At 37.1% G+C, this 144,179-nt stretch overlaps 1 non-coding gene and 1 pseudogene across 1 annotated transcript; both read right to left on the bottom strand.

Moving 5' to 3' along the window:
- Window positions 1-31,897: 31,897 nt before the first annotated feature.
- Window positions 31,898-97,341, bottom strand: LOC102505699 (annotated as a pseudogene).
- On the bottom strand, window positions 78,144-78,215 carry TRNAV-AAC. Its single transcript has one exon. It is a non-coding gene; the product is annotated as a tRNA-Val (tRNA).
- Window positions 97,342-144,179: the final 46,838 nt, after the last annotated feature.

The following is a 144,179-nucleotide window of genomic DNA, read 5'->3' as shown; positions in this document are numbered from 1 at the left end:
TACAATGGAATCTAGCTGTTACATAGAACAATCTAGACCTACGTGAGGTAAGATAGATAGATTTCCATGACATGCCGTTAAGCGAGAAGAGCGATTTAGTGTAGTGAGGAAAGTACAAGTCCATTCTTCTTTAAACAAATGATGACATATTTAAGATCATTTAAAAATCAAAATGGAGTAACTATTGTTCAGGTGTCCAAAATGGAGGTGGGTGGCCATTGTGAGTGTGGCTTCAGACACAGTCCTGAATCACTGAGAATTTGAACTTTCTGTACAGTATTAAATTCAAAAGCACCACCAGCTCTTTTTAAAACAATATCATTTTTCTTCTTTTCACATTTAAAAAAATCTATTTTTATTGAAGTATATAGTCAGTTTACAATGTTGTGTCAATTTCTGGTGTACAGCATAATAATTCAGTCATATAGAAACACACATATATTCATTTTTCATATCCTCTTTCACCATAAGTTATGACCAGATATTGAATATAGTTCCCTGTGCTATATAATATAAACTTGTTATTTATTTTATATATAGTAGTTAGTATCTGTAAATCTCAAACTCCCAATTTATCCCTTTCCACCCCCTTTCCCCCCCTGGTAACCATAAGTTTGTTTTCTATGTCTGTGAGTCTGTTTCTGTTTTGTAAATAAGTTCATTTGTCTTTTTTTTTTTTTTTAGATTCCACATATAAGTGATATCATATGGTATTTTTCTCTCTTTCTGGGTTACTTCACTTAGAATGACATTGGAAACCTTAGGCATTCACTTAGAATGACATCTGAAGAATGTCGTTCTAAGTGAAAACAACACCTTTTTAAAACAATATCTGCTAGCTGCACTCTTGTAAAGTCCTACCCACGTTCACAACTGTGTAATTATTTCAAACCTCAATCAATCTGTGATTGACAAGCACCCTTACTTTTTGCTAGCTCCAACTATAATCCTTAACAAACATGGTATGTGATGGTGATCATGCAATTTTTGACTTTATAAGCTTCTTCCGTTTTAGTGGAACACAATTGAAGTTCATTTTTGGGTTTGTGCTTCCCAGGCTGCAGTCCAAACAAACTCGAAGTAAAAGCTTTCTTTTCTTTTTCTCAACTAAGTCTCTGTTCCTTTACTTCTTTGTTAACACAGTCAACAATATGTCCTATAATTGTGTGCATATTTTTCTGTATATGTAATTCTGCATATCTTTAAATATACATATTTATATCTCTATAGATACATAGATAATTTAGTTTATATTTAACTTTGGGACATTATTGGTTGCTGTGAGCATATGTCACTTTTGTACTTTTAAAATAGTAACTTAATAAAAATATTTACAAATACATATATAATCTGTTACCATTTATATATACACTGGTAAAAATACTGAATATTAAACATCAAAATTCTAGCAGTATTTGTTTTTGTGTGCTGGAAGTACAAGTGCCATTTTCTTTTTTGAGATTCATCCTTCAATAAACATAAATTATAAAGATGAATAAGAAAATATTTTATTCTAAAACTATTTATTATAAGAGAGATACAGACAAAGTATTTACAATTGGTGCAACAGAAGTGGCTTTGAGGAAGAAGCGTAATTTAAACTGACTCTAAAAGAATATGAAAAATTTGGACATGGAGAGATTACGGGAGCGCATGGTGGGTGGAAGGAACAGTATGGGTAAAAGCATTCTATTTATAAAGTAGGGTCTAATCTGTCTTGGTAGGACATTTATGTATTTGACTGACACATAGAGTGTATGAAGGGAAAGGAGGTTTGAAAATCAGGTACATGAGCTCATGGGAAGGCATGTTGTGGAGGAATTTGCAGAGTGAACGGAATGTAAAGAAGATCCTTGTAGGGCAGGTTTAACATTGCTGCATTCTTTTAGCTTTGGTTGTCTGAGATTTATTTATTGCTCTTATTCTCAATGAGAACCTTGGGTAGAACATCCTAGATTGCAGGTTTTCCTTTTCAGCCCTTTGAATATACCATGGAGCTCCCTTCTGGCTTGCATATTTTCTGCAGAAAAATCAGCTGATAGCTTTATAAGGATGCCCTTGTGTATTACCTTGTATTTTTCTCTTGCCGCCTTTAGAATCCTCTCTTTATCTTCAACTTTTGCCATCTTAATTATGTGTCTTGGTGCGGGTCCATTTGGGTTTTTCTTTATTGGGACCCTTGTGCTTCCTGTGCCTTGGTATCTGTTTTCTTCTTTAGGTTTCAGAAGTTTTCAGCTATAATTTCTTCCTTCTTTCTCTCTTCTCCTACTGGATCCCCTGTAAAGCAAATATTGAAACTTCTGATGTTATCTCAGAGATCCTGTGTGTTGCACACCCCTCCTCTTTTTTTTTTTTTTTTAAATGCTTATCGTTCTGTCTGCTGTTCTGATTGCATGATTTCCATTATTCTATCTTCCAGATCACTTACGTGTTCTTATGTGTCATGTAGTCTGCTGTTCACTGATTTTGGAGCTTTAAAAATCTTGGGTATTGAATTATCTATTTTTGATTGTGTCTTCTTTATATTTTCTACTTCTTTGTTAAAATGATCTGTGTTCAGATCAATTCTCTTCCCTAATCCAGTTAGCATTTTTATTACCAATGTTTCAAATTCTTTACCTGGTAGGTGGTTTATTTCCATTTTATTATTTATTTTTTCAGCAGTATTCTCTTGTTCTTTCAATAGAGAGTATTTCATCTTCCTTTTCATTTTGCTGAAGGTTCTGTGTCTCTAGGAATTTAGGTGACAGAGTTACTTATTGTTATCTTGAAAGGGGAAGCTCTGAGGACTGGATTCAAGAAGGCTGTGGTCCCTTTAGGTGTATGTTTTCCTTTCTCGCCACACTATGGCCTTTGTGCCAAAGGAGGAAAGTGCTGAGGTAACTAGGGCTTGTGCATTTAAAGAGATCTGATGCTCTGCCTGGGTAAGCATCTGTGTATTTGCTCAGATACAGCCCATGTCGTGTCTTTTCTTCTATTGTGGTCACCCCAGATCCCATGCTAGCCTGTGGTGTGGAGTGGGCAGGCCCAGATCATTTCCTTGGCTTGGGCTGGGGTGCACACTGGAGTGGTCATGGCAATTCTGGCAGCCACACTGATGTCATAGGTCCCAGCTGTTTCGAGGGTGTTCCTTGGGTAAGGATCAACTGTGGCTGCTGCTGCCCAACCTGGGCTGTTCCTTGGGTCCCCAAGTCACATCTTGCTCTCTAGACTGAGGTCTTGTCCTAGATTCAGCACCCAGCTGTGGTGGGGAGTGAGCTGGGTCGGGTGTTCTCTTGGTTTGCACTTGAGGGCATGGCGAGGAGATAGCTCTAGGGCAGACCTCTCTCCACTTTGCCTGGGGAAGAATCAGCACCCGCACTCCTCTCACAGGTGGAGCCTAGGTTCCTCCAGCCTTTCCATCTGTCGGAATGGTTCTCCAAACAGTCGAAGTGGCTTGTCTTATGTGAGCAGGACCCCAGCACTGGAACGCCCGGTCTTTGGCTTGAGCCACTCACTCCCTAGGGTGAGTGTCTGCCCATGCAGTATCCCTGTTCCGCTTATTTCCCTCCCAAGGAGGCACAGGTCTCCATCTGATGCCTTTCTTTCCATTCTACCCAATTACATGTGTGTCTTTCTTACAGCCGTGATTGTACAGGAGTCCTTATGGCAGTTTCCAGTTAGTTTTCTGTGAGAATTTTTCCACATACAGGTGTACTAGTGCTGTGTTCATGGAGAAAAGTGAGTTTCATGTCCTCTTACTCCATCATCTTGATCTCCTTCATTCTTGGAAATTAATCTCACGTTAAGATTTACTATGTATGGACAATTACACAAACTATATTTCCATGTGAAAAAGGCTCTTATAAAGACACTTACATTCTACAAACTGATGTTAAAAGTTTTTAACTCAAGCAAATGTCAGTCTGATGGTGGAATAAAATAAAATAAGTTTGGAGTAAAAATTTTGGGAAAGATTTCCTGTCTCAAACATAATAGTTTATTTTTTCTTCATATAGTCCACAACAAGTGTTTCTGATTAGCAGGTTACGTCTTAATCAAGTGGAATTTCAGGGAGAATTTTGTGGCACATTTCAACTTTTTTCAATAGATGGCTTTCAAAGTCCCCTTTGTTGCAATTTAAAAGCTTGGAAGTTTGGAATGAGCATGAAAAATATGGAGAATGGGGTGTTTTTCTGAATAGAACCCTGGAAGAGCAGCAACATGTTAAACCCACTTCATTGGCTAAAGCTTCATCACATGGCCACATCTAACTGACTCTGTAGTCTTCAAGAAGAAATGAAAGTTGGTTTAGTGAGAAAGCTTATCAGTTTATGCCACAATAGACATGCAAAGAAATCTCAGTTCACTTTGTTTCACCAAATCATACTTATCTTGACTTCCTCCAAGAGTCAGTTCATCCTATATACAGTTACAGGAGCCTTCCAAAAATTTGGACTAGCCTTTTCATTCCACTCTGCCAGTTTATCCAAAGGTTTCCCAATATCTCCAATGAATGAATGAATGAATGAATGCATGCCCAATATCGCCAATAAATAAATGAATGATTGAATGAATGCCCAATATCTCCAATAAATGAATGAATGAATGAATAAATAAATAAATAATCTCTCCAAATTTCACAACTTGGCATTTAAGATCTTGTGCTATCTCATGCCAGGTTAACTTTGTAATACACTCTGTATGTGTTTTTCTCCTTCAGGCACCCTGTACTCAGGTTAAATAGAATAATACACTCTTACAGTAAGGATCTCATTCATACCATCCTGCATTTTGGTTCATGTATTTTCATCTCTAGGAATTGATGGATTCCTTAGTTTTAACTCATCCAAATTCTATCTTTAGATATCCCTCGTGGACCAGTTAGATGTGGTATATAATGTTACCCAGAAATAAGTAATACCTTTGCCTGTAGTTGTGATGTATTATGCTAAGGGTAAATTATTGGAATAAGTCACGAAAGATAAGAATCAGGAAAGAACCAGAGATGCCCTAACAATCTTGTTTACTGAATTCAAATACTTTTAGGTAGAATCAAGCAAATTGGGTTACCCATCCAGGAAAGAAATTTTAAAGGGTTGAAGAGAGACAGGCCTGGACAAATGGTCTGATCCCGAGCATGGATTGCTCCTCACGGCTTTTTCGTTCTGCTCAGAGTCAGTATGTGAACAGCAAGAACTATGCGGAGAAACTGAAATGTAGCAGCATACTGTCACATCTTTGAGTCTCAAGACCAATGCTGGCATTTCTATGAAAATTTCCTTTATTCTTCTCATTGAAAGTCAAACTTCCTTTTGTAAATTCACTTTTACCAAATAGCTCCTATAGATGGTTTTATACTTATATTTTTGTAATAGCCCTATTGTGTACATCTTATAACTCGAATAGTTTACATACCAGAATTCTGTAAAATAATTAACATATTAACAGTACTGGGAATATAATTGTAGCTCAAAATATACCCCCAGAGGATCCCAAACTTTCTGCCTTCTTCATTTCTTATGAAATAGTTGATTGAGTCCTGTTTTTAATAAACAAATCAGCAAATTAATGCAGTGGGAAAGATTAGGAGATTAGTATGTGATGGTAATGACAGTGTAACTTACAAACTTGACCTTGGGCATATGTTTAACTTTCCTTAAAACTTACTTAAATTAATTTTTTTAATTAAAAAATTTTTTTATTGAGTTTATTGAGTCAGTTTACAATGTGTCAATTTCTGGTATACAGCACAATGCTTCAGTCATACATGAATATACATATATTCATTTTCATATTCTTTTTCACCGTGAGCTACTACAAGATCTTGAATATATTTCCCTGTGCTATACAGTATAAGCTTATTTATCTATTCTGTATATTCCTGTCAGTATCTACAGATCTCGAACTCCCAGTCTGTCCCTTCCCACCCAAAGCTTACTTTCCTTATGAATAAATAAGCGTGTTGAACAATAAGATTTCTAGGACCTTGTATACTTCTAATTTGTATTGTTTCTCTACTGCCGTTAACCAAATTACCACTAATTTGCTGCTTAAAACAAGACCTATTTATTATCTCACTGTTTTATGGCTCAGAAGTCTGGTTATAGCATGGCTCAGCGGGGTCTCCTGCTCTGGGGCCTCCTGGGGTGACGTCAAGATGTCAGCTGAGCTGGAATCTTATGTGGAGGCACTGAGGAATAATTCACTTCCAGACTCCTTTGGATTATTGGCAGAGTTCAGTTCTTATGGTTGCAGAATTGACGTTGCTCTTTCCTTGACACTGAACCTTTCTCATGCTTTCAATCTCTAATGTGCCCTTCTGCTTCTATTTATATCTGCACATGTGCTTTGCCAAGTAACATAAGTACAGGGGGAGAAGTGAGAAGAGAAGATCTTAGAGACAAGATATCTATCTACCATAGATACATTGAAAGTCCCTCAGGAGCTCTGCAAAGCCAGAGTGAGTAGCTTTTGGAAATTACGATTGTCCACTAATTTGAGGGCTTCAAGTAGAGACATTTTAGACAGAGTGGTTGGAATATACATATATATATATATATATTTTTTTTTTTAGCAGGGGGGTTCTAACTCCAAGAATAAATGGTTCTCTGATTTATAATTGAGATTAAAACTATTAAATAATTGAATTTTTCTATTTAGTTAAGTCCACTGGCTGCTCTGGGCAGCCTAAGGATGGGGCAAAAAGTACCCCAGGGCATGACAGGGTTAACACAGAAAGAGTTCTTTGAGCATCTTTTTTCTCTTTCCAAAGCTAAGACACCAAAAGTAACTGCTTTCCATAGAATGTTACATAAACGTGTTTTTAATTTATGCCTCTTAATTAATACGTCTAAGTCTGCCCGACATAAGCTTAAATATTAATGCACATATTGCAATACAGCTAGTAAACTTGGAAAAGTATGTGAAATGCATTTGCAAAGAATGCAAATTGGAGAAAGAAATTCTTCAGAAATATATCTGAAATACCCCGGATACAGAATGAGCACCCTCTGGGAATATTCCAATTTTACCTGCTGTCATCTCTCTCCAAATTACTTCAGGAACGCCACGCTTGGTTGAGTGCTGTATACACAGGTGGCTCGGTGTAAGTGGTGTTTAATGATGGCACGCAAACGGAAAGGAGAGGAGGAGGAAAATGCCACTTCAGACTGTATGACTTGCAGTAGAACTACACTAGCAAATGTAAAGCGCATTATAATGAAACCTCCATCATCTGCAAGGCTCTTGAAGAAGGTGGGTGTTTCAGCTACCTGAATTTCCTGGTCTCTGGATAAATACCCTGAATTCCCCTTCTGCTTTCATCCTTGTTTTTAATACTTTGCAAAATGCACGTATTCACTTTCTTGAATTAAAAACATATTACTGTATTATTGTTTGAGGAAATCTATCACAGATCTTTGTCAAAGATTGAGAGGAGAAAGTAAATGAGCTCTAGTGGATTGGACTGAACTGACCCGAGCCCAACACACGCCGCAGAAATGCTGTGCCCAAATGACATGCATGAGGTGACAAATCTATTTGTAATATTGACCTGTGTTGTTGCCATTTGCTGCCAACACTGTGATGTGGTGAATTCAGTTAGTTGAGGATATTGGTTAATAGAAGTTTATTTTGTTGTATAAATGTACTCACATGCGAAATGAAAATTAGTGCTTGCATTCTGTTTTTTAGCCCTTCCTGGCTCTACGACCAGCTGGAAGTTGGTGACATATAAGCTTTGTAATTATTTTTAAATCCTTTTGATAATTCTGTATGGAATCAGAGGCATCAAAGGAATGATTTCAGAAATTATAAGACGAAGTGTCAGTCTAGCCACCAACCAGTGATGTGGCTTTGAATGTCAGTTTTTCTATTTTTTCCCAGTTTTATTAAGATGCAATGAACATACAGCACTGTATAATTTCAAGGTATATAGCATAGTGATTTTACTTGTATACGTCATGAAGTGACTGTCACAATAAGTTTAGTGAATATTCATTATCACATATTGATACAAATGTGAAGAAATAGAAAAGATATTTTTTCCCTTGTGATGAGAATTCTGACGATTTTCTCCCAACAATTTTCATACCTAACATACAATGTTAATTGTATTTTTCATGTTGTACATTACATCACAACTACATACTTACTTATAATTGGAAATTTGTGCTTTTTAAATATCTTCATCCAATTCCCCCACTCTCAACTCCACCTCTGGTAACCTCAAATCTGATTTATTTTTATGTGTTTGTTTTTGAAGTATAATTAACTTACAACACTATAATAGTTTCTATTATATAACATAGTGATTCAATATTTCTATACATTTCCAAATGATCACCATGATAAATTTAGTTATAATCTGTCACCATACTATTACATAGTTATTGACCATATTCCTCACACTGTATATTTTATCCCCATGACTCATTTATTTTGCAGCTGAAAATTTTTACCTCAATCTTCCTCAGCTAATTCTTTTCTTCCCTCACCTCTCTCACCTCTGGCAACCACCTGTTTATTCTCTGTATTTATAACTCTATTTTCTGGATTGTCATGTTTCTTCCTTTGTTTTGTTTTTTAGATTCCACATATAGGGGAAATCATATAGTATTTATTCTTTTCTGTCTGATTTTTTTTACTTAATCATAATACCCTCTAGGTCCATTCATGTTGTTGCAAATGGGAAGCTTTTATTCTTTTCATGGCTGAGTAATATTCCTTTGTATGTATATCACATATTCTATATCCATTCATCTATCTATGGGTACTTAAGTTCTTCCATATTTTGGCTATTGTAAATAATGCTGCAGTGAACGTAGGGATGATAAATCTCTTATATTTAGTATTTTGGTTTTCTTTGGGTAAATAACCCAGGATCATGAAGTGGTTCTATTTTTAATTTTTAAGGACTCTCTTTACTTTTTTCTGTAGAGGTTGCACCAACACTACACGAGGGGTCCCATCCTCACCAACACTTGTTATTTGTTGTCTTTTTATAATAACCATTCTGACAGGTGTGAGATAATATCTCATTGTGGATTTTATTTGCATTTCCCTGATGATTAGTGATGCCAAACCTCTTTCAGGTGCCCATTGACTTCTTTCCAGGGCCCATATGTCTTCTTAGGAAAAATGTCTATTCAGATCCTCTGCCCAGCTTTTAATCTAGTTGTTTGTCCTTTTGATTTGTTAAGTTGTAATAGTATTTTGTATGCTTTGGATATTAACCTCTTATCACATATATCATTTGCAAATATCTTCTATTCAGTAGGTAGATTTTTGTTGATAGCTTCCTTCCAAGTGCAAAAATTTTTAGTGTGATGCGGCCCCATTTGTTTATTTCTGCTTTTGTTTCCCTTGCCTGAGGAGACACAGCCAAAAGAAAAAAAAGTTACTAAGTGAAAAAATGTACTGCCTGTTTTCTTCCAGGAGTTTTATAATTTCAGATCTCATGGTTAAATCTTTAACCCATTTTGAATTTATTTTTGTGTGTGGTCTTAGAGAGTAGTCCAGTTTGATTAAGCTGTCCGATTTTTCCCAGCACCATTTGTTGAAGAGAGTCTTTTTTCCATTGTATATTTATGCCTCCTTTCTCCTAGATTAATTACGCATTTAAGTGTGGATTAATTTCTGGGCACCTCATTCTGTACAGCTGATCTATGTGTCTGTTTTTGTGCCAGCACCATTTTGTTTTGATTACTGTAGCTTTGTAGTATTATTTGAAACCAGGGACCATAATACCACCAGCTCTGCTCAAGATTGTTTTGGTTATCTGGGTCTTTTGTGTTTCCACACAAATTTTAGAATTAGCTGTACTAGTTCTGTGGAAAATGCCATTGCTATTTAGATGGGATTGCATTGAATCTGCATATTACCTTGGGTACTATTTTCATTTTAACAATATTAATTCTTCCAATCCATGCACACAGTGTGCTTTCCATTTGTGTCATCTTCAGTTTGTTTCTCAGTCTTGTGTAGTTTTCAAAAGACAGGTCTTTTACCTCCTTAGTTAGATTTAATGCTAGGTATTGCAATCATTTGGATGCAATTGTAAATGGGGTGTAAAAAAAATTCTCTTTTTGACAGTTTATTGTTAGTGTATAGAAATGCAACTCTTTTCTGTATATTAATTTTGCATCCTTCAACTGTGCAGAATTCAATGATGAGTTCTAGTAGTTTTTTGGTGTCATCTTTAAGATTTTCTATGTATAGTATGAAGTCATCCACAAACAGTGACAACTTTAATTCTTCATTTTCAGTTTGGATTCTTTTTATTGTTTTCCTTGTCTAATTGCTGTGGCTAAGACATCCAATAATATGTTAAATAAAGGTGGCAAGAGTGAGCATTCTTGTCTTGTTCCTGATCTTAGAGGACATACCTTCAGCTTTTCATGGTTGTGTATGATGCTAGCTGTGGGCTTATCCTATATGATAATGCTCAACTCTTTCGGCTTTTGCTTGTCAATAAAACTTTTGATCTCTCCTTCAAATCTTAATGATAGCCTTGCCAGGTAGAGTATTCTTGGTTGTAGATTTTTCCCATTCATCTCTTTAAATATATTGTGCCAGTCCCTTATCGTCTGCAGAGTTTCTGCTGAAAAGTCAGATGATAGCCTGATGGGAGTTTTCTTGTATGCGATTTATTGTTTTTTCCTTCTTGTTTTGAGGACTTTCTCTTTATCTTTAATTTTTGTTTTTTTAGTTACAGTTATCTTCATGTGAACTTCTGTAAGTTGATCCTGTTTGGGACCCTCCGTCTTTCCCGGACCTAGATGTCTTTTTTCCTTTCCTAAGTTATCGAAGTTTTCAGCTATTATATCTTCAAGTATATTACCTGCTGTTTTCTCTCTCTTTCTGTTCCTTCTGGGACCTCTGTGATACAAATGTTAATACACTTGCTGATGTCCCAGAGGTCTCTTAAGTTGTTCTCATATCTTTTTTAAAAATTTTTATTATTTTCTTTTTTTCTGTTCTGCTGAAGTGATTTTCACGACACTTCCTTCAGGTCACTGACCCAGTCCTCTGTATCATCTACTCTACTGTGGATTCCTTCTAGTATATTTCCCATTTCAGTTATTGGATTCTTCATTTTTGGTTCTTCTTTATATTTGCTAAATCTTTGTTAAAAACTTCTAACTTGAACTCTGTTCATCCATTCTCCTGAGTACTTTGAATACCTTTATGGTCATTACCTTGAAATCTTTGTTGTGTAGATTGCGTCTCTCCATTTGACTTAGTTCTTCTGGGGTTTTATCTTATTCCTTCATTTGGAACATATCTCTCTGTTGACTTATTTTGCCTAGTTTGCTCTTTTTATTTCTATGCACTTAATAGGTTGTTTACATTTCCCAACCTTGGAGAAGTGGCTGTTTGTAGGTAATGTCCTATGTGTCCCAGCAGCACACTCCCCTCTGGTCACGAAAGCTACGTGCTTTAGGGGTGTCCCCATGTGGGCTGCATGGGTCCCTTTGTGTGGAAGGCTGACTGTTGTGGGTGGTCTGGCAGGCATGGCTGGCCCCCAGTCTAGCTGATTGCCAGGCCCTAACTTGTGCGGAGGCTGCCAGCTGCTGGGGAGTGGGGCTGAGCCACAAAGCAGTTGGTTGCAGGGCCCAAGTCTTTAGCTAGCCTGCTGGTGAGTGACCAGGTTCTAGGGTGTATGATGAGAATCCACGTCTCTGGGCTCTAATATTGCCCTCCTGGTGAGTGGGGCCCATTCTTGACATTCCTGGCTATGAGGTCCAGGGGATCCTGAAGCTGGTTTTGGCCCCCTAGTGGGTGTGTTTGGATCCTGAGGAGGCTGTTTGAGGGGCCCATGGTGGCCCAGAGCTTGGGTTGTCTTGCTACCAAGCAAGGTCATGACCCAGAGCATCCTGGGGCTAGTGCCAACCTACTGGTGGGCAGGCTGCCCTCTGGCATGGTCAGCTGTGCAGCTGCCTGCTGGTGGGCAGGGCCAGGGTCCAGAGGCCAGTGCTGGCTCATTGCTGGACAGAACTGGGTATTGGACCCCCAGGTGGGTAGAGATTTGTCCCATGGCAGCTCGGGGACTCATTGTGTCTTAAGGCAGCCAACCTGCTGGTGGGTGAGACTGTGTCCCTCCCTGGCTAACTGCTTGCCCTGAGGTGTTTCATTACTGGTGCTGGCAGACTGTGGAAGGGGCTAGGTCCTGGCACTGACAAGCTAGAGGGAGGTCTGTAAAATGGTGCCTGCCAGCATCCGTGTCCTTGTGGAAGGATGAGCCCCCCAGAATTGCTTCCACCATTGTTTATGTCCCCAGAGTGAGTGCCAGTTGCCTCTTGCTTTTCCTGGAGGCTCTCTAAGATCATAAGATGGGTCTGACCCAGGATTCATTCAAATTATTGCTTCTGCCCCAGGTCTTGGAACGTGTGAGATTTTTGCTTATACCCTTCAAGAATGGAGTCTCTATTTCCCACAGCCCACTGCCTCTACTGAAAGTAAGCCCTGCTGGTCTTCAAAGCCAAGTGTTCTGGCTCATTCTCACCAGCTGTTTATGAAGGTCCCAGTTTCTCCAGGTTTTTGCCAGTGTGTGTTATTTACTGCCTTTTGATTACAGCAACCTTAGTGAGTGTGGAATGGTACTGGTTGTGTTTTTGATTTGAATTTAACTAATGATACTGAACATCTTTTCATGTGCTTGTTAGTCATTTGTATGTTTTTTGAACAAATATATTTTCAGATCTATTGCCTTTTACAAATTGAGATCATTTTTATTGAGTTTTAAAGTTTTTTACATGCAAGTCTCTTACCAGATATGTGATTTTTAATCATCTATTTTGAGTTAATGTTTGTATATGGTGTGTGGTAGGGATTCACCTTTATTCTTTCACATGTGGATATCAACTTATTTTAGCAACATTTGTTAAAAAAATGTATTATTTTCCCCCTTTGAATTGTTATGGCACTCTTGTCAAAAAACAACTGACCATAAATGTTGATTTGCTATTTGATTGATTACTATTGCTTTGTAGAAATTTGTTTCTTGAGTATACGTGAATTAGGGACAATTTACCATAATTTATATCAGGGGTTGAATTAAGGATTGATTGTGCTCTTTTGAAGAATGCTGCTTTGCACTTAATCTAAGAATGCAGGCCCCTGGAGTCCCCCATAAGATGCTGAGTGTTTAAATTGGCTCCTCCACTTGGCAGAGTCTAAACTCTATCAGCTATTTCCTTTATCCTGGCAGACAGCCTGAAGTTCTGTTCAGCTTCTAGGACACTGCTTTTGTGTTTGAAAATGCTTCAAGAAAACACACAGCACCAACTGTCAGGCTTATCTGTCTATACTTCCCTTTGTCAAAGAGCTTAGCCCTTCAGATCTTGGAGGCATGGTAGCTTTCTAACACCTTCAAAGAGTTTTTCTGGATATTTTATCCAACTCTTCTAAGTATTCTCAGTGGGGGCACCAATCAAACATGAGTTTCTGCCAGAGCCAAAAGTATAAATCAAAGTTGTCTTCAGTGCATCAATAGAATTGCAATCTTGTTGGAGAACAATGAATAGATTCAACCTTTGAAAGAAATTATATATATATATACACACAAACACACACATATATATCATTTTGAGGCTTATTGTAGAAATATTCTCAAAATTTAAAAAGAAAAAAAATGTTGAATTACACAGGGAAGTCTTCTTTGGGAATCTAATCCCTGAGTGATCCAGAAAGAAACATAGAGCACTCAGCAGGCAAAGAGCTATGTGGAACCAGTTGTTCAGTAAAGTTCTTTAATAAACAACATAAATGAAATAAAATGTCAAAGAGCAGAGGGGATCTTGAGAAGAAAAATGCCTCTAGTAGAAAATATGTGATTCATATTATAAATCCTGCAATTATTCTATCATTGCAATTAAATAAAATATATTGTATTAATTATATCCTATGAATTCTACTACCAGAATTACTAATGCAACCGACAAATATATAATTATCAATTGGGAGGAAATAAAATTCAGTAAAACAAAATAAAAAGGGTAATAATACTAACCTTTCAATCAGTAACTAAATCAAATAATGCAAATGAAACTCCCTAAGATATTTTGACGGAAACATTTTTGAATTATTAACTTATTACTATTTGTTAAAAGTATTTAATTCATTGTGCTCTCATCTGGAAGTGACATAAGCTCCAAGCAGGGATGATTGACTAGTGATTTACAATACAGTTTTATTTTCTATAGGAACCACTCAGTGTTCTTTGGGTGAATTCCTGGCAAAGCACAGAGAACTGTTCTTTTTGTTTGTTTGTTTATGCTCTTGTCAGAGCATTTGCAGCATTTTATATTCTATTGATTTAGATAACTGCCCCAACCCCCTGCCCGAAGCCAGTTTAACCCATACATTACAAAGAAAAGCCAGGATTTTCTTAAATATTTCAAGACAAAATTTCTGTTTCTGAATGGTTGAAAAGAAGGAGTAACGAGAGGAGAAAGATGAAGAAAGAACCCTACTGAAATAATTATGAACCTGTCATGGTCATACCAGCAGAGGCAATGCCTTTTGCAATGGATAATGTGCTATTAAACTTAACAGTAAGGTTATGTATCTTAGGTCTCAGTAGAGAGCATTCTATTTTCAGAATTGGTTCATTCTTCTTTGCCAAGTAAAGATCAAATAGGCATTATTAGCAAATTAAAAAAAAAAAATCTGAACTCAGAATTTTAGACTGAGCCAGGGTTTAATGTTTTTAAACACAAGGTAATTCAATCCTAAGAGAGCAAACAGTACCTCCATGGACCATCAACATTTAATATCCTCTGAAAACAGTCCCAAACTCTTTTTTTTTTTCATTAGACACAGTAGCAGCCTATCTCTCCTGAATTCTAATCAACCACAGGAATGCTGGCTGCCAGAAATGATCTCCTCAAAGTGGGAAAAAAATTATATTATCTCAGACTAAGAAAATAATAATAATAAAGTAAAATTTCTATGTCACTTCTGGACTTTCTTACATGTTCATAAACTCATACAAGTAACAGAATTTGTGCCCCAATAAGAAGAAAAGTTGACAAACTGATTTAATCAAAATAGTCAGGCAAATGATCCTGGTCATTCAAAATATATGCTGTCAAATTATGAAATCATTTTAGATATTTTTGCCTCAGTTTTAAAATTAATATACAAATGCAGAAAGCAGGTTCTTTAAACAAAATGTAAGACTCTCCAGTGTAGTAGATTACAATGATGGCCTTAAATCTAGACCGAATTCTTTTGTCATGTGACTCTGCAGGGCCCTCCCACCATGAGCAGAATGACTTACACCACCCCCTGACACTGTGTTCAACCGTGTGACTTGCTTTGGCTAATGGGAAGTGACAGAAATGACCCAAGCAAAAGTTCGAAATGGTTTTATGTATTTGGGCCCTACCTTTTTAAAAATCTCTGCTATCAACATGAAAACATTCCCAGGCTGCTCTTTTGGAAAGAGAGGTATGTCACGATGATATGCTAAAATTGATTTGTATGGGTTTGCAAGACTTTATTGTTAAGTATTTAAGAATTTTGTGAGCCAATTGTTAAGCCACTGGTAGCTTGAAATTGGCCATGATGGGAGTATTTGTGTCACAGAAATGTGCAAATTCTACAAATCAGGTCTTCTTTGCCCTTCCTTTTTTTCCTTTAGAGACAATTTATCAACATACCCCACTGTAAGTGGAGTAGAGTCAAAACACGTCAGTTTCCCCAGACACCAAGCAGCCAACTCCCAAACACATGAGCAGAGCCAGTCAGGATCAGCCAACCTTCCTAGCAAGTTCTCACCTGACTTCACGCATTTGAGTAATAAATCTATGTGTGTTACTCACGTCTTCTGGCTACTTTTTACACATTACTGGAGCAATATGCAATAGATATAACAAAAAATAACTTAAAAATAAATGTAAGTAATTACCGTGATACAAAACATGAGATTTTTGATGCTTCCTGAGACTTGAATCAAATATAAGCAGAGTATATAATAAGTGAATAATTACTTCATTGCTTATTAAAGAGAGAACATAATTAGTATTTATTGGGTACTTAAAATGTTCCAAAAACTTTATATTTTACACCCATAGCAGCTGTAGTATTATTATTTTCCATCAGACAGCAAACAGAGATTGTATTTTGTAAGATGGCTGCAGCAAATTATCCATATTGTATACTCTTCTTATGTGACATAGACTCTTTCCCATTGAGAGAATATTCCTGCCTCTTAAATCTAGGAATTTCTATGACTGTGACGGAAATGATGCTATGTGACATCCAAGGCTGAGTCATCAAATATAGCATAGCTTCCACCTGGCTCTGTTGGAAGGCTCACTCCTGGGAACCAGCTGTTCTCTGGGGGCCCAGGTCACATTCACAGTCCCCATGTAGGAGTTCCAGCCCAAATTTCCAACTGAGGTACCAGACAACAGCCTGCCATTAACTTCCACACGTGAATGAGGAGGTCTTCACTGTGACACCGGTCTCAGACACAATCATGGGAAGGAGCATTTATAATCTAATCATGCTCTGGGCCACTTAAAAACCAGTATATAAAATGGAGAAATTATGAATAATTTTTTTGGGGGGATTTTCAAGTCTTAAATATTTTTAATTCTAGGGAAATTAAGTTGTGATAAAGAGACATTTGATGAGAAAAAAACTCACATGAAGCAAACTTAGGCCTGTGTAAAGGGACGGCCAGTCCTTCTTTTTCAGAATAGTCTCCTTCTCACAGAAACAGACAAGATAATGGGGATATTTTATGATTCAGTTGCATCTCAGACCTCCCAAATTCATGCTAGGCTGCAAACCTATAAGTGAAACCCAATTATTGGAAGTCTGATCATCTTCAACGTTGAATTCTTATATCTCCTCTTTAAATGTTCCTCACCCTCTTCTTGTCCGCTCTGGCTAGAACTAATCACTTCTTTCTTGGTGCTGTCATGCAGTGTTATTTTCTGGTTAAAGCACAGTGTGTACTTACAACTTTGTGTGAGCTGTCTTATTCAATGCTCATGACAATAGATACTGCTTTTCCTATTTCCTGATGAGGTAAAAAAGACTTGGAGAAACTCACCGACGGTTGTTCTTGAACCCTCTTCTGATGGACTCAAGACCAGAGGCTTGGTCTACTCTACCATTTTCCTCCTTGGCTTTCATTATTTCATGAAAGAATTATGTAAACTTTCCTTCAAAATGATCTCCAGGCCTTCAGCTTTATCATCCATAACCTTTCAGAATATCCACAACAGATTAATTTTGTATAAATATTTAAGCATATTAAAACCAGTCATTAGTTCATCTTGACAGACCACAAGAAGGAATACAAGTTCCTTCACCTGACTTTAGAAGACCCCATTTTTTAGTCCTAAGCTTCTCCATTAGTTTTCTCTCTCAGTGATTGGTTATCCTGCCTGATCCATCCAAGTTGACTTCTCTTTGTGTCCTTAAAACACTTGTGTGTTCCTTCCTCTGTGTTTTTGTACATTATATTATTGTATTTTATATATATTTTAAATTGTATTGCACATTATATATTTGATATATATCTAAATCTATATATATTTGTATATATATATTCATACATACAGAGAACTATTTCAGCAATTTATAATGCCTAAGACTGGGCATTTTAGTTATAATAACTAATTTATAATAAATCGTACCTCTACAAAAAAACTAAAACAAACAAAAACCTCCTTGTAGTTTACACTTCTTTGTTCCCTTCATTGTGCTGTAACTGATTTTCCAAAATTTCAGAGGTAGGAGTAGAAATGGTTGAAATATATCCATAGTTATTTCAGCATAGCCCATGAATAATATCTTTTAAAATATAATAAAAATGCCAAGCCAAGTGTTTGAGTCCAAGCCAAGGTCTCAACTTTCTCACCTTTTGGAATGTACCACTTTCTACAAAGCATGTATAGTAGAATTCAGATTCCATTAAAATAAGGACTCAATTGGATGAACTCTAATAAGCTGTGTTTTTTTGTTGCAAATGAAAGAAAAGAGCTACCAGTCATTCTTCCAATCTGTAACGCTGTCTCCTGAACAACTTCATCTTCCCATACTTTGTTTTCCAATCCTTAATAAAGGAGCTAACTCTATAAAGTAGTTCCAAGGTTTTTTGAAGTCTTGGAACAGAGTAAGTAGCAAAGTGAAGATAATATCTCATAGTAACTGCTTTAGAAATAATGTATTTAAATAAGACACAGAAAAATAATTCAATAATAATGTTCTGACATGTGGAATTTTAATGCCAGATACATTATAGTCTCTTCTTAGATCACTTTATGTTACATTATTTTCTTTGTTAAATGTTTTTTTTTTCTTCACACATGAAATTCAAACCGATAACCGTATTTCAAGCCTTACTGTCCTGAAGCAGCTATCCTGAGTGCATTGCAGACGGTATTAAGACACTGAAGGTGTACTGATTTTAGTTATGCTGACTTTCCAGACTCAGCTTATCTTATTGCTGTTCAGAAATACAGTTTGGATATAAAATGTGAATTCTGATTAGGCTCCCCTGCAGTTATATTTAAGAGTGTGACATTGCTGTCAGCAGCTCAGAATACCTCATTGTTCTCTATTACAAACCCTCTGACACCAATACCATTACTTGAATATGTTAAAGGAATTATTAAGAATAAAAATACAGTTTTTAAAAAATTTATAAGGTGTCTTAACACCACAAATAGAATGTTACTAGATTACTGCTTTCAGAGGGGAAAGACATAGTAAAGGAAATTTCCTCCTCTGTGACCTAAGTCTAATGATGTAAAATGGAAACAGACCTGGAATTGGGGAAGGAGAAACTTTGTTGAAAAAAGAATAGTGTAGCAGAGCTCTAACCTCAGGATTTACAGTCATTGCAAAATCAAACAGAAAAAGGCTTTTCTTTATAAGGAAGGGCACGCAGGGCTGGCAGGAACTTTTGAGGGGAAACTGGACAAGCTAATGAAGGTAAACTGACCTCATCGATCAAGGTGGTCTGATGGAGAATATTTTTACCTACGGTCAGCTGACTATCAAAATGAGCTATGAAGAGGGGCTGCTCTATACTCAGTGCTTGCTGACAGCGGGTTGGGTGAGGCAAGTCAAAGATCGGGGTCTTGTCGGGGAGAGAGGAGTCTGAATAAAGTTCTGTCACGTTAAATCAGTGCGTGAGTGATAAGGCAGTCATGAATGCTTGGTCAACATTTGCCAGATACTCCATTTTTAAATAAAATTGAAACCAAGTCAACAAATACATCTGTGTACCTACCATATACCAGGAATATTGGAAAATAAAAATGCTAAGGTAATCATATTGACCGTGACTCTCTCTCTCCCTTGAAATTTACCATTGATACCTTTGCCTTCTACTGTAACTAGATCACACGTCCTCCTGTCACTCGGAATACTTTAGTGAACAAGTGATGACAAGGCAACAGAAATAAAGATTTGTGAGTTCACAAAAAAGGAGTAGGTATATTGTGCGAGTGAGTGCATTTTTCTAGTGTGAATTTACAAATAATTTATGGCAATTAGATCGCATGGTGTGTGCATGTGTTTCAGGTACTTAGATTGTACCAAAAGAAGCAAAGTGGTCTATTTTTGGATTGAATATCTTTTCTTCAGAATGTAAGTTGTGGACTGCTGAAGTAGAGCTAACCACCAAATTCACATGTGTTGCCAAATAAATGACAGGAAAAAGCATAAGGCAAAAAGCTAGATACCCAGTTTCCTCTTAGAATTGCCTGTAATGAAGATGGTGTTGTGAAGGTCACTGCTAACATCTATAAAATGAAGAAATCTCATAAACCTCAAGGTTGTCCCCCCTCCCCAGTTTTAAAGAATTGTGATTGTCGTTCATGATTATAAAATTGCATAATAAATTGTACTTACATTTGTAAGGATATGAGAAAACTTAAAGAGAAACATTCATTTGATTAGAGACAACATAACAGATGCCAAATAGTATATGTAATCATTTATGAGATAAATGCTACAGCTCTGTAGTAGCAATTTTTTAGAGTGGGAATACTTCCAAAATTCCATAAGAAAAAATGTAAACATCTATCTGAATTTTCAATCTTGTTTCATTTCTATATTTGTTTATTTTTAATTAAAAATTATTTTTTAACAAAAGAAAATTTTATTTAGTTAAAAAAATTTTAGAATTTAATACAATTTTAAAGGTTACTTTTTATTTACAGTTATTAAAAAATATTGGATATATTCCCCATGTTTTACAATACATCCACAAGCCTACCTTTCACCCAGTAGTTTGTACCTCCCACCCCTACACTTATATTGCTCCAATCCCCTCCCCACTGGTAACCACTCGCTTGTTCTCTGTATCTGTGAGTCTGCTTCTTTCTTGTTGTATTCGCTAGTCTGTTGCATTTTTTTAGATTCCACATATAACTGACATCATGGAGTATTTGTCTTTCTCTGGCTGACATGTCATTTACCATAATGTCTTCCAAATCCATCAATGTTGCAACAAATGGCAAAATTCCTCTCTCTTTTATGGTTGAGAAGTATTCCATCATATATAGATATACCACAATTTTATCATTCATCTGCTGATGGACACTTAGGTTGTTTCCATATCTTGGGAGTTATAAATAATGCTGCTATGAATGAACACTGAGGTGCATATATCTTTTTTATTGACGTATGTGTCAATTTCTGGTGTTCAACATAATGTTTCAGTCATACATATGTATATATATTCATTTTCATATTCTTTTTCATTGTAGGTTACTGCAAGATATTAAATATAGTTCCCTGTGCTATACAGAAATCTGTTTTTATCTATTTTTATCTATAATAGTTAATATTTACAAATCTCAAACTCCCAATTTATCCCTTTCAACCCCCTTTCCACCTGGTAACTATAAGATTGTTTACTATGTCTGTGAGTTTTTGTCTTGTAGATGAGTTGATTAGTGTCTTCTTTTATCTTTTTTTAGATTCTACAGTTAAGTGAAATCACATGGTATTTTTCTTTCTCTTTCTGGCTTACTTCACTTAGAATGATGATCTCCAGGTCCATCCATGTTGCTGTATTATTTTATTATTTTGTTATCACTGAGTGGTATTCCATTGTATAAATATACCACAGCTTTTTTATACAGTCATCTGTTAAGGGACATTTAAGTTATTTCTATGTCTTGGCTATTGTAAATTGTGCTGCTATGAACATTGGGGTGCATATATCTTTTTGAATTAGAGTTCCCTCCAGATATATGCCCAGGAATGGGATTGCTGGATCATAGGGTAAGTCTGTTTTTACTATTTTGAGGAATCTCCATACTGTTTTCCAAAATAGTTGCATCAAACTATATTCCCACCAACAGTGTTGGAGGTTCCTTTTTCTCCATAGCCTCTCCAGCATTTATCATTTGTGGACTTTTAAAGTACAACCATTCTGACTGGTGTGAGGTGATACCTCACTGTAACGTTGATTTGCGTTTCTCTGATAATTAACAATATTGAGCATTTTTTCACATGCTTATTGGTCATTTGTATGTCTTCATTGGAGAATTGCTTGTTTAGGTCTTCTGTCCCTTTTTGGATTTTTTTTTAAATAAGTTGTATGAGCTATTTATATATTTATATATTCTGGAAACTAAGCCTTTGTCAGCCACATCATTTGCAAATATTTTCTCCCATTCCATAGGTTGTCTTTGTGTTTTGCTTATGGTTTCCTTTGCTGTGCAAAATCTTACACGTTTAAGTAAGTACCATTTGTTTATTTTTGCTTTTCTTTCTATTGTCTGGTTAGACTGCCCTAAGAGATCATGGCTGAGATTTATGTCTGATAATGTTTTACCTATGGTTTCTTCTAGGAGGTTTGTAGTGTCTTGTCTTCAATTTAAGTCTTCAAACCATTTTGAGTTAATTTTTATGTATGGTGAGAGAGAGTGTTCTAGCTTCATTGATTTACATGCTGCTATCCAGTTTTCCCAGCATCACTTGCTGAAGAGATTGACTTTCTCCATTGTTATTCTTGCCTCCTTTGTTGAAGACTAATTGACCATAAATCTGTGGGTTTATTTCTAGGCTCTCTATTCTGTTCCATTGGTCCATATGTCTGTTTTTGTACCAATACCATGCTGTTTTGATTACTGTAGCTCTGTAGTGTTGTCTGCCATATGGGAGGGTTATTCCTCCAGCTTCGAACTTTTTCTTCAATGTTACTTTGGCAACTCTGGGTCTTTTGTGATTCCATATAAATTTTAGGGTTATTTGTTCTAGTTCTGTGAAAAATGTCCTGGGTCATTTAATAGGAATCTCATTAGACCTGTAGATTGCTTTGAGTATTATGGCCATTTTAACAATATTAATACTTGCAACTCAAGAGCATGGGGTATCTTTCCATTTCTTTAAGTCCTCTTTAATTTCCTTAATCAATATTTTGTCATCCTCTACATATAAGACTTTCACCTCTTTGGTCAGATTTATTCCTAAGTATTTTATTTTTTTGGATGCAACTTGAAAAGGGATAGTTTATTTCCATTCTTTTTCTGACATTTCATTGTTAGTGTAAATAAACACTACTGATTATTGTATGTTAATCATGTATGCTGAATTGTTGAATTCTTTTATCAACTCTAAGTTTTTCTGTGGAGCTTTTAATGTTTTCTATATATAGTATCATGTCATCCATATATAGTGACAATTTTACCTCAACTCTTCCAGTTAGGATCCCTTTTATTTCTTTTTCTTGCCTGAGTGCTCTGACTAGTACTTCCAAAACTATGTTGAGTAGAACTGATAAAAGTGATCATCCTTGTCTTGTTCCAGATGTTAGTGGGAAGCCTTTCAGCTTATCACCATTGAGTATTATGTTGGCTGTAAGTTTGTCATATATAGCTTTTATTTTGTTGAGATATGTTTCTTACCCACTTTGGTAAGGGTTTTTAACACAGATGGGTGTTGAATTTTATCAAATGCTTTTTCTGCATCTATTGAGATGATCATTTTTCTCCTTTCTTTTGTTGATGTGGTGTATCGCATTGATTGATTTGTGAATGTTGAACCATCCTGTGTCCCTGAGATGAATCCAACTTGATCATGGTGTATGATATTTTTTATGTGCTGTTGGATTCTGTTGCTAATATTTTGTCTAGGATTTTTGCATCTACGTTCATCAGTGATATTGGCCTGTAATTTTCTTTGTTGTTAGTGTCTTTGTTTGGTATGGGAATGAGGTTGATGGTGGCTTCACAGAATGAGTTTGGGAATATTTCCTCCTCTTCAATCTTTTGGAAGAATTTGAGAAGGATTAGTATAAGTTCTTTGTATGATTGGTAGAATTCCACAGTGAAGCCACCTCATCCTGGAATTTTAATTGACCATAACTGCATAGGTTTATTTCTGGGCTTTCTATTCTGTTCCATTGATCTATGCATGTTTTTTGTGCCAGTACCATACTGTTTCAATTATTGCAGCTTTGTAGTATAGTCTGATGTCAGGGAGCATGATTCCCCCAGGTCCATTCTTCTTTCTCAAGATTGTTTTGGCTATTTGGGGTCTTTTGTGTTTCCACACAAATTAAAAAAAATTCTGTTCCAGTTCTGTGAAAAATGTCATTGGTAATTTGATAGGAATTGCATTGAATCTGTATATTGCTTTGTGTGGTGTAGCCATTTTAACAATATTGATTCTTTCAATCCAAGAACATAATATATCTTTCCATTAGTTTGTGTCATCTTCAATTTCTTTTATCAGTGTCTCACTGTTTTTGGAGTACAGGTCTTTTGCCTCCTTACGTAGGTTTATTTCTGGGTATTTTATTCTTTTTTATGTGATGGTAAATGGGATTTTTTCTTAATTTATTTTTTCGGATATTTTGTTGTTACTGTATAGAAATGCAACAGATTTCTGTAGATTAGTTTGATATTCTTCAGCTTTACTGGATTTATTGATAGGCTCTAGTAGTTTTCTGGTAGCTTCTTTAGGAGTTCCTGTATATAGTATTATGTTATCTGCACACAGTTATAATTTTACCTCTTCTTTTCCAATTTGTGTTCTTTTTCTTTTCTTTTTTTCTTTTAATTCCCTCTATGCCCCCTTTCTGGAAAGTTTTCATAATAAATGGATGCTGAATTTTACAAAAAGGTTTTTCTGTATCTATTGAGATGATCATATACTTTTTATTCTTCAGTTTGTTAATATGATGTATCACACTGATTGATTTGCAGATATTGAAAAATCCTTGCCTTCCTGGGATAAATTCTACTTGACCATGGTTATGTTCTTTTTAATGAACTGTTGGAGTAGATTTTCTAGTATTTTGTTAAGGATTTTTGCATCTATATTCAAAGTGATTTTGGTGACAGTGATTTCCACTATTCTGTCTTCCAGTTCACTGATTTTTTCTTCTGCTTCATTAGTCTACTATTGGTTCCCTCTAGAGCATTTTTCATTTCAGTTATTGTATTCTTCATCTCTGTTTGATTGTTCTTTTAATTTTTTCTATCTCTTTGCTAACCACTTATATCTTTTCACTCTGTTTGTACATTTCCCCCCATCCCCACCCCCCAAACCCAAGGTCTGTGATCATCTTTATGATCATAACCCTGAACACTTTCTTAGTTAGATTATCTGTCTCCACATCATGTAGTTCTTCTTCTGGGGTTTTATCTTCTTCCTTTGTATGGAAGGTATTCCTTTTCTGCCTCATTTTGTCTAAATTTCTATTTGTATTTGTATGTGTGAGACAGGTTAGTTATGTTTTGACTTTGAAAATGTGGCTCTCTGTAGGAAACATCCTATGCACCCCAGCATTTCTTGTCCTCTTCTCACCCATGGTCCTATGGCTAGCCGATCCCTGGGTAAATTCTAACCTGTGTTTGTGGCCTTGTTTTGCAGTTTGTGAGATCAAAGTTTTCTAGCTTCTGATGTCTGCCCACTGGTGGTTGTGGGTGGTTTAAAGGCTTGTGTAGACTTTCTGGTGGGAAGGGCTGTTGCTTAACCACTAGTGTGTGAAGCTGGGTCTTGGCCCCCTGGTGGGCTGGGCCATGTCTGGGGTTGTGTCTAGAGGCAGCTGTGGGGTCAGTCTGTCTGCTGATGGGTGGGGATATATCTCCACCTACTTAGTTGTTTGGCCTGAAATTTCCCAGCACTGAGCCCAAAGTCTGTTGGGTGGAGTCGCATCCAAGCAAGATGTCAACCTCCTGGAATGGGAGTTCATCCAGCTGAACACCCCTGAATGTCTGCCACCACATCCATGCCCTCAGGGTGTGCCGGGGCCACCCCATAACCCCCAGGAGGTGCCCAAGATCACCAGGTAGGTCTGGCCCAGGATCCTATGAAATGACAGTTTTACCCTTGTTCCCAGTGAATGTGAGATTTTCTGTGCAACCCTTACGTGTCCCCCAGTCCCATGGAGCTCCTGTAATCAAGCCCCACTGGCCTTCAAAACCCAGCACTCTGGCAGTTCCTCTTTGAGGTCTGGACCCTTAGGCTGGGGAGCCTGACATGGAACTAAAACTCTCCCTCCTGTGGGAGAATGTCCGCATTATAATTATTCTCCAGTTTGTGGGTGGCCCACCTGGGGTGCATGGACCTGTTTATATTGCAAGTTTGCCCCTCCTACTGACAGGTCTTGTCATGATTTCTTCAAGTTTTTAGCTAAAGAAGCCCTTTTCTGGTAGTTGCCAGTCTTTTTTATGGATAGTTGTCCCGCAGTTAGTTGTGATCTCTGTGTGCCTGTGAGAGGAGGTGAGCGCCAGCTTCTTCTACTCCACCATCTTTGACCTGTTTCTTAAAAAAAAAAAATTAGGCAGCCTTATTCTTTGTATGTTTATAAGCAAGTGCATTAGGAAAAAATGCACAAGACATGATTTCTCTGTTTTGAGAAATGTTAAATGAAACCACTTTTGAAAATATTTTCTCAAGCTAATTCGTATGTTTATTTATGATAATTAGGTCCATAATATATGTTCCCTTTGTATATATAGGTACAGTCTTAATCCTTATTAATAATATTTATATTTACCAGTATGGTGATATAATACTTAACTAGAAAGTGTGGCTTATGAGTAATAATAATATCAACTTTCAAAACCTGAGAACATGAAAAATGAAACTTGATAGTTTTACGATGTTATAAAACTTGAGATAAATGGTGGTTCATAATTAATTGTTTAGCCTCATATTGAACTGAACTTCTTAGCACTTTTAATATAATCTATTCAAACATATCAGAGGAAAAAATAAATTTGCCAACACGATACATAAATAAGCTATAAATACAATTCACCTAGAAGTGCTAGAAATCTAGAACACGGCAGTGTCATTAAAGTGGGCTTGAACATGACGTATCCAAAATTGTTACTACAGTTGAAATAAGGATGAGAATTCACGTAACCATAAGAAGTGGAAGAATATTGATCTATGTTTAAAGAGAGTGTCTAACATTTGTGGAGTAGTATTTTTGCTATAGGAGAAGTTAAGGACTACATGATTTGCTGTGAACCAGCAAACAGGATTAATCTCTACTCATCTTCCAGGAAGACTGATGGCCCCCTTTGCTGGTTAATACAGGGTCCTTTTTCAGTATCGTTTGTCTTAGTGATGCAAATTGTATGGCTCGACAGCGTTCCAAGGTTATGCTATTTATGGTGGAGAGTAATTTGCCAATTTAACCACCGTTGCTTGGAGTAACATTTATCCTGCTCTTCAACTACAAGTTCATATTTAGAGTGATTTGGGACGATCACTTGTCACTGCTGAGTAAGGCTCAGAAAGTTTACTGTGGTGACCCGATCACACAAAAGCTGTCAAAGTTCACTTCCAATTGTCCTTTGGATTTATTATATAAATGACATTATATACACATCTGTTGTTAACTAATTCTCATGTTTACCTGTTTGTGCTACAGGATCCTATTATCTTTGGTCTGTTCGTTGTTAAAATTGGTGAAAATAAAGCCAGTGCTTTTCAAAACTTATCTTAGAAATTTGTATTAAAATTTAGTGAGTTCCATTTATACTTTATAAAATGAACTTGGTCTGGGAGGGGGCAAAGTTAAAACATATAACTAACGTGTTTTGAGAACTTCCTAGAACTAGGCACTGTGTCACATACATTATTTCACTTAAATTGTATGACATTTTAATACTGTGACTATTTCATGAGTGGCAGTAAGATGCACAGGTCACTCATCTTTTGGAGGAAGTGTAATAAAAACACCTATGTCTCAAACACAACACATTTTCACAGCTAAAATGTAAATCTGTTCTAATTTAAATGTGACCAGCAGTATTGGCCAATCCAGAAATCTGGAAGAACATACAGAGAAGGTCCTGAATTCAACTATTATTTACAACATGTCTCTGAGGGTCCAGTGTCTTCAAAGTGTGGGTGGTTGTTGAGTGGTGATTTAAGGGTTCATGGAAATGAGATGACACCATGGGCCAAATTTTAATTTTGAAAGGCCAGAAGAGGATATTTATAGGCAAAAAGGTAAGGGGAATAAAAGGGGTACAAGGTAATGATGGAGAGAAACACATGAGTCAAAAAGCAGAGGTGGGGGGAGTAGGTGGGAATCAGGGTTCCAACATAAAGACAAAGTGAAAAGTGGATAGACTTTGGGTCAATGAATGTTTTCTTCATACAGCCTTTGCACATTTTATAACTTTGTTTCTATCAATCCCTGATTTCTCTACAAAAATTTCCATAAAACCATCATATCATTATGCTTTTCTCTCTGGCACTGCATAAAGGCTAAGGTAAAGGATGCGTCTTCCTTTAATAAAAAGGTGATTATTAATACATTTTCATGGTCAGTTTTATTTACTGCTGTAATAAATATTCACACTTTTATTATTTAATCCCAGAAAAGGCTAATTTTCAGCAGATTACCTGAGATTGTCTATTATGTTACAACCTCATACAGGCTTTATTTTAGAACAAAACAAACAAATAAACAAACAAAAGAGGCATAAATGACAATGAAAAAGCATCAATTATTAAATGGTTTGGGATAGACTTAAAATGCAATAGGCTTCATAAGGAAAGTACAAGTTAAAGAAAGTGAATTTATTGTTTCCAGTTTAAGGCATATATATTTTATAGTCACAAGTAAATTTAGATCAGCAAGGAAAACAATCCTGGAGAAAATAAAAATCATCTAAAATCCATCACATATAGTTAATCACTATTTTGCTAAACAAACTTCCAGGCATTTCTCCCTTTGTGTGTGTGTGTGTGTGTGTGTTTGTGTGTGTGTGTGTGCATGTGAGCACATAGAAATATTCAACATGCTCCTTTTCTATTCTTAGGTACATCTTGTAGATATGGCTTTCAATGTCCATAAATAACTTGTTAAATTACTTATTATTTTATCATTGGATTTACTAATGAACTCCAGTTATAAATGAAGGAGATATTGTAAACAGTACCAATATTAGTATTAATTTTTATACATGTACTTATTTTATTATTTCCTGAGGATAAACACTTAAAATAAAATTTTTTTTCTAGATAAAATACTATGCACAATTTTAAATGTATTTACTTTTGACAAATGGTCCTTGAGCAACTATGATATAAGCCAAGCATCCTTTACACTGAGGATGCAGCAACAAACAAAACACAGTCAAACACCTTGTTCTTGTGGTGTTATATTCCAGTGAGGGTAAGACAACGAACAAATACATAGTAAGTTGAGTAAAGAAATGCACGATGAAAAGGAAATGAAGTAGGCCATAGACATATAGTGTGACAAGGGAGAGTATTGTTTTAGGAGAGATCTGAACTGCCATCTGATTGAAATGAACACTGGTGTTTGGGGAAGGTCTGCTCCCACAGGGGCACTGGCAAATCTAAGTGCAGTGCCTTAGCAACACTGTTGGCTCATCAAAGCACAGTGGTGGGGCTGGGCTGGGCAGGGTGGAGGCAAAGGCCAGGGTGGCCCAGGGACCCGATCACACAAATGCTGGTAGGTCACTTGTGCTACTTGGTCTCCAAAGAAGGCCCCAGGATGAAATCTACTGGGAGAGATGGGGACTTGCACCCTTCCACACTGAATCTGGGCCCGGGACACAGATCAGGGGATACGTGGTGGCAGAAATGACACTGGGCTCATTGATTTTCAGCCTGTATCTCTTACGGAACCAAGCTTCTGCTAGTGTGTCTTGGGAAGACTTGAACCTCCATACAGAGTCAAGCTTCTCTGCTGGAGGGGCCACGAGGAGTGGGAGACACCCTGCAGCCACCCATGACGTACATTCCTCCATGTGGATAAAAAGGATTGTAAACTTTAATTTTTATATAGTAAAATTGTCCCCTAACACAGTTACACTAATTTGTGCTAACCAACATGTGAGCTGTAACTTCTGGAGAATTAGCCTTGGCTGACAAGAACCTTCTGACCAGGGAGCTGAAGGTTGCCTTGTAATGCCATTTGCAGCAACATGGATGCTCCTGGAGAATGTCATTCTAAGTGAAGTAAGCCAGAAAGAGAAAGAAAAATACCATATGAGATTGCTCATATGTGGAATCTAAAAAACAAAAACAAAAACAAAAACAAAAACAAACAAACAAAAACAAAGCGTAAATGCAGGACAGAAATAGACTCATAGACAGAGAATACAGACTTGTGATTACCGGGGGGTGGAGGGTGGGAAGGGATAGCCTGGGATTTCAAAATTGTAGAATAGGTAAACAAGATTACACTGTATAGCACAGGGAAATAATACACAAAATGTTATGATAACTCACAGAGAAAAAAATGTGACAATGAGTGTGTATATGTCCATGAATGACTGAAAAATTGTGCTGAACACTGGAATTTGACACAACATTGTAAAATGATTATAAATCAATAAAAAATGTTAAAAAAAAAGGATGCCTTATACTCCACTTCCTCCACCCAGGAGCCCATAGAGAGTAGGCTGATAAATTTTATTTATTTATAGACATTAAAGAAAAGATTAAATGTTAGAAGGAAGTAATAAATCCTACAACCAAATGGAATCACATGGTAAACTTTATAACTATAGGATTAGCCAATTCATGAAACAACCTTTTCATGAAATCAGGCAAGGATTGCCCTTGAACTTAATCTCCTCATTAAAATTAACATGGGAAATCCATATACTGATTGGGGTTAATGTCTACTGAGTAGTGTTTGTTTATACTAGCAATCACTTTATGGTATTTTTGCATTTTCCTTGAAATATAAATGTCTTTACTGATTTTCTTCCTTCTTGAGATTGTGTATATAAGAACATTCATACTTATGGTCTTTAGAGCTCATTAAACATCGTCATGGGCCCTTGGTAAGTCCTTAGTGTTATCTACCTCTTCTTTGTCAGCCATAGAGCTATTCTCTCCAGCAGAACATAATCATGAAATTACTTGAAAAGTGCTTAGTATAATTGTGACACTCCTATAGTCACATTCATCATTGAAATGATGGGTAAAATTTCAATTTAAGAAATTTTAAAAGAAAGAGGCCTTAGTGAAAAAAACAGAAAGAAATTGTCAAGGATGGATATTACTAAAAAATGAATCTCCAGTCTCAGTACCTCTAATCTACTACCTCTTTCCACTGATGAACGGTCATTGCAATCTTATCTCACTGTCTTCTCTGGTAAGACACAGATTTTATGTTTTTGGAAAGTCAAAAATGATATACTACTTTAAAAAGTCTAATGCTGATTTAGCTGTTTATTAAAAGTAAAGCTATAAAACACTGGAATGTGGAAGACCATAGAGATTAGAAACATGAGAAATAGGCAAGCGGATGGAGACAACATATACACAGAGTTGAAACACAATAGTTTATAATTTCTCTCATCAACAATTACAAATAAGACTAGATGAATCGAGAAAGTATGCCCAGAAATTTGTAGATTAAATAGAATTTCCTGTATCTTCATTAAAATGATCTGTGTCTCTAGACAAAACATACAGTGTGGGCATAGTGTTGAGGTGTTGTCAAATCAAAGATGCAAAACACTTATAAACAGAGATTATTTTAGTGGGGATAGGAAATGTCACAAAAAGCAGTTTTAGGGGGTCGGTCTTAGAAGAGGGACTTATAAGTGTATTGTGATAATTCAGCAGGGCTGAGTTTTCTGTTTAAGAGGCCATGCGATTGTTTCTAAAGCTGACCTAAATATTGAAAGAAAGTCTAATTTAGAAGTTGTGTTCACTCTATTACTCTGGATACCCAAGGAGATGTCAGTGATTCTTTGAACAGTGTCTCAGAAATTAAAAACTCTACCTAGATTTTAAAATGTTCTGTGAAAGGAATTTTTAGGTGTTTTAGCTATTATTTCCAGAAACTTCCACACAGTAGCTCAGTATTTTTTTTTAAATATAGAAAAAATGTATTGGGGATCACCACTTGAATCTTGAAATACAATTCCAGATTGATGATAACTGACACAAAATGGTGGTTATTAATTAATCCCATGCCAGCCCACCCCAAACAAACCGAACATCTGTAAAAATGATCATATGTACGTAAGTGATCTCTCTTAACAGCTGCACTGCCTTCTCACTCTCCACATCATTTAACTTCCAGTTTCAGCCATCTGATGGGTTAAATGTCCTTCGCCTAACAGAGAACCAATGTAGATGGTCAATTTCATGTTCTTTATTTGATGGTAACAAAGGCTACAGTTTAGTACTTAAACTAGTGACCTTCTATCAAGGCAGAGTAGCCAGACAGCTAGGAAAGATGCAAAGAAAACTAGAGGAGACCAGGACAAAGCAGCGTGGGCTTGGCGCTAAGCTGGCAGGCAACCTGGACTTCAGCAAGGGCAGGTAGGTTAGCCAAAATTAGACTGTCCTTCTTGTTGACTTGAAGCGACAGTTTTTTCCTCCAAAAATCTTGTTACTGGCTGCATTCCATTTATCTAGTTCAATACAAGTAAAATCACATATTTCAGGAGAACTACATTGAGAATCACTGATTGGCTTTTCTTCCTCTTTGTTTCTTTGAACGTGTAGGTGTCTGAGCCGCTGGTGTCTCCTCTCCTGCACCACAAGACATGGGCTGCTTGAAGTGATTTCCTCATCCTTATCTTCAGTCATTGCATCTGCTCCAGATTTTTGTTTCTCTGGAAATGTTGGTGTACAAACTGGTCTGGGGCCCTGGCTATCCACAGCCTTCTCAGGAGGGTTGGGAGTGACTGAAGCTTCTTTTTCCTTCGTCCCACGTAAAGCCTGGTGTTTTCTGGAATTTCGAAGATCTGAGTTTGGAGCGTTTTCCTCATTTTTATGTAAAATTAATGATGGGAAATCATAATTAATTCCCTTTTTGGTTAATTTCTTCCTGAGTAATTTTTCGCTTTTGCTTACATCGCTCCTCCCTCCATAGCTTTTGAAGATGTATCCTATTCTGATTATACCGTTTCACCACTGGGTAAGACGGCCTTTTAAATGGCATGTGCCACTCTCTGAAAAGTTCTTCGTGTACTTTTTCAGGTGGTAAAACATGATCCTTGAAGAGTCTTTCACCAAAAAGTTAGTTGTTCATTGTTTCAGCAGCTACTTTGACAACATCTTCAGACTCAGACTTCAAGAAGACACACAGCTTTTGCTGTTTCCAGTTTTTTTTCTTCTTCAGTTTATTTATTTTTATTTTTTTAACTTTTTTTTATTGAGTTATAGTCATTTTACAATGTCGTGTCAAATTCCAGTGTAGAGCACAATTTTTCCGTTATATGCGAAAATGCATATATTCATTGTCATATTTTTTTCACTGTGAGCTACCACAAGACCTTGTATATAATTCCCTGTGCCATACAGTATAATTTTGTTTATCTATTCTGCATATGCCTGTCTGTTTCCAGTCTTTTTACTCCTGAAAAGTCTGAATCTCATAACAGAGCCGAACTGGGAGAAATAGGCTCGGATCTGGGTTTTGTAAAGCCACGGAGTTAAGTGGCCCACATAGATTGCTCCAGGAGTAGGATTTTCTTTCTCCTGTCAATTGGCTGTGTGCCTGCAAACCTGCGCCACCTTCTTCTGGAACTTCTTGTCCTCCTGCGGGTTCAGGGACAGGAGTGGCTTGGCCAGGCCAGAGGAGAACCCCAGGCTGCAAGCTGCCAGGCCGCCCCGGAAGTCAGTATTTTTTTAAAAATCAATAAATAATGTATTATTTTCAAAGTGAACTTTTAAGGAGTTCAAGAAAATTTCAGGGGAATAAAAAGTAGAGAAAATATGTTTCCAATAAAACAACAGCAATAAGTCCTATATCCAAATGATCTTGACTTCGTCAAGCTCTAAATTTGGTCACTCCATTTTGGGGACAATTTGATGGTCCATATGTTTCTGGAAACTCAACTACAAATGATTTAGGTTTCTTGACTGGCTCAGACAAAAGGAATTTACTGTTTTGGACATCTTAAAATATTTTATGCCTGTCCCCTTAGTGGTCATAACTCTTACAGATTGCTTATTCCTAATGCTAGAAGCCAGAGGCAAATTGAAAGGGTAAAAAGTAATTTGTGAAAGTCAGTCCTGTTTCACAGAGGTCCTGAGTTAATGTGAACCATTAAGAATATGCATGTTAAATATTCACTTGCATTCTTTTCCTCTGCATTTTTTTGACTTTAACTTTTAAATTTATCTAAAAATCTTTTAGTATATGGTATGACCTGATAATTTGATTATTCTCCTAAGTAATGTGTTGGGTAATAAATAATGTGATAGTTCTCTTACCTTGCATGGTATATATATATATATATATATATATATATATATATATATATATAATATAACTATATAAACATATCATATATGAAAATATATATATTATATATATAGTGGTACAGGATTATCAGTTTTATTCCATTAATCCTTCCATGAAGTTTTACAAAAGTACCACATTGTTGTTTGACTATTGAATAAAAATACATTTTATTAACTTTTATTTTTAAAAATATTTTAACTGCTCATTGTTTCAGACAAGTGTGTATTCTTTATTTTATTCGAAGTATGTTTCTCATGAAAAAAAATTTGTTTTACTTTAGCATGAGATCAATAACTTACCAGATTTCGAATTTTCCAGGGTGCTTTGAACTCAAACCCATGCCCAGTTTCAACAAATGTTCTTAACTGACATTTTCCGTTAGAATTACCATATCCACTTAGTTGTGGCTCTCATTTTTTTCCCTTTGCAAGAATGTGTTGTTATATCTAAGATCCTTTTGGGAAACCTGGTAAGTTAAAAAAGAGTACACACAATAATAATAACCACAGTAACTAAAATGTAAACCATCTGTCCTCTTGAGCAAATTTAATTTAAATATAAAATAGAAATGAACTTTAAGGTAAATTATTGCTTTTTATTCTCAGAAAACCTTTTAGCAGAGCCATACCTCGGTGGTGTTGAATATGGTTTTCAGTATATAAAGCTACATATGCATTTGTCCATGCTTCCTTTATACTGTAAACTATTGACTGGTCACACTGAGTTATGTGTTTTAGTGAATGTTCTCTGTTGGCTGCTCCACATCTCCTCTCCTGCCTTCTTTCAGTGCTGATCTTTAAAGATGTCATCAGCGGAGTCCCTTGCACTCTGCTTCTGGTTGGGCTCAGCCAGGGAATGTACCAGCAAGAGATAAGAAGGAGGGCGAAAAAAGAGTTTGGAGTATGTATTTCCCCAGTTCTCTCCCTTGCTGATGGGTAATTGTGCAGCAGTGGCCGAGTTTCTATCCTCTGTAGGGTATCTCCTACCTATGGGTCTCACTGGGTCCATGAAAGATTCTCCATTTATAATGGCTCCCTTGCTGTCACTAGCTTTACCATTCCTTGTTGGCCTCCTTTACTACTGCTCAACTTTGTAAACAGTCTTTATTAGAGGATCATTAATGACCTTTGTTTGTTTGTTTGTTTTTCATCTCTTTCTTGTCCATGCCTGACCAGTACATGTGAGTTCTTATCTGCTTGAGCAGGAAAAAGAGTTGACATCTCTGCTCATCCAGCCCAGTCCCTCCAGCCTGCCAAAAGTCATGAGCTTTACTTCACATGGGAGAAGAGTCAGAAAAAGTAGCTATATTGGATCAGTGATGTGATATAACACTAATTTATAATGTGCTGAATATAAGAGAATAGTTCATTATATTTTGACCTAATTTAAATTGTTCTATTGAAAATTCTACACTGATATAGTAACTCATGGAAGTGGTTTTTTTAAATGTTTATTATCAGTAAAAGGAATCAATTCTATTAAAGGACATTAGAGGTTGGAAGATGGGCTTTGGACAAGGGTGAAGAAGAAATATTGTCTTCTCTCTGAGACGTTATGTCAGTTGGACCTGAGTTAAAGAGCATGATGGATCCTGGCATTTCTAGTAGGTCTAAGCTGAGTTTGCTCGATGTAGAATATTGGGTAGAAATACTCCATCATAGCCTTGAAAAGTCCAAATACTACTGCTATTTCAATTAGCAATAAATTCTCCTTTATACTATATCTTCTATCCTTAGCAAGATTTTACCAAAAGTTGTCAAGTTAATAGGATGATTTGTTAATTCTAGGCCCTTTGGGTGTGTTATGGTATTGGTGGCCCAGTAGTGATAGCTGAAGGGTATTTGTGTCCAGGATAAGGTAATTTTAAGAGGGTCATACTCACAGTAGTAAGCAGCAAAAACATACAGACATCAGAAGCCTGTTCGTGAATCTACAGAAAATCAGGAAACATTTGAACAGGCTAATTTCTGGTCATCAAGCTGGCAAGAGCTAATGTCTGGCAGCAATGGTTCCTGGCAGAAGCCTTGGCTCTACTTTATAATTACTCATTCATGAAACAAAACCATTTGTATTGTGATGGTTTAACATCTGACTACAAGTTCTAAGTTTTAAGTTTTTTGCCAGCTGGACTTTTACTTTTCTTCAATATTTTATAATCTGGATATGAATACAAATAAATGCTTAGTTACATACTCCATAAATATATCTAAAAGAAAGGGGAAAATATTGGATAGATGAAAGAGGCAATAGCATATAATGGGTGAGGACCATGAGTCTGAATAGCTGTGTGACCATAGGCAAGTGGCTTAACCTCTCTTTACCTTAATTTACTGATCGCAAAATGGCTTAATGATGTGCTTAGTCCATAGGGTTGCTGTGAAGAATTAAATCTTTTAATACATGTAAAGTGTTTAGATTGGTGCCAGTCATATATAGAAAGCTCCTGATAAGCCATGTATCAATAAAACAACTGTAATTGTTATTATAGCCATTACTGCCAATAGTAAGAAAATCATTGAAGAAAGAAATGTAAAGAAATTGGATTGAAATTTAACAGTAGTGACAGCTGAGACCCTTGTGTTGTAAGAGATATTTCATAAATTTTCACTAATTATTTTTAGTTCAACCTCTTACGTTTGAACCGCTCTTGTTTTATTATACTTATTTATAATTATTACTGCATATGGTACCTTTCCTTTTCATCTGACTCATGTGTAAATTACCACTGTGAGATTTCCCCACATTTATCATTTCCCTGGAGACTGAACGTTTCCTCATGCTCCCTTTGTGTTCCTTCATGTTTCTTTTACATTTTTCAGTAGAGAGCTCGAGCACAAATTTTGCTTACAAAACCACTAAACGTGATTGGACAGGGAATTAGTCTGAACTTTTAAAATTTACTAGTATCTCCATGTAATTAATTTAGATTTAGTCAGTATAAATGATAAGGATTTCATCAATAAAAATGGACAATTGGAGAATTTGGTTATTTTTTTCTCTTTATGTTTCTAGTCTCTCTTTTGCTGTGTTGCATTAGACAATGCTGACATGCAGGGGTTAGAGAGCCAGCATGTCCTGCCGGCTTTAGGAGAAATCACAGTGAACAGGACGTAGGTGGCACGCACTCTAGGTCCAGCGTGGATGCCCTGAGGGTAGAGGAGCCCAGTTTGCTTTGACTGCAGCAGTAACATTATCCCAGCACACTCCCCGGGGATAACTGCCTTTACAGAAACAGAATTGGAAGCTGCTGATATTTTTACACAACTTATGATATTGAGAAAGGCCCCATTTGATGAAAATCGTCTCCCAAACAACCGTAACACCTGAGATTCATTATTAATTTTTTTCTGGAAGATGAATTTCTCTCCCTACTGCCTTTAAAATGCAAATAATAAGGAAGAGAGAGATTTTAGGCACTTTATAGGTTAAATAGTTTTTCAGGCCTTCCCCAAAGTGACCAGTATCTTGGAATGAGATGCAGTGGATACAGGTAATAAAGGAGAAAGAATCTGGCCTCACAAGACAGGGCAACCTGGGTTCTGACTCAAAATCTTCTATTACCTCGATATACAAACTTTTGCAAATGTTCATTGTTTGTTGTTGTTTTCTCATTTATAGAACACCCCTGAGTGCAGAACAGTGCACTGGGCTGACATAGCTTTCAGTTTTTAGAACATTACAGTCCCTTCAAGGAAGCAGGGTGGCCCATGTCAAAAGCCAATTACCAGGACATTGCAATACATGATTCTCAATGATTGTATAAAAAACAAAAATTAAACAGATAAGGTATTACTATGAACTGAGGGGTGAGGGACATATGGTCTGGGAAGTCTGTGAAGGATGAACTGGGCTGAGGTCTCAGAAAGTAGTACAATGTGAGCTTTATATTGGGTATAAACTTGGGATACAAACTTCTTATGACTTATTTGAAATGATTATAATGAGAGAATTTAGTTTTATGTTCTCATTAAAATTCCTGTAATAGCTTATATATAATCCATACTTCCATCTTACTGAGTTTGTTCGCCAAGAATTAGCATTTGCTGTTCAACTCAGGATTTATGTGGGAGGGAAATAATTGGGAATTCTTGCTTCTCTCTGCTTTAATAATAATAATAAAAAAAAAAAAGATTAAAAAAATGCCAAATGGAACCATTGATTTTTGTTTCAAACAAAGCAACTACAGCCTCTGATAAAAATGAAGAATCTCCCTTTCAGCTGATAAGGCACAGAGTATTTATCTTTGGCTGATCACAGAAAGAAGTTGGCCTGGGCGATCCATCTGCCTTTATGAAGCTTCATTAACACAAAAGAGACGATGGGTCTGAAAGCAGCTTTTGGCTTATTGGATCCTTATCGTATCTGGCACTCTTTTGTGAAGGAAAATAGAAGTCATGTGGCAGTTAAATAAACTTTTCTAAAAGAAAAACAAATGTGGGAAATGGTAGGTTTCTCTCATCACTTTCAGGAGCCGTATGAGAATTAATGTTGCTTGTGATTTCAAACAATAATGTTCACTTTATCTCCCTGGCCTGGACGGCACATGCTCAGCACAGTGTGTGAAAAAAGGCAATTAATCCCATAGCAATACAGTTTAAAAGACTCCTTGAGAATTATCTCAGTGGTCTCGGTTGTCCTCTGTAACCAAAAGTTGTGATATATTTACTTCATAGTGAAGCCAAACACATGATAAGAAGAAAATATAATTTTTGCTCTGATATTGAAAGTCTGCTCTATATTGTGTGCAGACTTCCACCGACATTTTTTGAACACATTAAAAAATTATAATGTCTCCAAGGCATTGACTATTTCAATGATAACTTTAAGTTTTACAGTTTTATTTTAGAAGTGAAGTCCACTTTCTTAGTCCCTTATTGTTGCATTTATAGCTCAGGATGAGGAGAAACAACCTCAATGTCCACATTATTTGCAGAATTAGAATCCCTTGTAAAGATTCTTAACAGGAATTTCTTCAATATGTGTTTAAACAGCACACCACGTGGGGATCCTGGCCCCTGGATCATCTGGTCCCGTTGTGCTTAACTCAATTTGTCAGGCGACCTCTCTCTTTGACTGAATGTTCTCTTAATATACATGGCAATAGTTTTTTTGTTTTTAATTAATTTTTTTTTTAAAATTTGAGGTATAGTCAGTTTACAATGCTGTGTCAGTTTCTGGTGTACAGCACAGTGCTTCAGCAATAGTTTTTGCAACGTAAACAGTGCTCTGTCCACATATTAATGCTTCAGATATTTGAAAAACTCCTCTTTATCTTGTTTGTCTTAGCTTTCTTTTTTATTGACATTATCACCTACTGTAATTCTTAATCATGCAACTTGGTTTCTAAGATGCTTATGGCCCTGGCCATTCTGCTGCGGATTTGCCTTAATGTGACAATAATTATTTTACGTATTTTATCCAGAGCTGAGCATTGTACTCCAGGTGTGCACTGGTGAGTGTAGAATACAGGGAAGTGTGATCGGGACAGTATTTGTTGTTAATGTAAACTGTTGATTTTCTTAGTCATATCATGTAACTTGTCAACCAAAATCTTCAGATTTCTTTTCAGTTTGATCTGCCGAAAAATACTTTTTGATAGATACTTAAAAAAAGAAAATCTAGATAGAAGAGTCTCCCATCCAAGTACTAACCAGGCTCGACCCTGCTTAGTTTCCAAGATCAGACAAGATCTGGCATGGTCACAGTGGTATGGCCATAAGCTGAAGAGTTAACATTATTTCTATTAAATTTCAACTCATCTTTTTGACCCCAAATTTACTATTTGCAGGTGTTATATATATATATGATCCTAGGATTTCAAGGACTTTATCTCAAACAGTTATAAAAATCATAGAAAATTGTCATGGACAGTATTTTCAAATAAAATGAGGCCCTTTAGTATTTCAATGGCAATAGTCATAATATTAACAGTCTCCTCTCACAAACAAGGGTGGGCATCCTTGTCTTGTTCCTGACCTTAGAAGACATGCCTTCAGCTTTTTATCATTGAGTATGATGTCAGCTGGTCTTTATTATATTGAGATATGTTCCCTCTGTGCCCACTAAGGGTTTTTTTTTAATCATAAACGGATGTTGAATTTTATCACAAGATTTGTCTGCATCTATTGAGATGACCATATGGTTTTTATCATTCAGTTTGTTAATGTAACGTATCTCACTGACTGATTTGCAGATATTGAAAATCCTTGTAACCCTGGGATAAGTCCTTACTGATGGTCCTGTGGAAATCTTGTAATGTATCATTGGAACAGGTTTGCTGGTATTTTGCTGAGGATTTTTGCACCTATATTCATAAGTGATATTGGCCTATAATTTTACATTGTAATGATTTTTTATAGTTGTCTCTTTGAATAAGTTTGGAAATGTTTCTTCCTCTGCAATTTTTGGGAATAGTTTCAGAGCATAGCCGTTAAATTTTCTCTAAACGTTTCTTAGGATTCCCCTGTGAAGCCCTCTAGTCCTGGATTTTTGTTTATTAGAAGTTTTAGCCTCTTATGATCCTATGTGTTTCTTTCATGTTGGTGACTCTCTTTTCTGTAAGTTGGTTATTATCTTTCCTGTTGTAATTTAGTGACTGTCTTTACTGTTATGTTTGGATTTCTTTTTCTTTTTTGTGGCTACCAGGAGTTTCTGGTATGGCAGTCTAGACACATACGTGATTGCTTGAAGTTGCTGATGTCTTAAATTCAAATTCATTTTATTATTTATTTATTTATTTATTTATTTATTTATTTATTTATTTATTTATACTTTTGAACTGCTGGTTTTTTCCTTCCCACCCCTTGAACCCCCTGGAACCCATGAGTTTGTTCTCTATATCTGTGAATCTGTTTCTGTTTTGTAGAAAAGTCCACTTGTGTCCTTTTTTTTAAAGACTACACACGTAAGTGATACATGGTATTTTTCTTTCTCTTTCTGGCTTACTTTATTTAGAATGATGATCACCAAGTCCATCTATTTCAATGCAAATGGCATCATTTTATTATTATTTTTTATTACTGAGTAGTATTCCATGGTATATACATACCACATCTTCTTTCTCCACTCATCTGTCATTGGACATTTGGGCTGCTTCCACGTCCTGGCTATTGCAAGTGGCGCTGCTGTGAACATTGGGGTGCATGTGTCTTTTTGAATATATATTTCTCCAGATACATGTCCAGGAGCGGGACTGCTGGATCATATGGTAAGTCTATTTTTAGTTTTAAGGGTCTTCATACTACCCTCCATAGTGGCTGCACCAATTTACATTCCCACCAACGGTGTGTGAGGGTTTCTTTTTCTCCACACTCTCTCCAGCATTTATTGTTTGTGGATTTTTTAATGATGGCCATTCTGTCTGGTGTAAGGTGATATCTCATTGCAGTTTTGATTTGTGTTTCTCTAATTAGTGATGTTAAGCATCTTTTCATGTGCCTATTGGTCATCCTTTTAGCTTTTGCTTATGCATGAAGCTTTTGATTTCTCCATCAAATCTGAATGAGAGCCTTGTTGGATAGAGTATTTTTGGTTGTAAGTTTTTCCCTTTCATCACTTTAAATATGTCATGCCACTCCCTTCTGGCCTGTAGAGTTTCTGCTGAAAAAGCAGCTGATATCCTTATGTGAGTTCCCTGGTATGCTATTTGTTGCTTTTCTCTTGCTAATTTTAATATTTTCTTCTTCTCCTTAATTTTTGTCAGTTTGATTACTGTGTGCCTTGGTGGGTTCCTCTTTGGGTTGTGTGGAACTCTCTGAGCTTCCTGGACTTGGGGGACTGTTTCCTTTCCCAACTTGGGGAAGTTTTCTAGTCATTATCTCTCTGAAAACTTTCTCAAGTTCTTTCTCTCTCTTCTCTTTCTGGGACCCCTATAATGCGAATATTAGTGTGCTTCATGTTGTCCCAGAGTTCTCTAAAACTATCCTCCTTTCTTTTCATTCGTTTTTTCTGTTCTGCAGTAGTGATTTCCACTAATCTGTCTTCTAGCTCATTGATCCATTCCTCTGCCTCATTTAGTCTATTCTTGGTTCCTTCTACTGTGTTGTTCATTCTAATGACTTTATCTTTCAACTCTATTTGGGTATTCTTTATAGTTTCTAACTCTTTGCTAAAAGCTTCACTCTGTGCATCTATACTCCTCTTGAGTTCTCTGAACATCTTTGCCATCATTACTTTAAACTCTTTCTCAGATAAATTGTCTATCTGCACATTACTTATTTCTTTTTCTAGGATTTTATCTTGTGTCTTGGCCTGGGAGATATTCCTCTGATGCCTCAGATTGTCTACCCTTCTATTTGTATTTTTAGGTAAGTTAGTTACATTTCTCAACCTTGGAGAGATGGAGAGTGGGAGAGATGTATGTCCCAGCAGTACACTCCTCTTTTGTCATGCAAGGGCCAGGATCCAGCTGGTCCTAATGTAGAGTCTGGCCTGCATTTGTGGATTCCTTCCACAGGCTTTGAAATTGTAGTTTTCTTATTTCTAGTATCTGCTCCCTGGTGGATGAGGCTGGACTAGAGGCTTATGCAGGTTTCCTGGCAGGAAGAGCCAGTGCCTGCCCACTGCTGGGTGAAGCTTGGTCCTGGACCTCTGGTGGGTAGGGCCCTGTCTAGAGGCCTTTGTGGCTTAGGGAGTCTTCTGATGGGTGTGGCTGTGTTCCCACCCAGTATGTTGCTTGGCCTGAGGCTTCCCTGCAGGAGTTGGGTGGGGCTGGGTCTTGGTGCTAATGATCCAAGCAAGATGTCAGCCTCCAGGAAAGCTCATGTAGATAAACACTCTTGGAATGTCTGCTACCAGATTTTATGTCCCCTGTGTGAGCCAGAGCAGCCCCCTGTGTCCCCAGGAGACCCTTCAAAGCCAGCAGGCAGGCCCGGCCCAGGCTCCTATGAAATCACTGCCTTTGCCCATGGACCTGGTGCACGTGAGATTCTGTGTATGTTTCCCAAGAGAATGAAATGTCTGTTTCTCCCAGTCCCGTGGGGGTCCTGGAGCTCAGCCCCACTGGCCTTCAAAACCAGATGTCCTGGGGTCTCCTCCCGGTGCTGGAAAGCCGGGCTGGGGGGCCTGATGCAAGGCTTAGAACTCTCACTCCTGTGGGAGGGCATCTGCAACTTAATTATTCTTCAGCTTGTGGTTCACCCACCAGGGGAGTATGGGGCCCGATTATATCTTGAGCACGCCCCTCCTACCATCCTGCTGTGGTTCCCTCTTTATGTTTCCAGTTGAAGATTTTTTTGCTAGGTTCTATTCTTTTCTTTCTTTCTTTTCTTTTTTTTTTTTTAATGGTGGTTTAGCAGTCAGTTGTGGTTTCGTTTTAGTCTCCAGGACAGGCGAGCTCATGGTCCTACTCCTTCACCTTCTTGACCCCACATGTTTTCAGTTTTTGCAGCTTTTTTCTTGTAGTTGATTTCTAACCTCATAGTGTTGTGGTCAGAAATGATACTTGGTACTATTTCAGTTTTCTTAAATTTACTTAGATTTGCTTTGTGGGTCAACATGTGATTGATTCTGGAGCATGTTCTGCGTGTCCTTGAGAAGAATGTGCATTCTGCTGCTTTCAGGTGGAATGCTCTATAGATGTCAATTAAGTCCATCTGGTCTAATGTGTCATTTGGGGCCTGTATTTGCTTATTGATTTTCTGTATGGGTGATCTGTGTATTGATGTAAGTGGGGTGTTAATGTCCCCCGCTATTATTGTGTTATTGTCAATTCCCCTTTTCTGTCTGTTAACAGTGGCCTTACATACTGAGGTGCTTCTATGTTGGTCAGTTGGGTAGATATATATTTACAGTTTTATGTCTTGGATTGTCCCTTGATCATTTTGTAGTCTCTTTCTTTGTCTATTGTAACAATCTTTATTTTAAAATCTATTTCTTCTGATAAAAGCCTTTCTACTCCAGCTTTCTTTTGGTTTCCATTTGCAGTGGATATTTTTTTTTTTCACTCCCTCACCTTCAGCCTGCATGTGTCTCTAGCTCTGAAATGGGTCTCTTGTAGACAGGGTCCTGTTTTTGTATCCATTCAGCCAGTCTGTATTTTTTGATTGGAGCGTTTAATCCATATGCATTTAAGGTAATTATTGGTATATATGTTCTTATTGCCATTTTGTTAATTGTTTTGGGTTTGTTTTTGCAGGTCTTTTCTTCTCTTTCTTCAAAATAAAGAACAAAAATGTTCTACTTTCTTGTGGTTTTATGACTGTAGAGTTACACTGATTTATGGTTCCTGAGGTTTTTGTTATAGAGGTCTAAGATTTCAAAAATAAATTTTCCTTTGTTTGAAGAAATGGGAGTCCCTCTCACCTACAATAACAAGTGCCAGACCCCTAGGGAAGGATTATGTCCCAGTGAGGAGAAGACACAAGGGTGATGGTTTCTCCTCCAAGTTCTGGGCAAGGTCCCTGCAGGAATATATCCTTATAATGCCATAGCACATAGCAGAAAACATCAGAAAATGTGCAATCTCTATTTGCTTTTTATAATACGCTTATGTAGAATGAATGAGGAGCCCCAAGGCATAATTGAAAGACTATAGACAAAATCTGAATCTAGTCCCTGTCATGGTGTCCTAGGTGTGTTACTATGCCACTGTGAGCTTTGGTTTTCTTGTTGATAAATGGTAATATTAATGCTTACCTCGTGTACACTTAAGTGAGAATTAAATGGAAGAGGAGATGCAGTATCTGGTTAAGATCCAGTGTGCCTCGTATTGCTACTCTTCTCAAGTTCTATGTCTAGACTAAATTTTCTTTAGTTTCTCTCAGTGTACATGTTCCCCAACATTTTGTTGTTTCCCCAAAGTCTAAGAGATTTTCTCTTGGAAGACCTGTCAATAGTCTCCTCACAGTCTTGTCACTTTTACTTTCCTTTGAGTTGTTTATTTGCATGGCCATCTCCCTCTGGGGGTGTTTACTCCTTGGCAACAGGGCTCACACATATTACATATACTTACAACCTAGTCCCCCCTCTAATATTACCCACAGATGGTCTTCAGCCACTTCTTCATCTAGCTGTGGTTCCTCCTTGTTAAAATCGGAGGGCTGGTAAAGTGCATATTAAGTAAAGGGTAAAGGTGGCTCCTACCCAATTTATTTAAATCCTCTCTGCTAATTTTTTCCCCTATTTTCCCACTCAGTTCCTCAGTTCTTCTTGTCTTGTCTTGTTTTGTTTTGTTTTTTTTTGCCCACTGGACAAATCCATTGCATTTGTTAGTCAGTTACTATTCTATTGCTAATCAATCAACTTCTGACTCATCAAAAATGAGCTGATTCCAGTTTCCATTTACATTGATCAGATTTATGGTATTTTATGTTAAATATCAAATAAGGCGTAATTATAACCCACTTAAGAAACTTAGATGGGGGAGATCTTCAGTTATTAAAAAGAAAAGTGAATATACATGTATTCATGTAGGACGGAAGCATCGTGCTGTGCACCAGAAATCGACACAATATTGTAAACTGACTATACTTCAATAAAAAAAGGTAAAAGAAAAAAAAAAAAGAAACAGGGACGTGTAAGCACTTGCACACTGTAAAGAAGCTTCCAGGGCCTGCCTGTGTCATCTCCCTGTGGCTTACCCTTCAGCGTGCAGAACACTTCTGCTCTAGAGCTGGCATGTGAATGGATCCAGTGTTTTTTTTTTTTTTTTTTAACCTTTGCATTCATTTTTTTTAATAGCATTTCTTTTTCTAGACACTGAACAACCAGGAATGGGAGAGGGATGATCAAAATGCAAAAAAGCATCATCAGAGAATCCACAGTCTTAAGAGAGCTGCAAAAGTTTGATTTGATATTTTCTCATTAGCTGCTTTTGCTCTATAGTAATGTTGAGACAGAGCAATTCAATCGGTCTAGGGGTCTTCTCTCTTCCTCCCCTTTTGTCAACTGGGCCATCTTTCCATGTTCCAACCATCCTTGGCCTCTGGAAAGCTCCAATAGCAAACTCATATTTAGGGACACTTGAAGGTAACAAGATTCTCTTCCTAGTATTCTCAAATCCCTCATAAAGGTGAACAGACATTATGTTTCTGTTGTAAGACCAATTTACGCAAGATTTCCTCATGCAATCCCAGCTAGATAGTCCTAAGGCAAAGTATGCTAACTCATTATATAAGTGATAAGAGACCAGGCACGAGTTGCCGTCTGAAGCAGTAACACAGAAAAGCCATGTTGTACACATTGAGAGTATGTGAGAAGTGTTTTTAAGAGAGATGGTTTTAAAACATAATCAGAAAAAAATACCTGAATTATTTTTCATCTGCAGATTGGTAATCAAAATTTGGCATGCTTTTGTACATCACGGTAATTTTTTTTTTCTTATTTTTCATTAAAGGTTTCCCATTTTCCATCCAAATTAAAATTCAGATTACATCAACCTGTTATTTAGAAATGGTAATGAAGCATTTAAATTAAAATTTGAATCATTCCCCTGTGACATATGCTGTTGTGAAGTGCAAAGTGGATTTTTTCCAGCATGTCAGTTTACTTCAAATACGGCTTCGTGAAAAAATAAGGCCACATCTAGTGTTGTGGGTTTCCATGTTCCTCTTCAAAATGTAAGCTTTTGTTTAAGTTTTAATTTTTATTCTACTCTTTCTGGGCTTATTAGACTCTGTAAACTGTGCACAGGTATAATTTTTAGTATTTTTTAAGAACTAATGTTTTTATTTAGGAAAAATTAACAGGAAGGAAAACTCCAATTAGGCCTGTCTGCAAGAAGGATTGACTTTAATTTTCCTTTTTTGAAACACAAGAACTGAGTAAGTAGATTTGGGTTATTCTGTGACATTCAACTATCCTGAACTAAAAATGTAAACACTTTTTAGTGTTAAATCTTCCTCCAAAGCAGCATGTCATTAGCTGGAAGTGACAGGCTAATTTTTTTAGACAGACAGCTTGTGGTGGAGACTCCTTGCTCTAAGAGGTCCAGTTTCCTAATTTGAAAAAAAAAAATTTAATATCTTCCAAATCATCTCCAGTGGAGCTCCCTGAGGGTGTTATTAATCTCAAAATCACAATCCAGAGACTCTAACTTGACATTTTGCCCCAGAAATCCATCTGTTGCCTCAGCTGCAACAGTCTGATGCACTACTGAGGTGGAAATCTTCAGTGTTTTTCTTACCACTGCAGATGCAAGGAGGGAGCTAGGTGATTCTTAAATATCTTATAACTGACCTAATCACACCTTCCTCTATGTAAGCTCATTTCCAAATTTAAGGAGTGTGACAAGAAAGTCTTCAACTGCCTAAAAAACAAAAACAAAAACAAAAACAAAAAACTAAAGATCTCCTGATCTAATAAATATGTCAGAATTTCTGCTACCAGAGAGTTACATACTTTCCTAAAATTGTTTTAAAAATAGAAGAATAGAAAATGCTCATGCTTTGGAGCATAAAGAATGCTGAGAAGAAAATAAATGAAAGAATCAAATATCAGAATGAAGTCTATAAGTCACATACCTACAGAGGATGGAACGAATGAAATTGTCTTTTGCGGACATAGAAGAGCAAGCTGAGTGCTGAGACACATTTTAATACACTGTAACTTCGAGGGGCAGCCCTGTTCAGTGTCAGGGGGGTGGGTGTGGACTGAGCATCTCTACCTGATGTGATCAGCACCTCCTACAGCTCTCTGTGAAGACACAACATTTACCTGGTTAAACTTCTGCTGGTCACTCACTGACTTAGATCTTCACTGCAAGATGCTCAATATATTTTTTTTTCCTGATTGGCCTTCAGTTAGAAGTAGCTCCAAACCCTTTAGCTTTAAGTTTCACTTTCCCTTATCCTCATCCCCCATGGCATCTTAATCAAATGGCTGGAAACAATTGAAGGTACTGAGAGACTGGGATGCTATTAAGGTGTCCATTGTAAAGTGGACTTTTTAGAGAAAATAATTATTTGCCAACATAGTAACAAGTTTTTTTTAATTGAGGTATAGTCATTTTACAATGTTGTGTCAGTTTCTGGTGTACAGCACAATGTTTCAGTCATACATGAATATATATATATTCATTTTCATATTCTTTTTCACCATAAACTACTATAAGATATTGAATATAGTTCCCTGTGCTGTATAGTATAAACTTGTTTATCTATTTTATATATATTCGTATCTACAAATTCAAACCCCCAGTTTATCCCTTCCCACCCTGCAAGTTTTAATTAAGGTCTATCCATTTTCTTAAAGAGAAGCCAGCTCACAAGCCTTTTTGTGCTGCAATGGGAATATTACTGTGTGGCTTACATATGGATACTGAATATTCACAGTCCAGCCTTTATTGAACAGAGGTTAATTGCACTGGAGGCAGCAGATGATCTTTGCAGACCCTCCTTTTTTTCTTTCCTATAATTCCAGTTTTCTTAAGTTGTGTAATAAATAACTCTAGGAGGGTGCTGGGACATTAGCTAGACAGCAGTCTATTGAAGTTTCAAGTACAGTTTAATTTGACTCAATTTAATGTCTGATTTAATGTGATTCCTATCAAATTACCCATGCAAAACATTATTTGATATAAATCATAGCAATGTTTTCTTAGGTCAGTCTCCCAAGGCAATAGAAATAAAAGCAAAAGTTTAAAAAAAAAAGGGACTATCAAATGCATAAGCATTTGCACAGCAAAGGAAACCATAAGTGAAACCAAAAAGACAACTTATGGAATGGGAGAAAATATTTGCAAATTATGTGACTGACAAAGGCTTAATTTCCAAAATATACAAACAGTTCACACAACTCAATGACAAAACAAGCAAACAGAAAACCCAATCAAGACATGAGCAGAAGACCTAAATAGACATTTCTCCAAAGAAGACATGTAGATGGCTCAACCTTGCTAATTATTGGAGACATGCAAATCAAAACTACAATGAGGTATCACCACACACCAGTCAAAATTGTCAACATCACTTTTTGAGTAAATGGAAAGAAGCTTTTCAAATCCTCAGGATATTACAATCCTAATGTTACAGTGAAAGACAAAACAATCATTTAGCAAGCTAGTCATCAACATCAGCCAACTAGCTAAGATGAATTGGTGGTCTAGTTTTTGATCTGAGGATGTTGGGGAACTTCCCCCTATGCTGTTTTTTCTTTTCTACAAGACTTTCCCATCTCAAAATCTCTGCTTTTACATTGCATCTGCTTATACTGAATCTCATTTTCTCAGGCTTTTTGCAACCTCCTGTATCTTCCAAGGTGGTAGATAATTAATCTCTTAATAGAATTGACACCAGTAGAAAAAAGAAAGATAGAAGAAGAAACTTTTCACCTCCACTTATTCCTTCATTCAGCATTTGTTGAGCACTTTCTAGGAGTGAGGGTCTATGGAGAAACAGAAGGACAAAGCATGGTGCCTCTTCTCAAGTCCATCTTACACACCTCAGTCCACTCTTCTCTCTGCATTGTTACCCATATATACCTTTGGCATTTTTAAACAGATGCCATAAGTATCTGAATTTTTAAAGTGACCTTGGAGTAGCAAATTGCTATTTCTAGCTGTAGAAGTGTGACTTAGATGTTGGACTCTCCAATGGGCCATGCTTCAGCTGTCTGAAGAGACAAACTCTCAACACTCCTGCAGCTCCAAGACTTTTTTTTTTTTTAAATTAATTGTAGAATCTTCAAAGTGATTCATAAGATAACTTCTGTTAAACTTATTCACAGCTAAGCATGACTTAGATACGTTATTTTCAACAGATTCATTTTCTTGATGAAAATCCAAGTTTCCTAAGGGCTCCTGTCTGTGAAAAGCCCAACTGGGCTTCAGGTTGGAAGACTCTTACTCTCCATTTTAAGCATCTAATGGATATCTAATGATATCTCTGCCTCCATTCTTAGCCAACTTCATTCCTTTCTGAGACTTCAGAGAGTCAAGACTTGGTCAATGGTAATTCTTTCCCTTTTGTATCCTGATCTGTATTCTGAAAACTCAATAATACCTCAGCAGCATTTTTTATGGTTTAAGAGGCTTAACGTGTGTACTTAAGAGTTACAATGAATCAATATCTACTGATCTCAGTAAGAACTTTATCTTACTTTTTAATTTGTCTAACTTTTAGCTCACATTATCCCCTTAGAGTTGCCAATGTTTCCTCCCATTGGAGATTAACCACCAAAATCCACTATACTTTACATTCTTGGTCTGTTTAGGAGTATTTATGGGATGAACGAAGTGCGTCAGCATGCAAAGAAAACTGCACAGCTAGTGAATATTTCATGGCTTCCGCTGTCCAGGAAATGGTCAAGGCATTTCTGCATCAAAGCACAAGTCCACATTTGGAAAAAATGGAGGCTGTGCCCATATGTCCATAAAATAGCAATTAAACCCCCAAATTACTTCAGATGAGATTTGGGGCCACATAGAACAATATGGAATGTTTGTTGGATACTACAGTTGCAGGTGACTTTTATCATTTCTTCCAGTCTCTTTTGAGAAGGATCACATTTAGGTTTGTTATCTGGGTGGACAGACACACATTATATGGGTTTTCTAAGATACAGCAACAGAAGGAGTTACGAAGAAGACTTTTATATGAGGGTAAGAAGGATACTGAAAAGTCTTTAATCCATATCACAAAACTGCTACAGAAACCTGTGATGTGCCTGGAAAGAAGAGCAAAAGAGGACACAATTAATGTGATAAAAGATGCAAAGAGCTTTCTCATCAAAATGTGACTAGACTATTTCCATCTCACTTCCAAAAACAGAACTAAGATAAGTAAAACATATAAAGAAAAAGACTTCATCTCAATATAAATCAACACTTGCAGCAATAACAATGATAAAACACTGAATTAGCTCACCCTGAGCTCCAAATCTCTGAGGTATCAAGACAAAGCTGCATTAATGTAAATCTGGGTTGTGAAGAAGAATGTCACTAAGATGGGAACTTGGGTTTAGACAGCTGACAAAGTCTTTCTGGAGTTCAGGACTCAGATTACCTTCCTGTAGGGACAAATATAAACAAGAATTCTGCCCCGTAGGCACAGAATTAACATGATCCAAGTGGCTTTAATGGCTCTTAGTTTGTTACTGAATTGAACTTGGGTCCACTTGTTCAACATGAAACAAAGCAAATCAACCCACTAACATCACGTTGTGGTGAAGGAAAGCACAGCATTTATTGCAGGGTACCAAACAGGGAGAAAGGTCAGCTAGTGCTCCAAAGACCTGAACTTCCCAGTGGCCTTCAGGAAGGGAAGGGTTTTTAAAGACAGTGAGGGTAAGAGTTACAGAGTGTCTGATCAGCTCATGCACCATTCTCTGATTAGTTGATAGTGAGGTAACAGGGTGATATTTCAGGAATCTCAGTCATCAACCTCTGGATCTACTGGTACCCCAAGACAGAGACAGTGCTAGGAGATGGGAACAGCTTACACAAAACAGAAGACTGTGTCGTGGGGGCAAAATAAATCTTTTGCATTCCCTGTGTAACAATAAAATCATTTCTAGGTAAAAATAAAAGGGGAGGGGTCTGGGGTCAATGTGCTGGTGGTCAGCAGTCAATAAACCTTTTCCACATGGTGGAGGTTTTAGTATCTGCTAAACAACTCAAGGATACGGCCTAGGGTATTATCTGTAGCTCTTGAAGAGGAACTAAAGATTCTGGAATTTGTTTTGTGGCTACACTCTTATTGTTTTGTCTTGCTTGACTGCTTTCCTTTGTTTCTATGTTTTCTCACTTCTCTGATTAAATTTGCTCCTTGGAACTCAGGGGAGGCCTAGTAAGCTAACATTTTTCTACAGACAAGAGGGACATGAAGGTCTGTCCCCAGGGTGTTCCTACAGGGTCCTGCTTGACTTCAAGTTCTCTCCATCACAAACAGAGGCTCCTGGTCTGACATATAAGGTACATGGGCCAAGGCCCTGGCAACACTTTCTCCACTAACCCCTGTTTCACTTTTTAAGTTCCTTGCTGGTCATCCATCTTTATCTAGATAAAATTAAAAAATCTTAATAAACTATGCCCAGTAGCAAAATAAAACCTCTCATGTAGGCTCAAAACCAAACTGGCACATGAATTAATTATTTGGATTGATATAAATAGCATATTTTCTGGAAATCAGATCTTCTCTAGGCAAGGTTGGCCCCTGGAAAAGCTACATCCCATATAACATGTGAAGGCATCTGATTAAACATGAATTTGTCAGTTCAGGAAATTTCTCCTGGCTGGGTCCCCACCGTGTCTGATTTGTGCTCTTTTTTTTTTTTCCCCACCCCCTGGGGTTTGTTTCCACATGATTTGTGTGATTTTGGACTCCATCCTCAGATGAACCACTTCTGACTTCTGTTTTGATTTCTTCCCAAGATGTTATTCCTTGTATTTCTTCCCTGAGGAACACATATAGCAGTTAAGTGGGAAAAAAATATTTCTACCTGCCCTACACTTGTTCCTGCAGCAACTGGTTTCTGACCTTATAGTTTAAATGATACACTGCATCAAACCCAGCACTATGCCTGGTGTACCCACCCTCCACTGCTCTAGCAGGCATAGTGAGAGGAAAGATAAATTGAGTGAAAATCCAGTGTCTTCCAGCTCTATCATTCCTTTCATAATTGTCATTCACTTCCCTTTCCTCTGCATACTGGGAAGAGCTCTTAAGTTTTCCCTACTACACTGATTTAAGTTTTAATAATATCAAATCTGATTTTACCATCTTCAGTTTGGGTTTAGACTCCATTATTGAAATAGAAACTTCTGTGCATTTTTCAGTATTACTTTCTATTAATTTTCATGAGAGTTGTCATTCTGTATAGAAGCTAATATTTAACAAGAACTCTGTGCCCGTTCTGGTATCTGGTACTAAAGTAACATGCATTACTTTATGATTGTTACCTTGTACCTCCCACGACTGTACTATAATCTGATAGTCATCTCTTTATATAGCATTCTATTTTTGCATACAGTCTCTTCTCTTTTTATAGCTTTCTACTTTAGAGGCCATATTCTGGCACATTCTTAAGAATCTGAACATTCTTTTGAAGCAAGACTTCCAGAATTTTAAGAGTTCCAGAGATCTAATTTTTGCCCATGTCATTGTGATAATATATATATTTTAAAATTTGTGCCACAGTATTTTTCAGAAACTCCCTTGCTGGTTGCTCATCCACAAATGTGCAGATCTGTGTGAACCTATTTGACCAGATTGTGTCGGCCTCACTTGTATGTTTCTGAATGAGAATACTTAGGTAATCCACAATATCTAGCGTGTCTTCCTTCTAGGGCTATTCATTTCTCTAGTTTGGTTGAAACTAACTCCCCGGGGTACAGTGCTTAACTATCCTTGCCCCTTTCATGTACATGACACACAGCCGTTTTCTGTGAGTTGCAATTGTGTATAGATTTTTTTTTTGAGGGTGATGAATAAGCAGGCATCTGACCATCTCAAAAAACAGCAGTAGGAAAGTGGAATAATCAATTTAGGATTTCATATTTAGTTCAAATTCTCATCTATAAGCTGGGGGAGGGAGCAGGGAATGTATATGTTTCACAATTCTCCATACTGATTTTAAGACAGCAGACGCATTGATTTCATCAAGCCAGGTCTAGAAATGTCAGTGATTTTTTTTCTGTAGTACCCTTATTATCCCTTGCATTTGCTTTCAATGTAATTGTTTCTGTGTGTTTTTTTCCCCCTCACATCTTCATAAATATTTTGGTTAAAATTTTGAAGAAGCCATCTCTTTGCTAGATATTATTTCAAACCACTACTTTTCCACCATAATTTCTCTTTGTAATTCTGGCAAGCTATAGAAAGGAGGCGAGAAAAAAATTCAGAAGGTCAACAAAATATATTCCAGGATTAGAGAATAAGACATATGAGTTCAAACATAAGGGACTAAATTTATACAGCCTACAAAAGAGAGGTCTCCCAAGGAGGCTCTCTGTGACATGATCAGTAAATATCATCAAGGTAACAAAATAAACAAAGTGAATTATTTACAGCCACAAAAAATAATAGGACAAGACTGATTGCAAAAACCAAAATAGCAAAAGCCAAGCAGTATAAGTTAACACACAAGAGTCAAGATCTATCACAGATCTGTGATTAAAATATAGTTAAAAACAATAGCCAGAATAGGAAAATAATGTATATTTTTAAAAAAGATGAATGATTATTAAATAATCATTGTCAAAATTAAGATCAAGTCTTGATATTTCCTGTTCCATAGCTGTAGGAATTTTGACAATCTATTTTTAAACACATACAGTTAGAAGAACATTAATCACTACATATTAATATGGTGCCCGCTATATCCTGGAAGTGATTTCCAATCAATTTTATAAACGTTTTAAGTCATATTTTCAACAAAGACAATATGTGATCTTATCACACTCTTCTGTCATTGTCAGATTTTTGAAATGAAAAGTGTACATCTGTGCTTAATTCCTCAGATCTTACTCATTCCTTTATATGTTATTATTTGTTTACATTCTAAATTTTTGCCATATTTACACTGTTCACCAACAAACTCTCACTTCCCCAATGGAATGACGTATTGTCACTTTTATTTTTACATGACTAATATGACTCAATTGACAAGATTGACCAGCTTTTGCTTCATGAAGTCTCTCCTTTCTTGGATTCTGTCCTCCTGGTGGATTTCCTAAGTCTCTGTATATTTCTTCTTCATCCTGTCACTATTATGGATACAGATGTTATTAGGATTATTGTGCAAATTTAATAAGAAAATGTACAAACATTCTTATCAAAGTATTTTGCACAGAGAACTCAACAAATACTATCCTGGTTGATGGGTCCATTCATGAAGAAGGCATCCTTTATTCTCTTCTCTTTCTAGCAAGCACTCCATAGAGAATCTCATCTCTTGCTGTGTGTGTTTCACTTCTAATAAGCTAAAGTTTTCTTAATCCATTATCCATTATCTGTAACCTTCTACCCACAGTTTGAAACTGCTGTCTTTATATACCTATCCAGATATTCCAGAATTATTTCAAACTTAATGCAATCAAAATTGAAGGTATTATTCATTCACTTCTGCTCACTCTTTCTTGATTCTATATCTCAAGCCATGGCTTGAGTTATAATAGAACATCCTTGGTGCAACCAGTGATCCAAGCAAAAAAAAAAAAAAAAAAAAAAAAAATCCTCAGCCATCTTTGGCTTGGGTACCCTTGGAGCACTGACACCTGCTGAGTTTTCTCTAGTAATGAGATGGGTCACATGCACCTTTCCCAGTTCCTCAGACATAGATGTAATTCATCTATTTCCAATTATTATTTACTCTCTGCTGACTGAAAGAACCACCTAGCTATTGTATTGGCTTCTAGTTTATCCTCGCTGTAATTCACTTCTTTCTACTTCTAGAGGGAGCTTTGCAAGTTTCATAAATCACACACTTGTTAATACTACATCTTTGCTTAAAAAAGCATCAACAACTTCATATTACCTGCTGGCTAAATTCAAACATCTCAGGATTGCAAAGAAGGTCATCAATTTACTTCCAAACTATGTTTCCTGATTTCTCTTCTACTGTCCTCCTGTGCAGTGCACACACTAGACAGATCAGTGGTCCCCAAGCATTAGATCCCCTTCCTTCCATGATTTTGCATGAACAAACTGTGTGCCTCTCCCACGCATCTTTCCCTACCTCTAATCAATGTTCATCTTACGTGGGAGTGGGGTGACCAAGAGTCTCAGACCCACTTCTCTTCTCTTGGGTGGTGTTTCATGACTGAACTTTCTAATATTTAATTTTATATCATTAGTGAGTTTCACAGGCACTGAATTTATATCATCTCACTTGAATCTTACAAAAATCAAGAATATTAGGATTCCATGTTTTGCAGATAAGACATTAAAACTCTGAGAGGTAAAAAGATTTGTCCATTTTCACACTGTTAACAAGTTGGCTAGGGAAGTCATAAAAATAATGAGGCCTCTCAACCCAAAATCTGAGTGTTTTTTCACTATCCTAGGTGGTCATCTTGAACTATTTTATAAAGTAGTAAACTTTCCAATACTCAATATTTGAGGAATAGGTTAATAGTAATTGTGAGATCTCTTCCCCATTTAGAAGGCTATACTAAGTGCTTATAAGGCACTTCTCTAATTCTGATTTCTTACTGCAGGGGAAATTGAGACAGACACCCACAACCAACTTTTTATAGAACTGTAATACTATTTCAAATTTTAAGTGCTAAAAACAATTATTTTAATGTTAATAGCAAGGCTGTGTGCTGTCATTTGTACTAGAAGGTAAAATTATCCAATTATAATACTGAAAAGTTTGATTACCTTGTTGGTCAGAACAGCACCATTTTATGCACGTGTAATCACAGCAGCCTTTTATTTATCTAGAATTTGAACATAATAATGTATGCTGAATATTCAACAGCTCAAATTGATTATTAAGCGATGGCATCTATTATAAGATAAAATTACAACAAGTAGATTGTATCAAAATGATACTAAACTCAATTAAATGTCTGAGATATTCTAAGACCTCACATAGAATCAGAAACAAATTATGTTGATTATAGTTGTACCACAGACATATGAAAGTAAAAAAACAATTGAAATCTCTGGTCAATAAAATGCAAATAGAAAATTTGTACAATAGTTTGCCAAAATTTACCATTATACAACAAAATTTGGTTTTTATATGAGTTAAATACTCAGTCTATTGTCTTGTCCATGTGTTTAAAGAGCTTAGCCTAATATTTTAATTTTACAATGTGGAAGTCAATTTAGGGGATTAAATATAACAATTTTACTGAGTAGTAACTATATCAGATTTTAATATGAATTACATTGATTAAAAATCTTAATATTCTGTATTAATCCTTTATGATGTCAGGAGCTGGGCCAGAAATATAAAGAAAAATGGAACAAGGATTCCTCTCCCAAGTAGATTACAATTTAGAAATTGTGAAATGCTAAGTTTCAAATTAGACTACAAAAATATTATATATATAGAAATTTATCTTAGTTCCAATCCACTGGTATTTGAGAAAGCTATAAAAGCTTTATAGAAGACAAGTAACTTGAGTTAGATGTTGATTTTCTGCTAATGAAAAGCTTATATCATTCATTGTTCCGTGTCAAAGTGAACCCTGTGCTTTGCTACAGGTTAAACAAATAAATAAATAACAAAAAAATGCAAATTCTGTATGCAGTAATTTAAAGCTCTCTGTGATTTATCTATAATTCAGCATCTCGACTGTGTTTCTATGTTCTTATACATCAACCATGTTTTAAAAATTAAAAAAAAAACTTTTTAAATTTGAGCTTAGATTTAAAAAAAATAGAAATACAGTCAATTTACAATGTTATGTTAATTTCTGATGTACAGCATAATGAATCAATTATATGTATATACTTTTCATATGCTTTTTCATAACCAGTCATTATAAGGTGTTGAATATAGATCCCTGTGCTATAGAGTATGTCCTTGTTCATCTATTTTATATATAGTAGTTAGTATCTGCAAAGCCCAAACTCCCAGTTTACCCCTCCCCACATCCTTTCTCCCCTGGAAATCATGTTTTTTTTTTCTTCCTATTCGTGTGAGTCTGTCTCTGTTTCATAAATAAATTCATTTGCGTCCTTTTAAAAAAAATTCCACATATAAGTGATATCACAAAACATTTTTCTTTGTCTTTCTGGCTTACTTCACTTAGTGTAACAATATCCAGTTTCATCCATGTTGCTGCAAATAGCATTATTTTATCTTTTTATGGCTGAGTAGTATTCCATTGTATAAATATACCACAACTTCTTTATCCAGTCATCTGCTGATAGACATCTAGGTTGCTTCTATGTCTTGACTATTGTAAATAGTGCTACTATGAACATTGGGTGCATGTATCTTTTTGAATTGTAGTTTTCTCCAGATATATACCCAGAATTGGGATTGCTGGATCATAGGGTAAGTCTTTTCTCAGTTTTTTAAAGGAATCTCCACACTGTTTTTCATAGTGGTTGCACCAAACCATATTTCCACCAATAGTGTAGGAGGGTTCCCTTTTCTCCACACCGTCTCCAGCATTTATCATTTGTGGATTTTTGAATGATGGCCATTCTAACTGGTGTGAGGTGATACTTCAGTGTAGTTTTGATTTGCATTTTTTTTATAATTAGCAATATTGAACCTTTTTTCACATGCAAATCGACCATTTGTACGCCTTCATTAGAGAAATGTCTGTTTAGACCTTCTGCCCATTTTTGGACTGGGTTATTTTGTTTTTTGTTATTAAGTTGTATGAGCTGTTTGTATATTCTGAAAATTAAGCCCTTGTTTGTCTCATCATTTGCGAATATTTTCTCTTGTTTCATAGGATGGCCTTTTGCTTTGCCTGTCATTTCCTTTGCTGTGGAAAAGCTTATAAGTTCAATTACATCCCATTTGCTTATTTTTGCTTTTATTTCTACTGTCTGGGTAAAGTGCCCTAGGATTTATGTAAAGGAAAGTTTTGTCTGTGTTCTCTTATAGAAGTTTCATGGTGTTGTGTCTTATGTTTAAGTCTTTAAGCTGTTTTGAATTTATTTTTGTGTATGGTGTGAGGGAGTGTTCTAACTTCATTTAACCACATTTACATGTGGCTTTTAAAAACAATTTTCCCAATACCACTTGCTGAAGACACTGCCTTTTCTCCATTGTATATTTATGCCTCCTTTGTGAAAGATTAATTGACGGTAGTGTGTGGGTTTATTTCTGGGCTGTTTTGTTCCATCGATCCATATGAATGTTTTTGTGCCAGTACCATGCTGTTTTGATGACTGTAGCTCTGTAGAACTGTCTGAAGTCTGGGAGGGTTATTTCTCTAGCGTCACTCTTTTTCTTCAGTATTGTTTTGGTAATTCTGGGTCTTCCGTGATGCCATGTAAGTTTTAAGATTATTTGTTCTAGCTCTGTGAAAAATGCCCTGGGTAATTTGATAAGGATCACATTATATCTGTAGATGGCTTTGGGTAGTATGGCCACTTGAACAACATTAATTCTTCCAATCCAAGAGCATGGGGCATCTTTCCACTTCTTTAAATCATCTTTAATTTCCTTTACCAATTTTTCATAGTTCTCTGCATGTAAGTCTTTCACCTCCTTGGTCAGGTTTATTTCTAAGTATTTTTTAATGTGATTTTAAAAGGATCATGTTTTTACTTTCCTTTTCTGATATTTTATTGTTAGTGTAAAGAAATGCAACAGACTTGTGTATGTTAAGCTTGTATCCTACTACCATTCTGAATTGTTTTATCAGCTTTAATAGTTTTTATGTGGAGCCTCTAGGGTTTTCTACATATAGTATCATGTCATCAGCATAGAGTTACAAGTTTACCTCTTTCTTCTAGCCCGGATCCCTTTTTATTATCTGATTGCTATGGCTAAGACTTCCAATATTATGTTGAATAGAATTGGTGAGACTGGGCATTCTTGTATTGTTCCAGATATTAGTGGGAAGGCTTTCAAATTTTTACCATTGAGTTATTATGTTGGCTGTGGTTTGTCATGAATAACCTTTCTTACATTGAAATATGTTCCCCTTATAACCACTTTGGTAAGAGTTTTTTTGGTTTTTTTTTTATCATGAATGAGTATTGAATTTTATCAAATGTTTTTCCTGCATCTATTGAGATGATCATGGGATTCTTGTCCTTTCTTTTGTTGATGTAGTGTATCACACTGATTGATTTAAATATGTTGAACCATTCTTGTGTCCCTGAGATGAATGCAGCTTGATTGTAGTGTATAATTTTTTAACGAGTTGGATTCTGTTTGCTAGTATTTGTTGAGAAGTTTTACATCTGTAGTCGTCAAAGATGTCAGCCTGTAATTTTCCTTTCTGTTAGTTTTTTCCCTGGTTTTGGTGTCAGGGTGATGGTGGCTTTACAGAATGAATTTCATTTTTTTTCCTCCCCATCAATCTTTTGGAAGAGTTTGAGAAGTATTGGTATGAGTTCTTTTTTGTATGTTTGATAGAATTCCCCAGTGAAACCATCTGGTCTTGAACTTTAATTTGCAGAAAGTTGTTTTTTTTTTTTTACTGATTCTATATCACTTTTAGTGATTGGTGTGTTAAACTTACCTGTTTCTTCTTGATTCCATTCTGATGGACTCTATGTTTCTGGAAACTTGTCCATTTCTTATATGCTGTCCAATTTGTTGCCATATAATTGTTCATAGTTATAGTTCACAGGGGCTGTGTTCCCATCCATTATGGTGGTTGGCTGGAGTCTTCCCAGCACTTACGATACTGTCTGTTGGGTGGGGCTATGTCTTGGTGCTAATAACTCAAGCAAGATGCCAGCTTCCAGGAAAGCTCATGTAAAGGAGCACTTCCTGAATGCCTGCCACCAGCTTTTATGTCCCCAGGGTGAGCCACAGCTGCCCTCTACCTCCCCAGGAGACCTTCCAAAACCAGCAGGCAGATCTGGCCCAGGTTCCTATACAGTCACTGCCTCTGCCCTTGGACCTGGTGCACATGAAATTCTGTGTGTGCTTCCCCAGTCCTGTGGGGCTCCTGGAGTTTAGCCCCACTGGCCTTCAAAACCAGGTGTTCTGGAGTCTCCTCCCATTGCCAGGACCCTGGGTTGGGAAGCCTGATGTGAGGCTCAGAATTCTCACTCCTGTGGAAGGGCCTCTGCAATTTAATTATTCTTCAGTTTGTGGGTAGCCCACCTGGGGGTTATGAGTGCCAGTCATATCGGGAGCACACCCCTCCTACCATCCCACTGAGATTCTCTCTTTTTGTTTCCAGTTGAAGAGGATCTTTTTACTAGATTCCAGTCTTTTTTTTTTTTTTTTTGGATGGTTGTTTAGTAGTCAATTGTGGTTTTGATGTAGTCACAGGGAGGGGTGAGCTTGTGGTCCTGCTATGGGGGATTGCTCTTTTTCTTTTAATTGGGAATTGCTCCTCAGCATCTTCATTTTACTTATATTTTTCTAACTCTATGGATTTAGGGGTAACAGTTATCTGCTGTGGTCTTGAAAGGTGGTTTTCATGTGGGAATGTCCCTGTCTAGACTGTGTGCATCTTTTTGTTGTGAGGGCTGCTTTTAGTATGCATGGCCACCATGTCTTTCCTTCATGTGTGCTCGCTGTTATCCCTGTGATTGGGGATGTGACTGGTGGTGTGCTGTCCAGAGCCTGCACTGGCTGTTGAGTGAGGCTCCCTCTTTGCTGTGTGGTTATTATGGCTCTCTCAGGGACTGAGTCTGCTCCCCAGTTGTTGGAGAAGAAGGCCCCCAAATCTGTTTCTGAGCTGCTGTGCTTCAAAGGCAGGACTAGAGTGTTTCTGGTAGGAGAGAATTTGCTGGGTATTCCTTTGCAGGCGATGTCCACAGGGAAGTACTCCCAATGGTGTATCTGTCTCCCGCAGTGGGGGCTCACAGAGCTCATTACCAATGGGGACTTTATAGCCAGGGGAATGCCCTGTGGGCTCATGGGGAAGGGGGTCACTATGATAACATCTCTCTCCTCCTTTCACAAGAACGTGTCAACAATGGAGACTTTATGGCCACGCAACAGCCTGTAGGCAGCATTGCACACCTCCATTTGTGTGTGCCAACAGTGGAGCTTTCTATGGCAGACCCGGGCTCTTTTGCACACACTTCCTGCCTCAGCCTATACCACATTCCAACCCCCCAAGACTGCCTCTCTTCAATCAACCCCAGTCATTTCTCCAGTTCTACCCTTTTGATCCCAAGCTATGGCACCCATTCCTGGCAAGCATCAGTCAGCTTGTGTCTCAGGCCAGGGACCACACAGACCCTCAGTGTTGGTTTCTCTCCATTCTGCCTGCCACAGAGCAGGTCTTGTGATCTTCTCTGAGCCTCTAAAGCCCCCCTTCTGTCCCAAATAACCTTCTCTCTGGAGGTGAAGGTACTTTTCCTCTTTTGCAGCTCTCTCCCTGAGGGGTAGGTTCCATTCTGATTTTCTTTGTTTTTTTTTTCTCCTACCCAGTTTCATGATGATTCTTCTTGTACTTCCACTTGTACAAGATCTTCTGCCAGAGTTCAGTAGGCATTATGTGGGAATTTGTGCCTGTGTAGCTGTATTTTTTATGTATTTATGGGAGAGGTTGAGCCCCTCATCCTTCTATTCTGCCATCTTGAAGCCCCTCTCAACCATGTATTATTATTTTGCAATTCACCTAACACCCTATTCACTAAACTTTGAATGTCCTTGTTTTTAGTAATTTCTTCCATTTGAAGTCTTTCTTTAAATCTAGGACACATAGTCCCCCTTTCTTTCATCTCACCTTCCTTTCCTATTTGGAACAGGTCTCTCCTTCCCTCATGTTCTTATCAGACTCTGCTCGTTCATTTGTTCAATTACCTGCCACATTCTAGTTTATTCCAGAGAGTGGTATGCAGGTGTCTTTCCCCAAAACAGGGGCATGATAATCACTTTGAACTCATGGACTATATTACGTTTTCCTTTACTTTTCTAAAAACCCTACACATTTGAACGAATGGTTTTGAGAATGAACAAATTAATCTATATTTAGTGAATAAATCCATGTTGAGTGAATAAATGAATGCAAGTTATTTAAATGACATGAAAGATCCCTCTTTTCAGATATTTTAACCTTAATAAGTCTGCAGGAAGAAAGTGCATCTACAATTACAGGCATTAACACCTACTCTGAGTTTTACTGAATATGCTTATGAGATCAATGTGATAGAGAAGTCTGTACTGAGTAGATGGAACTCTGCCTCCTGTTTGCAAAATTAGCTCTTCTGTGTTAATCCTTTGGCTTTGATGTTGACAGTTCATCTTTTTGTCATGAGCCATTGTGCTGTCTTCTTGTTTACAAAGGTCTTAAATTTCATGCTACGTATGTGCATGCCAAATATTAATTTACCCAGAGGTTGTTAACTCAGTTGCTAACTATTTCTTCTTTCTCTGAGTTATCTTGTCATTAAGGTATAAATAGTAAATGATCCCGTTTGTCAGGTTAATTTCATTAATAGTGGCAAGAGTCACCCACTTAATGCAATTAATTCCCTCTTTTAACAACAACAACAAAAAATCTTAGTCATCTAGCACATAACAGGCACTGTGATAAACCCTGGAGAGATAAAGATGAATATGGTAAGGTGATCACTTTTTAGTAAGGTGGACTGGAATGTAAATAAATCACGGTAATACCTATCATAAATGCTTTATTAAAGGGAAGAGTGGCTTTGCAAACAAGGGTGTCATGAGCTTTGTCTGTGAGAGACTAAAGGAGGGAGAAAAGAACTCTGAGCATGTCAAGTTTCCTTCTCCAGGGAAGCAGGACGTCATCTACAATGACCAGGTGCCTTAGCAGTTCCAAAGGAGTTTAGAAATAGATAGATAGATAGATAGATAGATAGATAGATAGATAGATAGATAAGTATTACTGCATTTCCTTGGAAGGAATTGATGGTTAAATTAGTTTCCTCTTTTGTCCCCTAAGAAGGATTGGAAAGGTGAGCAGCAGCTGACGGAGCTGAGGTGGCCTGTACTTGGATCATGCTTAGGGAGGTGAGTGGCTCTGAATAAACATTGAACACCTGGGTCTTCATTGATGGAGGTGAGCACTCAAAGGGAATCGTGTGACATTAAAAAAGGATGGCAAGTGCCAGAGCGGGTGAGAGGAAGCAAATGCAAACTTCAATCTTCTAATAATTTCCCTGAGAGCACAGCAATCTGCCATGTTATGAATCTGATTACTTAAAGATCCACTTCGATCATCATTTACACACCTGGAAGATATCTTTCTCTCTCTCTTTCCCTCTCTCTTGTATGGAACACACCTCTCAGACTCTAAGGTGCACTGGTCAATGCATAAGGCATGCAAATTCACAAAGGTTGAAAATCAGTAGCATCTGAATGATCCAAAATTGAACCGTCATCAGTCGGGAGGTTTTGTGGCACGTAGTAACTCAGAAGAAAGGACCGGAGTGGAGTGCCTCACAATGTCAAAGAAGAGGTAGGCAAGAGGGCTTTGTAGCTAGGAAAGCACCCCCCACACGTCATGTTTAGGAAAACTTACTGACTTCAATTTGAGGAATATGAGCAGATACAGTAAACATTGAGATGAAAGCCAATTCACTGGTTAAATTTTCCCGTCACAGTGTCCACTGATACTCGGCAAGTCATTCACTTACATATTGTAAAAGGACATTTCCACTGTACTCTTCCTTCTTAAGCAATTTGAGAATAAGTGTGCCAGAGAAAGAAAAGTGCCAAAGACACAGCTGGCATGACAATCCCTGGGCTTTACCACCAAATCGGAATGGCTGACACAGAAAACAGATCATGGGACCCATAGCTAAAGGGGCAAGTGATTTGCTCAAGGTCAGAAGAATTTTGCGCCAAAACGAGAAACAAAAACCAGAAATATCTTGACGCTTAGTGCTGTTGTTTATATATCATTTTTCATTGGGGAATAAAGTTTCAATAAATTGATTACATGATAATTACACTATAGCTACAATTCTTTATTATATTCAACTATGGAAATGAGAGATTTGTTGAGGGAGAGACAAGTAGTGTACTTTGCTTGACTGTATTGTATTGAGTGTAAGGATGGGAGACTGGAATAAATGCTTTGCATCCCTATGTGCCATTCTAAGTTATTGGCATTTGATTTATGGCTATGTGAACAGTAGGGTCAGTCAGGTTGACATTTTAGGTAGATATTCTTGACATTAGTGTACAGGACGAACTGAGCAGTATCAAAGGGGAAAGGTACTCAGGGAGGATAAATTATGGTGCTGTTTCAGTCATAGAAGTTAAATACAAGAAGAGAATTAACTAAAGTAGGAATTAGAGGGTCATAATGCTCCCTAAAAAAATAGAGAAGTGTTGACTTTGTTTTTGAGGTACCAAGGTTAAGATAAAAGTACAGTGTCTAATGAGACAGATTCACTTTTAAATTTCAGAAGGAAAATTGTGTCTAAAGTTACAAACTTGGCAGTTAATTACCCACAAACATTTGATAAATAGAACTGTGACAATGGGTGAAATTTCAGTGAAGTAGTAAAGAAAATGAAAGGAGAATTGAGAAAAGAATCATTGGATAAGATTTCATTTAAAACCTGATGAGTCATCCATAAAAAAATTATAAACTCAACCATCAAAATTTAAAGCTCCAGAGAGGGTATAGCTCAGTGATAGAACACATTCTTAACATGCACAAAGTCCTAGGTTCAATCCTCAGTACCTCCATTAATAATAATAAATAATAATAATAATAATAATAATAATAATAATAATAATAATAATAATAATAATAATTTTAAACTATTGCTCTTTAAAAGATACTGGTAAAATAAACCACACATTAGGGGAAAATATTTGTAGAACATATATTTGACAGAAGGCTTACATCCAGAATATAAAAGAAGCATCAAAACTCAATAATAAGAAAACAAACACCTTGATACAAAAATAAAGAGTCTTGAACAGATACTTTAGTAAAGAATGTATACAGATGGCCAATAAACACTTGAAGAGATGATTTTCTGTCCTGGTGAGTGACTAAAAACAGTCAGCTGGGGCCATAATTAACTCAAAATAATAATTAAATGGTCATAATGTCATACACTTACATAGTGCTACAATTTGCCAGACATTGTTTTAAGCACTATTCAAACATTAAACTCACTTAATGAGTTAGTAAAGAAGGGTTTTAATAATACATTTTATGAAAGAGACATAGACATAGAGAGATGCAGTAATTTACCCAAGATCATGGAGCTAGCAAGTGTCTGAGGCCAGATCTGAACACAAGCAGTCAGAGTCCAGAGCTCATGCTCCTGGCTCTGACTCTATGCCACCTGTCTGATTAAAAGCAAGAATACATTGAGCACCTACTGTGTGCCCAACACATGGTCATACACTATAGAGTCATAAGGCACTGATTAAATATAGTTCCTTTTTAGAGGAGTTTGAAATCTAGCTAAAAAGACAAGCCAATGAATACTAAACATTTGACTGAATCTCATTGTAATCCAATTTCACAATACAGAGATTATTTAAAGCAATCTAAGACCCCTATAGTTTAGGAGCTTACCAGAGAAATGCAAGGACTTCAAGGCTTTAAAACAAATCAAATCGGAGGAAGTTTGGACATTTGAAAAATAATCTTCTATGATTTTTAATGTTACCAGAATTATTTATCAAGTATCTCCTTCATGCATGTCAGGATCCTTATGTTTTAAGATGTTCCTAATAACCTAGTGTCAACAAGATTGATCCATGTCCAAGCAAGACAATGACCTAATTCAAACATCTCCTTATGCTAGAATTGTAACTGTTGAGTGAGCTGAAACAATTCCTGCTTGCCAGCTACAATTTCAGCACCAAAGACCTGTCCTTAAGGGTTCTGATTTACTGTTTGTGTTTTTCCTCTAAGTTGGTAGCATCCTTTATCTCAGAGTGAGAACTGTGCAAAAGATGATGTATAAGAAGCAGATCAATAACAGACATATTCCTTAATTAATTGACTTTGGTTAAACAAAAAATAGTGTCTTTGATGCTGTAGCTACAGAAGTCAGCCAGTGAGACAGCATCTTCCACTAAGCCTCAGATTCACTACATTCCAGCAGCCCAGCCTGGAAGGTAGCCAGGTATGTGTGCCTCTAACAACTGCAGCTGTGCAGAGGGTGGGAAGGAGAAAGAAGGGACTTGGAAAAAGAAACAGAGGAGGGAAGGGGAAAAACAGAGTGAGACACACACACACACACACACACACACACAAAGAGACAGACAGAGACAGACAGAGAGGGATGAGAGAAATTGTGGGAGATGCGAAAGAGTAAAGGACCAGAAGAAAGGGGGATGTAAAAGCCAGATCTTTATCGGAAGCGATGGAAGTGGTTGCTATGAGACCTGCTGTAGCAGGGAATCAGCAGCCAGCTGGATGCTTATGTTTTCACCTGATACTAACCCTTTTTCTGACACAGTTCAGAGTTGCTTAATATCTAAGCAAGCACCTGACTGGGCAACTTTTTCCTTCTGTTTTCTCCTCCGGTTCCTCAGGTAAGATGGAGGTAGAAAATGAAGCCAGCTGTTCCCTCAGCAGCTCACCAGGTGGGGCCAGAGAGTACAAGGTGGGAATGCTGGGAATAGGGGGAGTTGTTAAAAATGGTGTTTTAATACCAAATGATGAGAAGGAAGGACCTGCAGAGGCAACTCTATAGAGTGAATAATAAATAATAATAATAATAATAATAATGAAATAAAAAATAATAAAATAATAATAATAATAATAATAATAATAATAATAATAATAATAATAATAATAATAATAATAATAATAATAATATTGCTGCCAGGGGCTAGCTAGCTTTAGCTGTTAATTTCAAAGTATTTGGCAAGATGTTTAAAAGTACAAGGACTATTATACTGATGAGTCGGGAGAATGGAGAGACAGCACTTGATTGTTTAATAAGCTTTAAGAAAATCATTTTTTCCCTTGGATTTCATGCTGGGTGATATTTCACATTACTTTATATGTCTTTTTTAAAAATAATAATGGTATTTATGAAATAACCATGCATGGTATGAGAAAAATGTGCTCCCATTCTCAAAAATGCATAAGGAAGTGCTATGAATATTCAATAAAGTCATTCATATATGAAAACAGCTAACATCATACTCAATGGTCAAAAGCTGAAAGCAGTCTCTGTAAGATCAGGAACAAGACAAGGATGCCCACTCTTGCCACTTTTATTCAGCATAGTTTTGGAAGTTTTAGCCACAGCAAGGAGCACAGAAGAAAAAGCGATAAAAGGAATCCAAAATGGAAAATAAGTAATTGTCACTGTTTACAGATGACATGATACCATCCATAAAAAATCTTAAAGATGGTAACAGAAAACTACTAGAGCTCATCAATTAATTTGGTAAGTTCCAGGATATACAATTAATATAGAGAAATCTGTTGCATTTCTATACACTAATAATGAACTATCAGAAAGAGAAATTCAGCCAAGAAGTCCATTTACCACTCCATCAAAAAGAATAAAATACGTAGGAATAAATCTACTTAAACAGGCAAAAAACCTGTACTCCAAAAATGATAAGGCACTGATGAAAGAAATTAAGGACAGCACTGTTCTCTGGATAAAAGAATTAGTATTGTTGAAATGACCATGCTACCCAAGGCAGTCTACAGCTTCAATGCAATCCCTATCAAATTAGCAATGGCATTTTTCACAGAACTAGAACATTTAAAAAAAATTTATATGGAAACATAAAAGACCCCAAATAGCAAAAACAACCTCCAGAAAGAAGAATGGAGCTGGAGGAATCATGTGCCCTGACTTCAGACTATACTAAAAAGCTACAGTAATCAAAATAGTATGGTACTGGTGCAAAAATAAACATATAGAAAAACAGAAAGGGGTAGACAACCTAGAAATAACCCCACACAGTTATGGCTAACTAATCTATGACAAGAATATACAATGGAGAAAAGATAGTCTTCAACATTTGTTTCTGGGAAAACTGGACAACTAGATGTAAAAGAATGAAATAAGAACATTCTCTCATACCACATACAAAGTAAACTCAAACTGGATTAAAAATCCAAATATAAGCCCAGATAGTCCAAATATAACTCCTAGAAGAAAACATAGGCAGAACGTTCTTCAGCATGAATCACAGCAGTATCTTTTTGCATCAGTCTCCTAGAGTAACGGAAATAAAAACAAAAATAAACAAACAAGACCTAATCAAAGTTAAAAGCTTTTGCACAAAAAAGGAAACCAGAAACAAAACAGAAAGACAAACTACAGAATGGAAAAAAAATATTTGCAAATGACATGACTGACAAGGGATGACTTCTAAAATATACAAAGAAGCTCATACAACTTAAAAAAAAAAGCAACCCAATCAAAAAATGGGCAGAAGACCTAAATAGACATTTCTCCAAAGATGACATACAGATGGCCAACAGTCACACAAAAACATACTCAATGTTGCTAATTATTAGAGACATACAAATCAAAACTACAATTAGGTGTCACTTCACACTGGTCAGAATGGCTATCATCAAAAAGTCTACAAATAATTCCTGGAAAGAATGTGGAGAAAATGGAATGCTCCGACACTGTTGGTAGTAATGCTCCTGTGCCACTATCGATAACAGTATGGAGGTTCCTTAAAAATAAAAAAAAAATAGAGTTATTCTATGATCCAGCAATTTTACTCCTGGGCATATATCCAGAGAAAACTCTAATTTGAAAGTATATGTGCACCCCAATGTTCATAGCAGCATTATTTTCAATAGCAAAGACATGGAAGCAAATGTCCATCAACAGATGACTGGATAAAGAATATATATATATTTGTGCATATATATATATATATATATATATAAATATATAAAAACTCAAAAAGGAAAAATATTCAGCCATAAAAAAGAATAAAATAATGCCATTTGCAACAACATGGATGGACCTAGATACTGTCATACTAAGTGAAGTAAGTCAGTGAAAGATGAATATCATTATGATATCAGTCTTATGTGGAATCTAAAAAAATGATACAAATGAACTTATTTATAAAACAGAAATAGACTCAAGACATAGAAAACCAATTTATGATTACCAAATGGGAGGAGGGATAAATTAGGAGCTTGGGGTTAACAGATATATACCATTATACATAAAATAGATAAAACAACAAGCATTTACTATATAGCACAAGGAATTATATTCAGTATCTTGTAATAACTTATAATGGAAAATAATCTGGGAAAATGTGTATATAACTGGACCACTTTGCTGTACATCTGAAACTAACACAATATTATGAATTAACTATACTTCAGTTAATAAAAAGGAAAAATAATAAGACATCTTGACAGAATGGTAAGCATAGTAGCTGTCAGATAAGCGAACGGCTATCACATAAAAGAGGACTCGCTATGTTGCTCATGTTACAATTTAAATTTGAAAGATGTTACATGAATCATTATAATGTAAAGCTAGTTAGTGTTCAACAGTGGACTAGAATTTTAGCCTCCTGGCAATACCATAGTCTTAGTAAAAATGTAATGAAGATGAAACAGATAGGATATCAAGTTACAAAGGTCAAGAAAAACTCAATGTAATGCAGTTTTTCCTTGGGATAGAAGCTACCCCAACAACAAAATGTCACAGAAGGAAAGGTTCAAAGAAATATGTTGGTCATCTGATTAGGGACATGAGCAAAGAAATTCTGCCCCAACTGTGAGTCTGAACTAGCTATTATTAGCTACTGTTGAGGAGCAAACTTTCCACCCCAAAATGTCTCTTTGGTATGTGGATTATTTTAAGCTGAAAATAATCAAGGTCCAAAAGTCTCAGGAAGAAACTTTGGACCTTCCCCCTCTAATTGCCTAAATGATGTAGATAGAGGACCAGTTCCAGGAAGACGGCTATCACCATAGATAACTCAATGTCAACTAGGTGTGACAGATGGAAAAATCTAGTAATGTCTATTAAAATTCCTTTCTGTGTCCATTGTCTTTGCTTGGCCCAGCTAACTTTTGTTTGCCAAACATTTGCTTTTCCATCTCCGTGTGACTTGTCTTCCTCCCTTTTGAATTCCCAAATCAGTGCCCTAACATCTATTTTTTTTTTAACTTTAACTGAAGATGATATTTAAGGTAAGGTTTTAACCCATTTTGGAGTTACTCATTTTTTCTAGGTCTCTGCCCTGTATACATGTTATTAAACTTCTGTTTTATCTTTTCCTGTTAATCTGTCTCTTGTCAATTTAATTCTTAGACCAACCAGGTGAATCTAGAAAGGTAGAGGAAAATTTCTTTCCCTCCAACACAACCCTTTCTTACTTTTGGTGTAAGATTCTATAGAAAAACATCTACTTATGCACAAGGAGAATTTTGTCTTCTCAAATAGCTACCTATAGAAAGCTTTCTTACAGGTCTTGTTTACTTCTTATCATCCCATTCCTGGACTTGCTCTGACAGATTTTGTGGGGAAAAAAAAAAAAACAAAACAGAAATTATAGGTCATATCAGATTTGACTGAAAATTTTGGACTGAGCCTCTTAAAAAAAACTAATAAATCTTTGATGTTATTTTCAAAATTGACTGTCCTATACAAACATCATCCATCCTGTATATGAATATATCCCCACACATATCTCAGGATGTGTGGGTATTTGTATGGCAGAGAAGTCAGTAGTTCCCAGAATGGAGGCAGGCACTGGGCTTTGGATCCAGGTTTTTATCTGACTCTGATGTCCTCTAGCTGAGCACAGATTTCAGTGCCCGTGGTAAATAAGATGCCCTAGTTTGTCTCAAAGAATTGATGAGAGGATTAAAACAAACACTATATGTAAAGAAGTTAAAAATATCTGACAAGTGTTGACAACTCAAATAGCTATAATTTTTATTATCACTCAGGAGGAAAGAAAAAGTAGAATCCAGTGGAGCCTCCCACGTGATCCAGTCGCTCAGCAAACTACTCAGAGTGGCAGCAGAAAGGAATGAGACTGTATCCTGTAAATTCTGGACTTCCCTGAGGATGTAATATTATACCCAGCCCTTTCTGGTTACAGGAGTATGTCTTGCCTGCTTCAGCACCATGGCTAGCGCTATCCCTCCCGATACCTAGAGGGCTGCTTTTTCTTTTACCACCTGTGGGGCTTCCAATGTTACCTCCTCTATGAGGCTGTTCCTGGTAATCGCCCCTTTCTCAGCATTAGGTGTTTCCTTGTCACTTACCATACCCCAATAGGATTCATATTATAATTTTTGTTCTTATTGTCTACGTCTTTTCACCCTCATCCCCTCCCCCACGACACATATCGAGTTAGACTATAAACTATGTAGGGCGGGGATTTTGCTTTTTCTACTCTGTTTACTGCTGCTGTATCCCAAGTTTGACATAGAGTAGATGCCCAGTAAATACTTATTAATGGAAAAAAATATTAAAGTCAAGGAGAGAAGGCTGTAGAGATGCAGGTCTAGAAGAGGGACACCTTATAAGCACCTTAAGCTGCAGAAATCAGAGTCAACACTTTTTGAGGACTGCCCTGTTTCTGCCACCTTCCTGTATATCTAAGCTTCACTTCTATTTTAAGCTCTTTAGAAGAAAGAATTAATATACTCTCAGATTCCAAATAATGTGAAGCTGTAGGTAACACAATATAAAGTAGAGGAAACTGAATAGAAGTTAGATATTGTCAGAAAAAGGAACCTTTTTAGGTGCGCTAATAACAGTCTAAAGCCAGACCTCTATTTAATTGTCATCCATCTCAGCTTGTTCCTATTGAATTGGATTCACATTATAATGATAAAAAGTGATATTTGCTCTTGCAGGATTTTGCAAATATCTTTTTTATTCACTAAAGCCAAAAAGGAAATGAGCTTTAGATTTATACAAAATTCAATCATCTTCAAAAAGCCCATGCTCCTCCCCTTTCTTTTTTGTGCAGTGCCGTTTTTAAAAAGTGAGGGCATGTCTGTTCATTTGATGAGACTGACAGAGTCCTTAGACAAACTTGGGGGGTGGCGGGCAGGGTGAAACTTTTTGGCAAGAGGCAAGATGGTAGCAATTTTGAGTGATGGTTGTGACTACAATTTCAATCACGATTAAATTACACTGAAAATAATATCCATGTATGTTTAAGCTGAGAAACAAGCAGAAGTATACAGGAACTGAATTTTTAAATTGTGTGCCTTAAGGCAGAATTCAATTTAATTTCCTATAAAAAGCCAGTCTTCAATAATATAAGATATGTGTGTATTGAGTTTGCTCAGGATTGGCTATATCTAAGCCTCTTACAATTTCCCAACTAATTAAACATTAACATTTACAAAGGAGTCAATTTCTTGTCAAAGAATTCATTCATGGATATAGAAAAAATATGCCAGCTGTTCATAGTCCTTCATGAGAGTATAGACTAATATTTTATTTTATTGCTTGAATCATATATAGATTGGTATGAAGGAGTGGATTTTTCACTGGCAGTGGTGGCCATGGTAGGAATAAAAGAGTGAGTACTATTTATGTTATACTTAGGGAACTATTTATGAAATATACTTAGGGAACGTGTAAGCATGATACCGAAATACGATGTATTTAGCTTTAGACAACAACTACAAAGCTAAGAATGATAAATGATTTAAAGACACATTTTAGTAGTATGTCTTAAAAAGCCTTAAAGTCACAAAACAATAGGGGACAATGAATAGTTTTGAATAGAATCCTAGTTTGGACAAATTAGCTACAAAAGATATTTCAGGAATCATTGGGGACATCTGATATGTCTGAATTTTAGATAAAGTAAACACTTACTGAAATGGAAAATGGAACTTATTAGCTGAAAAAGTTGTTAAAAATGGTATGTATGGTGTGATCTCATTTTTGCTTAAAAATACCTACAGAAGTTGGAGCAATCTTCTTTGGGTCCACAAGGACTGACACTAAGAAATGGGATGCTGGATTTTCATCTAACTGGGAAGATGGGGACATTCAATTCTCTCATTTATGCAACCTCTTTGCTGTCTCTTCAGACAGCTGAAGCATGGCCCTTTGGAGAGTCCAGTATGTAAGTCACACTTCTATAGCTAGAGATAGCAATTTAGTACTCTAAATTCACTTAAAAAATTCAGGTACTTTTGGCATCTGTTAAAACATGCCAAGGGGATGTGTGGGTAACAATGCAGAGAGGAGTGGACTGGGGTATATAAGATGGACTTGGGGAGAGGCACCACGCTTTATCCTTCTGTTTCTCCATATAGAACCTAACTCCTAGAAAATGCTAAATAAATGTTGAATGAAAGATTAAGTGGATGTGAAGAGTTTCTTCTATCTTTCTTTTTTATACTAGTATCAATTCTATTAAGAGATTAATTAGCTACCACCTTGGAAGATATAGGAGGTTGCAAAAAGCCTGAGAAAATGAGATTCAGTATAAGCAGATGGAATGTAAAAGCAGAGATTTTGAGACGGGAAAGTTTTGTAGAAAAAAAAACAAACAAACAACATCATAGGGGAAAAATTCCCAAAGTCCTCTAACCAAAAACTAGACCAGAAATTCATCTTAGCTAGCTGGCTGGAGTCGATGACTAGCATGCTAAATGATTGTTTTGTTTTTCACTGTAACATTAGGTTGTGATTTCCTGAGGATTTGAAGGACTTCTTTCCATTTACCTCAAAAAGTGAAGTTTTATTTCCTTTATGCAATTCTGTATCAATCATAAAAATCTCCAAAGAATTCTCAGCCTTAAATGATGAACTGAAATTTTAACTCTGCCAACAATTTTAAGGAGCAGATTGATCTGGAAAAAGATTTGGAAGATAAGACCCCAAATCTAGAATTTTCTTGGTGAACTGCTCAGGAATAAAATACCCACAATGAGAACACCTTGAGGTTTTGAGGACTATTTTGAAAACTGACAACTTCTTTTGGCAGCTGTCTGATTCAAATGAAGATGAAGGATGTGAACAAAAAAAAGATCAGGCTTCCACTGCCATATTTGGGTGGCAGATACCTTTGACAAACTGGCCAAGTCCATGGAACCATGAACAAGTCTCAGAATAATGCTCTTAAAGATGTAAAATAAAGGAGATGAAGTTTCAAAGGAAACCAATTATATTGAAATACATTTATCACAAAACTGAAGATGTGATATAATAATGTAAATGCTCCTTTAATGATACATAAAATAAAATCAACTAGAAGGAAAAATACTGTAATTTCAAAGGAATGATAATCATTAGCTCTACCTCGAGGAATTGGCACAAACTACAGATGATTAGAAAACTGTTATTTCTATTGGTGACAATGCCACGAGCACTGTTCATAGTTCTCCTGTTGGTTGTCTATACTCAAAGGAACGAATGCCACCTCTTAACTAGAGGTTAGTTGAAAAGAAGTATGTTCTCTTTTAGTTCCGTTCAAATTTGTAGACCCCTTAAATTGAGAGCCTGTGATCTGGTTGGGTTTATTTTGGCCTCTCTGAGGATAATGCTATAGGTTAGAGTTGAAATAAAAACATTAAACTCTAATAATTCAGAGTTATCAAATAAAATTAAGACTGACTTCAGGGCAGGTTTGAACAAGTGGGTCTTTAGGAGTATTAAAAATATTGATTTCCAAATTTCAAAGAAATGGAACCATTGAAACAAGTCTCTGGAAATTCTCATTCTTCAAAGATGCAATGGAATAAAGTCTACATGAGTTTTATTATTCAGTTGGAGGATTCCAGGAAATTGTTGAGAAAAATAAACATTTTTCTTTGAAGTAACATAAACCACAAGAAAAGCTAATATGCTTGTTCATTTCTATGTTAGTTTTTTTCAGAGTCATGTTTTATACAAGTGTAACAAGAAAGGGTTAGTTACCAGCTCCTTTCCAAGGTTTAAGGGATGGTTAAACTGCTTGTATATGGAAAATAAACTGATAAATATAAAGCTGGCTTGGAATTGCAGGAAGTGTGTGGACCATTATAGCAAATATCCAAGTCTATGGGCAGACATTTAACCGACTGGATTGCTGCTGTATTTCTCACAAGCATTATCATTCCATAAAAGGTTGCTCTGGTGATTTTCAACTGAATGTATTCATTGTGTTGGAGAAATTCACTACATAATAGCTGATACACTTAATGGATATTGCAGTAAACAGGCAAACCATGCTTTCATATCAATAACAAGATAAATAAAGATTGCTTGTCTTACCCCCTGCTGCATTCAGTCTGGTTAAAAATACACCCTGTGTGACCTGAACAGACATGATTTTTCGATCATCCCATGATTTCCCTTTCTAAAATGGCACTTCATTGTTGGTATCTGACACTGTCCTTGGCATTCAGGGACTAGTTTGAGTTGAACTAAAATCATCACCCTTGTAATTTCATTCTGCATCAATTTAAATACAGAACTTAGAGAACCATAGCAGGTTTTGTTCTACATGAAGAAAACAAAACGGTGCTTAGAGTTTTACTTTGCATTCTTAAAGTTTCAGACCTTGGTGAAGAAGTGGGACTGTATGGATGATCAAGTCCTGCTACCTCATGTTGTCGGCCTGACCGTGTGATGATATGTCTTCTTAAATATAGCCATGGAAAATTATTTCCTAGTTGAAGGAAACTTCTAATGGGGGCAAGCAATGAGCAGCATTGCTATGAACATTATTTCCTTTCTTTGTCTATTCATTTGTATATTTTTTGAGATGTATTCTGGGTAAGACTTTGTTCCAGCTGTAGAGACCTATGGAACTTGTATTTGAGAAGAAACAACTATATATATTTCTTTCTTCTAAAATATAAATTGTACATATGTGTGTGTACACACACACACACACACACACACACACACACACACACACACATACAATAAAAAGGCAGGAAAAGAGGAGTAAAAAGTAATGGGAAAGTTACTATCGTCTTGAATTCACATACGTCCTCTCTGAAAGGTAACATCTGTGCAGAGGCCAGAAGGAAATGAGAGAAAAAGTTATGTGTAAATATTTGGGGAAAGAATACTCCAGAGAGAAGCGTCATTAAGACGTAAAGTTGCAGAAGTCGCATGGGCCAGATCAGGAAGGACATGGAGTCCTTGGTAAGGGTTTTAGATTTTGTATTGAGCTTAATAAGAAGACATTAGAGAATGTGAGAGAGATGCGACATGATTTATGTTTGGCTGCTCTATGAAGAATAGACTGTAGGGAGGCTTGTTCTGTCCCTGCAAAAGCAGGGGGGTTGCTTAGATGGTGGGGACAGGTTGAGCCCAGCTGAGATTAAAGGGGTGGCGATAAATTGTGGTATTTCCAAGTTAACAGAAATAATACTAAGGGTTATTTAGAACAAGCTGGATTTAGGGAAGATAGGGATGTTACAGAATCATGCAGAATGGAACCAACACAAATCAAAACATACAGTCTCCCTGAACCTCTCTCTCTCTTCTCTTCTGAACTTCCAAAACAGTCATTACTATCACATCAGTCAATTACCACCTTGCCAATATCCCTTATATTCCAAAATTTCTACTGAAGCCACTTTCACAAGTGTCGTCTCTTAACTGCCAAATCAAATGTGAACTTTTCACTGGCTTCTCAAGCAAGTTACATAATTGACCGCTGCTTGCTTCCCCAGTCCGCTGACCACCATGACACGATGCAGCCTGGTTCTTTATGAATCTCTCTGATCTCTGCCTCACTCGTAGGTTCACTTTCTAGTACAATAATAAATATAAAATACAAGATTCCAGCATTCTCCAGGGTTTTGCTATTGCCCACAGCTCTTCTCATGATACATTTTCTCAGAGAAACCGTACAGTTGACTGGTTGTGGTTAGATTCCATGGAGTCAGGTTTCCTGAGCTCCAGTCTGAGCTCCAGCCCCAACTAGCCAGCTTTGTTAACTTGGGTCAGTTCCTCTCTTGATGCCAATCCTCGGTTTACTCATCTGTAATATGGGAATGCTACTAGTAACTGCTCCATATATTTGTAGTACGTCTTAAATGAGATAGTTCATTTAAAGGACTTTGGAAAGAGCTCAGTCTCCTCTAATTGTTCAATAATTGCACCAGTCTTAAACATCCTCAACTTGTTCAACTATTAAATTGTTGAATCTTAAAAATGTATCTGCCCAAGTTGCAGGTTTGTATATTCATCTGCCAATAGAATATTGGGCAATCCTTAGATGGTACTCTCTCAATATGTCAAAACTAAACTCACTTTTTCTTCAATGTTTTTTCCTGTCATTATATTCTCCTTCTCAATTGATAGATACCTGTAAGCTGAAAAACTCGTTCACCCTTTATTTCCTCCTTTCAATCACTTCCCATGCATAGTTAGTATCCTACTGATTTCACCTCTTATATGTAATTTTTTCCTTCTGTTTTCTGTCTCCATCACCAGTATCCCAGCCCAGGGACTCACCATCACTTCAGGTAATATTATAATAGTCTTCATCTGCCCCCTCAGAATTTCCCTTTAAATTCTCCTTCGAGTTATCCTGCTAAAATATCAAGTCAGCTATGTCATTTCTTGCATCCCATTTGCTAAAAGCTCTCCAGGGCTCAAAGACAAAGTCAGCACCCGAACACCAATTTACTAAAACCACAGGGATCTAGCTGCTTGCTGTTCACCTGCCCAGTTTCATTCTCTAATATCTGCAGCTTCAAACTTTTCTCTTTAGCAACACCAAAGGGAAGTTTATTCATGCTGTCCTCTCATCTTTAAGGGGCCCACCCCTGCCCCCACCCCCCACCAACCAACACCCCCCGCTGCCCCAAACTTAAACACAGTTTCAATTTGCTGTTTACCACTTAGCCTAATGATTCAGTCTTCTCTGGCTTCCAAGCTGGGTTAAATGCTACTTCTCTGCCCATCTCTTCACCATTGCATCTCCATATTTTATTGTTTTTATATGTCGAGGACTTTTTTGTCAACTAGACCATGAGCTTCTTCTTTTTTATTTTTGTACAATTTATTTTTATTTATTTATTTTGGGGGAAGGTAGTAAGGTTTATTTATTTATTTATTTTTAGAGGAGGTGCTGGGGATTGAACCCAGGACCTCATGCATGTTGAGCATGAGCTCTACCACTGAGCTACACCCTCCCCCCCAGCCATGAGCTTCTTTATGGCAGGACCATGTATTCATCTTTCTGTCTTTAGCACGTAGCATCTAGGTGGAATCCAGGGCCTCAGCTAAGTGTTAATTAATAGAATAATTTAATTAACAAGTTATTTCAAAAGTTCTCCAGTGCCTCCTTAAAAGGAAATTCTCTAGAATATTTCTTCTGAAGTACCAGTTTGATTGTACTTTTAAACTTTAATGATGTTAGCAGATGGGGGGACCCTTAAATTAGGAAGCCCATCCAAGGGTGGGTCCTTGCCACTGGCTATGAAACAATTTGCACAGCAGCAGCAGAGGGATGAAGTAAACAGCCACTTTAATGCTCAGAAGGGGAAATGGAAGGAAAGTGCCCGAGGACGGAGGAGGACAGAAAAGCCCTGGTGTGGAAAAAAGGTGCTCGAGTGGTGAGCTGTCAGCCAGGCTGGCTGGTAGGGACAGCTCTGGCCTGGGTTGGGCACGTGGACTTTTATGAGAAGATTTTTGCCATCATGTCCTCCTTCTGGGTGTGATGGAGTCAGTCAGTCCTTGTCCAAGTTTTTCAGTCCTTGTATGGGTTTTTCTGGTGGTTGTCATGGCAACTGTCAACATAAGCTGGTGGGTGTATCACTCAGCACGTTAATACATTTCAACGGCCATGTAATGAAGTGCGAGGTCCACTGGACATCAAATCCCCCACCAGTCTTAGACTGGGTGGGTTCCAACCAGTTCTTATTTCTTCTCTGCAGCTGCCTCCTGAGACTTAGATAAGAGTAATTGATTCCTATTTGAGGGAGGGGCAGGGGTATGATTCTGTGGGCAACAGTCTTGGTAACAAAGAGGAAAGTTTTTAATCAAAACACCTGCACTCTAGTGGACCTAGCATCCCCCCCACTAGGAAAAAAATCTCTCAAGGGTTCTGTTCAGCCTTGAAAGTTTCAAAAGGAAATGAAGGGATAATCTCAGTTAACTGTTGAGATAGGTGGTCGGAGTTGCTGCCATCCCTCCAAACCTGCAGGCTTGTACTGATCAGCTGCTTGAGCCTCCTCTTCTGTGACTGAGGGAGGCCTGGGGGCCTTCAGCTTTTCTATAAACAAGAGGCAGGGGGTGGGGCACAGGGTCCTGCTCCCTTTCAATGGCTTTACATTGATCGTAAGACTGTGACTCAAATTAAGTCTTACAGATCCTTGCCATATGGGTATAAAATCTCTCTATGGATTTCCTTTTTAATTTTATAAATTCATTTAAATAGCAATTTATAAGTCAATGCAAACATATTCTGGATCATTCTGGACGACCATTTTGTAATCCAGACTTGCCACTTGGTTTTCGTTCAAATGCTTCCATTTTTATTACAATGAAGATGCTTCAAGTATTCACATAGGTTGTCCTCATTCAACTTTTAATTTGACCAGAATCTATGTTTTTGAGATCATTGGAATTTTTTTGGAAGATCCACAAGGTCTTAAATTTGAGAAATATTACTGTAAGTTAAAATCCATTGTCTTACAATTAAAGCACTCACTCTATTGATGTGAATATAATTTTATAGCCCAAACATATATATTACTCACTAAAAATACCTTAGCCATGTTTTTCTTTCCCTACTTCAACTCCATGCTTCGAATTAAGCCGTTATCTATGTATACAATCAAAGATGCTCATCTGTCATTTCTGCCTTCATGTGTTCTGTGTATTGCACATTATGTCACCCACATGCTGTCTTATCTATAAAAACTTCCTTAATTGTAGTTAAGTTAAAAATTGCTTGGTTCTACTCTCTTTTTCCATCTTTTGTTACTTTCCACACGACCTGTAATAGCATAGAAATCTATTTCTCTAATAGATTTTGTTTTTTCTAACCCAGAGTGTGGAATGGGTGAGTGGGAATAAGATTATTTATTCAAGTGAATAAAGAAGATAAACCCCTTTGATGACTGTTAAAGTAACTGTACAAATGGTTGAAGATGTTTTCTTTGCATCCCAGAAGGTCGTACTGATTAGTGTTAACTTTAGGGAAGCATAAAGAAATGAACACAAAAACAGAAGACGTTTATTGTAAATGAAATAAGTTGTCATCTTGTGATTTATTTTACACGCTTAGAAAAGGTCAAAGTGGGGGCAGGACAGAGCTTCTGATGATAAAACTCAGTAAAACTTAGGACCTTTTAATAAAATAAATATATTAGAATTTTTATTGTGACGATTATAGAATATACAGATTCTGGTTCAATTATAGTTAGAGTGACACGTGGCCAGTTACTTCACTGAGCATCAGAATTTGATGTGATTTTTCTTAAAAAGGGGTCTTTATTGGGAGCATTGTTCTTTTAAAACTTTATTCTGAAAGACATTTTGTGTGTGTGTGTGTTAAAACAAGTCATACAAACCCAGAAAATTCCTCCAGAAAAATTCCTCCAGAAACCATCTTGCTCTAGTGTTCTTTAAATGTTTTATGGAAACCTGCCTGGCATCCAAGTACCATTTTCTATCTGAAATTGCATTTCTTTCTTAATTCCCATGTTATCCTAAGCAAAATGTGCCTTGTTTAGTAATAGGATGCAAAAAGAGATCTGTCACGTCCAAACTGTTCATTACTTAGAACTACTGCAGTCAGGAGAACACGTTATTCACCAAGAATAAATGCACTTAACTCTCTTCTGAAAAGGCCATGCATTACTCTCACTTGAAACCAATGCTTAATAAAAGCTTTTGTTAGTTTATTACACATTCTGGTATATGACTTTGTGGTGAACTGAGATTCCTGGAGTTGGGAAGATGCCAGGATTACCCCTGCCGCCTTCTACTTTTCTCCAACAAAATTTAAGATTGGATTCCACCTAGTTCTGTAACTTAACAGACCTTATTGATTGTGTTAAGGAAGTGATGAAATCTCGTGTCTGTTTCCAGAGCTGTCACTGCTTGGTTTGTGTGTCCCTAACCCTTTAGCCACACTGGACAAAAGTTACTTCATCTGTAAAACACATGGTTGATGTTTTAAGATGCTTTCCATTTGAAGACTTAGAATTCTGTGCTGAGGCTGTGGCACCGGGTTGAGAATTCACCCCTCTTTGTCATTTCCACCAATCTCAAATCCCAGCTTTTGTGGGTCCATGACAGACATTTTCATCATCATTCCCCTGGCTCACTTTTCATTTTTAATAAAATGCACCCGATTGGCTGCTTATTCATAAAACAAAAGAACTCTCTAACTTTTGATTTTGATAAAAAGTGTTTTAGTACTCATTATTTGTTAATTTTCTAAACTGATATTTAAGAATTGTGTTGTTTTCATCTTAATGTCGCCAAAAACCTATAACCTACACAAAGAAAAATGAATCAAAATGGAAATGGAAAGGCTTTGGATTGGATTCCCGATTGGAACGTATTACTAAATGAGGGACCTTAAAACTTCTCCAACAAAGTTTAAAATCAATTTCAAAAAACAAGTAAAGTAAAAGACATTTATCTAAATGTGTCAATAGCTTAGAATTATCAATGCCCCTAAAACATTCGTTACACAAGTGGAAAGTTTTTAGGTAGATCCTGTGTTTTAGTTCCCTGCATGTAAGCCAGAGCTTGGCTACCTTTTCCACCCTGTGGGTTATCAATGGAGCTAAGTAACTCAATCAATATTGGTTAACAGCCTTATCAGGCTGAAGGCGTAGACCCTGGGCTGACAGCTGGCTGGGACAAAGGATCCAGATACACGTTATGATTACTCATTTTAAACTACCCTCTGCCCCTGATAAATGGTACAGTATAATGATTCCACGCTCAAATTTATAAAATTAAAAAAATTCTTTTTTTACTCAGGTCAACTAATATTTACTGAAAAAAATTTTAAAAGAAAGATGTGATTCCAGCCATAGTCTAAGCTTTATGGCTTAACTTGACCCTATTTTGTGATTTAAGGTTCTTGCTCCTGCTGTGGTTGCCAGAGCCATCTCTTCAGTATTTCCCCAGCGTTTTCCTTAAAAAAAAAAATAATCACACGCTTCTAATTCTTTCCCAGGAGTGTCTGTTTATCTTGGCGGCCACGCACTGTCTTGTTATCTATTTCATATTAGACTCAGGAAGCCTTTGTCTAATGAGTGCTTTCTATGCCACTCCGAGCCTCCATCCGCTGTCAGAATTGCTTTTTCCTTTTTATACGCCCACTGGATCCTGCATCACTAACCCACCTTTCAGGATGTAGCTATTCCATTCTGTTAAATAAGATGAGTATTTATCAAAAGTGCATTCACTTTTGCAGTGCTGTTCTAGTTCGAGTAGGCTGTGGGAGAGGATATTTAAACTCATTATCTTGGTGTTGTGGAACTCATCAATTTATTGGTTTTCATGGGAACAAAGGGTGGCTTATCAAAATCTCTGGGGGTATGTGAATAATAATATTTATAATCTTCATCATCATAATAATTTGAAAATGCATATTCCACATTATAATAACATACTTATTTTGAATAGAATATTAGGACTCACTATTCTCGTATTACAAACTGCAAAAATTAAGGCTCAGCAAAATCTTTTCAGCCGCTGAAGACTGTAGACTCTAAGATACATCAAGAGATACAGAACATACAAAGAAGAAAGACGTGACATTTTTATTTGTACCTGGGATGTAGCTGGCCATCTTGAGGGATTTACTCTTCTGGGTGTTGAAGCACAGTCTTATGTATTCATCTCAACTGTCTTTATTTGTTGATGTATCGATGATTTATAATATTGTATCAGATGTACAGCATACTGATTCAATATTTTAATAGCATATATTCCATCTAGTGTTATTAAAAATAATGGCTATATTTAGCTGTGCTACATCCTTGTTGCTTCCTATTTTATACATGGTAGTTTGTGTCTCTTAATCCCAAAACACTATCCTGCCCCCTTCTCCTTTTTCCTCCCCACTGGTATCCACTAGTTTGTTGTCTATATTTGTGACTCTGTTTCCTTTTTGTTATATTCACTAGTTAATTTTTTGAATTCCACATGTAAATGATAAAATACAATATTTGTCTTTCCCTGTCTGACATTTCACTAAGCTTAATACTCTATAGGTTCACTACATATATATATATATATATTCACTACATATATATATCTCACATCTTTATCCATTCATCTGTTGATGGACACTTAGGGTGCTCCCATATTTTGGCTATAGTAAATAATGCTACTATGAATAATGGGGTGCATGTATCTTTTCAAATTTGTGGTTTCAGTTTAGTTTTTTTTTGGGGGGGGGGATATATACCCAAGAGTGGGATTTCTGGACATACAGTAGTTTTATTTTTAGTGTTTTGAGGAACCTCTGCATTGCTTTCTATAGTGGCGACACCAGTTCACATTCCCACCAACAGTGTACAAAGTTTCCCTTTTCTCCTTATCCTCACCAACATTTGTTATTTGTAGACTTGTTGACGATGGCCATTCTGACAGGTGTGAGGTGATACCTCATTGTGGTTTTGGCTTACATTTCTCTAATGATCAGCGATGTTGAACATCTTCTCATGTGCCTGCTGGTCATCTGTATGTCTTCTTTGGAAAAATGTATATTCAGGTTTTCTGTCCATTTTTAAACCAGGTTGTTTGTTTCTTGGAGCTTGAGTTGTATGAGCTGTTTATATTTTGGATAGTAACCTCTTATCGGTCACGCCATTTACACATATTTTCTCCCATTCTGTAGGCTGTATTTTTATTTTGCTGACGGTTTCCTTTGCTGTGTAAAAGCCTTTAAGTTTAATTATGGCCTATTTGTTTATTTATTTATTTACTTTTTTTGCCTTAGGAGACAGATCCAAAAAATATTGATTGGATTTATATCAAGTACTGTTCTGTGTTCTCTTCTAGAGGTTTTATGGTTTCAGGTCTTACATTTAGGACTTTAATCCATTGTGAGTTTATTTTTGTTTATGGTATTAGAGAGTATTCTAATTTTATTCTGCATGTGTAACTGTTCAGCTTTCTCACCACCACTTGTTGAAGAGTTTGTCTTTCTCCACAGTATATTCTTGTCTCCTTTGTCATAGGATAATTGCCCAGAGGTTTGTGGGTTTACTTCTAGGCTCTCTGTTCTGTTCCATTGATCTATGTGTCTGTCTGTTTTTGTGCCCGTACCATGCAGTTTTGATGACTATAGTTTTGTAATATAGTCTGAAGTCGGGAAGTGTGATACCTTCAGCTTTACTATTTTTTCTCAAGATTGTGTTGGTGATTCAGGGTCGTTAACTTTCTTGAAGGGGTAGTAAAGGGGTTTCCACAATACATTACACAGTAAAGTACTTTTTTTATTTACCCATATCCAAAATTTCCAAACAGCAACTTCTATAAAACATTTTAAGTCATGTGAGCCTCCCTCCCTTCCTTCAGCATCCAGTACCCCGACAAAATAATCTGATCTCCCTTCCTTATTATCTTTTCTCTCATGGACAAGAGAGCCTTGGCTTTTCTGTTAACAAGTTTACAGAACCCAACAAGATTAAAGGTTTACAAAGACTGAGAAACGGTTGTCTGTTTCATGGATTATTCTGCCCCATGAATTTCTTACAGAGCTGCAAAAGTCATTATTAAAAATAAAAATAATAACGTAATCCAAAGTGTCTTAGGGAACCAGGAGATAAACTATCATAAAATGATTTAGAATACAGGGCTTGTGATCAAACTTTGTCTTAATAATTTGTTAATTCTGTGACACTGTGCTAGTTACAGTATAGCTGAACCTGATTTTCTTGATACAAAAGTGAGGATTATAATGTTCTGGTCACATAGATTGCTGTAATAATATAAATGAGAGTGTGTGGCAAGCACTTGCCATAGGATATGCTATGCTAACCTATTTAATTACTATTATAATTATTTGAAAAATCTTGGGCATTAATTCTCTACCATCCTCATTATGACCTGTGTGGGGAATAATGATGATTTCCTCATATCTGAGTGTCCTGAGGCACTCGGTTTTATATGTTCCATGGAGCTTAATGAGGACTGATTTTGACTGCCCATCTAAAACCCATCAGTATGTTTTTCTATCATATACAACAGGACTTTCTGTGATCATTTTGTTTTAGTTCCTTTCCTTATCTTTTGCTGAATTACTTTGGGTGCATTTAATTCTATTAATATATGACCATATTTTGAAAGCCCACATGTTTGCTGATCCTTGCCTCTATGGAGTTACTAGTTTTGGAATAAACCACGTTACTGGATCTAACTTTGTTGATGGAAGTTACACCAGCTATCCCCTGGAATAATACTGAGGTGTTGCCACTTCTCTCAGAACATTTCCCAGTCCTACAGCTGGCCGCTTAAAAACTGAACTACAAGCACAGTTTTATCTGCTGGATTGTTCTGGCATCATTATAATTAAATTGGGGACTTGGAATCAAGTGCCTCATTAAAAGAGACTAGTGGACTTCAGCCTCCTCTGATTAGAAAGTTCTATCACTCAGTCAAACATTAAATGTGCTCCGCTGTGGATACAGCATCAGAAAGAAGGAATAATACTGGACTGGGTATCAAGAGATTTGATTCCAATCTGAGTCTTCCTTTGCTTCCTTGAACAAGTAACATACTCTCTTTGAACCCTGATTTCAGATTCAGGCAGTTGAAAATTCTGTTCTCACTAAAGTATTCTCTAGCTCCAAGATTCTGTTACTCTCTGAAAATTCTCTCTCAAACCTTCCTTTCAAGTTAACTATTTGTTTAAAACTGCATGATGTTGTTGACCGAAAAAAAATGCACAACCTAAAAACTGAGAGTTTTGTTTCGTTCAGTGGACATTCTGAGGACTTTAAGCCCAGGAACAGCCTCTCAGACATCTCTAAGGGGCTGCTCTGAAGAGGTAGGGGAGGGGCCAGGATGTATAGTTTTTGCAATAAAAACCAGGTAGTCAGAACATCAAAAGATGTGAATTAAAGTTAATTAAAGAAACCCAGATATCTCAAGGAATTTAACACTTTTCTATGTATGGGAAGACGCCAATGTCTGAACTCATTGAAATCTTTCCTTTGATACACACCTTAGCCATCTAGGGGAATTCTCTTGTCCTTCCCATCCTGAGTCTCCTCAGGGGCCACCGCTGTGGGTGGCTGTGGTGGCCTGCTTTTCCCCATCCTGAGTTCCCTCCAGCTCAACCATAGTGGCTGATGACTTGATGGTGGCAGTATTTTTGTTTACTGATGTGGCAAGCAATATTCTTCATTCACAATGTACTGGATGAACTTTGTTAGCAGAGGGAATGAGGATTGTGCCTTAAGCCTAATTGTTCCTGATGCAAACTTCCTGGAACTTCTCTGAGACAGTTCCCAGCTAGCTTCTGGGGTATAGTGATCTGTAAATTCCTTCCTACTGGGATAAATGTCTCAATCTCTGGACCTAATCTAAGTCATTCCTGAAAATCAAAGATCACCCGGAGCATGTTAGTCAGCTAATCTATAAACACAAAAGCTAATGATAGGGCACAGTGCCATTCACTCTCTGGGATAAAAGACAAAGGTGTGAGACTGGTCCCCATCCCCTCAAAGGCTGACAGTGTAGCTAGAGAGATCACCCACTTCTCATGGCAACAGAACAATTCAAGTTAATAATTAGTCAAAGTGATTTGAGTCTAATAATAAGTTTTTACAGAAGTCAAAAGAGGTTGGAACAGTTGTGCATCAACTAAAAAGGAAACTTCACGTAAGTGCAAAAATTGAATTGATTTAGGTAAGACAGTGGACTCTCCTAGTTCTGTTTGTGACCCTACTTCTAAGCCAACGATTCTGTCTTTGTCCAATTTCCAATGTATTTCATGTCCATGACAGTTCCTATTAAATCCTGATATGGCTCAAGCTTGAGCTAGTGCCAAATTCCTAAAATCTGGTGACTTTAGCCCAAACAAAAATGACAAGAATAGTGATTATGTTGTATGAATTCTGAGTCTTCCATATATTACCTGTGTGTCCTTGAGTAATTAAAGGAACAATCACCCCATGTCATGTATGTGGATAAATGAGATGATGCCTATGAAACCCTTGCAAGGGAGACATGAATATTGTATCAGCTAAGTTAATCCTAGCAATTACTATTATTATCTTAAGAAAATTTGTATGACATCTCTCATTGGAAAAATATAGAGGAAACTTTATTCTTACACACTCCTCAAGCCTACAATCCCTGTAGAGACTTTCCCTTAATTGTGAGTCCAGTAGGGATGTGCAACCATGTTGACCGTGGGGACAAGTGGTTTCAGAGGAGCAGGAGATAGGCAACAATATTAGTCATAGGCTGAAATGTATTAAAGAATAAAACATCTTTTATAAACTGGGATTTTTAATGAGCGTGATTCCTGTGTATGTGACTCACATACACAAACACAGACACATCAAACCTCCTTAGTGTAACGGAGCAGTGCACCTCAAACTTCAGGGTGCAGACAAATCGCCCAGGGACCTCATTAAATGACATTGTAACTTAGTAGGTCGGGGGCGGAGCCTTCGTGTCTGCATTCCTAACCAGCTCCCCAGTGACATCAAAGCCGGACCTCTCTCTGAGGTAATGAAGAATCTTTATTTCAGATTCTGATAATTCACAGCTCAACCTCTCATTTCAGTAATTTTTGTGTCACTGCACATCCAAGTAATTATTTGAATCTAAAATATAAATGTGAAAAAGCATGTCTTAACATTGCCATCACATCAAAAAAGCTACAACCGTGCTTGTCATTCTGAACTATCTATGATGACAGCAAAGTACTTGGCTCCTGGGCCAATATCCACTACATTTTTTTTTTTAATTTTAATTACCACTTTAAAAAATAGGCATAATACACTAACCAGATGCTCTGCTAAAAACAAAAACTTCTGGATAGAGCCCAATTTGCTTTGTTTGTTCTTTGTGTGCTGTCTCTTCTCATACACATCCAGAAAATCCAATATCGTGTTTTGTATTGGCCAGGAAGAACACACCAAAATTCTTCCTAAGGATATTTGGCTTGAGCTCATTCTAATTTCTGGGCTAAAGACTTTTGCTGCATCTGGCTCTGCTTTAGATGATACACAAGAAAGGAAGTGTCAACCCTCTGGAGGCTAGCTCCATTGCTAGAGAAAGCGCTAACACCTGCTGCTCCATAATTGCTGTTCTTCGGTGGCACGTGGAAAACCGAAGGATGCACTCACCAAATCTTAAACCCAAACCGAAAGTCTTCTGCTTTCCATGCTAACTAAATACTTATTGCCTGTTTCATGCACATATATGATGGATCCCTACCAAAACCGATTCAAAATGATCCATACCTAATACTCCCAATTCTTTTACATTATTGAAATGTGCTGAAACATGAGTTTCATGTGTTGAGATTCATCGATGTCTACCTTTAACAGAGTCTTGCCCGTTTTCAGGCTGAGGTAATATCAAGAAAGTATGTGGTATTATCTGGAAAGAAAATCCTGGAGATGATGTTGACAAGTTTACGACACTAGCCTTGTCTTATTTGCAGTAACTCATTTTATATATAGTGCATCATGTTGGAAAAGCCAAGGGCCTTCGGTGATTTAACTCAAACAGTAAGTAAGATTGTGGTATCGGAGAGGGTAGCAAAATAGGTCTGCTGATTAGAGCAATATTTTAGGGGACAAGAAGAGGACAAAAATTCTGGATACAACAAATATGAATAAGCATTTCATTCTGTTAGCAATCCTCCCTGCCTTCATAAATACGTAACAGAAAGTACTAAATCCAAAGCCAGTCTCCACTGGTAGCCCACATTTATATAACACCCTGGGATGGTTCGACTGACTTACCTAAACTCCATCCTAAGAATAAGAACAAGAATTTTTTTTTTTTCTTCAGAACTCAGACCATGGAAAAGCAAAACTCCATGAATATAATTACATAAAAATTTGTTTTGGGTATTTGAAGTATCAGAAACAGGAAGCTTGCTTTGTTTGCAGAAGGCAATTCAGAGATTGTGACGGCTGGCTTTGTTCATTCAAAACCTATTGTCTCAGTCATCCCTCCTGGTGAGGCCTGGGGGACCCATGAATGCTGAGATGCCCAGAGCAGTTCAGATGTGTTCAGTGCCTAGAATCCATCTTGAGTCTCTACAGGGTTTGGGTTCCCAAGCCTAGTGTTTCAAAAATCCAGATTCTTTAATATCTTCATGATTTATATCTTCAATATGCTCCAAGTGTAATAAAATGGCTGTCAAGTGCCGCCTTATTTTTTTCATAAGTGCCACCAGTTACACTGTCCCCTATTGGTCATTTCTCAACCTAATATATGATGGGTGATAGAGTTACCTTTAAACCACGGCTCCTGTAAGTACATATTTCCCTGGGAGCAAACAGTTCTGGGAAACTTTCCAATAATCTGTTGCAATAAGTGCTTATTAAATTTGATGATAGTGTCTGCAGCCTTGGGACGAATATTACTTTTGTTGGTTTTCAGCTTTAGTGTGCTGTAGTTTTGATAGGTTTTACAGTGATGGCTTAGCTTTACAGAGAACTTGAGTCATCCTTTAGTACCCTGAACTCTGTCTTTACCAGTAAATTTTAAAGCGTAAATACTGTCTGCTCCTCTAAATATATCATTGTGCAAGAAAGTCAGCTTAGGCTTTTTCATGTGCAATAATAATAACCGGTTATTGAGTGTCCAATGTGAGCAGATACAAACATGTTATTTACATGTCGTTTAATTCTCACTTTGCAGACGGCATCGGACTTGGTCTCTATGTAAACATTCACCTCTGTGTTCTAGTCACCCCACACACCAAAGAAACCAATAAAATTCAGAGAACAGCTGAGGACCTAGTACAGAAATCACCTTTATTGGATCCTAATTGTTAACTTGCTATTTCAAACCCATAACCTTAAAGATCTTTTGCCAACAACTAGACTATCTGCCTGCCCGTGGCTCATTTATCTTACTTCTCTGCACTCATATCCTTGTTTAGTAGATCCGTAGTGTGTCTGTGAACATTTATGTTCCTTTGAATCTAAATGTTGTTGGCTTAGGTGAGAAAAATGTGCAAAAACCTCATAGTCAGTCCTGTAGTACTGCTCCTGGTACTAGAGGATGGCATTTATTTAGTGTGAGAGCCGTGGATTTTCACTTTACGCTATTTTAAAAATTACACCGTTTTCGACAAACACAAATAAGAAACATTTTTGCCTCTGTCTTTAAGGAATTACTGAAGGAACTACAAACATGTAGTATGCATTCTTCCAGTCTTGTAGGTAAGGATGGATCTATTTTATTGAATCCCTTTTCACTCTTTTCCAGAGAAATTAAAGAACATGAAGCTCTTGTGATATAGACGTAGATACACTTGATGTTGAGAGACCTAACTAAACTGTCTCTAATTCACTCGCTAATACAGAGCTGTTAAAAACCCATATAAGAAGAAAATCACTCCCTTTATTCTTCCTCCTTCCCCTCCTCCTCTTACTCTTCCTCTTAGTCTTTGTCTCTTTCTTCTTCTATATCGTCATCGAGTTCTTCTCCTCCTCACCTCCTCCTCCTCCTCCACCTCCTCATCCACCACCAACTCCACCACCACCAATTATTAAGGAACCAGGCAAACACAATATGAAAGCAGACAGGTAAAAAGGAAAAGAGATAAAGAAGCAGAATATGAAACAGAGGACAAGGAATTGGAGAGGGCTGTGGAAAATTTTCCTCAGATTATTCTGAGTCTGTCTTTCTGATGATTCAACTACTCACTTCCAGATAACATTTATATCTCCTTAGTCACTACTGAATTAACCCTGGCATGTAATTACTCTTCAATTAATTTTCTTGATTCCATATAGACCACTTTTCTTTATTATCTGTTTTTTTTTTTAACATGTTATTCGACATCATTGAATTTAGTTGCCAAGCATGACATATTAGTCGTCTCTCTGAGCCACAGCAGGCTTCCTAATGGCATTTGCAGTACATTTGTAAATTACCTCACAGGGACACCTGTGGATCTCATCCTGGGATTCTGTGTCATCCGCTGGGTAACGCCATATCCTGCCTACCTTCAGGTCTTCCATTTTTTTTCCAGAGGGGTATTTGAGGACTGAATCAGCTGCACACTCTAGCCTTATCATTTTTGCAACCACAAGCATGTATTTAGAGGGACACTGGCTAGAATTTGGAGGTGTAGAAAAGGAAAACTAATTTTCAAAAATGGACTGACTCCACAATCTTTCCTCTCCTGGTACAGAATTGCAAATCACCAGAGGGTTCTTAATACCCAATGCATACCAGGTGCTCTGCTGTGGGCACCTTTAGAGATGAATGTCCTAAAGGGAGTAATAAAAGAAAATAATGGGACACATTCCAAAATAATTTGGATTGCTGTACTATTGGGAAATATAAGTAAAGAAAGTCCTTGGATTTTGAGTTTGATTATGCTGAAGGTTTTTGCTATTCAATGGATATAAGGTCAAGGAGGAAATTTCTCCCACAAGCCTCCTTTCCACATGGCAGCATAAAATAAAGCTCCATTATTGACTATGGTTTACATCTAAAATAATTTAACACTTTACTGATGTATCTGTCAATATTTGATAACACTTTATCTTTTTTCACCTCACCGTCTTTCGAAACAACTAGTATTAAATAAGGAAATCAACAGATATTTATGAAGCAAGTAACTATATATACAGAAACATTTTTGATGAGATAAAAGTACTTAATTCCTGCCTCAGCCCTCCAGATCACACAGTCAAATAATTAAGGTAACAACAAATATTATTATCTAGTTACTACTATGGGCAAGGCATTGTGTTTAGTGTTTTCTGATCATCTTATTTAATCTTCAAAATATCCTATGTCCATTTTATACATGCGGAAGTTATTCCTGTTTAAAGGGGTTATAGAAGTTTCCCATAGGAACATGACAATTAGTGTGTAATTCAGAAGGTAGACTCAGACTGCCCAGGATGGAAGTCCAGTTGTGCCTTCTATTCTGTGGCATTGGGTACGCAACCCAAACTCCCTGTGTTTCAGTTTCCTTATTTATAAAGTGATGATAACATTCCTACCATGGCTTAGGGCTCTTGCTGACAACCCTACCTGTAAAAAGGTTTGTAAAGGCCTTAACAGAGAACATAGAAAATGTTTGATGAATTAGTCCACATAGTTAAGAAGGAGAAGCTTTACCATGTAAACCCTAGCACCCTCGCTTCAAAGCCCATGCCCGCGGCACACTGGCCACGGGCAAGAGGAGGAGGAACACCCACCAGGCAGCGCTGGATTCAAATCCAACATCCCATTAAAAACTGAGGGGCTTTGGAAAGTTATTTGAACCTCTCTGAGTCTAATTGAATCATACACAAATAATAATATCTGTGTGAAAGTACTTCTGAGACTTGAATGTGCCTGAAACTAGCAGGCAAGATAGAACTGTTATCCACACCTGGTCACTGCCCACCTTCTCCGTTAGCGGTGACTTGGGAAAACAGATCTATATTGATATTGATATGTCTATATTGAAAATGAGAAGGGAGGAATGGGCTTGATATATATCACAGGACAGAACTTTACAGAATTTAGAGACTGATTAAATGCATGAGGTGTGGAAGAGAGTTACTTTTCTGGGTGGATGTGGTGGTGCCCTTGGGTGAGAGAACACAGGAATGGGAACAATTTGGAAAAGTTGACAAATTTCCATACAGGATTGGTTCAGTTTAAGTTTCTTATGGATTTATGATGGAAGAGATCCATCAAAACACTAGACAAATGAACATAAATACAAAACAGAAACAGACTCATAGACACAGGATACAAACCTGTGGTTGCCAGGGGGAGGGGGGGTGGGAAGGGACAGACTGGGAGTTCGAAACTTGTAGATACTGACAGATATATGTAGAAGAGATAAACAAGATTATACTGTATAGCCCAGGGAAATATATACAAGATCTTGTGGTAGCTCACAGTGAAAAAGAATGTGACAATGAATATATGTATGTTCACGTATGGCTGAAAAAGTGTGCTCTACACTGGAAACTGACACAACATTGGAAACTGACTAACTCAATAAAATAAAATAAAATAAAATAAATTTAGACATACGAATCTAGAAATCAGGAGAACAAATATCTTTTCAAATAATATAACTCTACCAAAAATTACTCAACTAAGAAAAGCTACGTTAGTGTTAACTATGTGCTAGTCATTCATCTAAATCTGAATAATTGAATAAATCAATATTTTTTAAGTATTTGCGTTGCTCTTACTTTGAAGTAGCTCATTAACTCAGGAGGGGTATATCTTGTCTGAGAATTAACCCACAAAATATAATCAGAAATTCCAAAAGAAATACTAACTTTTTAATTCTTTAACCTATTTCAGAATACCCCTCAGTCAGCTTCTTCCAGGTGAAACTGCTGCTTTTTCAAGCTTAGAGCTTCCTTTGAGCTTCCTCTGTGTTCCATTCCCCGTCTTCCTGTGAGGCTGTTTGGGTCACCACAAGTCTGTTCATACTGAGAACGGACATCAAGGAAGGACAAACCCCTTATGTTTGTTTTGCTTGCACCTCCCGCCGTTGATCCTGCTCACTTGCGTCCCCGAGCAGTTGGAAAGCGCAAAACTCACTCCCAGCCCCGTTTTAAATACACAGTATCTGGAAGCTTGACATGTATGCTAAACCATCAGAACCTGGGCAGGGGCTTGGCCTTTGGTGGTGACTCCGCTGGGCAGGCACCGGTGCAGAATAAACCAGTTTTTTCTGATCCTCCGAGTGGTGCCGTCTGTCATTTCCTGCTGGGCTAATTCATCTGTAGCAATATCCTGTATCACAGGGACAGACAGAGCACCCTGGGTTCTGCAAAAATTTTACAAGTGCTGCCAGACAAGAGGCTCCTGGACAATGATATTCCTCTTATCAGTTTATCTTAAATTTTGTCTCTTGTTCCTGCAATTTACCTTCTGTTCAACAATGGCTATTAAAGAGCAATCAAGTCCCTTTTCCATCTCACACTGTCGACCTTAACTTTCTTTACATAATTAAGAAGTTAAACAGTTCCATTGATACATGTGAAAAAAATGTGAACCTAAATTATTACAAAAATAGGGATGTTCTAAGAAATTTAATTAGGATTATGTAGAGAATAGAGAACTATGTATGGAAATTATTAATTGGGCTTTTTTGTTTCTATTATATCAGTGGTGATTTATATGATGTGAAATCTAATTAGAAAACAGATGATAATATTTCCTAACTCTTAATTCCTGAATCTTTCATGAAATTTATTATATATTCCCCACAGGGAAGACACTCCATTCCCACTTCTGCTACTGTCTTACGTCAAACCTTCATTATTTCCTGCCCAGCTTTCCCACGGCGGATCCCTAACAGGTACCCCCTCACCTGGTGATGCCACTTAATGCCTATTGCTTAATTTCTGCCAGTGGGTTTTGTGTTTAAAATGCAATTCCAAACATGTCACTTCTTAAAAATTATTTCATGGTTACCTATTTTTTCAGGGGAAAATTTAAAATGGCTAAGCATGCCATACTCGGCCCTTGGTAATATGATGGCTTCTAGCCATTTACGGCAACATGGATGGCCCCAGAGAATGTCATTCTAAGTGAAGTAAGCCAGAAAGAGAAAGAAAAATACTATAAGACATCGCTCTTATGTGGGATCTGAAAAACAAAACAAAACAAAAAGACAAATGAACTTCTATGTAAAACAGAAACTGACTGACTCACACACATAGAATACAGGCTTGTGGTTGCCCGGGGGAGGGAGGTGGGAAGGGATAAACTGGGAGTTCGAGATTTGCAGATCCTGACTGGCAAATATAAAATAGATAAGCAAGTTCATACTGTATGGCACAGGGAAATATCTTCAATATCATGTAGTAGCTCATGGTGAAAAAGAAGAAGAAAATGAATATATTTATATTCATGTAGGACTGAAGCACTGTGCTGTACACCAGAAATTGACACAACATTGTAAGCTGACTGTACCTCAATAAAAAAAATTAAAAATAAAATAAACAGTAAAATAACTGATTTAGTCAACAAATTTTGATTAAGAAACTATGACGTTTACACATGAAACTGGACACAAGGAAGTGGCTGAGCAAAGCAGAGATGGACTCTTTCTTACGTCAGGGACCGGCCTCATGCAGGAGACAGATGGAAAACTATAAACTAAACCAGACCAAAAGGACAATTGGGACTGTGCAAAGGGAACCTGGCCTGATGTTGAGGGTTGAGGTCACTGAAGGCACATGAGTTTGAGTTCATGAGGCAGATGGGGGAATAATTTAAACCTTTTCCAGGCATAGGAACTGCATATGGGGAAGTTATTAGGGAAGAAAATGGTAGCTATGCAAACAAAGAGATGTCCAGTACTTCTCCGAGAACGTGTTGGGGGCCACGTGATGAGATGGCACTAAAGATGTCAGTCTGATTATACCAAGCTAGATGGCTAGATCAATCATTCTGAATTTAATTCCAGGAGTAACATGATGTTGTTGATGAAGAGTAAAAAAAAATATGGCTGCATTTTAAAATTCTCACCCTAGAATAATATGGAGAAAAATGATAAGAAGACAGAATAAATGATAAGAAGATTATTAAGAGCCCTTTACATAATTCCAGGCAAAGGACTTAAGGAAACAACCCAGAGTCACTTCAGATATAGAAATAAGACTTAGGAAAATGCTCCACAGGCACAAACCTGGCAACGTTGTTATGGTCTAGTCCAAAGGTTTGACATTTTAGGAATCTTCATAATCAAATTAGACATTGGTATTTTGTAAGATTATTTTGTTATAAAAGTATTTTCCCCTAATTTTCATGAAAAACACTCCTCCTTTATTGAGGTACTACAAATATGGGCTGTATTATTATATTAATTCACTCTTGACTTGCTGATATTTCTATGCTAATCAAAATTATATTATACACATTCCAGTACCTGGAACCAGGCAAGAGGGCATTTCCAATTTTTGAATGCATGTGTGGGCACTGGAGGGCTAAATACCTAGATCAATCATTTTCTATTTTTTTTAACAATATGGATTAAACCCTCAGCCTTATTAAAAACAGTAAATGAGACTTGCTGGAGTGCTATTGCAAAGTTACTTTTAAAAATAAAAAATTTGAAAAAAATTAAAATTTAAAATAAAATTAAAATAAAAAAATAAAAATGTGAATCTAAGTTTATGAACCTACAAAATTTCCAAATTGCTGCTCCTAAAGCCTTTATAAGAAACTCCTCTTAATAAATCATTTTTGTTGTCATGTAAATGTGACAGAAAAACCTGTGACAGAATGCCTCACTCTGTTCTTGCTACCCTATTACAGTAGGAACTCTTAACCAGCTTTCTCTTTAATTTACCCATCTGGTTAAGCAGCGGACCCTACTCCCTTTCCAAATCTTATGGTTAATCTTGCTAGTCAGATTACTCTCACCCAACCTGCACACTCTCCAACATGCTTACCAAGAGTCGGTGATGTCCTCAACCAGTTTATCCCAGTTGTATATAATTTTTTAATTATATAATTTAAGTATGTGATGAACTGATAAAATATTGTGAGAAGAGAGTCAACATTTAAATGGAGCGTTTCAAAATGGTATGTTAATAGCGAGCCTCAACTCCACCTCTCAAGTTGCATTGAAATAAGGGTGGGCAAGATGGCTTAAAAATTTGGCATTAAAAACCTACAATTCTGAACCCTCAAAAATTCACATGTATCTTAAATTGCTGCTCCACTTTAAAAAAATCAAAACTTCAAAATACGAATGATGCATTATGGATGTTTCATGCAAAAATATGACTCCATTTGGCAGACTTTTATTTTTAAAAAGGGGTGTGTTGGCTCACCATCAAAGAATTAAAGATGAATATACATCAGTATGTTTTAAACAAATACAAAAAATTTAATGTATGTACCATTTACTATTATTCTGCATTTTAACTGATGCCAGTTAACCAGCATGAGGCCAGATTGGGTATTTTATTGTTTCCCTACGAGTCCCTGGCCATAGGACAGCCCAGACACCAAATATTCTTTGCCTGAATCATCAGTAAACATTTTGTCCTCTAGATTTTTACATTCCTCAGCCAGAATCTGGCTTCTCTGGTTTACAGCACTCTCTACTTGACTCTTGGCCAAACTCCTATCCAGCTTGCTGTGTGACATCACGATTTCACTGCAAGTTGTGACACAGATCAGAATCAAGCCTTTCAGCTCTGCCTTATCCTGCCTCTTCCAAGCAGTGAGAGACTGAGTATTTGTGAGCTTTTTGATTATTTTTTTCTCTGCTAAGTATCAAAAGAGTAATAATCAAGACAGCAGATTACTATCAAAAGAGTAATTATCAAGACCAGGTGCAGGCAAACCTTTATCCAAGAGGCTGCTGCCTGCCGTGTGTTGATGGTGCAGTTTTTGGAATAATTAAAACAGGCAGTTTGACCACAGATTCATTTCTCTTGTTAATCATCAGGTCATTAGCCTTAGTAAGATCAATCTGCGGTCACCATGTTTCAAACCAATGAAACGGAGCAGAGAGGAAATCAAATTTCAGGACATGTTTCATTTATCTTTAATCTTCATCTTATGCCAAAAAGCTGAACCAGTCTGTGGTGGTTATGAGCACCCTACTGGGATGCTTAAGTGATCAAAAATTCAGCAGATCAAAGAAATGCAAATTAAAACAATGAGATATCATGTCACACCTGTCAGAATGTCTGTTATCATAAGGAATACAATAAAGGTTGACAAGAATGTGAGGAAAAGGGAACCCTTGTACACGGTTGTTGTAAATGTAAGTTGGTGCAGGCACCATGCAAAACAGTATGGAGGTTTCTCAAAAAACTAAAAATAGAAATACCATATAACCCAGCAAATCCACTCCTGGGTATTTATCTTAAAAAATAAATAAAATAAAAACACTAATTCAGAAGATATATGCACCCTAATGTTCATAGCAACATCATTCATAATTGTCAAGATATGGAATACTATTCACCATTAAAAAAGGAATGACATTTTGCCATTTGCAACAACATAGGTAAACCTGGAGGGTATTAGGCTAAGTGAAATAAGTCAGACAGAGAAAGACAAATATTGTATGAAATCACTTATATATGGAACCTAAAAAATATAAATAACTAGTGGATATAACAAAAAGAAACAGACTCACAGATAAAGAGAACAAACCAGTGGTTACCAATGCGGGGAGGGAAGGAAAGGGGGTAAGATGGGGTAAGGAATTAAGAAGTACAAATTACTATGTATAATATAATAAGCTACAAGTTATGTTGTGTAACACAGGGAATATAGCTGATATTTTATAATGATTACAAGTGGAGTGTAATCTTTAAACATTGTGAATCACTATGAAACATACACTGAAACATACAATATTGTACATCAACTACACCTCAATTTAAAAAAATGCTAAAAAAAAAAAATCAGCAGAATGACAGCAAAGGGGGGCCACACAGAAAAATAAAAATAACTTATTTAGTGATTTGCTCTTATTCCTGGGACACTGAGCCAGGGTTAGCTGGATTATTGGGGACTTGACCTATTTTTTTTTTAAATCATTATTGTACTCCAGCGGGAATGTGGGGTGTGGGTAGATCTCTCCCAAATGTCCAGAATTGCATTAAAAACTCTAAGTGAATTTTATATGAATTATCCAAAATAAGCAAATTCAGAGAGACAGAAAGTCAATCAGTAGTTGCCAAATCTGGGGGTGGGGGGGAAAGGCATACCGGCTAATGGTGTGGGGATTTCTTTTTGTGGTGATGAAAATGTTATGGACCTAGTGGTGATGCCTGTACAACACTGTAAACATATTAAAAACACTGACTCATACACTTTAAAATGGTGAGTTTGATGGCATAAGAACTAAATCTCAATTGAATAAACATTTAAAACTTTAAAACATGGTAGGGGAGCAAAATTTGCCATTCCAGAATGTGTCTCTTTGGCATGAAGATTAATTTAAACTGATTATTTTTAAGAGACAGCAGATCCCTCAGCTTCCTAAAGAATCTAGATAAAGGGCTTTTTTCCCAGAATTGAGCCAAAACTAGAGATATCTACAAAAAATATTGTCTGGGTGCGCTGTCTAGAGAGCAGAGTCCTCTCTGTGTCCCAGTGTCCCTGCCTGGCCTAGAACTTGTTTACCAAGCATTTGTTTTTCCATCTCCGTGTGAATTGCCTTCCTCCCCCTTGAAGTCTCAAATCACTGCTCCCAACATTCTCTTTTATCTTTAGCTAAAGATGATATTTAAGGTGAGAATTGCAGCCATTTGGTGGGTTACTCAGTTTTCCAGGTTCTATCTCCTGTTTACATGTTAATAAACTTGTGTTTGATTTTCTCTTGTTAATCTGTCTCATGCCAATCGAATTTTTAGATCAGCCAGAAGAACCTAGAAAGGGAGAGAAAAATGTATTCCTCCCCAACAATATCATGAAAATTAGGGTAAACCAGACTAATTACATTAGAATATTTGGAACAGAGACTCAGGCATATAACCAGGAAATAAAGATCTTACCCTCAGCACATTCACTGACTCATTCTTTCACATGGGAAAACCATGAAATCATAAAAAGTGAGAGGAGGATTTTGTGACCCTTATGTTCAAGCCTTAACCTGATAATACCCTCTTTAAAACTCACCTGGAAAAAGTTTCGGGGTAACTTTAACACCAAAGAAAGGTGAGTTCATTTTCAAGCCACTATTCTTTATGTGCAAAGTCAATGTCATCATGTAGTAGAGGAGAACTGATCTGACCCTGTATTGGATCTGTTCCTCTGGTTTTAACCACTGTGACCCTTTTCTCAAGGCTCTGACCTTTAAGGATATTAACACTTCTGCACTTACATAAAGATAACAAGTTGCAGAATAGAGCGTAGCCTTTGTTTTGTTGGAGGTTTTGCAGGAGCACCATGGCCTGACCTGCATGGACGGCTGAAAGAACAAATAATTCCTACAGCAAGAAGTTTGCAACAATGAACAACATCCCCCCCTTGTTTTTTTGTATAAAAGGAGCCTGTATTCTGACTGGAGCAGGATGGTTCTCCAAGACATTAGTCTGCCACCCTCTTGGTCTGCCAGCTTTCTGAATAAAGTCACTATTCCTTGCCCCAACACCTCATCTCCTGATCTATTGGCCTGTCATGCAGTGAGCAGAGTGAATTTGACTCGGTAACAATCGTAGCCAGCAAGCCTCCTGTCTTCACATCAACCTGATTTTTTTCTGCATTTGTTTTCTCACTTATCTACCTGTCAAATGTTTATCTGAAGTCTTGGATACTCTAGCTCTACCCTGCTGAATGCAGTCTGGGTTTCAGCAGCAATAATTCTTGGTCTCTATTTTTACAATGATTACAAATGGAATATAACTTTTAAACATTGTGAATCACTATGCAGCACACTTGAAACATATAATATTGTGGTCCCCACTTTTAAACTGCTTGAATTATCATACTCAACTGTTTTTCTGAGAGTTTGATTACTGCTTATCTGACTTCTTCAGAAATGTGTTAAGATGCGACCTCACGAGGCCAAACTTAGTCTCTTCATCCCTAACACAGATGCAACACCCTGCCCTCCTGACCCCCCCAGAGCTCCGGGTATAACAGGTTGCCTGATGTCAAATGCCTTGATATGCCCAATAACACACTTATTAAGCAAAATTCATCCTAGTGCTGTCTCATCTATTGTGACCTAAATCTGCTATACAGAGAAGGAAAAATAATATGTTGTAGATGGGGAGACAGATGGTGCATGTAAATCTTTTATATTTTTGAAAGAACAAGACTGAAGAGGAGAATAACAACCATCTTTAAAGTAATGAAGATAACAGACACAGGAAAGGGTGGGCTCCACTTAATGCTTGACAGAGGCAAAGTTGAGTTTCCCTAAAGTGTCCATAGTATAGATTTATACCATATGGAGTAAACTAATGGAAAATCCATTTCTAAAACAGTTCAGATGTATTACATATGTAGTCCATGAATATATTTATTCAGAATATCACCTGTATTTAAGCTATTGTTTTAGACTTACTAGTACACTTTTGCTTTTGGACATCCCTGTCTCATCAAGGTAAGCTCCCAAACATTTCTGCATGATTCTGAGAGCAGGGCAGGGAATAGTGGGGGTAATTCCTTTATATTGACAATTGCTTTTGCACAATCCTTAGCAATATCTCAATTGGCAGTGTTCCTGGTAATTAAAATCATTCCTCAGCAATGATTGTGCCAACAGTGGAATTGAGATTATATGATTTTTACATTTGTTCCCTAGAATTGAAAGCTTACTATCAGCATTAGGAAAAAAATATTTATTTTCAGAATATTACACTAGTATTTTTTTTTAAACCAAAGATGGTGACAACACTGATTTCTCCATCTGTTACCAAATTAAATTGTATGAGTCCTGCTCAGCCTGTAGCCTGGCTGAGGCTCTCTGCCTCAGCAGGAAGGTTTTTTGTTTTGTTTTTTGTTTCTTTTTAATTCAGGTTTGAGCAACCAGATAACAAAATCAAAGCTTAGATTAATGCCCCACAAGCTTTATTCATGGCCAAAGAATGGAGAAGCAGGAACCAAGTTCCCAGAGCAACCTCTCACCCACCTGTTGGGAGGGACTTAATTTTAAAGAGTGAAGACAAAGGGAGGAGGAGTGAGGCTGATGATGGGGAAGCACATTCGTTCATTTACCAGGGAAAGGGCAGGGCTTTTTGAGGAAGTGGGCTGCCACCTTCTTTTTCATCTTTTTTTGGTCTTTAATGTTCAGTCATGGCTGCTGGTAGACGTATAATTTAGTATTCTAATGTAGTAAAACCAGTGTATAATGAGACTCAGGGTCTGCTGGAAGTCAGATTTGTTGCCATCTTGGTCCCAGCTGGATCCGTCAGGTGTCTTCTTTTGTTTGTTTCAGTTGCTTTCTCATCTCTAGACACTTTAATCACCTTAATTTAAAGATTTATGTTACTTCCTACTAAAGGTGGGAGTTGGCAGGTTTTGAGCAAAGACTTGGAGCAGTTCTGGCAACACAACCTTCTATGAGCCAAGTTTACTCTAGAAAAGCCTTTTTTTTTTTTGTAGAACATGAGAAAGTACATGTTACTAAATCAAAATTGGGTCTGCTCACCCATGCCCAGCAAAGCCAATCTACTGACACTAGGTTGTGATGTGCAGCATTTATTAAGGGTGCCAAGCAAGTGGTCTAGGACAGCAAGGGCTGAAAAAACAAAAACTCCCTGAAGGGTTTCAGCAAAACCTTTTTAAAGGCCAGGTGAGGGAGGGGAGTCCCAGGGTATGTGGTCAGCTCATGCACAATTCTTTGACTGGCAGATGGTGAAGTAATAAACTGGTGTCACAGGGGTTAACATTATTAGTCCTTAGGTGCCAGTAGGAATGAGCGCATGGCTACACTATGTGCTCATAATCATTAATTAGTTAATCTATTCCTTTTGGTGATGGTTTTACCATCTGAAAACAACTCAGGAAGTACGCATCATCCAGTATTATCTAAGTATTTCAGAGAGGAGCTAAAGCAGAGAATATAGGGGAGGGATCAGTGCCAGAAAGACACCATAGGGTCCTGTTCAGTTGCACACTGATTCACTGAATGAGCTGGAGATCAAGAACCTAATAACGTGCTGGGAAAATTGATTAAAAGCCTCCATAATTACATACATACCTCATTAAAACAAAAACAAAAACAAAAATTAAGATGGAGAATGACAGTTCAAAATATATTTAGCTTCAAGCTAGTAAGAGATCACTCAAAAACTAAAAACTGATCAAATCTACATAACATGGACCTTGTAAGGGAGTCTGCATCTTGGGTAAGAAAGAACGTGCTTCATAATGTGAATGAAAACTACTGTGAACCAGATCAGTAAACAAAGAACGCTGAGGCCATCAAGTCATCAGCGGCTGCCGCCACCCTCGTGAGGACAAGCCTGCAGCCCAGCCTCTGCAGCCTCTCACAATGCTGCACCCTGAGGGGACTCAGAATAAGAAAGGACAGGACGCTGGCCCTAGATAGTGAGGTGCTTGTCAAAGGAATGAATTCACTGAGCCCAAATGTTTGCTTCTGCCCAAGCATAGAAAAGCACTAAATTCTTTAACTTGAGATGCCTGATTTTCTTTAGATAACAAGCAATCTTTTAATGTTCCAACCACCTGGTCTTTGTTGTAAAGCTCATATATATCCTGGCTCCTCCCCTACCTCTTCAGAGCAGCCCCTCAGAGCATTTCTGGGCTAAGTCCTCAGAATTGTCCACTGAATAAAACATAACTCTCAACTTTAAGGCTGCAAATTTATTTCAGTCGACAATAAGGATCATGGATTAGAATATTAATCATTTATCTATCTGATTTATTTTAGAAGTTGGTACTGTCTAGAAATACTATTTACTACATCTTTTAAAAATGTATAATACTTCTTTTATTGATTTTTGTCTTTGCTTTACAAGAGCTTTTTTCTTGCGATGTAAGAAATTTCAGGAACATAAGCCATGTTGTTTGCAAGGAAATTCTGTTCAGCTTCTTTTACACTTTTATTTATAAAGATAATAATTAAAACATTTTTAAAGATAACATTGGGAATCACCACTAAATTTGGAAGGACTTCATGCTTTACAGGAAAGGAGACTCTGGGGTTGGGGTGCTTTAAAGTTGTTTACAAAGATATGTCGACTGAAATAAATGCGCAGCCTGAAAGTTGAGAGTTAGGTTTTCTTTGGGGGGAGGACTCCAGCTGGGAAGACAGCCTCTCAGATGGCTCTGAGGGACTGCGCCCAAGAGGTAGGGGAGGAGCTAGGATATATAGGAGCTTTACAACAAAGACCAGGTGGCTGGAACAATAAAAGATTACTTGTTACCTAAAGGAAACCGGGCATCTCAAGTTCAAGAATTCAGCGCTTTTCTATGTATGGGAGGAAGCAAACATTTGGGCTCATTGAATTCATTCCTTTGACAAACACCTAGCTGTCTAGGGCCAGTATCCTGTCCTTTCTTATTCTGAGTCCCCTCAGAGGGCACCATCTTGAGTGGCTGCAGAGGCCGGGCTGCAGGCTTGTCCCCACTGGGGGGTGGCGGCAGCTGCTGATGACTTGATGGCTTCAGCATTCTTTGTTTACTGATCTGGTTCACAGTATTTTTCATTCACAGATATGAAAGATACTTCAATAGTATGATTACTATTTTATTTCTTAAGTTGGGTAGTATTCAATATTATTCCTTATACATTATGGCTGCAATATATATGTATTATATGTGCCTATAATTTTGTACTTGATAAAATTGTGATACTTTTTTGTTAAATGAAAGAGGATGAGATGAGGATAATACAGAGGAATCGGCTGAAAATCTGTACAGAAGAATAATAGGATTAGGAAAGGTAACTGGAATTTTTACTCTCAGCTTTGAAATGTGATTTACTTATTTTTTATGTTTTGCACATGAATTGTTTTAATTAAAAAAAAAAAAAAACCCAGCACTGCTAAGAAATGCTTCTCTACCAGGTAGGTCTAAGTGTGATGCGTGTATTGATCTTCCCTTCCTGTGTGTATGTACTTCAAACCCTAAGAAAGCTCCTTTTGGGAACAAATTGGAATGCAGCTCAATTAGGATGGAGATTCAGTGTGATTTTTCCTTTTCCATTCAACCAAACTGATTCTGCAAATGTTCTCTCCACTGGGGAGAAACTTCACAGGCTGTTAAATCCGAAGGCTTCTGTCATTCTGTCCCCGTACAGGTCTTTTATCCAGCATTTCCTTACCACCCTCCAGGACAAATGGTGCCACTTCATCTAGTCCTCCCCACCCTACCCCACACATCTTTTGAAGCAGGGCAATGCGTGGTATAGTTCTGTTCAGGTTGGAAGCCCTAGTCCATGTTGCAGGGCATGTAATTAGTGCCCCTAAGTTTTGAGCATTGCTGCTGCAATCTCTGTTTTAATTTGTCCCCAGCTGTGCAGCTGGCTGAAACGCAGATGGGAAGCAGGGCTGTGGGGAGTCAGAAGCATTGCAAAGTGAGCTGAAAAACCAATGACGCTTTAACAAGAGCAGAGTTGCTCTGAGAGTTCCAGGTTCCCAAGGTGGGCAGGATTCTCTTTCTCATTTCCTTTCCTATGCTTTGGGGTGTAGCAGCGTCTTGAGGTGCAACGTAGAGGAAAGTGGGTAACTGGAGGGTCTCATAGGTGAAGGGTTCTCCTGTCGGAATGTATTGCTTATTTCAAGTTTGCGCCAACTGACGGAACAATCTCCCAAACAAAGTATTTTTCTCTTGATTTTTCTTTTATTAAGACAGTCATGCAATTTATTATACAAATCTCTCCAGGATATAATGGATGTATTAATAAATAATCAAGACAAGCCAAGTCAGGCATAAGCCAAAACTCATTGGGCAAACTGGAACAGTCCCTACTTTACATTCTGCCCAGGTCCATTAGCTAGAACACATGTCTACTTCCTGAGCCTGTATTTTGTGTCCTGACTTACATTCTCATCATCCCGTTGAAGTAGGAGGAAAGGGGGCAGGGCACAACCATTGAAGGAATGACACAGCAGCTGAGGACAGGACAAACTGGTTAGAACCAAGACGGCAGGATATACAACTTCCAGTAGACCTCGAGCCTCATGGCACACCCAAGGGCACCATGACAGTTCCCAGGCTAATCATAAAAGGTCAAAAGTGAGCAGGGGGACATTTCCTGGAAATCCTTGCCCCTTCCCCAAAGTAGCTGGAATAACCCTCCTACTCATTAGCATACAAAATTACCAAGCCCGTGAAACCCAACCACTCCACACCTCATGGTTGCTCTCTCTCGCCTTCTGAGATGGCCCGCGCTCCGTCTATGGAGTGTGCATCTCCCAAGCCATTTTCCCTCCTGAGTAAGAGAGACCCCACTCTCTGAAGTGTGTCTCTCTCTAAATAAACTTGCTTTCACTTTACAGTAACTTGCTCTTGAAGTCTTCCCTGTGAGGGGCAAGAACCTATTCTGATACACCTCATTCTTAGACTGATAATTCATTAATCAGATGCCTGTTTATTATGGCCTTAGCACCTGCCACACTGGTAATTTACTCTAAAATCAAACCCTCTCTTGTTCCTGTCAACTTTGGACCATCTGTGAGGAAGATCAAATATCAAAGATCAGGCCCTCAGGGTGTAATTTTTAACAGCCAAAACTCCCCCCTCTCCTCTAACCAGACTTGCCAATGCCTTTGAACAAATGAAGGAGCATGTCAGGTTATTGCATCATAAGAAAATCATTCTTAACCCTTACTTTCCATCTCTCATTATTCTTAAAGACACCACAAATGCCTTATTATCTTTGTCATAAAATTAAATAGAATTCATTCCAGTTAAAAGCATATTATATATGCCACATTTATAATGGTAAGATGTATGATATATAACACAGAGCCAGGAATAAGTCTCTTGAAAACTGCATTCTGTAATTAGTTCTGTTAACTTTAAAAGAAATAGGTATAATTCTCTAATTCATATAGATCCATACACATGTAAATACACATATATATATGTAAGTTATAGCTGGAGGAGTTAATTAGTTCAAGAATTTATGTATAGAACAAAAAAAAAATGGTAAGGGAATGGCACCTCCCTTCTAGGATAAGAGATACATACATTATATTATTCTGTTTTCTTAAGTATATTTTATATCCTGTTATTATGAACATTGAACAGCAGTGTCCTGTATCAATTCTCAGTTCTTTTGCATCTCTCTGTCCTGATCCATTTCCAGCTATACGATGTCCACATGGTACTCACCCTCTTTTCTGTGTCTGTTACTGAAGGGAAGTTCATACACCCAACACAGAGTGAGGCCAAACAAAACAGAATGTAGGAGTTTGGAGCAAAGAAAGGTTTATTGCAGGGCCAAGCAAGGAGAACATGTGGCTCATACTCTAAAAACCCAAATCCCCCAATGGTTTTCAGGGAGAAGTTTTTATAGGCAAAATTTGGGGTGAGGGCTATGAGGTGTATGACTTTCTTATGATTGATTGCTGGTGAGTTAACAGGACAGTGTTTCAGGACTCTTGTTCTCAGTCTGAATTTAGCATTCTCCACCTGGGTGGGGGCCTTAATTCCTGCAGAAGAACTCAAAGATGTTATGATGTGTATTCCTTGAGGAGGAACCGGAAACCTGTCCCAAGGATGTGCAATTGCTTCTTGACTGTTCATCCCTACTTCTGCATTTCCTCCCTTCCCTGATTAGCAACCATTTAAAGCTACCCTTTGGAACTCATTCTCTTTACAGAAAATCCTTAGTGTTTATATCTACACCTTTTAAAGTTCCTGTTAAGTGCAATCTTTATCAAGTGATTTCTAAGGGGCTTGTTCCTTCTAATATGCTGTGCAAAATCAGCCATGGAACGGCACAGGGAGTAACAAAAGTCAATACGGGAAATGAAAAACAAACCACTGGAGAAACTCAATTCCATTTTCTTAATGTGCTCAGCCATGGGCAATGAAAGCGTCACTCACTGAATTGTAAAGAATCAACGGATCACAACATTCACAAACAGTTTGACCTGGCCTCCACAAATGGATTAATCAATCCAGCTGTCAACCTTGTTTCCAAAACACAAAGGGATTCAGCTTTCTCTCATTTAAATCTTTTCTCCGACTGGATTCACTTAGTCATTCACTGTCTATGCACCTCAATTTCCAACCCATTTGCCTTTGAGAGTACGCTTGTGTGCCCCTATATGGTTAGTTTCCTCTACATCCTCATGTCTAAACCATTTCCCTGAGTCAAGGTCTAATACAAATCTAGCTTTTCCAAGAACCACTTCCCGGATCTGTTTAGCTGGAAATTCTGTAATCATACTTTTCATATTGAGATATATGAGAGAGAAGACAGTGAGATCATTTCTCGTCTCTGACTCATTACCTTTTTGGTCCAAAGTACCCCTTTCCAGACAAAGAAAGTCCATAACCACGGTGAAAAAAAAAAAATGTAAGAAAGGCCGTCTTCTTTTGAGCGTCTAACAACCAAGACAGGAAATTTAGGACTATTAAGGAATATTCAGGGCTAATTTTGACCGACATATGTATTTTTTTTTTTCTCTACCATCTTTGAATCCTAACTGATTGACTGATTTCTCTTTCTTTTGCAACTGTTTTGAACTGACAGAGTACTTTATCTTAAACTTTTTGTAGCAAGAATTATATTTTTGAGATTTTAGATCAATATATTATCCTTGATCATTTCAGTTTCTATTTGTTTCACAACTCCCTTAGTGAGAGCAAAGCTGACAAAACTGGTTGGACAGCTTTTTTACCTTACAGCAAGAATAATATGTTCGGTCCCTAAAATAACATCCCCTTAACTAATAATATCCCTTACAATCCACAATTTTATTAATAACAAGTAATAATATTCATATATTAGCAAATAAAAAAAACTAGTCTTTAATCAATGGAATCTCTCTGAAATATACGTACAGTATTTAAACTATCAAACAATTTAAATGGCGCATTTAAACAATCTACCCTATAAATTAGTTTAATAACTGATAGGAAATGTTAGATTCATTGAGTTTTAAAAGAAAGTAGACTAACTCTTGAACACACTAATTTTGGTTTTTTGCGTGTTTGATAGAGTTGTAATAGACTTACCAAAAAGATGGGGTATAGAAACACATCAATTCCATCAGTAATTTTCCAAAGCATGGGTCCTGCACCGGCAGCATGAGCATCACCTAGGAACTCATGAGAAATGCAGACCTGGGGGCCAGCAACCTGAGTGTGAAGGAGCCTTTAGGACGATGTTCATACACGCTAGACGTTCCGAACCCTTCACCTCTGCTTTAACCTTGATTGTTTGATAACGATGCTATATTGGCTTACAAGTTTGTTTTCCTTTAGACTACACTGCTATATTCTTTCAGAATGTCCTCATATCATGGTCAGTTTATTTAATTTTACCTTTGAAAAACTTCAGTTTTCTTTGTTTTTTAAAGATGATGTGTGATTACATAAAATGTGCATCCAAAAAAATTCATAGCATTTAAAATTTGCTTTTGTATGAGCTTTAAATTTATTTATTTTTATTTTTTATAATTGTGTACTGTTTATTTTACAAACAGACTATAAATTGCACAAGGCTAGGTGTCACGCTAAATCTGCTTAGTGTTTTAAGTCTATTGCCCACCATAGTAGTTGCTGATTAATAATCACTCATTGAATAAATTTTAAAAAGACCCCTCAAAAATGTTCTGTAGAAATAGACCTCTTATGTAGAAATGCTGCTTTCTGCCAGTGCCGGAACTTTGATGACATAGTGTCCCTACTTCTAATAATTACTAAAATTTTTGTATGATTTTTTAAAAAAAGAACCAAAAATTAAATAAAAAACATTTCCAAATCAGTGCTCCTTTGTCCACAACAACCCCATTTATCCTCTTCTCTATGTGTTCCCATGCAAATATTTCAAATGATATAACTAGCCTAAAATCCAGCAAAATATATTTTGACTAATATTTTTTGCCTCTTATTGGTTGATAAACAGATTTGTTCTTACTGTCAGATTTCCTCTGTGAGTGTGTTCATCTCGAAAACACAATCCCTAACAAATAAGATAAAATGAATCATTGTACAAGTCAGAGAAGAAAATAAAATGTATGCGTAAAAAAAACCAAAAAACAAAAACAGGACTTAAAGAAAGATCCCACTGAAAACAAAATAATTACACAAATAACCAAATCAAATATAACATTACCAACTGCCTGATTGAAATAAGCTTATGTTTATTCCATGAGAGGAAAAATTCAACAGCAAAACCCCATGGAGGCTTCCAGTGTCAAAAAGATACACCCAGTTCACACAGCGTTGTTGCCCAAATTCTCAGAGGTATGATTAGCTGTGATGTTCTAATAGAAGGAATCTTTGCCAGTCTTTTTTGCCTCTTCAGAAAACAATCTGAACATTTTCTCTCCCACGGGGCAAGAAAAGAAGTTAAAAAAAAATCCCAAAACATTCACTCATTGATCGTGTATGTTTGTAGAATGTGATTACCCTCTGCAGAATCTCTTTTATGGCATTGTTTAAGTTAATGTTAAATGGTCAGTGACATAAATGCACCTATAAAATATCTAATAAAGTATAAATGTTAAAGTTATCAGATGGAAAGAAATTACATTTCAGAAAAAACAAAGTTAGATAAAAATCTATCTCATTCGATAAGTATTAAGGAAAATGTTGAGAAATACTATTTTTATAAACAAAAGAGAACAAAACCCACAGACTAATGTTTGAGTTTTATTAGTAGGCAATACTGAAAACAATCATTCTCAAAATTCCTTTAATTATTGTAACTACCCTTCTCACCTCTCCTAGAAAGCTTAATGGGGAGAGAGTTTGCAGAGTGATGTAATTTTTTTCCCGAGATGACTGAAAACATTGGCTCTTACAGATTATCCATTTTCATGGAAATATATGTGCTTCAGTAAATGCGTCCTTTTAATGTTAGATCTGAAAGGATTCTTAGCTTTCTCAGAAGCTCAGAGCAGAGCCCCAAAGAGGTGACTTGTGGGCATTCCTGCCCCTTTCCACGTAGGATTTGTTTGTTTGAAGAACTAATGTTCAACAGCAAAAATAAAAACTTTGAATCATTTCTCAGTCTTCATAACAGGAGATTCCTCACAAAAATCCAGAAGTCTGGCCCTCCCTAACCTATCATGAGAACAAGTTCACTAAAGCTGAGGAGAGGCTGCCTTGTGCACCTGCTCTCTGAGTGCCCACGTGGCCAAACACACCTCCCTTAGACTTAGTGATTGCCCGCCCTGTGCCATGCATTGCCAGCAAACTCAGTGGTCTGTTAGCTGAAAGAGGAATTATGGGGAAAAAATAAGCCTAGAGTGTTTGTGTGTGTGCTTGTATGTGCATGTGTGTGTGTTGGGAAGGGGTGGTTAATAAGAAGGTCCTTCTGAAAGGTAACCTTTGAATAAAGCCCTGAAGAAGATGGAGGAGTGTGCTGTTTGGACATCTGCAGATGGAACAACCAGCTAATGCTCCAGGCTTGAGGTAAGAGCTTGACCAGCATATCTGAGGCACAGAGAAGGGGTTAGTATGGCTGGAATACAATGAGTTAGAAGAAGTAGTGAGATACATAACCAGAGATGTAAGAGGTGAGGGGCAGTCTGCATAAGACCTTGTGGCCCGTTGTGAAGACACTGTCATTTCCACTGAATGACGTGGGGAGCCATTAGCCAGTTCTGAGCAAGGAAGGGACCTGACCTGGCTTTCATTTAAGAGACTCACCCTGAATGCTGGGTTGATAATAGACCTAGGAGGAACAAATACAGGAGTAAGAAGGCAGCTGGGCGGCTACTGCAATAAAGTGAGTCCGAAGTGATGGGGACTCACACTGACATGGTGTCAGTCATGAAAGAAAAGTAATTGGATTCTGGGCATATCTTGAAGGTAGGACTGACAAAATTTGCTAATAGATTTAATGTGAGCTACAGAAAAAGAAAAGAGAGAAAAATCAAGAATGACACCATAATTCAGGACCAAAGCCCCAGGAAGTTTGAATGACAGTTAGCTAAGAAGAAGAAGACTGCATATGGCAGGGAAATCCCATCGAATATGAAATATACTAGGAGGAAATTCACTGGACTCCCAGCCAGACAGAGGGCTCACCCCTCCTCCACTGTCCCAAGGGTGGCGGCATATGTGTCTCTTCTAATTATAGGCGGCGTTGAGACCTCACAGCAGAATCCAGGCTGTGCACCAGGGAAGAGCAGTTCACATGCTAAGCCATGCTGAAAAGCTGTTACGTAATTAATTGTTATTTCTAGGTCCTAAGGGATCGTTTCTACTTTGAAAAGAGACCAATGATAAAACAATGCACGTATTTGATGTATTCACTATTTTGTTAACTTGAGAAATTCAGATAATAACTCTAAAATGACATCTAAATGACACCTTGAGGATTTGAGTACCCTTAAGAAAATAACTTATTATTTTATAAACTGATACAGTGGAATCAAGAAAAATAAAGGCACCTATTACAATACTCCCAGTTCTACCACTAACTAGCTGTGTCACCTCTGACAAGTTACTTAACCTCCCAGTTTCTTAGTTTTTCTTCTCTTTAGTTTCTTAGTCCTTCCTTCATAGGGTTGTCCTTAGAATTAACTGAAAAAACATATAATATAGTCACAGAATAACATCTGACTATAGTAATCAAGTAAATGTTAGTCCTTAATTCTATTTAAATGTGCTATGTATTAGCGATATCTTAAAGCAAATACTAATATATTATACTTGTTTGGCACTTTTTCTGCATAAGAAATTTATTCACAAAAATCCTGTTTGTTGGGAAGGATAAAGATTATCATTATCTTTTCTAAAAATGAAGAAACTGAGCTGGTGAGGACTATTACTTACTCAAGATCACATCATGAGCTGGTGGCCGAGTTTAGGTTTTTTTCCAAAGAGATCCTATTTCCTGTGTAATATCATGCATGTGGGACTGTGATGTCCTAGGACTGTCATTCAAGTTCTGATTATTTATTGGTGATAGATATGACCAACATTGTAAATGGGTGGGTCAGTAACAAGGATGATGAATTCAAGGAAAATGTTTTTAGGAAAAAATTGTCTACATGCCTTATTCTGGTTTTCCTTGCACTGTTTTAAGGAGTTTCTTACCATTTGTTAATCAGCCACTTCATATTGTATCTATGAGCAGCAAACAATGAAAGCTTTGTCCCTCTTAGAAAATGTTCTCATCTGTACACAGAAACTGTTGATGCTTTTATTCGGAAAAGTAAGTAGTACTAAGGGGGAAGGAGGTCAGTAGGAAAGTCTCTTTAAGCAATGAAGTGGCTTTTAGTGTCCCTTAAATCATACCATCTTGGCAGTCTCCTATCCTGGCTCTGCGTACAGCCAGTCTGTTTTCTTCCCTGACGGAAGCTCTTGTCTCTGGTCATGCAAATCTGCTTAAAATGATATACACCACTTGTTCATTTCTCTTGTGCTTCTGTAAATCCTCAGTCTGGATATACCCTTCCCCATGTTCAAGATAAACCTGTTCCTTTTCTCCCTTAGATGTTGTTTAAAACTCCCCTTCTGCTGAATAATGTCACGAAACCAAATACACGTGTTAGAAGTCTGAGTGTCAAGCCTGATGGGATGGATGCAATTTTCCAAGATATAAACTAGGAATACGTGGGACCCTGGTTTTCTCTATCAGGGGGTTGCATTCAAAGTCATAGGCTAGTGGGATTTTGTGCAGGAAGATAAATGGCATTACTGCTCTGAGTCAGCAAATCTCCCAGTGCAACTGAATTAGCATCAGATGAAGCTAAATTCAAATCCTCATCCTTCCACGTGCTTTGTGTGACCTCAAAGTACTGAATAATATTCCTGAGTTTCATTTTCCTAATCATTACTTTTCAATACTGTTGTATTAAAGAAACAAAGCTTATGAATGAGCCATATAAAGTGTAATGGACTTTGTATAAAAGTGTGACCATTCTCTTAACCAATGTTGGTGAAGGACCTACTAAATGCAGTGCAAAGGCACCTTACCAGCAGCCCGCCCTGCAGGAGAAAGCGTACAACAGGGGTGTATAACTAACATGCTGTGGGACTTTGAAAATCTAAGAGAATATCCTCTATTTTGAATAGAAACTTGAGAGGATGTGACTTGCAACATTTAAACTGAACTTTAAGCAATGAAAAGAGACCTTAGGTCACAGGGAACTGCATAAGCAAATTCATAGGGGCATTAAAATGTATCTTTCCTGAGCTACTTGTTACTCAGTTTCAGCTGCATTTAATTTGCACAAATGCATTAAAACACCGGGATTAGCTTCGCAGAGTGTTATGATTTATGTATGTGATTTATACTTGTAAGACCTTCCTTCAGGTAGATAAACAATAGAAGAGTCAGATTCATGCAAATCACCACGAACTTGGATAAAATCCTCTAAAACAAATCCTTCTGGCTCTAGTCATTACATTCAACCTACCATCCTTATGGAACATTTTTAAAACTGAAGTATTTTCATTTTGCCTTATGCATTATATGATGTATCAAGAACTATCAAAAGCCATATTGCTTTCTAGCAAAGTATTGGAAGGGAGAATTGTCTTTGTAACCAGAACTACAGTTCCACTTTTGGTAATAAATACTAATGTTATTTTGGTAGAGTTATGTATAGATAGAGAGAGAGAGAGAGAGGAAGGAAAAGAGAGAGAGAGAGGTAGAAATATATCAAGGCAAGCATTTGGAATCAATATGAAATAAAACAAAATTTAAAATTAAAAATAGGTATTTTCTTTTAGTAATAACACCAGATTAAGCATTAGTAAATCATTTTAGGGGATAATTAAAATCTCCTTTAGCAGGAAACTATCCATGGCTTTAGATTCATTTGAAACTCTGTCAGCCTAAAATAGGTGTTTAACAGGGAAAAGTCCCAAATTGCGAAGCCCATATCCCATTTCTGATCGTTTACAACAGACAAAACTAGTAGATCTTTCTTGGGTTAAGCAGAAGAAACACACCTAGGAGGGTAGCAACATTAATGATAGATGAGGTGTGGATGGGTCTTGCTGGCTCCCAGGAAGTCTTGGAAATGCTTTACAAGGAGAGATCTTCACAGGGTTTAGTTGTATGAATTCACTTGGTCCTCACAACCTGATAAGGTAGGTACGTTTTAACCCCATTGCACAGATGATAAAGCAATCCCAGGGAACTTCAAAGTGACAAAGTCAAAATTAAAACCCGGAAGTCTGGCTCTGGCATCTCACACTCGATAACCCCTCTCCGGCCTCTTGCCAGTTTAATTCTGTGAGAGTTTTCATACTTCCAAATCATCTGCTTTCTTATGTCCTGAATAACTCTATTATAAAATTTCTAAGTCAGCTGTTTCATTTAATCTCTTTCAGACAAATCAGAAGTTGTCTATCCCATGCATTATTAATAACCTTTTATCAGAGTAAGTTAACATTTCTCTTTATATTTTTACCTAAATATAAATAGAATTTTTTTCATATTTGGATCACCCTTCAGTTGATAACACTAAATTTTAACATTGGAGGAGACAGCTGCCTATTTGTGGAAACAAAATAATTTCCTAAAGTGTGCTTTAAAGTTGACACTTGGTTATCTTGTTAGGTCTTCTTCTAACACCCTTGAAGGATGGTGTTTTTAAGGATGGGGTGTTGGTAGCAGGGAGAAAGGACTTGTAAACTTTGGAAATAGGTACCAAGTGTGTTAATCTTTACTGAATCCGGAAAACTAGGGGAGAGAGACTCATTATGCTGTCGTTTTGTTCTTCTCCACCTAGGACAGAAATCTGATGACATACAGCTTCAAGTGTACTCAGTCTCTATGCAGACATCTCTGGGACTGGTATTTCTACCGCCAGGCTTTCTGCAAGTGTTCTTGAAGGCCCTTCTTTTTATTTTCTTTCATTGTTCTACCCCCATTATTTTATCCTCTCAGTCACACTCAATGCATGATCTCTTTTCTCATTTGTAGCTTTCCAGTACCAAACTTCAAAAATGTCTACTGTGTCAAGTGGAGTTGTTACTTTTTCCTTTTTCTTTCGCATCAATCACTTTACTTCTGTGTTAAGTACCAAACTCTTGGAATATCTTGGAGACCCATATATAAACACCACTCCACTCATTTACTCTATGCCTTATGCTAAGAGTTTTCTTTCTTTCTTTCTTTCTTTTTTGAATATAAGGTAATCTACAGCCATTGGAGTCCTCTGTTAGAGACAGAGATCTCTTGAGGTCTGGGCATCACCCGACATTTACCTCTCAAATAACTGTGACCAATCCCTTGCCTCTTGAAGGGTTTTATTTATCCTATTACCTCAAGTAGTCACAATGACTATTTCCAAGGGTTCCTTGATTTGATAAGATTGGGTTAGATTTTATTTTATTTTTCCTAATGCTTTTTTATGTCTGCTGTTTGCAAATTTGTGTGACTCCCTGAAATAGTCCATCCTTGCCTTAGTAACTCTTTTTTCTATTCAGTCTAGATTTGAGCAAATTGAATCCAGCCCTGTGATATTTAGAGCAGGAAGCTTTGCGGTTAGTTGGTAACTAAATCAGCTTTGCAGAGGGATTTGATGTTCTCCAGAGCACTTTTCCTACGCATCTTCTTTTTCTCTCATACTCACCTCTGAACCCATGCATGCCAGACTGCTTGCCACTATGTCACCAGGACAGTCAAGCTCGTACCAACCTCTCTGTCAGTTTCTCTGATACGCCTCTGAAGTTCAAGTAATGTAAAACATAATTGTAGAATCAGTCTGATATCAGTACTCTCCACCTACACACTGCATATTAAAGCAGACATAACTTCCAGGACTTCTGCTCGCAAAATTAACAACCAAATTATTCGCTAATGAAACACTGAAATTAGGGTTTGTTACTTTGGTTTCCACGAGGACGGGAAAAAAAAGGTTGGAGGAATATAGCTAGTAGTTTTTGTGGCAAATCACTTTAGAACCAAACATAATATAAGGCATTTTTCACACATTATGTCATTTAAACTTCCTGTTGGTGGTATTAGAGAGGCACTGATTTTCTGTATTTCAGATGAGGAGATAGATGTGCAGATTAATGAAGAAACCTGCCCAGCAAATTCAGTTACTTATGGGGCTCTCAAATCATGCTCTGTTCACTGTATCACTGTACTCTGTCTTTGATGTGCAGTTGGAGTGACAACTGTCACGTGTAATAGAAGAATGTATACTTAAGTGTTAAATTGATGTGCTAAGTATAATAGTTTATGAAAGAGGGAGATCACAAAGTGATGAGTCAGGAAGTGTATGGGAGGTTAGAAAAATTTGTAATATCTCTGCTGTTTTACTTGAGTACTCTAAAACTTCTGAAAATGGTCTGTATTAATGAGTTCCTTGAATTTAAAAAAAAAACCTTATACTTTCTGTGTTGTTTCAGAGTCTTAAGTGGAAACTCCCCAGTATTGTTCAGTGTGACTGGAAATGCACCTTCTATTTTTGCTATGACAAAAGCTAGTTGGGAAATGGAAGTTTATATGCTTTGTAACAACTTCACCTGTTAAATGATAACGCACCTTGTACTGCGATTTTTAAAGTATCATTCATTTATTAGGTACTCGGCATCTCCTATTGTCTAATATTTAATATCAGAGACTTGGGTGAAGGCTGTAAGAATGAACACACCACACAAGTCCACTGCCTTCTTGGATCTTAGCATCCACAGGGCACCACAGACAAACGTAGTGACGCTGTCTATTATGTGTTATGACAGATCAGCCCTGGGCATCGTGGCACTTAACTAGCCTCAGACATTAGTATATGCTAAAATCTGAGAGATTTTTAGGCAGCAGACTTCTGCAAAAAGGCAAGAGAGAAAAAGGTGTTTGCTCTGGGCATGATGTAAGGGATCCCACTAGTACTTTTCCCACCTGAGTGGGTGCCTTTCTCACCCCAGCTCTACTCCACTCTCCTATGAAACTGTTCAGAGTCATCTCAGCATCTGCCATGCTCTCTCCCCTGAGGCTTCAACACCCACACCAGGGTATCCTTCAGCCAACTTCCACCATCCTTAAAAGGATCAGCGAGGATTTGAGAGCTACTAAGGTGGGGGAAGGAGTTCCATTTGTTCCAGATATTTCTTTCTTTAATTATTCTGATAAATGCCCCTATGAGTCACTCTTTTACTATATGCTGGTGACTCAGTGTTTGAAAATACTAGATAGTCTTCTGATGATCTATTATGTTGTATTGTGCTGTATTTCATCTTTAATGTCCTAGAAATTTTAAGGTATTTCCCCCATCATTTTGTTTTCCAATGGTATTATATGTATCTAAAACAATTAATTCTGGGATTACAATTGTACCTTGAGGAGTAATGGATGGAGAAATTGTCTACCATCATGAACAGCAAATATTCAATTTTTAAATATGGCTGAATATTTAATTTTTAAGCTACTACATTTTAAATACCTGGATGAAAATTATTCTAAATTTACCAAACTAGTATTAGAAAGTTTTTATGCTACTGAGGAACTCACTTTGTCAAAAGTAAAATAAAGCACAATTACATTTGTATAACCAAATTATTTGGTAAAGCAGTGTGGAAGTTGAAATAATTGGGGGCACATAATAATTTTTATGTATTCAAAAATTAATATATTGGTATATAAGTTTGCAAACTTATTTTAAAAAGAGAGAGATTGATTTGAAGATAGAAGTTCTACTGATTTTACTTGTGCAGACATGCTCTCTAAAAGTATAAAATTTTAAAACTTATTTCTAATAAATTTGATTAAAAATTGATCAAGGAAAATGTATCTTATATGTATTCAGAAATTCTGTAGTGTTAACTTTTGTTTTTTTAATCTCTGTTCTAGAACAAGACATCCAGCATTGAACAAATATAGCAATTTATTTATCTGAATGGTATTTATTCATTCAAAAACAGCAACAATTTAATTGAAGTTTCCATACATCCAAAATCTACAGGGAAATATAAACATTAAGCACAATTTAAGCCTTGATACTGACTCTCATAAATGTTTAAAATCTACTTGATTACATGAATCTAATACAAATAACAATATGATAAAGATATAGTTGCTAACTTTTGAGACCTGTAAATGATGAAAATATACAAAATAGGATAATTATTAGCTGAATCTGTTAGGCATAGATTGATGAAAGAAGGAAGAATGGGGAGGCTAGCCAAGATGGCAGAGTAAGAAGACCCTGAACTTGCCTCCTCCTATGGGCACACCAAAATTACAACTATTTACAGAGTAACTATTAATGATAAATACTGTAAGACTAGCAGAGAAGATCTTCTATAACTAGAGATATAAAGAAGGAACCACAATACGATGCATAGGAGAGGGGGAAATTGGTGCAGTCAAGAGTCATATCCACTAGGCGGGCAGTCTACAAACTGGAGGATAATTACGATTGCACAAGTTTCCTCTGGGAGCAAGTGGCCCAAGCCCCAAACTGAGCCCCAAAGCCCAGAGGTCCTGGACCAGGAAGACAGGCCCCCTGAACATTAGGCTTTTAAGGCCATTTGGGCTTACTTTTTGGAGAGCCAGAGGGCTGTGGGAAATAGACTCTACTCTTAAAGGGTGCACACAAAATTCACATGCTCTGGGATCCAAGGCAGAAGCAGTAATTTGAAAGAAATCTAGATCAAACCTATCTGCTGATCTTGGAGAGTCTCCCAGAGAGGGAGGAGGAAACTGGACCTTATCCTTAAGACATAGATGCTGGAGACAGCCATTTTGGGGAACTCTTTTTACCTCAAGGACACTGGTTCCAGCAAGCACTATTTTGGAATCCTCTCTCTAGCTTGGCTGGTCCACCAGCATACTGCCAGCAGTACATGGACACCTTAGGTGGAGTAAGTAGCCAAGTGAACACACAGCCCTACCTACCAACAGACTGGCTTCCCGAAGACACCCTGAGCCAACACACAACCCTGCACACCAGGAGCCCCAGGACATTCAAGGCCATGAAGCCAGAAACCTGAGGACCTAGCTTGGCCCGTCAGTGGGCAAGCACTACCCCCTGGGCCAGCTTCACCCTCCAGTGGGCTGGCATCAGTTCCAGAGCTCACTGGGCCCCAGTCTTGCCCACCATTGGGCCACCCCACCAACTCCAGGATCCCAGGGCTCTGCAACCAGAGACCACGGGACCAGGACCATCCACCAGTGAGTGGGTACAAGCTCCAGGACCCATTGGGCATTGGCTCTGCTTACTAGAGGGCCAACACCAACTTTAGGACCCCTGAGCCCAGCATCTAAAGATCCTACTACAAGGCTTCGCCTGCCAGAGGGCCAGCACTAGCTCCAGGAAGTGGCCTCACCTACCAGGGGGTGGACCCCAGCTCCAGGACCACTGTAGCCTGGCAGCCTGCTGTATCAGGACCCAGCCCATGTGCTGGTGGGCCAGCACTAGCCTGAGAACCTCAAGGACCCAGCCCCACACGCCAACAGACTGACACCACCTCTGAGACACTTTGGACCTGCCCAGCCAGTTGCCTTGGTATCCAGCCCCACTTACCAATGGGCAAAAATCAGCTCTGGGCCACCCTGGGCCACACATCCCACTGTGTCAAGAACTAGAGGCAGTTGTGTCAGCAACCAGCCCTGCTCACCAGCAGGTCAGTGCTAGACCCAGGACCCACAGCCCTGCAACCATCCTTAAATATGGCTCCACCCAAAAGTGGATTATAAAGGAACTCTCAAAAGGTTGACTTTTGAACAGAAAGTCTGCAGGCCAGAAGTGAGCAGCACAATGAATTTAAATTGCTGAAAGGAAAAATTGTACAACTAAGAATCTCTACCTGGCAAGGTTTTCATTCAGATTTGATGGAAAGATCAAAACCTGCTTTATAAGAAACGTTAAAGGGACTTCTCTAAGGAAAAAAAAAAAGGTGAATCTAGAAACATAAAAATTACAAAAACAAAACAAAACAAGACCTGATTGGTAAAGGCAAATAAACAGCCAAGGGAGGAAATCATCTATGTATAAAGCTAACAGAAAAGTTAAAAGATAAAAGTAGTATATTTATTTCTGTAATAAGCAGTTAAGTAATACATAAACCAGAAATATGTGAAATATGATGTCAAAAACAGGAAACATGGGGGGCAGGAAGTAAAAATGAAGGGTTTTTAAATGAGATTGAACTTGAGAGTGGCAATTTAAAATAATCATATATATATAGATGGCTATGTATATACCTCATATAAAGACAAACTGTAGTCTGTAATAAATACACATACAAAGAAGAGAAAATAACTCAACTACAGCACTAAAAAGAGTCATCAGATTACAAGGGAAGACAGCAGCAGCAGAAGAAAGGCACAAGAGAGAACTACAAAACAACCCCGAAACAATTAACAAAACGGCATGAGTGCATACTTAATAATTATCACTTTAACTGTAGATAGACTTAAATGCTCCCATCAAAAGACACAGAGTGGCTGAACAGATACAAAAATAAGACCAATATTTGTGCCTTACACAAGACTCACTTCAGCTCTTAAAAAACCCATACAGACTAAAGATGAGGATTCACAGGTGAATTCTACCAAACATTTAGAGAAGAGTCAATACCAATTCTTCTCTATTACAAAAAAAATTGCAAAAGGAGGAAAGCATTGGAACTCATTCTACAAGGCTAGAGTCACCCTGATACCAAAACCAGAAAAACATATTACACACACACACACAATTACAGGCTAGTGTCTCTGATGAACATAGATGTAAAAATCCTCAACAAAATATTACAAAATTGAATTCAGCAATACATTAAAAGGATCATCCATCTTATCAAGTAGGATTTATCCCAGGGGTGCAAGGATGTTTCATTATCTACAGATAAATCAATGTAATACACCACATTAACAGATTGAAGAATAAATATTATTTAATCATCTCAAGCTGCAAAAACAACTTTTAACAAAAGTCAACTCTCATTCATGTCTAAAAACTCTCAGCAAGGTTGGTATACAGGGAGCATGCCTCCACATAATAAAAATCATATATGATAAGCCCACCTTGTACCCAATGGTGAAAAGCTGGAAATATTTCCTCTAAGTTTAGGAACAACATGAGGATGCCCACTCTTACCACTTTAATTTAACATAGTATTGGATGTCTTAGCCACAAGATTCAGACAAGGAAAAGAAATAGCAATAGGAATAGAACACATATAGTTGTCACTGTTTACAGATGATCTAATACTATACATAGAAAATCCTAATAGATGCTACTGAAAAACAACTAGAGCTCATCAATGAATTTAGCAAAGTTATAGAATACAAAATTACTATACAGAAATCTGTTGCGTTTCTACACACTAACAACAAACTATCAGAAAGAGAAATAAGAATTCAATACAATTTACAATCCCAACCAAAAGAACAAAATGCCTAGAAATAAACTTACCCAAGGAGGTAAAAAACATATACTTGCAAAACTCTAAGACATTGATGAAAGAAATTGAAGATGACACAAACAGATGGAAGCATATACCATGTTAATGGACTGGAAGAATTAATATTGTTAAAATGACCATACCACCAAAGGCAATCTGCAGATCCAATGCAATCCCCATCAAAACTACCAAAGGCACTGTTTTCAGAAGTTGAAAAAATAATTTTAAAATTTGCATGGAAACACAAAAGACCCAGAATAGCCAAACAAGCTTGAGAAAGAAGAACACAAATGGAAGTATTATGCACCCTGATTTCAAAATATACTACAAAGCTACAGTAATCAAAACAGTATGATAATCGCACAAAAACAGAAACATAGATCAAAGGAACACAATAGAGAGCCCAGAATTGAATCCACACTTATATGAGCAATCAACCCACTACAAAGGAGGCAGTAATACACAATGAAAAAAAGCCTCTTCAATAAGTGATGTTAGGAAAACTGGTCAGCCACACGCAAAAGAATCAAACTGGACCACTCTCTCACACCATCCACAAAAGTAAAATCAAAATGCATTAAATAATTAAATAATTAACTTCTAGAAGGGAACATATACAGTGTGTTCTTTGACATCAGTCTTAGCAACACTTTTTTGGACATGCCTCCTCAGGAAAGAGAAACAGAAGCAAAAACAAACAAATGGGATTATATCAAACTGAAAAGCTTTTGCACAGTGAAGGAAACTGTTACCATAATAAAAAAAAAGACCAAAGACCACCCACTGAATGAGAAAAGGTGTTTGCATACAAAAGCCCAGTTAGGGGTTAAAATCCAAAATATACAAAGTACTCATTCAACTCAGCAACAGCGTCAAAAACAAACAAACAAAAGCAAACTGGTTTTAAAATGAGCAGAAGATCTGAATAGACATTTTTTTCAAAGAAGACACACAGATGGCCAACAGGCACATAAGAAAATTTCAACAAAGCTGATAATCAGGGAAATGCAAATCAGAACCACAACGAGGGATCACCTCACACTTTCAGAATTCCTATTATGAAAAAGACAATAAATAACAAGTGCTGGCAATTATATGGAGAAAAAGGAACCCTTGGGCCCTGTGGGTGGAAATGCAAATTGGTGAAGCTACTGTGGAAAACAGTTTCCTCAAAAAGTTTAAAAAAAATAGATCTACCATGTGATACAGCAACGCCACTCCTTGGCATTTATCCAAAGAAAACACAGACACTAATTTGAAAAGATATATCCACTTCTATGTTCATTTTAGTATTATTTATAATAACCAAGATACGGAAGCAACCTAAGTACCCATCATACCATCATTACATGAGTCAAGAAGAAGATGTGATATATATATCACATATATACATATACATACATATATATATACATAAATATATATATATATATTTTTCACAATGGAATATTACTCAGCAATAAAAAAGAATGAAATTTGCCATTTGCAAATTTCATTTGCAACAACATGGATGGATGTAGAGAGCATTATGTTAAGTGAAATACATCAGAAAGACTTATGCTGTATGACTTCACTTACATGTGGAGTCTAAAAAACAAAATAAATGAGCAAGCATAACAAAACAGAGATAGAGTTTTAGGCACAGAGAATTAATAGGTGGTCACCAGAAGGGAGGGAGATGAGGGAGAGGAAACAAATAGGTGAGGGAGAGTAAGAGGTGCAGACTTCCAGTTGCAAAATAAATGAGTCACAGATATGAACTATATAGTGTGGAGAATATTACACAGTCAGTAACTGTGTAATATCTTTGTATGGTGCATATCTTAACTAGACTTACTATGATGATCATTTTGAAATGCATGGAAATGTTGAATAACTAGTTTGTGTAACAGGAACTAACATATTTTGTTGGTCAATTTTGAAAACAGAACAAACAAACTCATAGAAAAACAGATCAGATTTGTGTTTACAAGAAGTGAGGACTGGGGGAAAAGGAATTGGATGAAGGCGGTCAAAAAGAACAAACTTCCAGTTATAAAATAAGTTAGTACTAGCGATGTAATGTACAGCATGGTAAATATAATTCATAATGGTGTATGTTGTTTTTGGAAGTTGCTGAGAGTAAATCCTAAGAGTTCTCATCACAAGAAACATTTTATTTTCTATTTCTTAATTTTGTTTCTATATGAGATGATGGATATTTATTAAACTTGTGATAATCATTTCATTATATATTATGTCAAATTATGCTGTACACCTTAAAATTATACAATTCTATATGTCATTTATATTTCCATAAATCTGCAAAAAAATGTAAAAAGGGAAATAATGGAGTTGACTATAAAGAGTATATATAATTCAGTCCACTGAAGGAGAAGGGTAGCTTCCCACACAATGCAAAAGATTGGAAGACTGAATTTTACTTCTTGGCTGTATTTTAATTCCCTGTGAAAAAATGAGGTCATCACAATTTTTCTGGACCCTGATTTTCTTATCTGCAGAGTAAAAGGTTTGCAGCTGATTATAACAAAATTCTCCATTAGGTATAAAAAATTCAAGTGTGGGACACAGTGGTGAGAGGAAACAATTTATATGGTCAAACCATGAGAAAAAGAAACCTTACTATAGAGTGCATATTCAGGATTAGCTGGACAAAAATTTAGATATGCAGTTTATATCAGATTATATAGGGTCTTAAAATCAGACAGATTTGATGTAAAAGCAAATGGGTAACCACTGAACCTTGGAGGCAGAAAAGCAGTATAATGAATGTAGTGGTTAAAGAAGATAGTTGGACAGGGAAATAAATGATTGATATATTGGAAAAGAGAAAGACTGAGATTAGAGCAGCCACATAGGAAGCGGTATCTAAATTGGAGCATGTAAAGCATATAAATTATACCAGAATTTTACAAGCATCAGGAACCCTCTAATCTCTGTCTGGTTGTTGCTAAAGGAAAACCAGAGCTGGAAATAGTGATAAAAACACATTTATTCAGGATTATTGTAATAGGGGAAAAGAGGTCTCAGTGTAGAACCAGGCTCAGTTTTGAGTATAGCATGGACAAGTAGGAATCCTTAGCCAACGAGCAGGGTGGGGATTGATGGATGGAAACTAACTGAGTAAATCTATAGAGGAAAGGAGGATTCTGGCTATACCTACCTAACAGGATTCTTACCAAAGGCAGGCCAGGATGAGCAGACATCACCCGGGGGGGTGCCGGAGTTGGAGAAACCTTGGATGCTAAGGATGATGAGATAGGAGAATGGGGCAGGGGGTTCTAATTAACCAGTGTAGCAAGATTCTTGATAAAACTGGACAGTGAAGAGACAAACACAGATGTCCAAAAACTGAGACCAATCTGAAAGGTTCAGGGGAGCCTGAGTAGAATTTAGTCAAGGAAAGAATCTTTGTCATCATAATTCTGAAATTATGAATGACAAGTACTTATATTCTGTAAGTATTATTTACCTCCTTTGTATGGTAAGAGAATGCTAGCTTCTCAATATATCTCTAAAATTTTAGGATTTTTCTGAAGACAAATTATTCTAAGTATTACAAAACAAGATGATTTGATTTTTACTTGGGGAGGAGCCAAATAGTAGTTTATTTTTTCTATTTAGCCAATAAAAATAAGAATTACTCTGTGTGATAGTGAGAACTTCAAAGAGTATTTTATATATCGTATATCATTTTTCTTTATTTGTAGTAAGATCCTATCATGTGCTCTAAATCAATTAGCACATACAATTTTGGTATGTGGACTTCTAAAATTCACTGTATTTTTATACCACAACTTCTTTATCCAGTCATCTGTTGATGGACATTTAGGTTGTTTCCATGTCTTGGCTGTTGTAAATAGTGCTGCTGTGAACATTGGAGTGGATGTATGTTTTCAAATTAGAGTTCCCTCTGTATATATGCCCAGGAGTGGGATTCCTGGGTCATATGGTAAGTCTATTTTTAGTCTTTTGAGAAATCTCCATACAGTTTTCCACAGTGGCTGCACCAAACTGCATTCCCACCAGCAGTGTAGGAGGGTTCCCTTTTCTCCACAGCCTCTCCAGCATTTGTCATTTGTGGGCTTTTGAATGACGGCCATTCTGACTGGTGTGAGGTGATATCTCACTATAGTTTTGATTTGCATTTCTTTGATAAATATCATATATCACTCATATGTGGAATCTAAGAAAAAGACAAATGAATTTACATATAAAACAGAAACAGATTCACAGACATAGAATACAGACTTGTGGTTGCCGGGGGGAGGGAGGTGGGAAGGGATAAACTGGGAGTTTGAGATTTGCAGATACTGACTGGTATATGTAAAATAGATAGGCAAGTTCATACTTATAGCACAGGGAAATATCTTCAATATCTTGTAGTAGCTCACGGTGAAAAAGAATATGAAAATGAGTATATGTATATCCATGTGTGACTGAAGCATTGTGCTGCACACCAGAAATTGACACAACATTGTAAACTGACTATAACTCAATAAAAAAAGAAAATTCACTGTATTTTTGTTGGAATTATCCTTTCATTATCATTGGGAATGACTAAAATGCAGTAGATGAAATTCTTTCATAACACAGTTAAGCTACCTTCTTCTAAGATGCATTCCTGTAGGTTTTATCAGCAGGAAAGTAGCTCCCAGTACGAGTGACCCTCCAGGATAAACAGTAAACCAGCTCTGATAGCAATGTCTTCAGTGGATTTGCAGTCCTACAGACAGTTGTGTCATTTGAAGGCAAACAGATGGGGGAAAAGGCAAATGGGCTTCTCTGGGAAAGACATTTGAGGCATCCAAAGAAAATAAGATTCATTCTCTTATTCCTTCTTAGAATAAAACAAATGACTAATGGTCAAGAACATTAGATTGCTCCCTAATTGATCCAGATTTCAGTGGAATATGTGACTACATACACAGTAAGCTAGGCCTGGCCTCACTTGTGCGGGGATGAGCAAATAACTAAAAGCTTTAATCATTAAGTTTAGAGATTCGATTTCCTTTTCCTTTTGTCTCCATCCTCCAGCCTTCAAACTTCACTCTCCTTAACGTGTATAGCATCCAGAGAATCGATACATTATTTTAAAATAATTAGCTTATAGTAAGTAATCAACCAAATGATAACATAATTTTCTGTTGGGCTCTGAATGAGTCACCATCACTGGGGCTTGAGAATATTATACTGAACAGTCCTTATTTTAGGTAGTTTAGAACCAGTGACGGAATGAAAGCAAAGCACACGAATTAAAATAGAAAGAGTTTTAAGTGCCAAAATCTGAGAACTATTAAGTCCTGAGCATCTTTGGGAACATAACTAGAAGACAGTTTGTCAAGAACCATTTTTGTGAAATCTTTAAAATAGATAAATATACCCCCAGTGGTATAGATCTCCAGATCTAGAGAAAAAAAAAAGTGACAAAACAATCCTGTCCCCCCAAACTGATCCAGACTAGTCAACTTTACACCCTAATTCCTGTCCCCATTGGTCAGTCCAAAAGACTTGCCCCTGATTGTGGCTTTCACACCTGCTCCCTTCAGATTTTATTCTGTTACATAAACCATATTTCCGGTTACCTATGGATCGTTCCTTTTAGGGCAAATATATATGAGACACAATGGCCCTTAATTTATTTACTTTCTTAGTTAACTTCTTTCTGTTCTTAATTCCATTGTTTTCCAGGCTTCAGAGGTATAAAAACTGGAGCCACATTTTGTTTAATTTTGCCTTTCTTGGAAAGGCAGTGAGGCATGACGTCTCTTTGATTTCCTAATTGGTAGCTCTAGGAAGTTGGCCACACCGTTTAGTATTTCTAGATTTTGACTTTTACTGCCCAGGTATCCTCTCTTTGGAGTTTTCCTCATATGTGCTCTTGCCAGCTATTTTTACTAGGGTTAGAGCAGGCAGACAGCTAGAGATGAGCAGAGAAAGGCGGATGCAGACAAAGTGGCAGGAACTGGGCTAAAAGGAAGGGCACCAGCCAAATACAGGAAACCATGCTTCATGTGAACACCAGGGGTCCCTGGGCAGGGAAGGAAAAGCAGGAACCTCTGGGCTGATAAGTAGTCACACATTTTGGGGTGATGAGCAACCTGGAGGCCAACAAAGAAAGGTGGGAAAAGGCAGGAATCTCCAGTGTCTGAATGTAACCTTTTGCTCATTATGCCCTCATTTCAATGAAATTAGCCAGCCAGATTAGAAGTACCCATCATGCTCTGAATCAAGACATTTCCTTCTTTCTTTCTTTCTTTTTCTCATTATGATATTTCTGATTCAAACCAAATAAGACCAAAAATCCCTCCTCACTTCAGGAATGTAGAGTTGGGATGAAAATCAGGGAATATGACCCCAGACCCTTCTCTCCCCAGTGAATATTCCACCCATTCATTTTTACACTTGTGTAACCAACTTGCCAAAGACACTCAGGGCAGCTGCTCACCTGAGTTGGCCCGCTCTCCCTTTGAGAGTGTACCATCCATCCCTAAATAAATCCCCACTTTACTTTCTTAACCTCTGCGTCTTAACTCTTAATTCTCTCTAGGATGGGACAAGAATGTGGACACCAACTACACCTACTGGCAACACTTAGAGGATAAATTTGGTGCAGAGATATGATTATGGTTGGATCGGAATGTGTGTGGAAGCTGTCCTTCACCTACCTTGTTGGGAACACAGAGTTTCTGTGTTAGGGAGACAGGCCTACCTATATACATAAGGCGAGGCACTCGCTCCAACCTGTTTTTTCAGCACAAACTGCCTTTACCTTGAAACTGGCTCTAGGAAACATGCTAAAAATCAGGGTTAAGTGTTTCTAGAGATTCTCTTCCACTTTAGACTAGCTGACAACGTATAGACAACGTTATGTGTGTGTTGTCCTAGGAAGCAGTGGTCTGGCTGCAGTGTTTGGGCGTCCCTGCAAGGCAATACCACTAGCTGAATGCAATGGAGAGCTGGTTTGCTCCCTAAGTTTTTGAATACCTGCTCAAAATCCTTACTCTGATCATTAAGAAACTGGGATATGAGATTAATCAAAACTATTTCTTCATTTTGAGAATTAAGAGATTTTTTACACTATTTTATTACAAGAAAACCTGTCAAAGGGAACTGACAAAGCTGCATCATTGTACTTATAATAGCTTGGGAGATATTAGAAATGCTTATGTTTGTAGCATGTTACACTGGGTCTATTTCATACATATTTTGCTACATACAGATAACAAATATAATCTAGCAATATACCTGAATAATTAAACAACAACTTTCATTTATGGCAGATATTAACATTCAGGATACACAGAACAAATGAAGAAGATATTAACATTCAGGATACACAGAACACAAAACATCTTTAATTCATGGGTGAATTAAGATGGAAGCAACATGTTGAACATGGCATTTTTCCTTAAAAAGCAATTTCAGTATCATTTATTATTAAGTTGATACAGAGCTGTAGATCTTCTGCTCAATTCTCTGGGCTCTACCACCCTTCAGTGCATCTTTTTTTTTTTTCCCCAATTGTGGTATAGTCAGCTTACGATGTTGCATCAATTTCTGGTGTACAGCACAATTCTTCAGTCATACATGAACATACACATATTCATTTTCATTTTCTTTTCACTGTAAGCTACTACAAGATATTGAATATATTTCCCTGTGCTATACAGTATAAACTTGTTTATCTATTTTGTCTTTAAGTAAAACACACACATATATATATGCTATAATGAATTGGCATGGATAAAGGTCAGCTAAGAGGAAGTGTCCTTTGCTTTCATTAGAATAACTTAATTATATCTGTTTTATTGGTGGCAAGATTCTCCTATTTGGGAAAAACTCAGTAATTTTCTGATTAAGCATATTTGAGAAATAATTCCACACATATTTATTATAGCTTAAAGAAAAGTTCATGCCTGTCCATCCAGTGACAAATTTTATTCTGCAGGATTTGCACCAGAGATAATAATAAGCTTAATGTGCATTATATTTTACAAATTTATCAAAGCATTTTCCCTTCCGTTCACTCATTTGATCCTTTCTACAGCTCTGTAAGACAGGTTAAGTGTGTGCCCTAATGCCTCTTTGACAGAGAGGAAATTGAGGTGCTGAAGGGTTAGATGATTTGTTAGAAGACACACTGTAAGTGAGTAACAGACCTAGGAGGGAGCTGCACACTGTGCCTCCCAGATTCTGTGCTTTTAGATTCTAAAGATGACTTTTGAACATAAATACAACTTTTTTTAGTTACACGTACAGATGCAAAGCAAAATCAACCAACAGACTCTTTAAAATATTATAACACTAGAACTTCATACCTGGAGATTACAATTTAGGTCAGACGTGAGGTCTGGTGTATGTATTCTTCGTGTGACACATGTGTGACTTTGAGCCTGTTAACCAACACTGCTAGATAATCACTCATTCATTCATCCAGGACTGTTCTATGTGACTTTTACCTTTATGTGCTTTGTCTATCTTCCCCTGGGCTTAAAATTTATTTTTAGTCTTTTCTCTATGGGGTAGATACTGTTAAAGTAGTCAAATTTATTGGTTTTTTGTTGTTGTTGTTGTTGTTTTTGTTCCATATGGTCACATATAAAGAAATTTCTCCAGTCCAAATTTTAAAATAAATCAATCAATCAAAAATCAAAACCTCTTTTGTTTCTTACAACAAAATTGAATACATATCTAGAAGATAATTTGTAAATAATCAATTAACATCGGAAATGCTCACTATTGCTCATAAGTAAATACAGATTAAAGAAACAAGATATTATTCTTACCCTAAAATCTATAAAAGGTAGAAAACGTTGAAGGTAAGTGGCGTTGGTAAGAATGAAGGGAAACAGTCACTTCTGTATAACGTTGGAGAGAGGGTTATTGGTACAGTGTCTTTGAATGTGGTTAGCACTGTTTCTCAAAAGTAAAAATGTCTATTTTCTTTGCTATATCAGTATGACTTCCTAGGCATACATAATTTGTGAAGCATTATTTTACTGTTTAACATGGCTTGCTTCACAGCTAGTCTATTTTATATTCCCATTGCATGTGTCTTTGTGATTTTAACAACAGACTCAGAATAACAGTGAATTAAAACAGATTATTTCAGAGCAAAAGAAATGTTGCAGATCACAGTTTGTGCCAAATATTGAAGCTTCCATTGCCAGGAAATTGTAGTTCAGGTGGGATGCAACATGAAAAGCTGATACAGTGGTGCATCCCAGTTTGGGACCTCAGTACATGGTGGAGGGTAATTCTGTCCTTCTCTGCAAAGAGGGGATGGGGGAGTCAACAGAAGGTAGAAATGGAGCCATGACTCAGCAATCAAGAGCCCTCTGTTAATGCCCTCATGGAGACAAATCTAAGAATGCCCAAACATGATCTCTGGCTCTGGGATTATCCTCTGCTCCAATGACAAAGTTAAACTCTAGTTTGCTTTCATAGTTTTGAGGGGAAAACCATTTAGTTAGTTCCTCTAGGTTTTAACATTTGGAAGACACAAGTTTAGATTCCTGTTTCTAAAATTAAGTTCTCAATTAGGAAACTCTTAGAAGTATATGATCAATATACAATCACCAAGACTTCGTTAGTAAATTTGCTACTTAACATATATCCCCCAGGATCTCTCTCTCTCTCTTTTTTTTCTTTTTACTATTTTTAATTTTGGGTTTATTTTTTGAGGGGGGAGGTAATTCAGTTTATTTATTCATTTTTAATGGTGTTGCTGGGGATTGAACCCAGGACCTCGTACATGTTAGGCACACACTCTACCACTGAGCTGTACCCTCCCTCCCCCAAGATCTCTTAAATAAAATCTTCTATGATTAAAAAGCAACACTCTGAGCAGTTTAAAACATTCAGATTTCATACTGGTATACTTAGAACTCATATTGCTCTTCTATATGCAAAAGCATTTACTTCTGAAAAAATACACTTCTAAAAAAATTTTACCCCAAATACTTATTCTCCTAATTTGTCTAGAGTTATGCAGATTCTGTCTTTGCCGCTTGAAACACTTGCTCTTGGGGTCCCCCTGCCATCTAAAGAAGACCAAGATAACAATCAAAGAGAAACAAGTGGACGAAGAAACACCTGAACTCACAGCTGTCCCCGCCAAGGTACCACACACGTGGGCAAAGCCACTTAGGATGTTCCAGCAGCAGCTGCCACCTGACTGCAGCCTCATGAGATATCCTAGCCAAGCCACAGGGAACAGAGCACTCTCCCAGCTAAGCTTTGTCTGGATTGATGTCCTGCATAGTCGTGGACAAATAGAATGGAATTGTTTAAACCACTTTTCATGCAGCAATGAATAGTCAAAGCAGGGCCCTTCCCACTTTCCAGAATCAGAAAAAAACCACTGTTTCTCAAGTAGAGTAGGAGATGACTCCTATATGCCGTCAATCTGCTTCAAGCTGCCCCTGCTGTATTACCGCAATCCTCAGTCTCACAATTTCTCCAAATAAACAAAATTGATCATGCAGAAAGCATGCCTGGTTTAAACTGTGGTCCATTACCAGATTTTATGTTGGTCATTTACTCTCATCTGGTAAGACACTCTCAGGGACTGATGGGCAAACTATGATGACCTTGTCTCCGCACTGTCTCTGCAAGGTAATGATATTTCAGTTGTCCTTCATCCTCCTGGAGAGACTAGAAGACAAAAACTTAATTCAGGGACCAGGCAAATCATCTTGAAATCCCGTTGTCATTACTCACTTTGTACAAAGTTGCATTACTGAGAAGTTGCATATAAATCAAATTTTTCTAAATCAAATCCTCTAAGTCAAGTAGCTTATAACTTGAGATGCTGTATCTTCGTGTGCATTGACCTTATATTTGAACTGGATTTTAATAATTTGTTATTCCAGCTAATGGAATATATTTTAGACTGCCCAAAGCAGCCTGCTAATAAAACTTTTTGCTAAGTTAAGAATCATCCCTAAAACAAACAGTTGTCTCCTATTTTAAGTGTTTTATATATTTTGATTTTTGTATCTAATGCAACTTAAGTTTTCTTAAAGTGAAATGATCTCATATACATTTACGCTTAACACAGAAACATATTCCTACGATTTAGTGCAATGCATTTTTGTGTGTTTCACTTGACATACTTGAGATAAAAGCATCCTAAGGGGCAGCTGACTACATTGCAGGAGTTGTTCTGTTTGTCTGCTTTACATATGTGCTGCTGCCTTGCTTTGTTAGTTTCCTTTCTCCAAAACAATGTTTCGTTTGATATGGTTGCATTATTATGGATTAGGAATTCCAGATCCCCTCACCAGCTAAATATGAGTCTATTCTCAGATATTTGATAGAAAGGAAGATAAGAGGTTTAGTTCTAGTGGTGAACCCTTCAGATACTCCTCTGAAACATGGAGATACTTTATCTTTTTCTAGGACCTCTGGAAAGTAGCACAAGAGAGCATCTGAGATGGGTGTGACCATCAGTGATCACAGGACCCCCTTTGTTGTACTTCTCAGAATTCCTAGAAAATATAAACATTTATTTGGATGCCAGTCAAGAGAGTTATAAGTGACTCTGAGAAGGCGTGTGAATTTGAGAACATTAGGGAAACTTGTTCAGGCAAAGTTAATCAGATTCTCTCTAGAATGATCGTTCTCCATGGTTCTGAGCTGACTGGCATTTGCTTTCCTCTCACCATCCTGGCCCTGCGTCCACTTTCTTAGGCTCAAAGGTGGTCCTCTGCTTCTCACAAAGGGATGCAAACAGGACCCCTGTCTCTGCCTGGATAATTTCACATTAGCAGTGATCATGAATTCCAACATTACAAATGTCACTGAAACAAATACCAAAAAAAGACATTACACTGAGTAATTTAGATTTGACAAACACTGCCTTTTAGATAAAAGCAAGTAAACAAGATAGTCAGAGCAAGTGCAAAAAACATGAAAACTCAATTTACAATCTTTTTAAAAATTCTCATTACCAACCTCTCCAATAATGAAGTGTTGATATGCAAATCTGGCTTCTGTCTGTGGCGTTGGTGATGGAAATAATTATTCCAGTAATTGTAGTGTGGTTTTTCCTTTTCCAAATCCTTTTAATTCACACTTTATTTTAATCCTGTAACTGCCTGAGGAGTTTAAAGGCAAGTATTTGAAGAATGAGGATATTTGTGAAATAAATATACTTGAGAAGTGAATACATTGATAGAAATGGACTTAAAGCTATTGTTGTTAGTGTCAAAATTAGGACTAAAATCCAGATTACATCTACTCCTTCTGTTACATCAGTATTTAAAAGTTAGGTCACTGTTTCTTTATCTAAAACAAAACCCAAGAAGCTGACATCTGAGTCATCTATATCTCAAAGGAATTCTGTGAATATTCCTAGAGTAATAAACTCAAGGAGCCTGAATGAAATCATTCTGGGGCTTTTGTTTAGGGCTGGGAGGCAGAGAAGTAGAATTCTCGCTGAAACAACTTTTCACCCTCCTGTTTGCCTTTAAAGAGGCAGAGAGGAAAGAGTGTTGCTGATGAAACTTGTTCCTTATCGGGTTTGGTAGAGTAGGTGCCTGCATTCTTAAAGCATTTTGGTGAACCCCAAGTTCTTTTCCAAGAAATATAAACAAATTTTAGTGCTGGATTTTTTTTTATCATTATTCACCTCTTTGACCTAAAATATTGATATTGAAAGGTTCTGTTTAAAGTCAAGTATTTTATCTGGGAACAATATTGATTTTGACACTGATGATGCTGGTGATACATTTAGTATTTGCACGGCTTTGTGCCAGGTACTTAACACACATAAGTATATTTATTCCTTACCACAAGTCCATGAATAGGCTGCTTTATGTTACCTATTCACCTAGAAATCCCCTGAAGCTTTAATATATTCAGCACCTCGCTCAAGGTCACACAACCAGTTCGACTTGAGAGACAATATCCCATGTTCTGATTTGAGATCTCACTGTGTTAGACTATTGATGTGCAAACCATTATTATTACTATTTTTAATTATGTTTTTTTTTTCACTGAGTTACAGTCAATTTACAATGTGGTATCAATTTCTGGTGTACAGAACAATTTTTCAGTCATACATGAATATACATATATTCATTTTCATATTCTTTTTCACTGTGAGCTACTACAAGATCTTGACTATATTTCCCTGTGCTGTACAGTATAAACGTGTCTATCTATTCTGTTTATAACTGTCAGCTTCTACAAATCTTGAACTCCCAGTCTGTCCCTTCCCACCCACCTCCACCCTGAAACTGCAAGTTTGTATTCTATGTCTGTGAGTCTGTTTCTGCTTTATATTTAAGTTCAGTTGTCTTTTTTTTTTGTTCCACATATGAGCGATGTCATATGATACTTTTCTTTCTCTTTCTGGCTTACTTCACTTAGAATGACATTCTCCACGGACATCCATGCTGATGCAAATGGCATTATGTTGTCATTTTTATGGCTGAATAGTATTCCATTGTATAAATATACCACAACTTCTTTATCCAGTCATCTGTCAATGGACATGTAGGTTGTTTCCATGTCTTGGCTACTGTAAATAGTGCTGCTATGAACATTGGGGTGCAGGTGTCTTTTTGAATTAGAGTTCCCTCTGGATATATGCCCAGGAGTGGGATTGATGGGTCATATGGTAAGTCTATTTTTAGCCTTTTGAGGAATCTCCATACTATTTTCCACAATGGCTCCACCAAACATTATTATTTTTTATATATTAGATTTTTTGTATCAACTTCAGGATCTTAACACACTCCTTAGAGAATGGAACATAAGAAATTGCATTTTATTGGCAGGAAAAATCAGAATGATAACTCTTTGGATGTGGAGTGAGGAGCTCCAGGACCTGAAATTGGGCAGAAAAGTGTGAGGAAAAATTAGAATAAGGAAACGAGTTTCAAAACTCATGAATAGCACTGTTTTCCAATCAGTGGATGAATTTTGTCCAGAGTCCATCCAGACCACTCTAAAGCCTTCTTGAAACTCCCAGGCATTAAGTTTCCGAGCTTTGGTCCTTGCCCCAGTGTAGCATGCCTCCTGCTGTCACACTAGGATGTGAAAGGAGATAATTTCTGTGTTTTGCTTTTGGGAAAACCTAACCAATTATGCAGAGTAAAAATGGTGCTATGAATGAGATGAGTTCCAGAGATTTGGGAGCTGGATTAGAAGAGTTTTATGTGAATCACAGACCACACACTGTTTTGTCTTGAAGAGACACCATAATAAATCCTTCAGTGCGGATGGTCTAATTGTAGCTTCACTCAGCTTGAGACCTTGAAACTCTGCTTTCCACAGCCTGAATGTTGCCTTGGAACCATGAAATACTCTTTGTTTATTCATCAGTGAGATAGCTGTTAAAAATAGCTCCATTCTTTTACTGAGAAGGGTATATTGAAGTCTGTGGGACTCAGGGACTGCTGTGTTAAGACAAATACTTTTTTTTAACTTTTATTTTATTTTGTTTTTCATCTATATATTTTACTGAAGTTTACAGCATCGTGTCAGTCCTGGCGTACAGCACAATGCTTCAGTCATATATGAATATACATATATTTGTTTTCATATTCTTTTTTCACTATAAGTTACTACAATATATTGAATATAGTTCCCTGTGCTGTACAGTATGAACTTGTTGTTTAAGAAAAATAACTTCTATTTAGAGTTACATGAAGCATCTACTTATCTTTCCAAAGTGATGGTCGCTTTGGGCTGTAGTAAAGAAATGAGTCATCTAGTATTTGTCCTTAAGAATCTTCCTTTCTCTTCAGAAAGGAGCTATGCATATAAAGTAGGCAGGAAAACATATTAAACAACAAAACTAAATGTTGAAAAATGTGGCATCGTGCATAAGTGCCATCCTTATTGGACACTGGGGAAGATCTATGTGGGCACTATTTTTTAGAAAGGAAGATGCTGGGTGTGGAAGCATCCTGCCCAAGAAGGATCAGGTGAATGGTTACAGTTGTTTTAGGAAGGGCCAGCAAGTATAACCTGCAGAGTAGGAACTGAATCATGGAGCTGTGGGTGTGCACAAACAATGGAGTGTTCAGAGGGAGCTGAGAAGACCAGCTTGCACACACAGCACGTATCCTCAGAATAATTTCATAAGCAGAGTCTGTCTTAAAGAAACACTTTGCCAAACACAAACTGTAAATATGTACAGATATTCCTCCACTTATATTGGTATTATGACCGGATAAACCACCAATTAAAGGTGGAAAATATGGTTAAGTTGAAAATGTGTTCAATACACATAACCTATCAAACATTATAGCCTAGCCGTGCGTACCTGAAATGTGCTCAAACCATTTACATTAGCCAAGAGCTGGGCAAAACCATCTAATAAAGCCTATTTGATAATAAAGTATTGAATATCTCCTGCAATTTATTAAACGCTGTACTGAAAGTGAAAAACAGAAGTTTTTATGGGCACAGAACGGTTGTGTTTACCCACATAACTGACTGGGAGCTGCAGGTCACTGCTGGCTGCCCCGCACCATGAAAGAGTATTGTGCTGTGTACAATTAGCCCAGAAAAAGGTTAAAATTCAAAGTAAGGTTTCTACTGAATGCATATAGCTTTTGCACCTTTGTAAGATCAAAAAATCATATGTATTAACTTCAATTAAGACGGAAAATGAACAAAAGAAATCTTAGAGTTTTTTTGTAATTTATCCAAACTATTAGGTTTTGTTACTGGAATTTGAACACAAATCATTTTTCTGACTTTTATTTTTATTTTATTTTATTTTTTTTGGCTACCATTGTCTTTTCATTCAATTTACATATTTACCAAATATTTAATAACCGTTCAATGGTTGAGAGCTACTCTTTTAGAATCTGGTTGTCCAGGAGTAAACATCACAGGTAAAAACTCTGTAAGATTCGGAAATCATAGTGGAGGAGGCATATAGTGAACAATCTGAGTGTGGGTGTGGACTGGCTGCACACTGCAAAAATAGTGCTGTGAATAAAACTACATACACATCCATAAATACATCCATACAGACATGCATGTGAAGAGAAATTATTAAAAACATTTGAGCAGATTTGTGCCATGAATACATTTTTCAGTTCCTGGCTAGGAATGTGGGTAGGGCAAGAATGAAAACAGGAGGATGAGTCAGGAGACTTAGATGAGTTAGGGATGAGGAATGACGGTAACCAGTGAAAGCAACAGCTCAACATTCACAGATTCCAGACTCATGCAGCACACTGACAGGCTGACAGGTGACAACATTACAGGGAGGTCTGGAGACCTTTCATGTAGGGACCAGCTCTACTACATCCTTCAGGGGCACCTGAGGTCATCATTGCATTATCACACAATACAGTTGGGCGTCCTTTATGGACTCTGAACGTAGTGGGAGAATTCAGCCTGTGGGAAGAGACAGATGGCAGGCACTCTGAGGATCAAAAAAAAAAACTGGTTTATTCCACACCAGTGCTGGCTCAACAGAGTCACCTCCAAAGGCTGAGCCCTGGGCTCAGGGTCTGATTGTCTTTTATACATTAGGTTTCCGGGTATTTGGGACCTCCTGGGGTAAGTGCAGTAAGTTTCTCAATGGCTGTTACTGGCTGGTACAGCAAGCAAGATTGCAAGATTACAGAAGCCTGACATGTGCAAGCAACTGGTGTTTTATCTTTGCTTAACTTTTCTTCCTCACTAAGATTTGGTTAAGAAATATATTTAGCAAATGTATTTTAGAAAGAAACAACGTATATCATACAAATGATGCTTGAGTTTGAATCTTTACTGAGACCATTATTTTGGCTTTGAAAATAATCAGTGGCAGACACAAGATGGACACCCAAGTTCTCCTTCAAAGAAGGACTTCCTGCCTAGCACAAAGGTAGGAGATAACAATTGGTAAACAGCTTTTGGCCATCAAATGCTTCAGGATCAACCTCAGTGACACTTGAGGTCATACCCTTCCTGGAGGAAACCCATTTTCAGTGTGGTGTGGGCATACATGTCCAGCCATTGAAATCCACTGTGGGACAATACAAAGCAAATCTTGCTCCAGATCCCCTTGCTGGTTTGCCAAAAACTCTGTCAGGCTTGCATTCTGGTTCAACATTTCCCCCTTCCTAATCTGCTTCCTTCTTACTTTCAAGAGTGTTGATCCCTAATGACTGTCATGCACTCCAAAGACGTGTCTCAGTGTATGCTTCTGTAGAATGGGGATAATGATGCCTCTCTCATAGGTTATCAGGTGGGGCAGATGAGATGTCAGTAGATGATCTAGCATAGGCAGTGCTTGGCACCAAGTAGGAACTCAATAAACGTTAGGCACTGCCATCCTCATACCTCACCCAGATGGTTGCAATAGTCTTTGGTTATTATTATATTCTAATCCACTATTTCACAAGTTAGAAAACTAACAAACCAAAAGTGTAAGAATTGCATGGAAAGGAAGCATAATTAAATCCTGGGGGGAAGAGCCAGGGAGCTTTCTAATGACCACAGTATACAGAACATCAATACACGCATTTTGCAAAATCAATCTTGAAATTACTTTTCTAATTTTCAGCTGTGAAACAGAAACTTGCAATTTTAAAGTAACTGAATTCAGAAAAACAGAGTTCTGTAGAAACGATTGCTTTCTGGCATGAGTTCATTCATTAAGTAGAACTGAGTAATCTGGAGATAGATGTTAAAAAAACTGATCATTCCAGAAAAGCTAAGTTAAATTTTCCCTGTACTAACAAACTCATTGTAGATGAGACCTACAGTTCTCAAGTGTGGTTCCCAAACTAGAAGAATCAATATCACCCGGAAACTTTGTTAAAAAAAAATTCTCAGGCCCCACACATAGTCCTAATAAATCAGAAAATCTGGGGGCAGGCACAACAATCCATTTTAACAAACGCTATGTGTGGTCAGATGAAGGCTAACGGCCGGGCATCACTGGGCGCTGGGCTAGAACATAGATGAAGGGGCATAAAGGGTAACTTTATCCATTAGGCCCCATAAGAAAGCATAGACCCTGCGAGCATCTCAAAGGTGTTGATCAAAATATTTGAGACCTAAAAGAAAACACACACACACACACACAACCCCACATGTGCAGGCATATGTTTAAAATAAAAAAAATTTTTAAATAAAAATTAATGCTTATATAAAAACAACAGTGATAAAACACCATAAGTAGATTATATCCAGTGGTCTACACAATGTGTTACAAAAATCTAAATTGCACAGTACACAGTGTCCACCCACCACTAAATGGCTTTTTATTTGCCAGTTTCATGTTTCATTGTAGCAAAGGTTATATCTGCTCAGTTTGAACTGACATCGTAACTGCTTGCTTCCCTTCCTTATTTAAATGGTGTTACACTGAATTGTGTGGTTTTCATGGATCATTGTGTTGCAGCAAAGTGTGTTACAGCTCAGTTGTGACAGCAACCTGGATCCGGGCGAGAGACCAAGCAGCACTCACAGGGTTGGAGAACTCAGGTTTATTACACCAGCAGGCCCAGAGGAGTTAACACTTCAAGCTCTGGACCCCGTCTGTAGGTTTACACAGGCTTTTATAGGCTACCAGTCTAGATTTTGCAACATCATATGCAAATAAGATGTAACAAAAGTTGATTAATTAGGAACGAGCTTTGTAGAAATGGACCAATCAGGAGTGAGCTCAGGGAACAAATAGAATCTTAGGGGTAAGTTCCACTTTCCTAGAAGCCTTTTCAGAGGCAAAAAGTGAAATAATGCCCCGGGGCCAGGGGACAGGATGGTGCTGGCAGGAGGATAGTGCCCCTGCCTAGGGGTCCTGCCGGTCTCGTTCACGGGGCTTCCCACCTCAGTTGGCTACATCTGTAAAACTGACAAGTCTATGAAAGCTTAAAGAAATAAGCTTGTTTCTTTTTAAGGAAAAGAGGAAAGAAAAGCTTTATGGGGAAATCACACTAGTTCCTTGGAATGAAATCCAAGAGTACAAAGTTGTTCATTTGATTTTTCAAACCAATCATTAGAAGAGCTGCCACAGAAGAAATAAATACTGAGTAAAATTTTTAAAAATTCTATTATTCTATCTAAAATTTCAGCTCTCCACATCCTTTCCTAGGTATCCTGGTCTGCCCAAACTTTGACATTTGTGAGAATTTTCCTCAGTTCTCAATCAGGCTCCTGGCTATACCCAATCAACCTGTGTGTGTGTGCACAGGCACACACAGTTATACGTATAGGTATAAGTATCTTAGAGGGTAGGGCAATCCCGTAAGTCCAAAAGAACGATATTTATAGATTGAATTACAAATACTCTGAAAGAGGAAGACTTGGTATTTACACATTGGAAACTCATTCAGCTGCATGTTTAGAAAGTTACATAATCCAGCTTCTTTTTAAACAGTCATATTTCATAATATGAAATAATTATAAAGACACGTGAGGTTGCAAACTAATGTGTAGAAAGCCCCATGCACCCTTCTCTTAATGTCTCCAGTATTAATAAATTACACAACCACGGAATAATATCAAAAAACAAAAAAATTGATTTTGGTTCAACGCATAGAGCTTATTAAACTTCACCAGTTACACACGTATTCATGTGTGTGTGTATAATTATAGGCAAATTCTATTACATATTGCATACAACACCACAGTCAAGATACTCAACTGTACCATTGCCCTAAGACTCCCTCATGTTGCCCCTTATAGCCACATCCATCCCCTTCTTACCCCAGTCCCTAACCCCAAGCAACCACCAGTCTGTAGTCCATTCTCCATCCTTACAATTATTTTATTTTTTGATTGTTACATACATGAAGTCATCTAGTATGTATCCTTTTGAGATTGGCTTTCTTCGTTCAACATTAAATCCCGAGGCAAATCTAACTTTTTATATTCATCAGTAATGTGCTTCTTTTTATTCCTGAATAGTATTCCGTTTGGATGGTACTGAAGTTTGCTTATCCATTCACCTTTTAAAGACATATAGGCAATTTCCAGTTTTCAGTTATTATAAATAAAGCTGCTGTGAACATTCACATACCAGTTTCTATGTGAGCTCGAGTCTATAATTCATTGACAAAGATGCCCAAGAGTGAAATTGCTGGATCTTATGAGAAGTCCATTTTTAGTTTTGAAAGGAAATGCTCCAATTATTATCCAGACAGCCTGTACTCATTCACATTCTCATCCCTGCCAACATTAGATGTTATCACAAATTCTTATTTAACACATTCTGTTAGGTGTGTTTCTCATTATGGTTTTAATTTGCATTTCTCCAATGACTAATGATATTGAAAGTCTTCTCATGCATTTATTGGCCAACTCTATAACCTCTTCAGTGAAATATCTGTGTACATCCTATGATTATTTTATAGATGGATGATTGTTATTTTACTATTGAGTTTTGAGAGTTCTTGTATTTTCTAGATTCAAGCCCTTTGTCATATATGCGATTTGCAAATATCTTCCCCCAGTCTATAATTTGCCTTTTATTTCCTTTAATAGGATCTTTCATAGAGCAACATTGTTTAATTTGATGAGGTTCAGTTTACAGATTTTTCCTCTTATGGATCATGAATTTGGTATCAAAATGAAGAACATTGCTTATTCCGAGGTTGCAAAGATTTTCTGCTATGTTCTCTTCCAGAAAAAAATAATGTTTTATGCTTTACATTTAAGTGACTCATCCATTTTGAATTAATTTTTGTGTAAAGTGTTCTCTTTTTTAATGATGGAGGTACTAGCATCATTTACTGGAAAAAGTTATTCTCTCTATTAAAATGATTGTGTACCTTTGTTAAAAATTAATTGGTTATATTTGCATGGATATATGTCTCGGTTCTCTATTCTGTTCCATTGAACCTTGTATCCTTCTCTTGCCAGTACAAAACTGATTTGTTTGCTACATCTATATAGTAAGTTTTAATGTCAAGAATTTCATTTTTTATTCTTTTTTAAAATTGGTTTGGCAATTTTAGTGTCTCCCCTTTAGGTATGCATGCTATAATAAGTTTCTCCATGTTTTCAAATAGGAGGCAAGAATATACAATGGAGAAAATACAGTCCCTCCAACCAGTGATGTTGGAAAAGCCAGACAGCTGCATGAAAAAAGAATGAAATTAGAACAAGCCCTTACACTATATACAAAAATAAACTCAAACTGGTTCAAAAGCCTAAATGTCAGACATGATGACATAAAACTACTAGAAGAGAACACAAGCAAAATATTATCTAACAAATAGGAGCAAATATTTTCTTGGATCAGTCTCCCAAGGCAAAGGAAATAAAAGCAAAAATAAACAACTGGATCTAATCAAATCAACAAGTTGAAAAGCTTTTGCACAGCAAAGGAAACCAGTAACAAAATAAAAAGACCACGTAGAGAATGGGAGAAAACATATACAAATGATGTGACTGACAAGGGGTTAACATCCAAAATATGCAGAGACCTGGTACAACTCAGTATCAAGATGAAGACAAACAACCCAATCAAAAAATAGACAGAAACCCTAAATAGGCATTCTTCCAAAGAAGACATACAGATGGCCAACAGTCACATGAAAATATGTTCAACATCACTAACTGAGAAATGCAAATTACCATAACATCACATTGGTCAGAATGGCCATCATCAAAATGCCTACAAATAATTATATGTATTTATTATGTTTATGTATTTATTACGTTTACTGCTATTTTAACTCATTCTCAATTTCTTTGCTTCTAAAGATCGCATTCTTCTGTTATCATTTTATTTCTGTTCGTAGAGTTTCTTTTAACCATTCTTTAAAGGTAGATCTGCTAGCAACACATTCTCTTAGTTTCCCTTCATATGAGAGTGTCTTCATTTCTTCTCCACCACTGAAGGATAATTTCACCAGATACAGGATGTGGATTTGACAGTTCTTTTCTCTCAGTACTTAAAAATGCTTCTGCCACTTCCTGCTGACTTTCATGGATTTATATGCTAAATTCTCTGTCAATTAATACTTTTCACTTACAGATGATTTATCACTTCACTATGGTTATTTAAAAAATGTGTTGTTTCTATTTATTTTTAAGAATTTAATTATGATGCAATTACTGTAGACCTGAGTTTA

This window comes from Camelus ferus, chromosome 24, assembly GCF_009834535.1.
Source record: "Camelus ferus isolate YT-003-E chromosome 24, BCGSAC_Cfer_1.0, whole genome shotgun sequence".
NCBI classification, from domain to species: Eukaryota; Metazoa; Chordata; class Mammalia; order Artiodactyla; family Camelidae; genus Camelus; species Camelus ferus.
The sequence above is the reverse complement of the archived record's forward strand: the minus strand, read 5'-3'. Positions and strand labels throughout refer to the sequence as shown.